The 112,564-nt window shown below is 42.0% G+C and overlaps 1 protein-coding gene across 1 annotated transcript; it reads left to right on the top strand.

Annotated features, from left to right (window-relative positions):
• The first annotated feature begins 12,097 nt into the window (after positions 1-12,097).
• On the top strand, positions 12,098-104,031 carry GAB3 (GRB2 associated binding protein 3). The gene is made up of 11 exons (XM_066356156.1): positions 12,098-12,179; positions 70,442-70,745; positions 73,355-73,571; positions 82,709-83,187; positions 87,014-87,069; positions 87,559-87,781; positions 90,486-90,567; positions 91,700-91,802; positions 99,180-99,296; positions 100,733-100,842; positions 101,713-104,031. Exons 1-11 carry the CDS (start codon positions 12,108-12,110, stop codon positions 101,987-101,989), a joined length of 2,040 nt encoding a protein of 679 aa, XP_066212253.1. The 5' UTR covers positions 12,098-12,107; the 3' UTR covers positions 101,990-104,031.
• Positions 104,032-112,564: the final 8,533 nt, after the last annotated feature.

Below are 112,564 nucleotides of genomic sequence, written 5' to 3'. Positions count from 1 at the left end.
TGTTGTATTGTGTGGTTGAAGCACTCACAAGCATACCCAGGGTCAAAGGGAGGTGGCATCAACCCCATCTTTCAATGAGTGGAGTGTCAAAGAATTTTGGAGCCCTGGTTTAAAACTGCCACATTTCCCAAGACCTAACCAACTGCTGTGCAGGCCAAACTGGCGAATTAAATGGGAATGAGATAGAAATGTCTTCTGCATTTTGAAGTCTTTGATGATGGAAATAACTTTTGACATTGTCCCCTAAGTATGCAATATTTCTTTTAACTTATACTTTGGCAGGAAGGTAGAGGAAGCTGGCGGGGGGGGGGGTTCCACGTGCATCTTTCTGCCATAATTACCTCATTTCATGAATCAAGAAATCAATGGGGGATTCTGCTGATTTTTTTTATTTTATTTTATTTATTTGTTTATTTATTTATTTTGACAAAGACAGAAAGAGAGTCAGGGTCAGATAGGGACAGACAGACAGGAAGGGAGAGAGATGAGAAGCATCAATTCTTTCTTTCAGCTCCTCAGTTGTTCATAGATTGCGTTCTCTTATGTGCCTTGATGTGGGGGGGGGGTGGCTAGAGCAAAGCGAGTGACCCCTTGCTCAAGCCAGAGATCATGGGCTTAAGCCAGCAACCATGGGGTCATAGCTATGATCCTATGCTCAAGCCAGCGACACTACGCTCAAGCTGGTAAGCCCATGTTCAAGCTGGATGAGCCTACACTCAAGCCAGTGACCTCGGGGTTTTGAACCTGGGTCCTCCACATGCCAGTCTGATGCTCTATCCACTGTGGCATCACCTGGTCAGGCTCTGCTGATTTCTTTAAATTAAAATTTTTATGTATTAATTTTAGAGGAGAAAGAGAGAAGGGGGGGCAAGGAGCAGGAAGTATCAACTCGTAGTTGCTTCTTGTATTTGCCTTGACCAGGCAAGCCCAGGGTTTCAAATTGGTGACCTCAGCGTTCCAGGTCGATGGTCTATCCACTGCACCACCATAGGTCAGGCTGCTGAGTTATTTATTTATTTATGTATTTATTTATTTATTTTTAATTCTAGCCATTCTGATAGGTATATAGTGGTATCTCATTGTGGTTTTAATATGCATCGCCTTAATTACTAATGATATTGAACATTTTTCCATATGCTTATTTGCCGTCTCTATATCGTATTCAGTAAAATGTCTCTTCATATGTTTTATCTATTTTCTAATTAGATTATTAGAGTTATTATACTGTTGAATTTTGAGAGTTCTTCATATATTCTTTTTTTTAAGTTTATTTTTTTTTATTTATTCATTTTTAGAGAGGAGAGAGAGGGGGAGAGAGAGAGACAGAGAGGAGAGAGGAGGAGCTGGAAGCATCAACTCCCATATGTGCCTTGACCAGGCAAGCCCAGGGTTTCAAACCGGCGACCTCAGCATTTCCAGGTCGACGCTTTATCCGCTGCACCACCACAGGTCAGGCTTCATATATTCTTGATATGAGTCTTTTGGCAAATATGTGGTTTGCAAACATTTTCTCCCAGTATTTCTATATTTTCAACAAGGTATTTTGTAGAGCAAAAGTTTTAATTTTGATAAAGTCCAATTTACCATTTTTTTCTTTTATGGCTTGTGCTTTTGGTATCATGTCTAAGAACACATCACCAGGTCCTAGGTTTCAAATATTTCTCACATGTTATCTAATAAAAGTTTTATAGTTTTACATTTTTTTTTAATTTTTTTATTTTTTATTTTATTTATTCATTTTAGAGAGGAGAGAGAGAGAGAGAGAGAAAGAGAGAGAGAGAGAGAGACAGGGGGGAGGATCTGGAAGCATCAACTCCCATATGTGCCTTGACCAGGCAAGCCCAGGGTTTCGAACCGGCGACCTCAGCATTTCCAGGTCGATGCTTTATCCACTGCGCCACCACAGGTCAGGCTATAGTTTTACATTTTACACATAAATAAATGATACAATTTTAGTTATATTTTATATAAGGTATAAGATTTTGGTTAAAGTTTTTTCTTTTTTGGTTTTCATTTTGTTTTGTTTTGCCCATGTGTGTCCAATTGCTCCAGCACCTTATATTGAAAAGACTGTCCTTCATCCACTGAATTGCCTTTGTCAAAGACCAGTTTGGCTAATTTATATGAGTTTATTTTTGGGTCCTCTATTTCATTCCACATATCTATGTGTCCATTCATCTACCAATATCACAAGTCTTGATTACTTTATCCATATTATACGCCTTAAAGTTGTGTAAAGAGTTTTGTGTGTTGATCCTGTATCTTGCAGACTGCTAAAATACATTAATTATGGGAATTTTCTGTAGATTCCTTGGGATTTTCTATGAAGATAATTATATCATCTATAAAGCAGGACAGTTCTATTTCTCCTTCCCAGTCTCTGTGTTTTTGAGTTTTTTTTCTTTTTATTCTGTTTTTGCCTTATCTCACTGGCTAGAACTTCCAGTACTATGTTGAACAAGAGTAGTGAGAGTAGATATCCTTGTCTGTTCCCAGTCTTAAAAAGCGAGTGTCTAGTTTTTCACCATTAAGTATGATGTTAGTCATATATCTTTTATAGACGTTCATTAACAAGTTGAGAAAGTTCCCTCTCTGTTCCTAGTTTTTGTCATGAATTGGTGTTGAGTTTTGTCAAATGTTTGTTCTACATCAATAGATATAAGCATGTGACTTTTCTTCTTTTGCTTATTAATGTGGCAGATTGCATTGATTTGTTTTCATATATTAAACAAGCATTGCAGCTCTGGGATAAACCCCACCTGGTCATGGTGTATAAATTTTTATATATTTGTAAATTCTACTTATTACCATTTTGTTGAGGTGTTTTTTATAAAGCTGATTAAAAAAAATCATTGATTGATTTCAGAGAGAGAGGAAGAGAGAAAGAAAGAGACAGAAACATCAATCTGTTCTTGTATGTGCCCTGATCAGTGATTGAACTGGCAAAATTCTGTGACATATTTTTGGTCAAGTTTCCATTAAAAAGTACTGATTTTAAAAACTAATAACTTAAAAACTGCCACAAAAAGAAAACCAAATGGCCCATAAAACATTTTCCTTTTCTTCTGAAGATTTTACAATGTATTGTAATCATTAACTAGTTTTATTTTTTAAGATGTTATTTATTGATTTTACAAAGTGAGAATGAGGAGGTAAAAGAATCAACCCATAGTTGCTTCACTTTAGTTGTTCATTGGTTGCTCATCATATGTGCCGTGACTGGGCAAGCCCAGGGTTTTGAACCAGTGACTTCAACATTCTAGGTTGACACTCTATCCACAGGCCAAGCAACAGACACATTCTTTTTTTTTTTCTGAATTGAGAAGTGGGGAGCAAGAGAGACAGACTCCTGTGTGTGTCTGACTGGGATCCACCTGGAAAGCCCACTAGAGGGTAATGCTCTGCTCATCTGGGGCATTGCTCTGTTGCAACTGGAGCCATTCTAGCACCTGAGGCAGAGGCCATGGAGCTATCCTTAGCCCCCGGGCCAAGTTTGCTCCAATGGAACCTTGGCTGCGGGAAGGGAAGAGAGACAGAGAGAAAGGAGAGGGGGAAGGGTGGAGAAGCAGATGAGCAGTTCTCCTCTGTGCCCTGGCTGGGAATCAAACCCAAGACTTCCACATGCCGGGCCGGTGCTCTACCACTGAGACAACCGGCCAGGGCCCCAGACACATTCTTGACATGGAAGGTCACATCGTCCCCAGGAAGAGCTTCACTCAAAGTTTTATAATGCATTTCAACAGAATGCATCTGCTGTAACATTGACTGAAGCAAAGGTGATCACCATGCCAGGTTTAAAAACACCAGTCTCCACTGGGCCCACAGGGATGATGCCAATACCACCAATTTTGTAGACATCCTAGAGGGGCAAATACAAGGGCTTGTCAGCTGAATGAGTTGGTGGCAGGACACCATCTTTATGAATTATTTCCATCCCTTGAACCAAGGCATGTAAGCACTTGGCTTCAGCATGTTGTCACCATTCCAACCAGAAATTGATACCAATGCTACTGTGTCAGAGTTGTAGCAAATTTTCTTAATATATGTGCTGACATCCTTAATGATTTTCTCATATGTCTTCTGGCTGTAGGGTAGCTCAGTGTGTAAGCCAGAAAAGCATGCCTGCAGGTCTGCCCATTCTTGGAGATACCTACTTCAAATTCACCAACACCACCAACAACAATCAGGACAACATAGTCATCCTGAGATCTGCCTGTAATCATGTTTTTGATAAAGTCTCTGTGTCCTGAGGCATCAATAATGGTCACATAATACTTGCTGATATTGAATTTCTTCAGGGAGGTATCAGTGATGTTACCACAATAATGTGCGCTTTCAGTTTATTCAAGACTCAAATTTTTTGATGGGTCTTTTGTCAAACCCACCTCATTTGTACGCCACATAGCCAGTAGTGGTAGACTTCTCTGAATCTACATGTCTAATGACAACGATGTTGGTATAAATCTTTTTTATTTTGACTTAGATTTAGTGGTGGTATTCATGACACCTGTGTTCTAGTGGTAAACCTCTTTCAAAAAGCCATACTATTTGAAATGTAACAATACGGATATGACATCAGGATTTTTTCATAAGACATGAAAAAGCCTATCATTGACAATAATAAAGTTAACATTTTATGTTTCAGATGGGAATTAGGTTTCTTTCACTCTCAGAGAAGTACTTTATAGATGTCCGTTATAGGCAAAAAAAAAAAAAAAAAAAAAAAATAGTTTCCCTATCTGAAATTGTACCATGGCAATCTAAGCCTTTAATTCATGTACTTCATAGATTATATGAACAAGAAGTGGGTGGGAGGGGAGGAATATAGGAAGGCATGACCCTCTCCCTTATTATTGGCCTTCCACACACATATAAGCTCTCTCTCCATGTCTGTTCCTAATCCAGAAATAGGAGAGACATTTTATTTTCAACTTTTCTTTCTTTTCACAAAGAATAAGTTAGATGCATGGCCATGTTGTCCATCATAACATTATTGAAACAGAAACTCTTTCATAATAGTGGACATTTATTTTCACAAATTCTTCTTGTTATAAGATTTACAGTAGTTAATAAACTGCCAAACTAATACTATTTTAAATAAATAATAAATTGGGAAGCCACAAAGGGAATACAGGTACTGAAAACCATTTTTTTTATGTGCCTTGACCGCGGGCCTTCAGCAGACCAAGTAACCCCTTGCTTGAGCCAGCGACGTTGGGCTCAAGCTGGTGAGCTTTTTGCTCAAACCAGATGAGCCCTCGCTCAAGCTGGCGACCACGGGGTCTCAAACTTGGGTCATTCCGCATCCCAGTCTGACGCTCTATCCACTGTGCCACCACCTGGTCAGGCTGAAAACCATTTTCTACTTAAAATATCTTCTCTTGCTAAGCTGGAGTGCTAAGATGCTGGGATGGTGTTTATGAAAGAAGAACAAAAATTGTAATATACAGAGGTCATCTTTCCCTAGAAATTTAGGAGGACTGTGAAGGAGAAACATGGGTTCCTCTAGGAAAGGGAACAATACACTCTGAAAGATGCAGGTATCACATCCTTATTTAACCTACTACCTGGTTAGCCTGGAGATGAATAGTGCGTAATTGTAAAATTAATCAGATCATGACTTGAATTGAAGCTATTCTGGATGATGTTGTTTTCCTAGAGCAAGTCAACACAGACCCTGGCATGTGGTAAGCAGCTATTTGTCTGAGAAGTGCTCCATTCTAATCATCAGAGACTATCAGAACCATATTGCTTTCATCTGGAAAAAACAGAAGTCTGACTTTAGTGCCTTATTTCAGGGCTATGTCTGTCCTCTGGCTCACTGTCATAATCCAAGGTGAATGGAACTTTTTATTTATTCTTTTTTTTTTTAAATTTTATTTATTTATTTTTTTTACAGAGACAGAGAGAGTCAGAGAGAGGGATAGACAGGGACAGACAGACAGGAATGGAGAGAGATGAGAAGCATCAAACATTAGTTTTTCATTGTGCGTTGCAACACCGTAGTTGTTCATTGATAGTTTTCTCACATGTGCCTTGACCGCGGGCCTTCAGCAGACTGAGCAACCGCTTGCTGGAGCCAGCGACCTTGGGTCCAAGCTGGTGAGCCTTGCTCAAACCAGATGAGCCCGCACTCAAGCTGGCGACCTTTAGGTCTCGAACCTGGGTCCTTCCGCATCCCAGTCTGATGCTTTATCCACTGCGCCACCGCCTGGTCAGGCTTTATTTATTCTTTTTAAAAATTATTTTTATTTATTCATTTTAGAGAAGAGAGAGAGAGAGAGAAGAGGGGGGAGGATCAGGAAGCATCAACTCCCATATGTGCCCCGACCGGGCAAGCCCAGGGTTCCAAACCACCGACCTCAACGTTCCAGGTCGACGCCTGATCCACTGTGCCACCACAGGTCAGGCCTTATTTATTCTTTTTTTTAAGATTTTATTTATTCACTTAGAGAGGAGAGAGAGAGAGAGAAGAGGGAGGAGTAGGAAGCATCAACTCCCATATGTGCCTTGACCAGGCAAGTCCAGGCTTCCAAACTGGCAACCTCAACGTTCCAGGTCGACACTCTATCCACTGCACCACCACAGATCAGGCCGTGAATGGAACTTGATTGTAGCTACTACAATCATGGTGAACATCTGTCTGGTTCATTACATTGAAGACATTTTGTTTACTAGACCTGGTGTTCAAGAGGTAGCATAGATGCTTTATTAAGACACATATATGCCTGACCAGGCGGTGGCGCAGTGGATGAAATGTCGGACTGGGACGGGGAGGACCCAGGATCAAAACCCCGAGGTTGCTGGCTTGAGCACAGGCTTACCAGCTTGAGCCTGGGGTCGCTGGCTTGAGTGTGGGATCATAGACATGAGCCCAAAGTTTGTTAGCTTGAAGCCCAAAGTTGCTGGCTTGAGCAATGGGTCACTCACTCTGCTGTAGCCACCCCATCAAGGCACATATTAGAACACAATCTATGAACAACTGAGGAGCTGCAACAAAGAATTGATGCTTCTCATCTCTCTCACTTCCTGTCTGTCTGTCCCTATCTGTCTGTCTCTCAGACTCTCTCTCTGTCTCTGTCAAAAAAAAAAAAAAAGACACATATATGCAGCCTGACCAGGTGGTGGAGCAGTTCATAGAGCATCGGCCTAGGATGCAGAAGACCCACGTTCGAAACCCCAAGGTTGCTGGCTTGAGTGCACGCGGGGTTGCTGGTTTGAGCGTGGGATCATAGACGTGACCCATGGTCACTGGCTTGAGCCCAAAGGTCACTGGCTTGAAGCCTAAGGTGACTGCCTTGAGTCCAAGGTTGCTGGCTTGAGCAAGGGGTCACTCACTCTGCTGTAGCTCCCTCCCACCCCTGTCAAGGCACATATGAGAAAGCAATCAATGAACAACTAAAGTGCCGCAACAAAGAATTGGTGCTTCTTATTTCTCTCCCTGCCTGTCTGTCCCTGTCTTTCTCTCTCTGTTCTTCTCTTTGTCTCCCTCTTAAATAAATAAATAACCCATATATGCTTCCTGACCAGTGGTGGCACAGTTGATAGAACATCAACCTGGGATTCTGATGCTGATGACTCAGGTTCAAAACCCCACAGTCACTGGCTTGAATGCAGGCTCATTTGGCTTGAGTGTAGGCTCACCAGCTTCAGCATGGGGTTGCTGGCTTGAGTGTGAGATCATCAACATGATGCTAAGGTCACTGGCTTGAACCTGAAGGTCACTGCTTTGAATCCCAAGGTCACTGGCTTTAGTCCAAGGTTGCTGGCTTGAGCAAGGGGTCACTGGTTCAGCTTTGACTCCCATGGTCAAGGCATGTATGAGAAGCAATCAATGAACAACTAAAGTGAAGCAACTATGAGTTGATGCTTTTTTTCTCTCTCCCTTTCTATCTGTCCATCTGTCTGTATGTCAGTCTCTCTCTCTCTCTCTCTCTCAAGAAAAAAGGAAAGAGAGTGGGAGATAAAAACCATAAAAACTCAAGAACCTACCCCTCAATGATGTTTTGAGATGGTCTGGACCACGTTGTGTATTCAACAAGTTGCTGTACTTCATACATACTACACAGAAAGAGGCTTTTGGTGGAGCTCTTCAGATTCTGCAGGCAACACATATCACATTTAATTGTGTGACACCAGTGCTTTCAGCAAGCAGGTAATCTGTAAGGTTGTATGTTTTCAGTAGGACCCAGGGTAAAGAAAGTCTCTGTAGCAAGTCCAGGACACTTGACCTTTATGATCACGCAGAGCCCTTTGACACACTGGAAGGCTACATGGAGTCTTTGGTAAGTCCCAGAAAGAGAAACATACAGCGGACCACTAGAGTTTTGAAGCAAATAATGTCCTCTATCACAAAAGAAGTATTTTCCTTTTGATCAGCAGCTTCTGGCTTGCTCCTGGGTTGTGGCAAAATCTGAATGCCTGACCATGGGGCACCAAGGCACCATGTAACTTCAACTGCTCCTGAGAAACTGAGTGTTAACTGGTCATACTATGCAAGTGGAATATTTGAGACCAGACTCAAGCAGATCTGGAAGGTACAGCTAAGGTGTTCAAGTAAGTGGCTCACATCTCTGTGGCCTCTACACTTTTCCTTTGACTCACACCTGTAATATCATCGGTATATTGGTTAAGGTCTCAGAAAGAAGCAGATGGTAGACTCGGTGGGTTGAACTGAGGAGAGTATAATGAGGGGATTTCTTTTTTTTCTTTTTTTTTTTTTTCCAGAGGTGAGAGCAAACTTAAGGGAATTCGTAATGAGTGGTGAGGCTCCCAGGGACTGGCACCAAGTAATATGGTCACAGTCACTGCATGTGCCCACAGCAGAGACCAACACTGACTCCCCTATAAGGTGGCAGATTGATGAAATTAGACTACATTTATCTAGAAGGGGAAGCAATTTGTCCTTATTTGGAAAGGCACTTATTGCAAACCACAGTTCTGCCAGCATTTCTACCCATAGACTTATTGACCCTTATTCACTTTCATAGTATCTCACATAATAGCACTTCCAACCAAGGAAATCATTATACAACAAAAGACATGTGTCAGTCTGACCTGTGGTGGTACAGTGGATAAAGGGTCGACCTGGAACGCTGAGGTCGCTGGTTCGAAACCCTGGGCTTGCCTGGTCAAGGCACATATGGGAGTTGATGCTTCCTGCTCCTTCCCTACTTCTCTCTCTTCTAAAATGAATAAATAAAATCTAATAAATAAATAAATAAAGACGTGCGAGAGTGTTCATGCTGAGAGACTGCACTAGTCTTACCATGTACCTCATTGCCCTGAAGCACCTGGGATGACTGGTCAATTGAAGACTCAGTTACTGAACTAGTCAGGTAAAAATACACTGAAGGGCATAGGTTCTGTCTTACAAGATAAGATAAATACATTGAATTGGTGACCACTATATGATGCTGTTTTTTCACAGCCAGAATTCATGGGTCCAGGAATTAAGAGGTGGAAGTGGACATGACTTTTCTCACTATCACACCTAATAATCAACTCTGAAGTTGTCTCTTTCCAAACCCACAGCTTTGATCTCTGCTGGTCCCCAAGGTAGGAATGCTTCTACCTGGGCCACAACATTGGTTACATAAAAATGCAAGTGGAGATCGCAATTTGGCCATTTATGGATCTTTATGCCATTGAACCAACAGGCAAACCACGAGTCTACTGAACTGGCTTGGATGGCTGATGTTGATTATCATATGGAAATTGGGTTGCTGGGTAAGAAGGACTATATCTTGAATCCAAAAGATCCTCTGGGGCACCTCCTACTGCTATGTCCAGGCAGGACCACTGAGGATTCAGACTTGTTAGGAGTAAAGTTCTGGGTCCAAGATTGCTGGCTTGAGCAAGGGGTCACTGGCTCAGCTTTGACCCCCATGGCCAAGGCATGTATGAGAAGCAATCAATGAACAACTAAAATGAAGCAACTATGAGTTGATGCTTTTATCTCTCTCCCTTTCTGTCCATCCGTCCGTCCGTCTGTCTGTCAGTCTCTCTCTCAAGAAAAAAGGAAAGAGAGTGGGAGATAAAAACCATTCACCAGGTGGAGGATTCTGACCAGGTGAGGCCCTGGTAGGACAGGGACGGTAGTGGAAGAAGGAAGTTATAAAGGCCAATTATGGTCTTAAGACCAGTTATAGAAATGAGGATTGTAGTAATTCCATGTGTGTATGCATGTGAACTTTTCCAATCTCCCTTCTCTCTATATCTTATACATGTCAAATAAAGGTTGATTGAGGTGACAGAATATTGAGGTGGGATAGTGTCTGAACTAGTAGAATGACTATCCCCTAGAGATGGTTGCAATGACTGATGGAATTTTCAGCCTCCTGTTTTAAGGAGAGCTTTTGTTCCCACCCAGGGGACCTGGCCCTTAGGGCAGGGATCCCCAAACTGCAGCCCCCTGAGGCCATTTATCCGGCCCCCCGCCGCACTTCCGAGAGGGGCACCTCTTTCATTGGTGGTCAGTGAGAGGAGCACATTGACCATCATTAGCCAAAAGCAGGCCCATAGTTCCCATTGAAATACTGGTCAGTTAGTTGATTTAAATTTACTTGTTCTTTATTTTAAATATTGTATTTGTTCCCATTTTTTTTTTTTACTTTAAAATAAGATATGTGCAGTGTGTATAGGGATTTGTTCATAGTTTTTGTTTAGTCCGGCCCTCCAATGGTCTGAGGGACAGTAAACTGGCCCCCTGTGTAAAAAGTTTGGGGACCCCTGCCTTAGGGTCTGCCTAGGGCCAGCCGGTAGTGTGCGGGTTCTTGACTTCGTGCAGGAAAAATTTCACAGCACAAGTCCAGGTGATTTTGAGAGTATGTTTATTAAAGCTGGAGACTGCAAAACAAGGGAGGGCCTAGAATAGAAGCAGCCACGAGAGAGAGCCTAAGCAAGGCTGCTTTGGCTCACTGGAAACCTCATGGGCAAAAAATGAGCAGAGAAATGGGGGCCTTGGAGACAGGTACAGGGGGGTATGCCTGGGATAAGCTGCTGCTGCCGCCCACCATCTCCCCGGTTGCACGTCTTGTGAGGACCATTTGAGTTTAAGAGATACACACGTGTGGGGGGTGGGAGGCAGGGGAAGAGGAAATGAAAAGGTGCAGGCTCTGAGGAAAACAAGCTGGGTCCTTTGTTTGGAGGGATTTGAAAGACTGAGTTTAGGGGAGGATTTCAATAGAATATTCATCAACTCTTCCAGGTGTTCCCCCCTACCCCAGAGCTGTAGTCTCCACTGATTGGCCAACCCCAGGGCTCTGGGCCATCAGCCACACAGCCTGGGGTGCCCACCTGGGTCTGGTGCCAAAACACAATTGAGGCCTAGATGTTATCTCTAAGGAGGTGACACTGCGTCTGGCTGTAAATTGTTCTGCCGGGTTCTTCAGTTATCTGTCTCAATTTCCCCGTTCTACTTTTCAAGGAATTTTCCTAGCTTCTTACTATTCTCACTTTTTAAAACTAGGTTTTTCCATCTGAATCTCTTAGGCAGGAAAGGGGGGAGGGTCAAAGGTTCTTTCTGAGTCTTTTATTTCTTAATAATCAGCTTAAAGTCAGTATCCCAGAAGGCATATTTAGGGGTGGCAAAACTTCCATCCCCCTAAGAACCATTTTTCTATGAACAATTGGAACAGGTAAGTCAAAGAGGAAGCAATGCTTTTCTTACTACCTAACTATATACATAGCAGGTGCGGAGCATGGGTTTCGGCTTTCGGTACCCTGCGGCCCCTGGACCATCCCTTTTGATGTGACTGGTCACGGGTGGGGGTGAAGGCACGGGGGAACGTTCAGTACTGTGCTTTTGCGGGGTTCCTTTCCTGCGCTGTCTCGTGGCCCGCAGAAGGGCCACTCGGCTGAGCTCTTGCTCGAAGGGGCTTCCCGCGCTTTGCAGCCTGCTTCCCCAGCGGTCTCGCGCCGCGGGCGGTGGCGCCCGTCCCCTGTGTGTGTGTGGGGGCGCGGCGGCCGGAGGCGGGGGTCCCGGCTGCCGCACAGGGCGGCGCTGGGCGGGCGGGTGCTGGGCCCGCCCCGTCGGCATCCCTGGCCCGACTTCCTCCTGCCGCAGGCGGCTGACCCAGCTGGAAGATTCGGCGGCGGCGGCCACGATGAGCACGGGCGACGCTGTGTGCACCGGCTGGCTTGTCAAGTCGCCCCCCGAGAGGAAACTGCAGCGCTATGTGAGTAGGGGCGTCGCCCGCCCGCCCTCGGGTCCTCGGGTTCCCGCCCGTGGGGTGGCTATTGAGAGCCCCGGGGCTCTGTGCACCCCAAATACAGCCGCTCCCTGCGCTGCGGGCTGCAGGCAAGGCCGATCCACCGAAAGCGAAATCGCACGTCGAGCCTGCGTCCCAGCTCCGGGCAGGGGCTGGGTACCTCTTGCCCGCGAGCCCCGGCGGCTGCAGACCGTCGCAGACCCTAGAAGGGGAAGGCGGGTTGGGGCTGAAGTCCCAGCGCCAGACTCGGTGCAGGCGCGGCTAGGGAGACGTCTCGAAATAGTGCCCTGTCTCTAGAGAGGAGTGGCCCCGAGTTCCATTGCCCGGCGAGGAAGACAGGGCAGGGGGTAGGGAGAAAGAAGCACAGCGGAACCGGGCCTGCGTTCCGCTTGGACCCTAAGGAGTGCTCTCTCTTGTAGCTGTCATCGGACACTCCTATCTGGAACCTTCCACAAAGTGTAACTCGTTTCTCGTGCTGCCTCTTCTCAGCTTTTTCTTTATGCTGACACGTCGCTTTCTTTCTAGCACCAGCAGGAACCGTGGACTTTTGCTAGTATGAAATAAGGGACACTCGGAAGAGCACATCTTCCTAAAAGCACTTCTTCCTTAATATTCCATTACCACTTTAAATGCATTGTCCACAGCTCAAACGTTCATTATCTCCATCAGCATCCTCAGGATAAGGTCTTAAAAACATTCCACTTTAAGACTTGATTGCTACTGAGTGTTCTTCATCCATTAGGAAGAACCACTTAAGCCCTCAGGGAGTTGCTTATAAATAGATATTAGGGTTTCTTGCTTTTTTTAGGCTGGGAGTAGCTTGATGGATCCATCTTGTTCATAATTCCCAATTTCTCTGCAAGTCCAGAGCAGGGTGCTAGCAACAAACACTCCTGTCTGCTCTGCTCCACAGCAGCCCACCCACAAACCTGGTGTTGTATGGCATGCTCCCAAACTGGTGTCCGAGTTTCAGCCAACTTTCACCACTGTTTTTGTTCCCGTATTTATGGGCGCATACTGTGTGGAAGTGGAGGTGGGATAATAAAACTTGGAGCATGTATGTATACTTTTAGAATGTGTGCAGCAGCCTTTCCTGAACATACAACTGCTTATGGCCCCTTTTCACACTGACCCTAGGTTAGACAGTATCACTCTCTTAGGAGTCTTTGGGAAGTTTTGTTGTTGTTTGTTCTGAGCAACATTATACAGGAATATTGTTCTACGTAGCGTATAGATGTCACAGATCCACACATACCGAGATTTTCCAGATTAACTACCAGTGGGTCTCTTCATTCTTTTTGAGTGTCTGTGGACACAAGGTCCAATATTCTCAGCCTCTGAATCACCCAGTTTCTCCCCTAAAAAACACTGAGGCTGTTTTGAAGACTCATTGTTATTCAGATGAGGCAAAAGAAGAAAACCTGCTCCCCCCCCCCCCATGGCCTTCCTGGGCAGGTGAAAATTTGTCACAGCGTGGTACCTACAAGGCCAGCTCAAGGTGGGTTTCTTTGTTACCTTTTGGAATATGAGACATTTTAAAGGTTCGCTAGATATTTTCAGAGTATTAACTCATTCTTCAATAGACGATTCAGTAACATGGTGAACCCGGAGGGCAGAGTTTATGGAAGATTTTTTACGGTCCTGTTTTGTATCTTGTCCTGACCAGAGTGACTTATACTGTATTAGTATTTTTCATCGATTTTGGGAAGGCATGAGTTTGTCTACCTATTATCATATGTGCTTAATTCAGAGGTGTGGCAAGTGTAGACTTTGCACAGCTTATAGGTAGGCGTTTGGGACATTGCGATATTGGGGTGGTGATAGAGGAGACTTAAGACACAAGAGTCCCTAGATATCATCTTATCAACACTCTAAGGCATAAACCTTGACATTTTAACCTGGCCTGTGGTGGGAAGTGGATAGAGCATCAACCTGGAATGCTGAAGTTTCCAGTTTCAAACCCTGGGCTTGCCCAGTCAAGGCACATATTGCAAGCAATCAATGAACAACTAAAGTGAAGTAACTATGAGTTGATACTTCTCACTCCCCCTACCTCTCTGTATAATCAATTAACAAAATCTTAAAAAAGAAAAGACCAACCTTGACATTTTAGCCCATGGTTGGGAATATTTTCTCATTAGGGTCATAGCCTGAGTCAATGCTGTTTTGTTGAAAGGTGTTTCTGGAACACACCTCAGAAAGAAAAGGCCCCTTCTCATCTCTAAGTTCTGTAGGAATTCTTTGCTGCCACTAGATGGCAATAACGTGTCAGTTCAACAGGGCATGGCTAGTACTATTATTCACAGCCAACTTAAATTAAGATTTTTGTCCGTGTTCTCCCTTTTATTGAGTGCCAACTCTGAACCAGGCCCTGTGTCGTGGGCTAGAAATACAGAGAAAAAAAGGCTTGATCTCTGACCTCCACAGTCTTAACATTTGTACCACAATAACATAACAAAGCTAGTGTGTCACCCAACCAGGGCAGTAACTCAGGTCTTACTTAGCATTGCCAGGCCAACAAGCAGTACTCCTTTAATGTTTGTTAAATTGCAAATGGAAGCTGAGTCTGTTTTCAGTTAAGTCTTTAAGGTAAGCTTATGCTTCATCTTATCCTCTTGACTCCATGAGCCAAGGTAATCAGAAAGTTATTTTAATCACTGCTCTTTTAAGAGATAGTTGATTCTTTCCTTTTGTATTTTTTGTTTCACAGATAATACGGGAATATATTCTTGTAAAAATTCAAACAATCTAGGAATGAATAGAATGAAAAGTGAAAGATCTTTAATTTTCCTCTGCATCCTACTTTTTCTGTGTACCCCTTATTTCACACCCCTCCCTAGGGATAACAACTGTTAGCGATTTGCTTAGTATCATCCTAAAAAAATTTCTGCAAAAGATAGAATTTTTTTTTGCACAAATGAGATCATACTATAAAATTGTCCTGCAATTTGCTTTTTTTTTTTTTCCACAATAATCCTGGACGTCTTTAGGTTAGTGCATATAGATTTACCTCATTTTATTAAACCATTGTCTAATAATTCCTTGTAATAAATGTAACATAATTTAACAGTTTCTCTATTGATGAACATTTACCTTGCTTTATTTTCTCAATTTTAAAGAATGCTGTAACAGCAGTGACAATACAATGATAATAACTCAAGTTTATTGAATGATTGTATGTGACAGGCAGTAGGCTAAGGACTTGACTTGTATCATCTCATTTAGTCTTCAAAACAACACTAAGAGCACCAGTACTGTTTTTTATCTCTGCATAAAAGTTCTTTGTTGGATATATGATTAGCAAATATTTCCTACCAGTCTAAATTATGTTTTTTTTTAAGATTTTATTTATTCATTATAGAGAGGGGAGAGAGAGAGAGAGAGAGAGAGAGAGAGAGAGAGAGAGAGAAGGGGGGAGGAGCAGAAAGCATCAACTCCCATATGTGCCTTGACCAGGCAAGCCCAGGGTTTTGAACTGGCAACCTCAGCATTTCCAGGTTGACACTTTATCCACTGCGCCACCATAGGTCAGGCCTAAATTATGTTTTTTAATCTATTTACAATATCTTTTCTAGAGCAAAGATTTAAATTTTTCATTAAGTCCAATCTATAAATTTTTCTTTTATGGATTAAGCTTTTACTGTCAAATCTAAGGACTCTTAGCCTAGCCCTAGATCCTGAAGATTTTCTCCTATGGTTTTTTTTTAAGAGTTTTACAATTTTATGTTTTATATTGAGATCCATGATGTATTTGAGTTAAATTTTGCAAAAGGTGTGAGGTTTATATTGTGGGTCATTTTCTTACAAATTGATTCAATTTGTTCTAGTTCCATTTATTGAATAGCTGTCTTCACTCCATTGAAATACTTTTACAACTTTGTTAAAAAAATCAATTGGGAATACTAATGTAGATCTGTTTCTTTGTTCTCTAGTCCCTTCCATTGATTTCTTTGTTCATTCTTATACTAATACCATGCATTTCGGTGACAACAGCTTTATAATGAATCTTGAAATCAGACAGTTTTAGCCCTCCAACCTTACTTTTAAAAGTTGTTTTGACTATTCTAGGTCCTTTGCCTTTTATTATGAATTTTAGTATTAATTTATTGTGCTCACTTCAGCAGCACATATATTAGGATTGGTTTATTAATTGATTTTTTAATTTTCTAGTAAGGTTACATTTATTCAATAATCTAGTAAAAATTTTTATTAGAAGTATCTTATAGTATAAAAAGTACAAAACAGACTTGTAGATTTCTAATATACTAATACAAAATGCATGACTATATACAGTACATCCTGCAGAGGAAAAGAGGTGGAAGGGGAAAGACTGATCGAGGTCTAATAATAAATAAATACAGAGGTATAGATGATACATATTATAGTATATTCTACCACTAATACTTCAGTCAAAATGTACAAAAAAAGAATAAAAGAACCATCTCAGAAAAACTCAGAAGATAAGGCCGAGACTCTTGTAACACATTTTAAAGGTTGTGGGGAAACCAATCCACCTTACTGTGCATATGGTGGCTTGTAATTTGATCAGGTGAGTGATTTTTGTATATTAACCTTGTCTTCTGCAACCTTGCTAAACTCAGTTACAAGTTCTAGTAGCCTTGCTTATAGTTAGAACCTGTGGTACTGTCAGTGTTCCATAGAAATGATGAGAGCAGTCATCCTTGACTTTATCCTGATCTTAGGGAGAAATCATTCAGTCTTTCACCTTTTAAGGATGTTTTCTGGAGGCTTTTTGTAGCTGCCTTTCATCAAGTTGAGGAAGTTCCTTTGTATTGCCAGTTTGCTGAGACTTTATTGGGAATTGGATTTTGTTAAGTAATTTTCCTGCATCTATAAAAGTAATGAAATGCTTTTTATTTTCTGTCTGTTACTATGGTGAATTATTCCTTTTTAAAATTTTATGTAGAAAATTAAATTTAACAGATGACATTGATCAGTAAGAATACATAGCTTTCAGGTAAACATTCCTATAACATTTGAACTGTTGATTATGTTGTATACCCATCACCCAGAGTCAAATAATTTTCTGTCACCGTATATTTGTGCCTCTTTACTCCCTCCCCCCTCCCTCCCCTACTACCCCATCCCCCCGTAACTGCATCACATTTATCTATGTCCATAAGTCTTAGTTTTATATACCACTTATGTATGAAATCATAGTTCTTAGCTTTTTCTGATTTACTTATTTCACTCAGTATGTTGTTCTTAAGGTCCATCCATGTTGTTGTAAATGGCATTATGTCATCATTTCTTATGGCTGAGTAGTATTTCTTTAGTAGTATTTCTTTGTATATTTGTACCACATCTTCTTTATCCAATCTTTTACTTAAGGACACTTTGGTTGTTTCCATGTCTTGGCCACTGTGAATAATGCTGCGATGAACATGGGGGTACTTGTGTCTTTACATACCAATATTTTTAAGTTTTTTGGATAGATACCCAGTAGAGGGATTGCTGGGTCATATGGTAGTTCTATTCTTAATTTTTTTGAGGAGCCACTATACTTTTTTTTTTTTTTTTTTTTAAATTTTTTTTTTATTTATTCATTTTAGAGAGGAGGGGGAGAGATAGAGAGAGAGAGAGAGAGAGAGAGAGAGAGAGAGAGACAGAAGGGGGAGGAGCAGGAAGCATCAACTCCCATATGTGCCTTGACCAGGCAAGCCAGGGTTTTGAACCGGCAACCTCAGTGTTTCCAGGTTGACGCTTTATCCACTGCGCCACCACAGGTCAGGCACCACTATACTTTTTTATGGTGAATTATTCTGATTGATTTTTGCATGTTGAGCTAACCTTGAACTTTTGAGATAAGCTTCACTGGGTTACAATATATTTTTCTTTTTTTATTTTTATTTTTATTAGAGTCAGAGAGAGGGACAGATAGGGACAGACAGACAGGAAGAGAAAAAGATGAGAAGCATCAATTCTTCATTGCAACACCTTAGTTGTTCATTGATTGCTTTCTCATATGTGCCTTGACCAGGGGGCTACAGCAGACAGAGGGACCCCATGCTCGAACCAGTGACCTTGGGCTCAAGCTGGTGAGCTTTGCTCAAACCAGATAAGCCTGCGCTCAAGCTGGCAACCTTGGAGTCTCGAACTGGGGTCCTCCACATCCCAGTCTGACACTTTATCCACTGCGCCACCACCTCGTTAGGCGCAATATATTATTCTTTACAGATATTCCTGGATTTAATTTGCTAATATTTTGCTGAGGATACCTATGTCTCAGTTCATGTGGTATATTGGTCTTCAGTTTTCCTCTTTTGTACTATCTTTGTCTGGTTTCAGTATTAGCATAATGCTGGCCTCATAAAATGAATTGGGGCCCTGGCCGGTTGGCTCAGTGGTAGAGCGTCGGCCTGGCGTGCATAAGTCCCGGGTTCGATTCCCGGCCAGGGCACACAGGAGAAGCGCCCATCTGCTTCTCCACCCCTCCCCCTCTCCTTCCTCTCTGTCTCTCTCTTCCCCTCCCGCAGACGAGGTTCCATTGGAGCAAAGATGGCCCGGGCCCTGGGGATGGCTCCTCCGCCTCTGCCCCAGGCGCTAGAGTGGCTCTGGTCGCAACAGAGCAACGCCCGGGAGGGGCAGAGCATCGCCCTCTGGTGGGCGTGCGGGTTGGATCCTGGTCGGGCGCATGCGGGAGTCTGTCTGACTGTCTCTCCCTGTTTCTGGCTTCAGAAAAATACAGGGAAAAAAAAAAAGGAATTGGGAAGTGTTCCCCCCTTTTCTGTTTTCTGAAAGACATTGTACAGAATTGATATTTCTTCTTCATTAAATGTTTGGTAAAATTCACCGTTTTTTTTTGTTTTTTGTTTTTGCATTTTTCTGAAGCTGGAAACAGGGAGAGACAGTCAGACAGACTCCCGCATGCGCCCGACCGGGATCCAACTGGCACACCCACCAGGGTCCATGCTCTGCCCACCAGGGGGCGATGCTCTGCCCCTCCGGGGCGTCGCCATGTTGCGACCAGAGCCACTCTAGCGCCTGAGGCAGAGGCCACAGAGCCATCCCCAGCACCCGGGCCATCTTTGCTCCAATGGAGCCTTGGCTGCAGGAGGGGAAGAGAGAGACAGAGAGGAAGGAGAGGGGGAGGGGTGGAGAAGCAAATGGGCGCTTCTCCTGTGTGCCCTGGCCGGGAATCGAACCTGGGTCCTCCGCACGCTAGGCCGACGCTCTACCGCTGAGCCAACCGGCCAGGGCTCACCGTTGTTTTTTTGTTTTTTTTTTTAACCCACTAAATGGATTAGAAGTATTACATCAGCTATAATTTATTTATTTATTTATTTTTAATCATCAATCTTTTTTTTTTTTTCTTCTTTTGAATTTCTGAAGCTAGAAAAGGGGAGAGACAGTCAGACAGACTCCCGCATGCGCCCGACCGGGATCCACTTGGCACGCCCACCAGGGGGCGACGCTCTGCCCACCAGGAGGCGATGCTCTGCCCCTCCGGGGCGTCGCTCTGCCACGACCAGAGCCACTCTAGCGCCTCGGGCAGAGGCCAAGGAGCCATCCCCAGCGCCCAGCCGTCTTTGCTCCAATGGAGCCTCTGCTGCGGGAGGGGAAGAGAGAGACAGAGAGGAAGGAGAGGGGGAGGGGTGGAGAAGCAGATGGGCGCCTCTCCTGTGTGCCCTGGCCGGGAATCGAACCCGGGACTTCTGCACGCCAGGCCGATGCTCTACCACTGAGTCAACCGGCCAGGGCCATCAATCTTTTTTAATGGACTTTATTGGTGTGACATTGGGCTCAGGCCAGCAACCATGGGGTCATGTCTATGATCCTATGCTCAAGCCAGCAACCCCGTGCTCAAGCTGGTGAGCCCATGCTCAAGCTGGTAAGTAAGCCCATGCTCAAGCTGAATGAACCCATACTCAAGCCAGTGACCTTGGGTCCTCTGTGTCCCAGTCTGACACTATCCACTGCACTACCACCTGGTCAGGTTGTATCTCTTCTTTATCTTCTTTCAGGTGGAAATGTAAATTATTGATTTGAGATCTTTCTTATTTTTCAATGTAAGCATTTTTTTCCCAGTATAAGCATTTAATGCTATAAACTTCCTTCTAAGCACTGTTTTAGGTGAGTCCCACAAAATTTGATATATTGTGCTTTCATTTTAATTTATTTAAAAATATTCTTTAGTGTCTCTCTGAGATTTCTTATTTGACCCAAGGGTTGTTTAGAAGATTTTGTTCAATTTCCTAATATTGGGGGATTTCTAGATATCTTTCTGTTATTAATTTCTAGTTAAATTTCATATGTTCTAAGAAAAAATTATGTATGAGTTCTATTCCTTAAAATTGTTAGGTTTATATCATGACCCAAAGTATAGTTACATCTGGTGAAGAGTTCATATGCACTTTAAAGAAAATGTGTATTCTTCTCGTTGGGTGGAGTGTTCTATAAATGTTAATTAGATCAGGTTGATTGATAGTTTTTTTAAAATTGAATTTATTGGGGTAATATTTGTTAAAAATTATATAAGTTTCAGTGGTAGAATTCTATAATACCTCATGTGTATATTGAGTTGTATGTTCACCACCTCAAGTCAAGTCTCCTTCCATGACCATTTATTCCCGCTTTACCTCTCCTATCTCCCTCATCCCCCTTTCCCTTATAATCAACATACTGGGGTATGTCTGTGAGGTTTTTTTCCTTAATCACTTCACCTTTTTCATCCAACCTCCCTAATCCCTCTTCTGTGAGAGCTGTCAGTCTGTTCTCTGTATCTATGAGTCTGCTTCTATTTTGTTTGTTAATTTATTTTAATAGATTACACATATTAAGTGAAATCATACGGTATTTGTCTTTCTTTGAATGGTTTATTCCACTTAGCATAATATTCTTCAGGTCCGTCTATGTCATCACAAAGGGTAAGATTTCCTTTTTTATGGCTGAATAGTATTCCATTGTGTAAATGTACACAGTTTTATTTTTTTTTCCATTCATCTACTGATGGACACTTGGGTTGCTTTCAAATCTTGACTATTGTGAATAATGCTGCAATGAACATAGGGGTGCATATATACTTTTGAATTAGTCTTTTAGGTTTCTTTGAATATATTCCCAGAAGTGGAATTGCTGGGTCATAAGGCAGTTCCATTTTAAATTTTTAAAAAAATTTTTTTTATTTATTTACTTTTTAAGATTTTATTTATTTACTTTTATTAGAGAGAGAGGGGAGAGAGAGAGCGAGGGAGAGATAGAGAGAGAAAGGGGGAGGAACAGGAAGCATCAACTCCCATATGTGCCTTGACCAGGCAAGCCCAGGGTTTTGAACCAGCGACCTCAGCATTCCAGGTCGACGCTTTATCCACTGCGCCACCACAGGTCAGGCCATTTTAAATTTTTTGAGGTGACTCCTTACTGCTTTCCCCAGTGGCTGCATTGATCTGCATTGCCACCAACGGTGCATGAAGGTTCTCTTCACATCCTCACCAACACTTGTTGTTTGTTAATTAATTAATTAATTTATTATTATTATTTTTTTTTGTATTTTTCTGAAGCTGGAAACGGGGAGAGACAGTCAGACAGACTCCCGCATGCGCCAGACCGGGATCCACCCGGCACGCCCACCAGGGGTGACGCTCTGCCCGACCAGAGCCACTCTAGCGCCTGGGGCAGAGGCCAAGGAGCCATCCCCAGGGCCCGGGCCATCTTTGCTCCAATGGAGCCTTGGCTGCGGGAGGGGAAGAGAGAGACAGAGAGGAAGGGGGGGGGTGTGGAGAAGCAAATGAGCGCTTCTCCTATGTGCCCTGGCCAGGAATCAAACCTGGGTCCCCTGCACACCAGGCCAACGCTCTACCGCTGAGTCAACCAGCCAGGGCCTGTTAATTTATTGATGAGAGCCATTCTGACAAGTGTAAGGTCATATCTCATTGTGGTTTAATTTGCATTTCTCTGATGATTAGTGATGTTAAGCATCTTTCTTTTTCTTTTCTTAGCTAGAGACAGAGATAAGAAGCATCAACTCATAGTTGTGGCATCTTAGCTGTTCATTGATTGCTTTCTAATATATTCCTTGACCTTGGGGCTCCAGCTGAGCCAGCAACCATGGGGTCACATCTATGATCCCACACTTAAGCCAGCAACCCTGCGCTCAAGCTGGTGAGCCTGTTGTGCTCATGCCAGGTGAGCCAATGTTCAAGCTGGAAACCTTGGAGTTTTGAAGCTGGGTCCTCAGCATCCCAGGCCAATGTTCTATCCACTGTGCCACCGCCTGGTCAGGCAAGTATTTTTTCATACATCAAACTAAAAAGTTTTTGCATAGCAAAGGAAATCATTAACAAAATGAAAAGACAACCCCACTGAATGGGAGAACATATTCACCAATGGTAGTGCTATTTAGTTCTTTTATGTCTTTACTTAAAGTTTTTCTGTTTACTTTTGTTATTAATTACCGAGAGAAGAATGTGAAAGTTTCCATCTATTACTGTGGATTTGCCCATTTCTTTTTTTGGTTCTATTTCTTTTTGCTTCATGTATTTTGATGCTCTGTTAGTTGAAGATATTTAGAATTACTATGTTTTTTGGATATTGGACTTTATCATTGTTTAATGTTTGTATTTATCCCTGATACTATTCTTTATTCTGAAGTCTACATTTTCTTATATAACTAGCCTAACTTTCTTTTTTTTAAATTTTTTAAAATTTATTTATTTTTTTATTTTTTACAGAGAGAGAGAGTGAGTCAGAGAGAGGGATAGACAGGGACAGACAGACAGGAACAGAGAGAGATGAGAAGCATCAATCATTAGTTTTTCATTGCGCATTGCAACACCTTAGTTGTTCATTGATTGCTTTCTAATATGTGCCTTGACTGCGGGCCTTCAGCAGACCGAGTAACCCCTTGCTGGAGCCAGTGACCTTGGGTTCAAGCTGGTGAGATTTTCCTCAAACCAGATGAGCCCTCACTCAAGCTGGCAACCTCGGAGTCTCGAAACCGGGTCCTCTGCATCCCAGTCCGATGCTCCATCCATTGCGCCACTGCCTAGTCAGGCTTTTTATTCATTTTAGAGAGGAGAGGGAAAGGGAGAGAGGGAAAGAGAGAGGAGAGAGAGACAGAGAGAGAAAGGGGGAGGAGCAGGAAACATCAACTCCCATATGTGCCTTGACCAGGCAAGCCCAGGGTTTTGAACTGGCGACCTCAGCATTTCCAGGTCGACGCTTTATCCACTGCGCCAGCACAGGTCAGGCTAGCCTAACTTTCTTTTGATGTGTGTTGGTATGGTATACCTTTTTCCATTCTTTTACTTATATCCTAACTGTGTCTTTATAGTTTATGTGAATTTCTTATACATAGCATATAATTGTGCCTTGCTTTTTTTAAAAAATAAAAATTTATTGATTTTTTTTTTTTTTTTTTTTTTCATTTTTCTGAAGCTGGAAACGGGGAGAGACAGTCAGACAGACTCCCGCATGCGCCCGACCGGGATCCACCCGGCACGCCCACCAGGGGCGACGCTCTGCCCACCAGGGGGCGATGCTCTGCCCATCCTGGGCGTCGCCATATTGCGACCAGAGCCACTCTAGCGCCTGGGGCAGAGGCCACAGAGCCATCCCCAGCGCCCGGGCCATCTTTGCTCCAATGGAGCCTTGGCTGCGGGAGGGGAAGAGAGAGACAGAGAGGAAAGTGCGGCAGAGGGGTGGAGAAGCAAATGGGCGCTTCTCCTGTGTGCCCTGGCCGGGAATCGAACCCGAAAATTTATTGATTTTAGAGAGAGAAGGGAAGAGAGAGAGACAGAAACATTGATCAGTTATTGTATGTGCTTGACTAGGGATCGAACCTGCAACCTTTGTATATCAGGACAATGTTCTAACTCACTGAGCTAATTGGCCAGGGCATGTCTTGCTTTTTTATGCAATTCTACTCTCTTTTTAAAATTGGTGTATTTAGTTTATTCACATAAAATGTGATTATTGAAATGTTTAAATTAAAATCTACTATCATGCTAGCTGTTTTCCATTTGTTTTATTTTTGCTTGTTTGTTCTCTGTTTCTGCCTTGTCAGGTTAATTGAGCCTTTTTTATTATTCCATTTATCTCCACTATTAATTTATCAGACATAAATTTTTTTTTTTTCCTGAAGCTGGAAACGGGGATAGACAGTCAGACAGACTCCCGCATGTGCCCGACCAGGATCCACCCGGCACGCCCACCAGGGGGCGATGCTCTGCCCCGCCAGGGCGTCACTCTGTCGCGACCAGAGCCACTCTAGCACCTGGGCCAGAGGCCAAGGAGCCATCCTCAGCGCCCGGGCCATCTTTGCTCCAATGGAGCCTCACTGCGGGAGGGGAAGAGAGAGACAGACAGGAAGGAAAGGGGGAGGGGTGGAGAAGCAGATGGGCGCTTCTCCTGTGTGCCCTGGCCGGGAATCGAACCCGGGACTTCTGCACGCCAGGCTGACGCTCTACCACTGAGCCAACCGGCCAGGGCCAGACATAAATTTTTAATGTTTTTAGTAATTGCCCTGGATTGTAAATTATACGTCTTCAGTTAATTGGAGTCTTCCTCTGCATGAGTAGTATGAGGACCTAATAATAATAAATTCCTAATTCTATCCTTATAGTTTTTGTGCTATTGTTTTCATTAATTTTTTTTTTTTTGTATTTTTCTGAAGCTGGAAACGGGGAGGCAGACAGATTCCCGCATGCGCCTGACCGGGATCCACCTGGCACGCCCACCAGGGGGCGATGCTCTGCCCATCTGGGGCATTGCTCTGTTGCGACCAGAGCCACTCTAGCGCCTGAGGCAGAGGCCAAGGAGCCGTCCCCAGCACCCAGGCCATCTTTTGCTCCAGTGGAGCCTCGGATGTGGGAGGGGAAGAGAGAGACAGAGAGGAAGGAGAGGGGGAGGGGTGGAGAAGCAGATGGGCGCCTCTCCTGTGTGCCCTGGCCAGGAATCGGTTTTCATGTATTTTACTTTTACATACACTACAAACACATGATAGACTGCTATTAATTTTGCTTTAAACAATCAATTAGCGTTTCAAGCAATTAAAAACGAGGAGAAAAAGATCAAATTTATTTTCCTTTGTTTATTCTATTTCTAGTATCTTTTATTTCTTTGTGAAGGTTCGGATTTCTGTCTGGTGTCATACTCCTTCTGCCCAAAGAACTTCCTCTAATACTTTATGTGGTTTATCTCTGCTGGCAATGAATGCTTTTATTAGTATTGTTTGTCTAAGAATTATCCTTCAGTTTTGAAAAATATTTTCACTGGGCATAAAATTCTAGGTTGATTTGTTTTTTTCCCCTAGCACCTTAAAGATATCACTCTTTTGTATTCTGTTTTTTATTTTGGATAGGGGCTATTTGTCAAAGCTCCTTTCATAAGGTTTGCATGACCTTCAACTTTAGGTGTTCTTTTTGTATTTTCAATCTACCATCTTGCTAGTTGTCTCATTTATTTATTTATTTATTTATTTGCAAGAGAGACAGGCAAAGACAGACAGACAGACAGACGGACAGGCAGAGACAGGAAGGGAGAAAGAAGAGAAGCATAAGTTTTTCATTGCAGCACCTTAGGTGTTCATTGATTGCTACCTCATATGTGCCTTGACCAGGGGCTCCAGCAGAGCGAGTGACCCCTTGCTCAAGCCAGCAACCTTGAACTCAAGCCAGTGACTGTGGAAGCATGTCTGTGATCCCAAGCTTAAGCCAGTGACCCAGCCCTCAAGCTGGTGAGCCTATGCTCAAGCCAGATAAGCCCACATTCAAGCTGGTGACCACGGGCTTTCGAACCTGGGTCCTCTGCATTGCAATTCAGTGTTCTGTCCACTGCGCCACCACCTGGCCAGGCTCTCCCTTCGTGTCCATAAAAATTTGCTTTATATGTTTAGATGCTCTTTTGTTGGATGCATAAATGTTTACAAAGGTTTTATCTCCTTTTTGAATTGATCTGTTTATTTTTTACTTATTTATTTACTTTTTAAAGAGAGACAAGAAGAAAGAGGGGAGAGGAGAGAGATGAGAAGCATCAACTCATAGTTACATCCCTTTAGTTATTTATTGACTGCTTCTCATATGTGCTTGCAGGTGGGGAGTGACTCAAGCTGAGCCAGTGACTCCTTGCTCAAGCCAGCATCCTTGGGCTTCAAACTGGAGACCTTTGGGTTCTAGCCAGTGAGTGACCTTGGGATCATGTCGATGATCACTGCACTCAAGCTGGCGACGCTATGCTCAAGCTAGGTAGTCTGTACTCAAGCTGGCAAACCATGCTCAAGTTGATAAGCCTGTGCTCAAGCCAGTGACCTCACAGTTTCGAACTAGGGTTCTCAGCATCCTGGACCAATGTTCAATCCATCACACCACCTCTAGTCAGGCTGATCTATTTGTTATTATGTAGTTTACTTTTTTTCTTTTATTATAACCTTTATTTTAAAGTCTATTTTGTCTGATAGTGGAATCTAATGAACAAAATAGAAACAGAAACATGGATACATGGAAGAGACTGACAGCTGTCAGAGGGGAGGAGTGTTGGGGGATTAGATGAAAGAAGGTGGAGGGATTAAGAAAAAACATATATATAAACACATACATACACAGATACAGACAACAATGTAGTGATAGCCAGAGGGAAAGGGGGTTGGGGGTAAGTGGAGGTGGACAAGGGATGGAAATGGGGACAGAGGAGACTTTGCTTGGGACAATGGATGCATGATGCAATGTGCAGATGGTGTTTTGTTGAGTTGTACACTTGAAACCTGTATGATTTTGTGAACCAATGTTACCCCAATAAACTAAAAATAAATAAATATTAGACATCTTTTGGTGAATGGGGGGAAAAACTAAAAATAATAACAATAATTATGTCTATTTTTTCTGATACAAATATTATCACCCCAACTTTTTTCCTTCCATTTTCATGAAATATCTTTTTCCATTTCTCTACTTTTAGTTTATATGTATCTTTCATTCTGAAGTAGGTCTCTGTAGACAGCATACTATGGGCCTTGGGGTTTTTTATTATTATTTTTCCATTGATTCTGAGAGAGAGAGAGAGAGAGAAAGAGAGTGGAAAGAGAGGAGAGAGAGGAAGAGGGGAGAGAGAGAGAGAGAGAAAGAGAGAGAGAGAGAGAAGCATTAACTAGTTGTTCCACTTAGTTGTGTACTCATTGATTGCTTCTCATATGTGCCCTGACTGGGGCTCAATTTAACTACAATTGGGGTCGAACCGACACCTTTGGGATTGAGCTGGTGACTCCCAGGATTGAGCCAGTGACCCCAGATTCCGTTGAATGACCCCAGGATCAAACCAGTGACCTTGGTGCTCAGGGATAATTCTCTATCCACTGCACTTCCAACCAGGGCTTTTTGCTTTTCTTTTTCTTCTTCCTTTTTCCTTTCTTCTTTTTTCTTCTCTTCCTCAAAGAAGACCCTTTATTATTTCTGGGAAACTATTTCTCCTTCAATTTTAAATGAAAGCCTTTCTGGGCAAAATAGCCTTGATTGTAGGTCCTCACTTTTCATTATTGAATATTACACGCCAATCCTTTCTGGCTTGAAATGTTCCTGTTGAGAAATCAACTGACAGTCTTATGGGAGCTCCCTTGTAGGTAACTGTCTTTATCTCACTGTTTTAAGATTCTCTCTTTGTCTTTAACATTTACCAGTTTAGTTATGATGTGTCTTGGTGTGGGCCTCTTTCAGTTCATCTTGTTTGGGTCTCGCTACACTTCCTGGATTTCCCTTGTTCTTTCCTCTGTGACTTATGTGTTATATATGATTTTTAGTTCTAATTTCATTTCATTGTGGTTAAACAATATACTTTGCATGATTTTAATCTTTGTAAAATTTTAAGACTTGACCTAGTCTTATCTTGGGCAAATATTCTGCACTTGAAAAGAATGTACATTTTGTTGTTGTTGGGTGGAGTGTTCTATAAATATAATTAGGTCAAGTTGATTAATAGTGTTGTTCAGTTCTATATCCTTGTTGATTTTCTTTTGTCTTTTTGACGTAACAATTACTGAGTCAGGAGTATTAGAATCTCAGATTATAACTGATTTGTGTATTTCACATTGAAGTTTTATCAGTTTTTGCTTCATATATTTTGAAGTTCTGTTAAGAGTTGCTTACACATTTAGGATAATTATTTTATCTTGATGAATTATTCCATCATTATGAAATGATCTTATTTATTCCTGGTACTGTTCTTTGCTCTGAATTCTACTTTGTTAAGCAAGGTCATTGTAAAGGTTTTTTTCCTAGGACTACTTTTGGCACCAAACACTATCAGTCAGGTTTCAGACAGGAAAACAAAAGCCACACAAAGTATTCAGCAGATAATTCAATATAGTGTGTGGTTTACACAGGTGTTAGAAAGCTGAGAGAGCAAAAATGGGGTAAACAGATATTACTAACTACAAAAAGCAGCCATTGTAAGAATTCAGGCATAAAAATGAAAGATGGCCTGACCAGAACCTAGAAACTTAGAGGTGGGGTACCTTAGCCATATAGCTATTGCTCCAAATTCTTTGTTTTTTAAGTGTTTTTTTTTTATTTTTTATTATTTTTGTTTTTTAAACACAAGCCAGAAACTGGGAGAACATCTTTCTTTTCTTTTTTCTTTTTTTTTTTTTTTTTACAGATAGAGAGTCAGAAATAAACAGGAAGGGAGAGAGATGAGAAGCATCAAGTTTTCATTGCTACACCTTAGTTGTTCATTGATTGCTTTCTCATATGTGCCTTGACTGTGGGGCTACAGCAGACAGAGTAACCCTTTGCTCAAGCTAGCGACCTTGGGTCCAAGCTAGTGAGCTTTGCTCAAACCAGATGAACCCATGCTCAAGCTGGCGACTTCGGGGTCTCGAACCTGGGTTCTCTGTGTCCCAGTTTGACACTATCCACTGCGCCGCCACCTGGTCAGGCTAAGTGTTCTATATTTTTAAAGATTTTATTTATTGATTTTACAGAGAGAGGCAGGGAAGCAAGAAGTATAGTTGCTTCACTTTAGTTGCTCATTGCTTGCTTTGTAGTATGTGCCTTGATTGACAAGCCTAGGGTTTTGAATCAGCAACCTCAGCATTCCAGGTTGATGCTCTATCTACTGCACCACCACTGGCTAATTGTTCCAAATTCTGATGAGGAAGGTGCTGTGCAGTTAGTGCTAGTACCTCAGAGGGGGCCCAATGAAGCCGACAGCTGGAGCTATCTTCCGCCATTGAACAGATACAGATGGATGTTGAGAGTCCCTTTTCCCCTTTTTCCTGCCTTGGAGTCTTCTACCAGTGTTTCGCATTAACAGAACCCAATAGGAAGACAACCAGCAAGGGAGTCTTAGAATTGTGACTGGTAGAGTCCTAGTCCCAGCATTAGAGGATGGTAATGGCATCCAGTAGGTAGAGGCCAGGGTTGCTGCTAAACATCCTGCCATGCACAGGACAACCCCCACCACAGAGAATTTAGCCCGAAATGTCAATTGTGTCGAGAGCAAGATACTCTGTTCTGTATTGAACAGTGGATTTCTTCAACTGAAATGAGAGTACTGTTGACAAATGTGTTTTAATTAAGGAACCTGTTTCTTGTTGTTTTGGTGAAGAGGAAGGCCAAAGACCATGGTTGGCTAGTTTTTCTTCTGAATATTGGCTGTCATAGCAACCAGAAGTCTCTGTACTTAATATCACTACCAAGGGGGCTTCTCACCACAAGCCCCATTTTTCTGGTTCCTTGTGACCTCAGCTCTCTTATGGGATCCAAAAAATGAAGATTCTGTGTTTTGTCCCCTTTTTTGGTCAGGGTGAAAAAGATATCCTTTGCAATTTTTACATTCTAGGCAGAAATGGAATTCCCTTTATTTCTTTTTCTGAGTTTCATAAAACTCAGGAAAAGTTTTTTATTTTTTTTTATTTTTAATTTTTTTTATTTATTTATTCATTTTTTAGAGAGGAGAGGGAGAGACAGCGAGAGGAGAGATAGAGAGAGAGAAGGGGGGAGGAGCAGGAAGCATCAACTCCCATATGTGCCTTGACCAGGCAAGCCCAGGGTTTCGAACTGGCGACCTCAGCATTTCCAGGTCAACACTTTATCCACTGCGCCACCACAGGTCAGGCAGAAAAAGTTTTTATTATTTTATTTCTCCTTGGTATTTATTAATTTAATTCTTTGCTTTTGACACCTGAATGATCTCAGTCTCTGAGTTACATTTAGAGGATGTGTTAGGAATTTCAGATTTACAGTCACCATTACCTTAGCTGATTTCATGTTTTTTAATTAATTAATTAATTAATTTAATTTTAGTGATAGACAGGAAGGGAGAGAGATGAGAAGCATCAACTTTTAGTTGCGGTACCTTCATTGTTCATTGATTGCTTTCTCATATGTGCCTTGATCAGGGATCTCCAGGTGAGTCAGTGACCCATTGCTCAAGCCAATAACTCCCCTACCCCATGCTCAAGCTGGCAACCTTGGGATTTCGAACCTGGGTTCTCAGTATCCCAGGTCAGTGCTCTATCCACTGTGCCATCACCTGGTCAGGCAACTGAATTCATTAATAGAAACAACAACTTTATGCCTATAGTTCAGTTGTTATTCATATTGTTGTTATTCATATTAGTGTAAGGCTAAGTGAGGGAATAACTTCATTGTATTTATGGTTAATCAACTGATCCAACACCATTTGTTGAGTAGTCCTTCCTCCACATGTTTTCTTTGTATGTTGCAGGAGAGAGTATATGATTTAAAAGCAAAACATATTGAAGTGTATACAATGAAAAGTAAGTTTCCTTCCTCTTCCCTTTCTTCTGGCTTCTCAGTTTCTCTCTGTGGCTATAGGCATTGGGACCAGATTCTTGATTTTTATCTTCATGTTTATTGCAACATTCTAGCCAAGATAGGGAAGCAACTTAAGTGTCTATCAGTGGATGAATGAATGAAGAAGTTTTGTTATGTAGCACAATGTAATATTACTCAGCCATAAAAGTAATGAAATCCTGCCATTTGCAACAACATAGATGGACCTACAGGGTATTATGCTAAGTGAAATAAGTCAGAGAAAGACAAACACTATATGATGTTATTTATATGTGGGATCTTAAAAAAAGCAACAACTCATAGATACAGAGAAAAGGTTCGGGGTTGCCAGAAGCAGATGGCTGGGGGGTGGGCAAAAAGAGTAAAAAGGAGGTCAAAAGGTATAAAATTTCAGTTATGAAGTAAATAAGTCATGAGGATGTAATGTAAACTATGGTGACTACACTTATACTATATTGTATATTTGAAGGTTGCTAAGAGAGTAGACGTTAAAAATTCTTAAAAAAAAAAAGAAAAAAGAATTTGCCTGACCAGGTGGTGGCGTAATGGATAGAGTGTGGGACTGAGATATGGAGGACCTAGAGACCCTGAGGTTACCAGCTTGAGTGCAGGCTCATCTGGCTTGAGCAAAAAAAAAAAAAAAGCTCCACAGTCAAGGCACATATAAGAAAGCAATCAATGAACAACTAAGGTGTCCCAACGAGAAACTAATGATTAATGCTTCTCATCTCTCTCTGTTCCTGTCTGTCTGTCCCTGTCTATCCCTCTGTCTGACTCTCTCTGTCTCTGTAAAAAACAAAAACAAAAAGAAAGAATTTATTCTAAAATTCTCTCCATGTCAGTTACTGGATATCTCATTTTTTGACAACTGTATAATATTCTGTTGTGTGGCTATACCACATTTGTTCATCTAGTTTCCTATTTTGAACACTTAGGTTGTTTCCAGTCCTTTGATATTTACAACCATTACCACACTAATAATATTATATGTGACATTTTGTATGTGTACAGGTATATCTGTATGATTTCCATAGCTGGGATTTCTGGGTCTGTGAATATATAAATTTAGTAGATACCTGTATTACTGAATATCCATTTGCATTCCTACCAGCAATGTAAATAGTGCCTTGCTAATAGAATGTGTTAACAGACTTGAGAATTTTGGCCATCCAATCATGAGAAATGGTATTTCTGTGTAACCTTAATTTGTAGTTTTATATTTAGAGGGAGGTTGAACATTTCTTAATATTTTTATTCCCTGTGATGTGTGTGCTCTTTCTCTATCATTGGTCTTTTTTTTTTAGGATCGTATTTAGATTTTTATTTATTCATTTTTATTAGAGAGAGGAGAGAGAAAAATACAGGAAAAAGATAGAGAGAACAAGGGGAGGAGCAGGAAGCATCAACTCCCATATGTGCCTTAACCAGGCAAGCCCGGGATTTTGAATCATCAACCTCAGCATTCCATGTCAACACTTTATCCACTGGGCCACCACAGGTCAGGCTCTCATTGGTCATCTTTTAAGCAAGAGATAAAGAGAGACAGTGACAGACAGGCAGATAGATAGGGAGGGAGAAAGATTCGTTGCGGCACCTCAGTTGTTCATTGATTTCTTCTCATGTGCTTTGACCAGGGCACTCCAGCTGAGCCAGCGACCCCTTTGCTCAAGCCAGTGACCTTGGGCTTAAACCAGAGACCTTGGGCTTCACACTAGTGACCTTTGGGCTCAAGCCATCGACCATGGGATCATGATCCCGCACTCAAGCTGGATGAGCCCATGCTCAATCTGGGTACCCTGGGGTTTCAAACCTGGGTCCTCAGTGTCCAAGGTTGACACTCTATCCACTGCGCCACCACTGGTCAGGTTCTATCATTGGTCTTCTTCTTAGTCTCAATTTTTGGGAGGTGATTAGTCTTTTGTGAGCAGAGTTGTGTATAATTTTTCTCAGGTTGTCATTTGTAATTTGACTTTGCTTATGTTATTTGTGTAGGTGTACAAAAATGTATTTAGTAAAATGTGTCAGTATTTTGTAGCTTTTGGAGTTTCACATTAAGAAGGCCTTTTCTGCTCCCTGGTTTTAAAGAAATTCACCTGTATTTTCTTCTAGTGTTTGTATGGTTTTATGTTTTACATTTTCATTTGTGATTCATTTAGAGTTTATCGTGGTGGATGTTATTGTAAGTGGATCCTTCTCTCTATTATATCTAATTGGTTGTTGTTTATATACATAAAGCTATTGATTTCTGTCTTAGCCTGAGTTTCTTAGAACACAGAACTTGAGCCAAAAGTTATTTGCCAATGCTCTGTTGGAGTTGTATTTTTAGTGTAGTGAGAGTGATAGAAAAGAGGAAAGAAAGAAAGAAAATACAAATTGGTGTGTTGCTGTTTGACCACAGCTTCATGAGAAAACACAGCCAGTTATTGGATCATTTGGATATATTCGGACAGGCTGTATAGAAGAAACACTGTACCTTGAAATGATCTTTTGCAGAAAGGAAGGAAGATAAATTTATCTGCTAGTTCCCAGTTCCCTTATGGTTCCTGTCTCTCACTGACCCTCTGGGCAGCCGCTGGGAAAGCTAGATCCCATATTCTGTGGCATGTGTCTTATCTGAGTCCAGAAGTGGTGGAAGGAACGAAAGTGTTTAAGGGTTCATTTGGGTTGGATCTGGGCATAGGAGCAGCAGTGGCTTCTACCATGGCAGACATGATAGAAGCTATATCAGAGCCTTTTTTTTTCAGAGCCCCCCTTTTTTTTTAGTGCATGCACGCATAAGAGAGACAGACAGACAGAGACAGGCAGGCTGGAAGGGAGAGAGATGAGAAGAATCAATTCTTTGTTGTAGCATCTTAGTTGTTCATTGATTGCTTTCTCCTATGTGCCTTGACTGAGATGCTACAGCAGAGCGAGTGACCCTTTGCTCAAACCAGTGACCCTGGGCTCAAGCCAGTGACCTTTAGGCTCAAGCCAGCGACCCCGCTGCTCAAGCTGGATGAGCCCATGCTCAAGCCGGTGACCTCAAGGTTTCAAACCTGGGTATTCAGCACCCCAGGTCGACACCCTAACCCACTGTCCCACCGACTGGTCAGGTTGGAGCCTAGGCTTTATTCAGGGAGGCCAAACTAGACAGTACTGGAGGGACTTTAGCAGAGGCCATGGCTCTCCAGTGAGCAAGCAACCAAACCCTGGAAGGCAGGTGGGGCCAAACTCACCTGGGGATGCACAAAATTGGGTCTAGTATAATTTCCACTTTTTTTCAGGGTTTTTTTTTTGTTTGTTTGTGTTTTTTTGTGAGAAAGACAGAGATAGAGGGACAGATAGGGGCAGATAGACAGGAAGGGAGAGAGATGTGAAGCATCAGCTCTTTGTTGTGGCACCTTAGTTGTTCATTGATTGCTTTCTCATATGTGCCTTGACCCGGGTGGCGGGCTCTAGCCAAGCCAGTGACCCCTTACTCAAGCAATGACTGGTCTTCAAGCCAGCAACCTTTTGGCTCAAAGAAGTGACCATGGGGTTATATCTATGATCCCACACTCAAGCCAGTGACCCTGCGCTTCAGCTGGTGAACCCATGCTCAAGCTGGCAACCTCGGGGTTTTGAACCTGGGTCCTCTGCATCCCAAGCTGATGCTCTATCCACTGTGCCACCACCTGGTCAGGCTCCAGTTCTTATGTGTCTCATGTTTTTCTTCTGTCCAAATGTGTTGGTTAATACCTCAATGTGAAACAATAGTACTGATACTAGTCTTATTTTGATTTTGACAGGCATGCCTTCCATTCTTTCTTATTAAGAAAGATATTAGAATAAACTTGAACAGCAGCTCCCTGTTTTCTCTTTCCTTTGTACTCTGGCAACCACCATTCTATTTTCTGCTTCTTTAAGTTTGACTATTTGAGATACCTCAAATAAGTGGAATCATGCAGTATTTGTCTTTCTCTGTCTGGCTTATTTCACTTAAGATACTGTCCTCCAGGTTTACCCATGTTTTCACAAATGACAGGAATTATTTCTGTTTTAAGACTGAATAATATTCCATTATATGGATATATCACATTCTTCATTCATTGATGAACACTTAGATAGTTTACATATCTTGGTTATTGTGAATAATGATGCAATGAACCTCTTTGAGGTACTGACTTCAGATCTTTTGAGTGGGATTGCAGGGTCATATTGGTATAAAGTTTCAGTTATGAAAGATAAATTAGTTCTAGAGATCTGTACAACATGGTGCCTACAGTTAAGAATACTGTATTATGCAGTTAAAAATTTGTTAGGAGAATGGATCTCACTTAAATGTTTTTAAAACACACACACACACACACACACACACACACACACACACACACACAGGAGCATATGGGAACATTTGGAAGTGATGAATATGTCTATTACCCTGATTATGGTGATGTTTTCACAGGGTGTTTGCATATGTCTAAACATCAAATTGTAGCCTGACCAGGCGGTGGCGCAGTGGATAGAGCATCAGACTGGGATGCAGAGGACCCAGGTTTGAGACCCTGAGGTTGCCAGCTTGAGCGCGGGCTCATCTGGCTTGAGCAAAAAGCTCACCAGCTTGGACCCAAGGTCGCTGGCTCAAGCCAAGGGGTTACTCGGTCTGCTGAAGGCCCACAGTCAAGGCACATATGAGAAAGCAATCAGTGAACAACTAAGGTGTCGCAACAAAAAGCTGATGATTGATGCTTCTCATCTCTCTCTGTTCCTGTCTTTCTGTCCCTGTCTATCCCTCTTTCTGACTCTCTCTCTGTCCCTGAAAAAAAATAAAATAAACATCCCTTTAAACATCAAATTGTACACATGTGCAGTTCTTTGTATGTCAGTTATACTTCAATAAACCTGTTCTTAAAAAAGAAAGAAAGATATATTGACTTTGGAGCTAAGAGAATTTTGTTGTCATGTTAGTGAGATCCCACTGATTCCTGTATTACTGTTTTTTTTTAGTAACTTGAATTTTATTTACAAGTTTTTTGTAGCATTTTTAGTGATGATAATATGATTTTTAAATTGAATATAACAAAGTAATAAATTCTGTTAATAGATTACCTATCATTGAACCATATTTACATTTCTGGAATAAACCTCAGCTAGACAGGGTATGTATTTTTTATTGTGATATTGGATTATACCTGCTAGTATTTTATATTGGCTTTTTGCTTCAGTATTCATAAGTAGGATTGGTCTTTGTCTTTAAATTTGGCTTTCTTTATTTCTCTGCAATTTTTAGCAGATTTTGGCAAAAATGTTATTTTGGGTTCATAGAAATTTTTGGAAGTTTGCTATATTCTAGAATATTTTAAGTAGAGCTAGAATTATCAGCACTTTCACATTTTGGCAGAATCCCCCAATAGTTTATATCTAGAGCTTTTTCGTATGTTTAGATCTTTTTCAACTCTGTTACTTTTATGGAAATTGATCTGTTTAGTCTGTTTCGTCCTGAGTCAGTTTTGTAAATTATACTTTTCCTGGAAAAGTATCTGTTTCACCCTGGCTATCAAATTCATCTACATGTAACTTTACAAAATGGTTCTTATGAGATCTGAATTTATTTTACTCTTCCTGGAGTTATTTCTTCCTTGTCATTGTGAATTTGTGCTGCATGCTTTTCCCTGTTGATTAGGTTAGTTGGTGGGTCTTCTATTTCTTTTTATTGAATTTATTGGGGTGACATTGGTTAATAAAAGTATATAGGTTTCAGGTGTACAATTTTATATACATCATCTGTATATTGTATTGTGTGTTTTCCACTCTGAGTCAAGTCTCCTTCCATCACCATTTATGCCCCCTAGACTGTCTCCTACCTCCCTCCACCCCCCTTTGCCTCTGGTAATCACCATACTGTTGTCTGTGACTATGAGCGTTTTTGTTTGTTTGTTTGCTTAATCCCTTCACTTTTTTTCACCCAGCCCTACAACCCCCTTCTTCTCTAACAGCTGTCAGTCTATTCTCTATCTATGAGTGTGTTTCTATTTTGTTTGTTAGTTTATTTTGTTCATTAGATCCCACATATGAGTGGAATCATATGGTACTTGTCTTTCTCTGACTGGCTTATTTCACTTAGCATAATGTTCTCCAGGTCCATCCATGTGTCACAAAAGGATAAGATTTCCTTTTTATGCAGCTGAGTAGTATGCCATTGTGTAAATGCATCACTCACCCACAGATCAACAGTTGGGCTGTTTCCAAATCTTGGCTATTGTAAATAATGCTACAGTGAACGCGAAGGTGCATATATTCTTTTGAATTAGTGTTTTGGGTTTCTTTGTATATATTCCCAGAAGTGGAATCACTAGGTCATAAAGAAGTTCTATTTTAGATTTTTTGAGGTAACTCCCTACTGTTTTCCACAGTGGCTGCACCAATCTGCACCCCCACCAACAGTGCATGAGGGTTCTCTTTATCAGGTGTATCATTAGCAAATGTGTTCTCTCATTCAGTGGGTTGTCTTTTCATTTTGTTGATGGTTTCCTTTGCTGTGCACAAAGTTTTTAGTTTGATGTAGTCCCATTTGTTATTTTTTTCTTTTGTTTCTCTTGCCCAGTCGATATGTCAGGAAGAATATTGCTATGAGAAATGTCTGAGATTTTACTGTGTATGTTTTCTTCTAGGATTTTTATGGTTTCCAGTTTAACATTTAAATCTTTAATTCTTTTGATTGAAGAAGGTGGTTGGGTTTTCTATATTACTGATTTTATTTTTGCTGCGAATCACCTTTTTGATTATTAATTAGTTATACTTTTAAAGTTTTCTAATTATTTAATTTCTCCTTTTCTATCTATTCTTTCCTTCAACTTTGGTGTATTTTAGTGATGAGGAAACTTGGACTGACCACATACTCCATATAAATGTTGCAGTCAGGGTTTTAGTTTGCAAGCAACAGAAGCTGATTTTTTTTTTTTTTTGGTATTTTTCTGAAGTTGGAAACAGGGAGGCAGTCAGACAGACTCCCGCATGCGCTCTACTGGGATCCACCCGGCACACCCACCAGGGGGCGATGCTCCGTTCATCTGGGGCATCGCTCTGTTGCAACCAGAGCCATTCTAGCGCCTGAGGCAGAGGCCATGGAGCCATCCTCAGCGCCCAAGCCAACTTTCTCCATTGGAGCCTTGGCTGTGGAAGGGGAAGAGAGACAGAGAGAAAGGAGAGGGGGAGGGGTAGAGAAGCAGATGGGCGCTTCTCTTGTGTGCCCTGGCCGGGAATTAAACCCGGGACTCCTGCACGCTAGGCTGACGCTGTACCACTGAGCCAACCTGCCAGGGCCAAGCTGATCTTGACTCACTTAAGCAGAAAAAGAGTTTATCAAAATGAAATTGGGTAGCTCACAGAAATGTTGAGGGGGCTGGAGAACCAGCTTTAAGGTTAAACAGCCAGAAAAAAACACCCCAAACCACAACTCCGAACTAATTCTGGTTAGAAATCCACTGCCTGCTGTTACTTCCTACCTGTTCTCTCATGTCAAAGAGAGTAGATGCTGGACATCCTGAGTGATGTCACTATCTCTAGTATTGTCATAAGCCTACTTACGAGTCTATAAAATACAAATGAAACTGTAAAGTTTACTGTCATCAACACAGTCTAGATAAAAGAGTAGGGAAAAGTAAGAGGAAGGAAAAGAAATGTACTAAAATGTCATAGTGGCCCTGGCCGGTTGGCTCAGCGATAGAGCGTCGGCCTAGCGTGTGGAGGACCCGGGTTCGATTCCTGGCCAGGGCACACAGGAGAAGCGCCCATTTGCTTCTCCACCCCTCCGCTGTGCTTTCCTCTCTGTCTCTCTCTTCCCCTCCCGCAGCCAAGGCTCCATTGGAGCAAAGATGGCCCGGGCGCTGGGGATGGCTCTGTGGCCTCTGCCTCAGGCGCTAGAGTGGCTCTGGTCGCAACATGGCGACGCCCAGGATGGGCAGAGCATCGCCCCCTGGTGGGCAGAGCGTTGCCCCTGGTGAGCGTGCCGGGTGGATCCCGGTCGGGCACATGCGGGAGTCTGTCTGACTGTCTCTCCCTGTTTCCAGCTTCTAAAAACGAATAAAAAAATAAAAAAATAAAATGTCATAGCAAGGCAAAACAGCTGAATGGCCCTGATTCCTGTTACCTTTCACTCAGCTAGTGCCTCAGCTGATCAGGGCTCTTTACCTAGTGAGGTGACCTGAGTCTTCATTGCTGAAGAGTCTGATTCTTGGTGGTCCTAACAATGGGTTTTGGAGGTTAGGAGATTAGGATACCTGGAATCATCCAAATGCCCTCAAATATCTCCATTCCAATTCTTAGGGCCCCAGTCTTTCTTAAGCTTGCTTCCCACCCCCCTTTTTTTTTAAAAGCTTGGTCTTGATTTCACATATAAGACCTGGTAAAATAATTTGGCAACTTGCAGTATTAAACAGTGAGGTTTGTCTTGGACTCTCTCAACCTGTGGCTGTAAGATAGGACATTTTTTAGCATTGTCATAGAAATTCTAGTTTTTCAACCATGCTTAAATTTAGATGTTTCAGCTTTTCATCCTTGTCTTTTAAGATCTTCAGGGCATGTAGAAGCAAAAGCCTACCTTGGATGAGATTATCCACGCAGAGTGTGATGAGTACCGTATTTTCCCATGTATAAGACACACTTTTCCGAGAAATTTGGGATCTAAAAACTGGGTATGTCTTATACAGTGGTTTGTAGGGTGCTTTTTCCCCATTTTTTTGCACTTGTTTTTGCGCTCACTGTTAAAGACAGTGATTCTTCATCAGACACAGATGAGGACAAGCTAATGGATGGGAGTTTTGACAGTGATGAAGAGTTGTATAATTTTATGATGAATAAAACTTGAGTTCAATAACTTTAAGGAATACAATTTTTTTTTTCAAATTTTGGGCCCCCAAATTAAGGTGTGTCTTATACATGGGAGCATCTTATACATGAGGAAATATGGGAGGTCCTAGAATGCCTCGAGACCTTCATTGCTATTCTGTGGTAGTGAATACTGAAGCTCCTTTCCCCCATCCCGCTCCTCCTCAAAAACCCTTGTCTTTAATAAGCACATCATCTCAGGTAACTAGATGATTATTCAATTTGGTGGCTAAAAAAATTTTGTGTGGGGTCTGCAGAAGCAATCTTGAAGGAAAGACCATCAGAGTTTGTATTCTAGGTGTAAAGGAAACTGGAAAAAAAAAAGTGGTATTAATGAGAGTGCATCAGAAGGGGGAAATGTAAGAATGATCTTAGAGAAATAATCAGTGAGACTTGTGATTGCTTAATTAAAAGGTATGTGAGAGAGAGGGGACACTGAGAAGGGTGATTGGCAATCCCCACTGCAACACAACACTGTAAACTTTAGTGACTTGAAAGGTTATTAACGGAATCTGATTAAATGCTGGCCATGTTTTTGACTAGTCATTTGTTATCTGGACACTTCCAATGACAGGAAACTGGTAACATAATATGCTTCCCAAATAATTGTGTGATAGCTCTGGCTGTGAGAGTCCGGTCCGGGTGTTGCCTCTTTAGAATACACAGAACACATCTTATTCTTTTTCACTTGGAGCGCTCTGCAAATATCCAGTCTAAAAGTTGCCAGTTTGTTCAGTCACTCCATCTGAGTTCCTACAACATGTTGATAGACCTCCTCTGAACTGGTACCAGAAGTGAATAAACTACTCCGTATTTAGAGTGGGCAGGGCAGGGCAGGGCAGCAGGATGATCACTCCTCATCTGGACGCTTTGCTTCTGAGAAAGCAGCTGGAGATGCCATTAGCTTTGTTCTGGCAGCCACGCCACACCGTTGACTCACACTCAGCTTCCTGTCAAGTGAAGTTAGTTTTCCTCTGTGCTTTTGCTAAGCTATCTTTTCTTTAGTCTGTTCTTGTGCTCTTGGAGTTTGTTTTGTTTAAGCCTGAGAACTACACCTTACATTTATTACTGTTAAGTTTCATCTTTTTCTTTGGTCTTTCATTCCAGTCTGTCAAAATCTTGTTGGACTCTGATTAGGTCATAGATTACATATATATGAGAGGGAGCATGGGAAAATAAGGCAGTTTGGGAGCAAGTCTTGCAGCAGGCACGTTTAGGCTGGGACATTTCTCAATTTGAAGTAACTGGGACAGGTAGCAATCATTTGGGTACATTATTCCTGAGTTCAGGAATGGAACCTGGGCCTGAGATGGAGTTTTAGTGGTCACTGGGAAATAGTTCATTGAAATAATGGGAGTGGATGAGATTATCCAAGGAGAGTGTGATGAGTAAAGAGGAAAAGTGTTATAGTGAAACCGCCGAGAGGATACAGATGTTCTCCACACCAAAGTTCAAATTTAAAGGAGTCTTTATTCAAAGCCGGTAACTGCACGGAGACCTCAATCATTCGAATCATGCGGCCCCAAACGCAGTTTGAAGTTAGCTTTTAAAGACAGAATTACACACTGATTGGGGAATAGGGAGGAGGAGAAGCAAACAGGAAAACAAAACAGTGAAACAAGCTCTCTTACAATGCTTATCTATAGGGTTAGTTCAGGGAGAAACATTCTGGAAACACCTGCTACCTTGCAGAACCAGCCTAAGGCCACAGCCTGGGAAACCAACCTCAAGGCCAGGGGTAGGGAGTCTTTTAAAAAAAGTAAGTTCTGCTAAAAGTCTCTGTTTTAGAGAAACTAAGTTCTGCTAAAAGTTACTTATGCTAAGATCCTTTCTTTTCTATATTTCAAAAGGACCTTGGACAGAACGCTGGAAGATTCCCACAGTTAGTAAAAGGAAAGGTGGCAGTAAAGTTGAGAAAGCTAAGAGTAGAGCACTTTGCAGAGGACTGCCGTTTGCAGGTTTGCAGGGAGCGTCAGTCAGCCTTCCACCCTCCCAGGTTTCTCTAGCGCCTGGGGCAGAGGCCAAGGAGCCATCCCCAGCGCCCGGGCCATCTTTGCTCCAATGGAGCCTTGGCTGCGGGAGGGGCAGAGAGAGACAGAGAGGAAGGAGAGGAAGGAGGGGGGGTGGAGAAGCAAATGGGCGCTTCTCCTATGTGCCCTGGCCGGTAATCGAACCCCGGTCCCCCGCACGCCAGGCCGACGCTCTACCGCTGAGCCAACCGGCCAGGGCCACCCTCCCAGGTTTCTGAAGTGGGGAAAGCCACTTGGGCCTGAGGCCAAAGGGGGGAGCTTCCTACTCTCTGATTAAACTGGTTTAGGAAGAAAGGTAGAAATGTGGCAGTGAAAGAAAAGAGAGATAAGGTGGCAGTTGAAAGCAAAGAAGTGTGAAGCCTTTTATTTATTTGCAAGGTAGGTAAAGTAACCAGAAATCAAATGACACAGGCTACCAGACCCAGGCTTGATAGAAAAAAAAGATACAGGTAAGTGACTAGAATATATCAAAGTAAGCAACTTTCCAGATGGACAACTGCATCTTCAGGACCTGAAGTGTGTATTCTAGATGAGTTTTGCTCATAGATATTTGTGAGACTGAAGATAGAGTGTATTGGTTAAAAGTCTTAACAGGAATAAAAACTCTTAAATTCCTCTCCACAGTTCTTTCTCAGAATATAAGTACCCACTGTTTAAAACTTGGAGTGAGAGTGGAGAAATAAGCCAGTGGACTGGTTCCTCCATGGACAAAATACCTTCTTTTTCTGCCCCTGCATTTGGTCAAAAAGCCCCATATTCAATTATGTTGTTACTTTCTGAGACTAATACAATGAGTCCATCACTTATCTCAATAGAACTCATGGCCTTCAGAGGTGGTATTCTTTTACTTCCATTAAGATGGAAATCATAACTGGTTGTCTTTTTGTAATTTTAGCAATCACTGATGCTTCATATGTAAAGTGATGACTTCATTAAGGATTATATATGGTGCTATTATATTTCTCATTCAGTATTTTTTTTTAGAGAGAGAGAGAAAGAGACAATAAGGGAGAGAGAGAGGAAGGAAAGAGATGAGAAGCACCAACTCATAGCTGCTTCACTTCAGTTGTTCATTGATTGCTCTCATATATGACTTGACTGGGAGGCTCAAGCTGAGCCAGTGACCCCTTGCTCAAGCCAGTGATCTTGGGCTTCAAGCCAAAGACTTTTAGGCTCAAGCCAGTGACCTTGGGACCATGTCAATGATTGTACTCAAGCCCAGTGACTCAAGTTGGCAAGGGTGGGAGCTCCCCGGAGTTTCGAACAGGAGACCTCAGCATCCTGGATTGACACTCCATTCACTGTGCCACCACTGGCCAGGCTCTCATTCACTCTTTAAAATTTTTTAAAGATTTTATTCATTTTAGAGATGAGAGAGAGAGAGAGAGAGAGAGAGAGAAAGAGAGAAAGAAGGGGGGAGGAGCAGGAAGCATCAACTTCCATATGTGCCTTGACTAGGGAAGGCACGGTTGCAAACTGGTGACCTCAGCATTCCAGGTTGATGCTTTATCCACTGCGCCACCACAGGTCAGGCTCTCACTCACTTTTAATCGGGCATTTGTCAGGGTTGACCAGTGTTCTGCCTCATAGAGTTGTCATAAGGATTAAATGAGTTATTATATGTAAAGCACTTAAAACACTAGTCGACACTTCATAAATGGTCAGTAAAGGTTACCAGTTAATATTTCACTGCTAGAACTACTAGAACTACTAGGACTAGTACTATAGAAAGATATTGGAGGCTGTTTCTCCCTCCTCACATTGGGTGGGCTTTTGCTCACAGCAGCTATAACCTGCAACTCCCGTTTCAGGAATTACTTTTAGCCTACTAGCGACCATTTTGCTTGTACTTTATAGAATTAGCAGTGTCTGGGAATCTGCTTACTCCAACCCTTATTCAGGAAAGGGAATAGTCAATGCAGAGTGCCTTAATCAGGAACACACCTGGAATTTTTAAAAAGTAATTGTTTAATATTGTAAAATATACATAACATAAAATTTACTATTTTAACCATTTTTAAGTGAGCAGTTCTAATGCATTAAGTACAGTGTGTCCGTAAAGTCATGGTGCACTTTGGACCTGTCACAGGAAAGCAACAAAAGACGATAGAAATGTGAAATCTGTACCAAATAAAAGGAAAACCCTCCAGTTTCTATAGGATGATGTGGCAACATGTGTGCATGCGCAGATGATGATGTAACACCGTGTATACAGCGGAGCAGCCCACGGCCATGCCAGTTGAGATGTGGATGATACAGAGGAAAGTTCAGTGTGTTCTGTGGCTCGCTAAATTCGAATCCGTGACCAAAGTGCAACGTGAATATTGGCGCGTTTATAACAAAGCACCACCACATAGGAATAACATTACTCGGTGGGATAAGCAGTTGAAGGAAACCGGCAGTTTGGTGGAGAAACCCCGTTCTGGTAGGCCATCAGTCAGTGACGAGTCTGTAGAGGCTATACGGGATAGCTACCTAAGGAGCCCTAAAAAATCTGTGCATGAGCCCACATCGAACTGCACTGAATAGGTATGAAACTGGGAGAGTTTTCCTTTTATTTGGTGCAGATTTCACATTTCTATTGTCTTTTGTTGCTTTCCTGTGACCGATCAAAAGTGCACCATGACTTTACGGACACACTGTACTTTCACCTTGTAATGCAATCATCACTACCATCCATCTCCACAACTTTTTTCAGCTTTATTGAGATATAAATGACATATAACATAGTGTGTAAGTTTAAGTTGTACAACACGTTGATTTGAGACACTTTATACTGCAAAGTAATTACCATCATAGCTTAGCTAACATCATGTCACATAATTACCATTACTTTTGTGTAGTGAGAGTATTTAAGATACTCTTAACAACTTTCAAGCATATTATACAGTATCAACTATAATCACAATACTCTACATTAGGGTCCCAGAACATATTCATTCCATACCTGGAATCTTTCAGGAGCAGTGAACTTTGCTGGAGCCCAGGGATCAAAGATGGAGTAGATGAAGTTAGGTAATGGGTGGGGGGCTCATAGACAGCCTTGAAGGCTATATAGTAAGGCCTCTTTGGTTTTTCCTCTGAGTAAGGGAAGAAGGCATTGTAGGGTTCTCAGCACAGAGATAACATGATTTGACATGAATTATAGCAGGATCACTCTGGTAGCTGGATTGAGAATAGACTGTAGGGACAAGGGCAGAAGCAGAAAGAACAGGTAAGAGCAGGGGTCCCCAAACTTTTTACACAGGGGGGCCAGTTCACTGTCCCTCAGACCGTTGGAGGGCCGGACTATAAAAAAAACTATGAACAAATTCCTATGCACACTGCACATATCTTATTTTAAAGTAAAAAAACAAAACGGGAACAAATACAATATTTAAATTAAAGAACAAGTAAATTTAAATCAACAAACTGACCAGTATTTCAATGGGAACTATGCTCCTCTCACTGACCACCAATGAAAGAGGTGCCCCTTCCAGAAGTGCGGCAGGGGCCGGATAAATGGCCTCAGGGGGCCGCATGTGGCCCGCGGTCCGTAGTTTGGAGACCCCTGGATAAGAGGCTACTGCAAGATCCAGGTGAGAGATGATGATGGCTCCTGCCACAGAGGTCATGGGAAAGGGGTATATTCTGAAAGTAGAGCCAGCAGGATTTTTTTGTTGTTTGAGAGAAAGAAAGGAAGCAAAAATTTCCAAGTGTTTTGGCCTGAGCACCTGGAGAATGAAGTTGACAGATACTGAGATTTGCAAGTCTGTGGGAAAATGGGTTCAGGGAGACCCAAACTGCCCTGAGGGCTACATTATAGAAAGATATCTTGTGAACAGACTTCTGGGTTTGGTTTTTAGAAATTTGCTTTTACTTTGGTATTTCACTCAAACCTGTGAATGAGATAAGGGAAATGGAACTCAAAGAACCACAACAAAGGAGAGCACTAGAATTTACAAGGTATGAGAGTAGACTGGAATGGAGGGGGTGTGTGTGTGTGGTTTGTACATTCATACTGTAATTATTCAATGGATATTTAATGGATATTTACATTCTTTCTGGGTTTTAGAAATTATAAATAATGACATCAACATCCATGAATATAAGTCATTGTGCATATGTTTGAAAAATTTTTGCCGGCTTCATGGGCAAAGGTATCAAATTTTTAGTTAGCAATTTCTGGATATATGATTTGGGACCATTTGTTTCTTCTGTGAAATGCTTATTCATATCTTTTGCCCATTTTTCCTCTTAGGTCATTTATATTTATGTTAATGTTTCATAGAAGCACTTTATGTACTTTGTCTATTAAATTATAGCTCCCTATTTGTTAATTATCTCAACTTTGTTCAGGAGGTCTCACCATGTAGATATTTTTTACTGTTTTGTAAACAAATCTGTAAATCTGTTCTTGTATAGTTTCTGTGACTTGGTCAGTCTCTCACAATTGTATTCACGCAATAATTAAACATAAAAACTAAAATAAAATGTAGAAAAATATTTTTTATAGTTTTGCCATGTGGGGAAACCTCCAAATTTGCTTCGGGCTGGATCTACCCAGAGGCCCTGTGTACGCTGGCCCCGAGGTACGGGTAGGAAGCCTGGCCTGGGGTGGCTCCACATCTGCTGTCTCAGTAGCTAAGGGCGGGGTGTTAGAGTGGAAACAGGGATCAAAGGCGGTTTCCTTCCCTTGTGGAGCACCCTCTCTGTTTACTTGTCTGTCTCCCTCCCTGCCCTGTGAACCCATGTGCACAAGCGCCAAGGTGGACTCGCTCAGTGTCATCTCCCGAAGGCCTACAGTGAGTGACATCAAAGTCTGACTTCTTTCCCTTGCAGGTTGGTGCCCAGTGCCTGAAAATGCACTGTCTTCTTACCAAGTAGAGCCTGAAAATCTGTCCCACTGACCAGTGAAGTGTGTGGATGTAAACTTTCTCATCCTCGTTTTCAGGCCCCAGCCTTGCCTCTCTCACATCTGTCATGTTATAGTGTGATTATTGGTTTGACTTTCTTACATCTGTATCCCAGGTCCTTAGCAAAGCCTTTTACTAGAGACTTTCTATTCAGGTAACTCATCTTATTTTGCCTTCTTTACAGATAAGAATTTTGCCTTGCTTTATATTGCGATGAATGCCTTACTGTCACTTACTATAAGGTAGCAGCAGTGACGTGCCAGCGAGGTCACCTACTGGGCCACTTTATCGTCCCCTCCCAGACCTCTTTTTCAGTTGTTTCAGTTCATTACGAACAGTTCCTATTTCACAAGAAGCAAGTCTGTTGTGTTGTGGCTTTCAGTGCTAACAAAAAAGCAGTGGTTTGGGGTCTTTGGCCAAGAAAACAGTATAATTAGAAATTAAACTGAAGTTCAAGTAGTTATTTAACCCCATGCAAATTTTGACACCAAATGAGAATTCTAACATTACCTTGCCAAGAAGTATACTCTTCAGAGTTTTACACCTTAAAATGTTATCCTATTATCAATATTATAAAGTAAATACAAAATAAATGAATGTGTTGTCCCATAATTACCACCAAGACACGTACATGACTCAGAAAGTTTTCATATGTGAGATCTTTTGAATTTTAAAGAACATATACTCTTATACTTTAAACTGTTGAGGCAAACTTCTTCAATACCCTGATACCAAATTAGGTAAGGATATTACAATATTTAAAAAAAGCTATAGATCAATGTCCCTTAATATAAATATAAGAAACTAATTCCAAATGTATTATATTTAAATGTAAGAAAGTTAAATGTAATTTCTAGAAGAGAATGTTGTAGAATCTCAATCTGATTTTGGGGTGGGGAAAACCTTTCTTAACATGATAGCAGAGGGGGAAATAGTATAAAGGAAAAGACTGAGATTTTTGCCATATGAAAATAAAACACTTGTTCATTCATTTAGTCCTTCAACAAATATTTAATGAGCATCTCCTATATGCCAAGCACTATTTTAGGCACTAGGGACTGTTACTGGACAGGGAACCTGGTCCTTTGGGTCTGCCAAGAGCCGGCTGGTAGTGTGTGGGTTCTTGGCTTTATGCAGGAAAAATTTCAAAACACGAGTCCAGGTGATTGGGAGAGTACGTTTATTAAAGCTGGGGACAGCGAAACAAGGGAGGGCTTAGAACAGAAGGAACGACTTGAGAGAGTCCAGGCTGGGCTGCCTTGGCTCTCTAGAAACCTTATGTGAAAAATTGAGCAGAGAAAAGGGGGCCTTGCAGACAAGTACAGGGGGTTTGCCCGGCCTCTGCCCACTGCTCCCCTGGTTGCAACTCTCATGAGGACCCTTAGAGTTTAGGAAATACACGCCTGTGGGAGGAGGATTTCAATAGAATATTCATACTGGTTAGCCCCAGGGCAGGGGGTCATTAGTCATTGTAGCTGGTCCTGGCATTGCCCACCTGGGCCTGGAGCTAAAATATATAATTGAAGACTAGAGCTTATCTCTAGGGAGGTTCTGCATCTGGCTGTAAATTGTTCAGCCAATTTGTTCAGCTGTTTCAGTTTTCCCAGTCTACTTGCCAAACAGAATTTTCCTAGCTTCTTACTAACCTGCCTCAGGTACTTCAAAAATAATGTAAGGCAAATAACAAATGCGAAAAATTTTTGCATCAGTCACAAATAGTGGCAAGCAAAGAGTTCACATCCTTCACCTCTGTGATTAATCCTTATCAATCATTAGAAAAGAAATCAGCATCCCAATTGATAAATTGGCAAACTGTGTGAATAGCAGTTTACAGAATAAGGTCTACAAAGGGACATGACACATAAGAAATAATATCCAACTTCATTAGATATCAGACAAATAAAAATTTTTAAGATCTTATTTATTGATTTTAGAGAGAGAAAGAGAAAGCACGCCAGAGAGAGACAGAAAGAGAGAGAGAGAAGAGGGAGGAGCAGGAAGCATCAACTCCCATCTGTGCCCTGATCGGGATCCACCCCGCAACCTCCGTCTGGGGCCAGTGCTTGAATCAACCAAGCTGTCCTCAGCTCCCATCAGCTCCCAGGCCGATGCTTGAACCTATCAAGCTGCTGGCTGCAAGAGGGGAAGAGTGGGAGGGGGTGAAGCAGGTAGTCACATCTCCTGTGTGCCCTCACTGGGGGTCAAACCAGGGAAGTCAGCTCACGGGGCCGACACTCCATCCACTGACTAAGCCAACCAGCCAGGCCCAACAAATACAAATTTAAACAACAAACTTTTGCTTTGGCTGCTGTAACTGCCAGAGCTTTAAAAGAAGTTTCTGAGAGCCAGACCAGGTGGTGGTGCAGTGTGTAGAGCATCGGACTGGGACACAGAGGATCCAGGTTCAAAATCCCGAGGTCACTGGCTTGAGCACGGGTTCACCCGGCTTGAATGTGGGGTCACTGGCTTGAGCCCAAAGATCGCTGGCTTGAGCAAGGGATCACTCGCTCTGCTGTAGCCCCCAACTCCGGCAAAGCACGTATGAGAAAGCAATCAATGAACAACTAAGAAGCTGAAATGAAGATTTGATGCTTCTCATCTCTCTCCCTTCCTGTCTGTCCCTATCTGTTCCTCTCTCAGTCTCTCTATCAAAAAAAGAAGTTTCTGAGAAAGATGGCAGAAAGTAACATAGTTCTGAGTACATGTTTGTACTGAAACTTATCAAAAAGAATGAAAAAATTCAAAACAGAGAAGGAAAATCCAATCAAATCATCATCAGTTGTATGTCTCATCTTCGAAGCAACTGTCTGCTTTTCAACCCCTCCCCTTTCTCTCCCCCTCCGCAGCCATGGCTTGAATGGTTCGAGCAAGTTGGCCTCCAACGCTGAGGATGGCTGAGGATGGTTCCATGGCCTTGCCTCAGGTGCTAAAATAGCTTCGTTGCTGAGCAATGGAGCAGTGTCTCCAGATGGGCAGAGCATCACCCTTGTAGGGGGGCCTGCCGGGTGGATCCCATTTGGGGTGCATGCGGGAGTCTGTCTCTCTGCACCCTTCCTCTCACTTAATACACACACACATATATGTTTCATCTCCTCTGTGGGAGCGCACCATTTTGACAAATTAAAAAATGATTTCTAAAGGCTTCCAGTGAAAAATGCTTAGTTTGGAAAGGAGAGGACTATGGCCTGGGCTAATCCTCCGTCTTGGAATCTCAGGAGTCATGAGCAGAAACGGACAAGGAAGCGAAGAGAATGAAGGTTTAAGGCGGGAAGAGGTGTGCAATGGTGCTAGGAGAGGGAAAGTGTGCGCTGAGAGACCTCTTGATGTTAGTGCTCATCCACTGAATTGACAGCAGGACTGATTAGTACCATTGCATCTGAGTTCTCCTGGAGGAAGGGAGAGATAGTGGGGTCAACAGTGAGGAGGCCAAGGCAGTTTGCCTTGTACTGTAAACAATAGAAGGTTCTTCCCTCTAGTAAATGTATGCTCTTTGAACTAAGCAAGTAATGAAACCAAGTTGAAACAGAAGTTCTTTTCCTCTATTGATTGACAGTTATGTGCTGGCCAGAGACTGGGCGGTGGTTTTGGCAACTTCCTCCACTCAGAAGAGTATTTAGAGCTTATGAACCACCTTGTAAAAAACCCCGTGGGGCTGTAGCTGATGGCTTGATGTCCAACCAGCCCACAGGTGCTGCCACAATCAAAGCTGGGACCCCTTTGAAGATGGCTCACTTTCCTCTCTTATCTAACCTCCCAGGCTCCCACATCTCAGCTCACACGTAGACATCTTGGCATTTTAGGAATTCATATATGGCACTTTTTAAAAATAGTTTCTGGCTGTAGCGACATGCTTTTAGAAATCCTTTCCAGATGCCAGTGTTAGGAAAATGTCAGCCTCTATTTTTTTAGTAGATATAATTTCCTTATTTAAATGTGAATCTTTAATCCAGGCAAAATTTATTTTGATTATATGTGGAATGAGATAGAGATTGATTAATACATTGAACAAGATTTACTGAGCTCCCTCTAGGTACCAGGCACTGTTGGGACATTTGAGACAGATTTTCCTCAGTATTTAACCTCAGATTCCTTATATCTAGTAACATAAGAGACTAGATTATCTGAACGCTTTCCAAATTCATGTATTTTAGAAAAAAAAAAGGGAAGATCTCTTGGTAGATTGTAAGCTCATTTTTATAAAATGGTGCTGTATTTTCTCCTTTCCTAGACTATATAACCCAAGTATGCACTGTCCCACAATCCCAGTTGATTTGCTTCATTACTTTTTTTCTGCCTGACTCTTTGGGCCTTCTAAGCCCTTTAACCTACATAGCTATTGTCGGTGGATAGCATCTTCTAAGCTCACCATTGCACATGGTTAACCAGGATCCTGAAGTAGCTGGTCTGAGTTCTAAGCCCATCTCTGCCACACATTAGCTCATGTGCTTAGGGAAGTCTTTTAACCTCTGTGCTCTTCAATTTTATCATTTATATCAGATGACATAAACAATGTATACCTCACAAGGTCCATGCACCAGTTAAATGATTTAATTTAATCCATCTAAAGCAGTGGTCCCCAACCCCCAGGCCGCGGACCGGTATGGATCTGTGGGCCATTTGGTACTGGTCCACAGAGAAAGAATAAATAACTTATATTATTTCCGTTTTATTTATATTTAAGTCTGAACGATGTGTTATTTTTTAAAAATGACCAGATTCCCTCTGTTACATCTGTCTAAGACTCTTGACGCTTGTCTTGGTCACGTGATACATTTATCCGTCCCACCCTAAAGGCCGGTCAGTGAAAATATTTTCTGACATTAAACTGGTCCGTAGCCCAAAAAAGGTTGGGGACCACTGATCTAAAGCACTTAGAATAATTCCTGGGACATATATGTTAACTGTTATTATTATTGTCTATTTTGAGGGATCTATATTACTTCAGGTTTGTTACTCTGGTACTGATATCTTTTCATTGTTAATGGTCTTCTTTGGAGACAGTCCTAGGAGTCCTCACACTTGTGTGCTCAGCTTGAGAAGTGGGGAATACACCTAGGGGGTATCTCTGATGTGAAAGTAATATTTTTTTTATTGTGGTAAAATAAACATAATATAATACTGATCATTTTAACCATTTGTAAATGTATAATTTAGTGGCATTAAATATGTTTTGATGATTCTATGTAACCATCTCCACAATTTGTACCCAGCACTTTGGCATGAAGGTAATTTTAAAAAGCTTATTCACATGTGTTAATGCCTTTGCAAGTACCCTGCTTAGAAGAGCCTCCCATCAGCCATTTCGGTCTGGTAAGTTCAGCTCAGTTGTCACTTCCTCCATATTTTACCTTCCCCAACCCTTCCTCCAGACTTGATTACCTCCTTTTTGTTTCCATTCCACCTCAGGCTCTTAATCTATCTCAGAATTTACTAGAGTTTAAAATAACTGTTTATTCCTGAGTTGGTTTTAGTCCATTGTTCCAACCTACCATTTTGCATCCTGAGCTTGATACCTAATGTATTGGTGACCCTCCTAGGTTCATAACACCTGCAAATTTGATCAGTGGGTCTTAATGACCTCTAAGATTCTGCCACACAAGAAATAATGATAAACTAGTCAGGACATTCAGTGGCACTTAGATTGACAATACATGAGGAAGGTCAAGTCCATGTCATGTAGTGTGGCTCACTTATCTCTACTGAACATTCCTCCTCAGGATTCCTCCTTCCAAGGCCCATCACACTGTAGAGATACAAGCTTTTTCTGCCTCTGTTGACAAGCTATGGAAGCAGATCCTGTGGGCCAGGCCATCTCTAGGACAATCACAGGAAGTTATTCCACGCCTGGGACAAGTCCCAACTCTATCTGGCAGTGAGCAGAAGGTTACAGGCCATCAGGCTGAAGGGTCACCAGCAATCCCAGAGTTAGTGGCACTGAGCCAGGATAGAGAGGAGCCATATAACCTGCTTCTGGAAATTCCCGACCTGCTGCCCTTGGGTCTCATAGCTTTTGTGCACCCCCCGCCCCCGTGAGGAAGTAGAAAGTGGAAAGAAAAGACCTCCTTGAGTAAAGCACAGCAGAAAATAGAACATTAACCAGAATTCTGTTTCTTCGATGATATTCACATTTTGTAACACATAAACACAGTCCAAACTTCCTGAGCGTTTTCAAGGTAAAACTGCTGAAGAGAATGGGAGCTAGGATTAGAGGAGCAGGTCTTGGGAAGTTACTAAAAATCTCCAAGCTGTTACCAAATGTTTTCTTTCATCTCATGTTCTGGGACCACATCCAAGATTCCTGGGGGCCTTACAAATGTCAGTCAGTGGTTGAATTGTTAGGTTTTCTAAACACTAACTAGCATCTACTAAGTAGATGTCAATAGCAACACAAAAACAAGAAAAACACAGTGGGGGAAACCTGTTCATAGAGGAGCAAGGATGAGTGAGAATGCAAAAGGAAATGAAAAGTCAGGAAATCCTACGAGCACAAGTTTTATTCCTCTCTCCTTTTTTCCTTCTATGTTTTCTGGACTCCAGAGAAGAATGTTTGTACATGAAGGGACAGAAATGTTCCACTTCGGAATACAGAACTAAATCAGGGGAAACAGCTTTGACAGTTCCTTGTGATAGAGCAGTCTTTGCTGACAGTGCTCTAACATGTATGTGACTTTGAGGGTAATACACTCTGTTAGTCTCTTTCCTTCCAAATACCTCCCAGTAAAAAACAGGAGTGGCAGGAGCAACCAGCTTGAAAACCTGCCTCGTAGAGTTTTAAGATACCTTACTGGGTCACCAACCAACTCAAACAGACATATACCTTCCTTCTACTGCAACATAATTCAATTTCTTTTTTTTTTTTTTTTTTTGTATTTTTCTGAAGCTGGAAACGGGGAGAGACAGTCAGACAGACTCCCGCATGCGCCCGACCGGGATCCACCCGGCACGCCCACCAGGGGCGACCGCTCTGCCCACCAGGGGGCGATGCTCTGCCCCTCCGGGGCGTCGCTCTGCCACGACCAGAGCCACTCTAGCGCCTGGGGCAGAGGCCAAGGAGCCATCCCCAGCGCCCAGGCCATCTTTGCTCCAATGGAGCCTTGGCGGCGGGAGGGGAAGAGAGAGACAGAGAGGAAGGAGGGGGGGGGTGGAGAAGCAAATGGGCGCTTCTCCTATGTGCCCTGGCTGGGAATCGAACCCGGGTCCCCCGCACACCAGGCCGACGCTCTACCACTGAGCCAACCGGCCAGGGCCTAATTCAATTTTTTTTTAAAAGACTTTATTTATTCATTATAGAGAGGGGAGAGAGACAGAGGGAAGGGGGGAGGACCAGGAAGCATCAACTCCCATATGTGCCTTGACCAGGCAAGCCCAGGGTTTTGAACTGGCAACCTCAGTGTTTCCAGGTTGACGCTTTATCCAGTGCGCCACCACAGGTCAGGCTAATTCAATTTTTTTATAGCAAGAGAGACAGAGAGAAAGCGACAGAGAGAGGAACAGATAGGGACAGACAGACAGGAAGGGAGAAAGATGAGAAGCATCAATTCTTCATTGCAGCACCTTGGTTGATCATTGATTGCTTTCTCGAATGTGCCTTGACCAGGGTGGGGTGGGGGACTTCAGCTGAGCCAGTGACCCCTTGCTCAAGGCAGCAACCTTGAGCTTCAAGCCAGCGACCTTCGGTCTCAAGCCAGGGGCCATAAGGTCATGTCTATGATGCCACACTCAAGCTGGTGAGCTCACGCTCAAGCCAGCAACTTTGGGGTCTCAAACCTGGGTCTTCTGCATCCCAAGTGGACTCTCTGTGTCCATTGAGCCTCTACCTGGTCAGGCTTTAATTCAATTTCTTAAACAGTGTTCTTGAACACTGAAAGGGAGGCATGAAACTTGGATCAATAAACAAGGCACTTTGTATCTCTGAAGACTAGCTTTTCCTGGAAAATTAGCTGCCTTGACCACTTCACAAGATTATGAATATAAGTTGATAAAATTATAAGAGAAAGAAAATGCCATCAGTACAAGGTCATTTGCCCTTGCTCCAGGAAGGGGTCCCTTAGCACTTGGTAATGCATTACACGATGGTAGGTAATGCATTACACGATGGCAGTATCTGCCCAGTAGCAAACCAGAGCCTCTGACTCACCGTGGAGCCCTCTCTCTCCCTCATGGCCCACGTGCCGTTGGTGAACTGGTGCTATCAATTCAACTCCCACCATGTCTTCCACCATCTGGCTGCTGCTACCTCTCTAGCTTTGTCCTCTGTCCCTCCAACTGTCATGGAAATTACAAATTTGTATATGTGGCACATTCTGTCACAGTACTAGGTCCACTGTGAGACCACCGTGAACATCATAAGAGCAGGGCCTGGGTCATGTTTATCTCCGGATCTCTTGCACACATACCATTCAATAAACACATTTTCACTAGATGATTTAGTCAGCTTCCATTTATTGTAATCATAGATGCTTTTGGATTGAAAACAAGCATCTTATTTTCCACCTTTCTCATCTCTTCTAGGTTTCCTCTGTACTTTCTTAACATCTTTTGGATTATTTTTTTTTTTTTTTTTTTTTTTAAGAAAGAGAGAGAGAAGGACGGTAGAGAAGTGGGAAACATCAACTAACTTCTAGCAGTTGCTTCACATGTGTGCCTTGACTGGGGAAGCCCAGGGTTTCGACCCAATGACCTCAGTGTTCCAGGTCGATGCATTATCCACTGCACCACCACAGCTCAGGCTGGATTATCTTTTTGTAAACTTATTTAGAAATTCAATTGTGTCCCCAAGAGAGAGTAAATAAATGTTTAGGAGATTGCTGACCCTTTCCCTAGTCTCCCCATGTGTCAGTAACTTGCACAATTTCAGTCTAGTCTTACAACTAGCAAATGACATTGGTACCATCCAAGATATGCAGCAGGCTTCACCTGTCCCACATGAGTGTGTGTTGCATGTGCGTGTCAGTGCAACTTAATCACATGTATAGATTCATGTGACCACCACTGCAGTCAATATACAGATGTCTTCTTTTTTTTTTTTTTTTTTAATTTTATTTATTTGTTTGTTTTTATTTTTTTACAGAGACTGAGAGTCAGAGAGAGGGATAGATAGGGACAGACAGGAATGGAGAGAGATAAGAAGCATCAATCATCAGCTTTTCGTTGAGACACCTTAGTTGTTCATTGATTGCTTTCTTATATGTGCCTTGACCGTGGGGCTACAGCAGACCCAGAACCCCTTGCTTGAGCCAGCGACCTTGGGTCCAAGCCGGTGAGCTTTGCTCAAACCAGATGAACCCGCGCTCAAGCTGGTAACCTCGAGGTCTCGAACCTGGGTCGTCCGCATCCCAGTCCGATGCTCTATCCACTGCGCCACCACCTGGTCAGGCCGGATGTCTTCTAACACAAGGATTTCTCCTGTTAATCTTTTATACCCACACCAGTTAAATCTGTCATTTGGTCCACAACAATGCACTGAATATGTATTGTATGCCAAACCTTTTAAAGATGCCGGAGGACCAAGACGGGCGATGTTCCTGCCATCACAGAGCATACAGGTTAGGTCAGCAAAGGCTAAAGTTCCAGAGAGAGTTGGAGACCAGTGGATGGTCATTGACTGTGTTTTGGTTCCTAGAGTTCCTTTATTCTACCCGGAACTTCAGATGCTCCCCAAACTAGTTTCACTTTTAACTTTGCACCTCCTTTCATTTGTAATAGTGAGAAATCCTTTATCAGAACATTCATATACAACTTGAGAGCTTTTCACAATAGATCCAGGCCTTTTTGTCCACGTGTTCTTAGCAACAATTTTTTTCTCCTGTTGTTTTCTAATCTGAGGCATCTCCTCAAGCCTGATCAATAAGGCCACTGAAAGGGCTGCTCACAAGGAGACCAACACCTGTAAGCAATCAGCACAATCAGAATCTGAGCACCAATCCTGGAGCTCTGGACACTCTTGGTCAGGACAGTATGGAGCACACCCATAAATCAGGAGGGGAAGAGGCCCACACAGTTCCTTTTGGCAGGGTAAGACGAAAACTGCCATTGCTGAAATGACAGCAGTATTGAAGGATCAAAACCTAGAGCTCCAAATGCAGCTAGATGTAGGTTTTGTCCCCTCAGCCTGAGTCGAAAAGCCTGGCTCTGAAGGCAGGTTGCTGACCCATCCTGTGCACATGCGAAGGAAATGATTTCATAGCTTTGGGATTTCACCACTGCAGAGGGGGCAGGGGGCCAATTCCGCTGAAACAAAGGGACAGTAATCACTCTTGCCAGAAAAACAGTTTAAATCAGAGGTGTCTCTTTACAGCCTTAGAGACTTTCAGGATGTTTCTCAGTTCATTTCAGTGACAATGGATACAATCCAGACAGGCCACTTCAATTTTATTGGAGTGAATTCTGGATCCCAAAAAGTTAAAAAAAAAACAACAACTTGCTATAACCCAGCCAGGTTTATTTTACTGTACAATGGAGTTCAGGAATAAAGTGCTCAAACTTCTAAGTTTTGTCCACTATAAACTTCAGCCTTGATAGCCTGTCTTATTAACTGATGAAAACTCATCTTAGGTGTATGTTTAGCTGATCACTCTTACACCCCAGCTTAATCTGGAACTACATGCTGCAGTATCTAAATAGAGCTTTTGCTATGTTTGAATTAAAAGTCTGATACCAAGCCTTGCGTGATTGCGTAAGGCCCATCTCAGAGGCTGTGTCTGTCTGGTTCACCATCACAACCCCAGCTCCTAGAACATAAGTATATGATGAGTAAATCCTGGTGATTAGGTTTGTTATGAACCCACAAAACTAGTTGTTTAAATCTGGGTCTGTGATACCATGACATAATGTGTGGGATTCATTCACAAGTATTTACTGAGCAACTATTTTGTACCAGACCCAACTAGGCCTGGAGACTAAAGTGGTGATCAAGACAGACATGGCCTCTGCTCTCTAGGAGCTCACATTCTAGTAATAGACTGGGATGGGTGGGGGGATACAGACACTAAATCTCAAATAAATAAGGAAGAAAAACACTAGGTAGTGAAAGAGGTATATAGGGAATTAATATACAGTGTGTCTGTAAAGTCATGGTGCACTTTTGACTGGTCACAGGAAAGCAACAAAAGACGATAGAAATGTGAAATCTGCACCAAATAAAAGGAAAACCCTCCCAGTTTCTGTAGGATGATGTGGCAGCTTGTGCGCATGTGCAGTGATGAGGTAACACCGTGTATACAGCGGAGCAGCCCACGGCCATGCCAGTTGAGATGTGGACGGTACAGAGGAAAGTTCAGTGTGATCTGTGGCTCGCTAAATTCGAATCCGTGACCAAAGTGCAACGTGAATATTGGCGCGTTTATAACAAAGCACCACCACATAGGAATAACTTACTCGGTGGGATAAGCAGTTGAAGGAAACCGGCAGTTTGGTGGAGAAACCCCGTTCTGGTAGGCCATCAGTCAGTGACGAGTCTGTAGAGGCTATACGGGATAGCTACCTAAGGAGCCCTAAAAAATCTGTGCATGAGCCCACATCGAACTGCACTGAATGGGAGAGTTTTCCTTTTATTTGGTGCAGTTTTCACATTTCTATTGTCTTTTGTTGCTTTCCTGTGACCGGTCAAAAGTGCACCATGATTTTACGGACACACTGTAGAGTAATGTGGTACAGAACAGCTCTGGCTAGCTACTTTAATTTGGATTACTAGAGACAGTCTCTTTGAGGAGGTAACAATTAAATTGAGGTCTCAATGACAGGAAATTGAGAGCTGAAGGACAGTCAAGCAAAGATCTGGCAAAATAGTACACCAACAAGAAGAAGGAACAAGCTTGACTGGTAGTGGTGCAGTAGATAAAGCATTGACCTGGAATATTGAGATTACCATTTTGAAGCCCAGAGGTTGCTGGCTTTAAGTACAGAAGTCACTGGCTCTGAGTGTGGGCTCGTAAGTACAGGATTGTTGATGGGATTGTTGGCTTGAGTGGGAGACAATCCACATGATCTCAATGCTTATCAGCTTGAGCCCAAAGGTCACTGGCATGAAAAGCCCAAGATTGCTGGCTTGATCAAGGGGATGCTGGCTTGGCCCCCATCAAGATACAGATAAGAGGCCCTGGCCGGTTGTCCTAGTGGTAGAGCATCGACCCGACGAGTGGAAGTCCTGGCTTCAATTTCCGGTCAGGGCACACAGGAGAAGTGACCATCTGTTTCTTCACCCCTTCTCTTCCCCCCCCCCCAATCTCTTCCCGTAGCCATGGCTCAACTTGTTCAAGTGCATTGGCTCCAGTGCTGAGGATGGCTCCATGGAGCCTCTACCTCAGGTGCTTAAAATGGCTCGGTTGCGAGCATGGACCCAGATGGGCAGAGCAACGGCCCCAGACATGAGTTGCTGTGTGGATCCCAGTCAGGGCGCATGCGGGAGTCTGTCTCTCTGTCTCCCCTCCTCTCACTTAAAAAAAAAAAAAACACAGATAAGAAGCAATCAAAGCACAGCTAAAGTGAAAGCAACTGCAAGTTGATGCTTCTTACCCTCAGACCAAACTGTGCCACTGCTCTAAAAAGGGAACAGCAGAAGGACCAACGGAAAAGAGCAAGAGAAGAGTTTTGATGAAGTGGGAGAGATGGGCAGGGCCAGTTCATGTGGGATTTTCTAGGCCAGGTTAAAGTGCAGATTTTATATTATTAAGGCATTAGGAAGCCTTTGGAAGGGGCTAATCAAGGGAGCACGATGGTCTGATTTATGCTTTTAAAAGATATTTGACTTCTCTATTGAGAATGAATATATGGGGGGAGTTGAGAGTGGATGTGGGAAGATGAGAGACTCTCGATTACCCAAGTGAAAGACAGTGCTGGCGTGGACTAGGGTTGTGTGTGGGGGGGTGGGGGGCATGGAGATAAGTGCATTCATTGATTTGGAATGTTTTGAAAGTAGAACTGGCCCTGGCTGGTTGGCTCAGCGGTAGAGCACCGGTCTGGAGTGCGGGGGACCCGGGTTCGATAACCAGCCAGGGCACATAGAAGCGCCCATTTGCTTCTTCACCCCCACCCCCTCCTTCCTCTCTGTCTCTCTCTTCCCCTCCCGCAGTCAAGGCTCCATTGGAGCAAAGATGGCCTGGGCGCTGGGGATGGCTCCTTGACCTCTGCCCCAGGCGCTAGAGTGGCTCTGGTCGTGGCAGAGCGACGCCCCGGAGGGGCACAGCATCGCCCCCTGGTGGGCAGAGCATCACCCCTGGTGGGCGTGCCGGGTGGATCCTGGTCGGGCGCATGCGGGAGTCTGTCTGACTGTCTCTCCCCGTTTCCAGCTTCAGAAAAATACAAAAAGAAAGAAAGAAAGAAAGAAAGTAGAGCCAACAGAACTTGCTAATGGTTTGGATGTAGAGCGTGGAAGCAAGGATCACTCCGAGGTTCGCATTTAGAAAATGGATAGATTGTGGTACCATTTACTAAGATATTGTTGGAAGGCTTGAAGAGAGGTAGGTTTGAGGGGCATGAAATCAATGGTTTAGTTTTGGGCATGTTATATTTGAGAAACCACTGAGATATAAGTGGAGATGTCAGATGGTTGGTTATATGTGTCTGAAGTTCCTGGGAAAGACCTGGGTTAGAAACATAATTTTGTAAATCATCATCAAGTAGATTGTAGTTAAGGGGAACGAGACTGGATGAGGCCATTAAGTGAGAGTGTGTTTAGTTCAATAAGGGAAAACAGTTTAGAACAGTGTGTGTGTGTGTGTATGTGTGTGTACATGCACACATGTTTCTTTTTTTAAAAAAAAATTATTCATTTTGGAGAGGGGAGAGAAAGACACAGAGAAGGGGAGAGAAGCAGGAAGCATCAACTGCCATATGTGCCTTGACCAGGCAAGCCTGGGGTTTTGAACCAGTAACCTCAGTGTTCCAGGTCGACGCTTTATCCACTGTGCCACCACAGGACAAGCACACACATGTTTCTGATGAGAGAAGGTCCATGTATTTCATCTTGTTCTCTAAGGGGGTTCACAACCCATCAAAGGTTAGGAATTCACTGGTGAAATGATACACCTTGAGATCATGGTTCAGAGATAGGTGTATTCCACTATTTCTTTTTTCCCCATCCTTGGCCAGTTGCTTTTAAAAGGGGGGCTGCCTTTATGCATGACAGTCTGCAGAGATATATGTTAAAATGCACATTCTTGGGCCCGAAGCCAGGCTTGGTGCATTAGGCATTCTAGAAGTGAGGTACAGGAATATGCATTTTTAGCAGTTCATTGGGTAATTCTGTTCATTTCTCTCCCCAGCTGTTTCCTTCTGTGCTTTTGTTTCCCAGATCTCTTCTTCAATGTCTAGTATGTTGTTATGCATACCCAGTGATTTTATTTTCATTTCAGATATTGTATTTTTTCCTTCCACAGTTCCATTTTGTTCTTGTCTAGATCTTAAACATTATAATAGCTGTTTTAAAATTCTTGTCTGCTTATTCCTTCATCGCTGTCATTTTTAGGTCTCTGCCTATCGACTGATTTTTCTCCTTATTATGAGCCACATTTTCCTACTTATTTACATTTTTAGTAATATTTTTGGATAGTTTACATTGTGACTATTATATTGTTGTATGTCTTGATTTTGTTGTCTTTCCTTAAAAAAGGTTGAACTTTGTTTAGTAACTTTAAGATCAGCTCAATCATTCCAAGTCTCCTTTTTAGCTTTGTTAGGGTAGGTCTGGAGTAGTCTGTACTCCAGGGTTAGTTTGGCTTACTCCTAACTCCCAAGTATGGCCTTTCTAGAATCTCTGCTGAATGTCCCAGGTTTCTCCTTGCTAGCTGGTCAGAACTCAGATATCTCCCAGCCCTGTGTGAGCTCCAACAGTTATTCAGTTAGTAAGTTTTCAGTAGTTGTTTTTGGATTCACCTCATGTCATTTCACTCTACATAAGTGCATGTTGCTATTTAGCCGAAGTCTCATGGGAGGATTCCTATGTAGATTTCTGGATCTCTTTCTTTATATAGCTCCCCACTCTCTGGTATTTTGCTCTACAATTTTCAGCCACTTCATCCATCCAGAATTCTGATCTCTGCCTTCCCAACTCTGCATGATCACTGTGCTCTATTTGGGATCCTCTCCCTACACTACAGTCTTGAAATATGACTACAAGCTGAAAGCCAGGGTGGTCATGGAGCCTCCCCTCTTTTGTTTCTTTTTTCATACCAACCACAGCCCTGCACTGACTGCCATCCAATGTCTGAAAACAGTTATTTCATATATTTGGTCTATTTATCTAGTTCAGTGGTGGTCAACCTGGTCCCTACCGCCCACTAGTGGGCGTTCCAGCTTTCATGGTGGGCGGTAGCGGAGCAACCGAAGTATAAATAAAAAGATAGATTTAACTATAGTAAGTTGTTTTATAAAGATTTATTCTGCCAAACTTAGTGAAAATCTGACATAAAGTACTTGGTAAGTAATTATTATTATATGCTTTAACTTGCTATAACTCCGCCTTTTGGGTTTTTTTTAAGTTTCTTTTTTTAATATTTATTGATTTTATTTTTTATTTATTCATTTTTATTAGAGAGAGAGGAGAGAGAGAGAGAGAGAGAGAGAGAGAGGAAAGAGATGGAGAGAACAGAGGCAGGCATCAACTCCCGTATGTGCCTTGACCAGGCAAGCCTGGGGTTTCAAACCAGCAACCTCAGCATTCTAAGTCAATGCTTTACCCAGTGTGCCATCCCAGGTCAGGCTAACTCTGCTTTATAAATTTTATAAAGTAAAGTTACTTCCCTACTTTATAAATCACCATTACTGTGGAACCAGTGGGCTATTACAAAATTTTACTACTAACAAGAGATACAAAAGTGGGCAGTAGGTATAAAAAGGTTGACTACCCCTGGTCTAGTTGGTTTTACGAGTAGGAGACAAGTTCAGTGCCAAATACACCAAGGTGGCTAGAAGTGTAAGTTCTCCCAGGTGATTCAGATGCATAATAAAGGTTGGAGAGTGTATTGGTTTGCTGGGGCTGCTGTATCACAAACTTCGGTTAGTTTAAACAACAGAAACTTCCTGTCTCTCAGTTCTGGAGGCTAGAAGTCCAAGATCCACGTGCCAGCAGGGTTGGTTCCTTCTGAGGGCTGCGGGGGAGAATCTGTTCCAGGCTCTCTCCTTGGCCTGTTGATGGCCGTCTTCTCCTTCTGTCTCATCACAATATTTTTCTTTCTGTGTGTATCTCTGTCCAAATTTTCCTTCTTATAAGGCCACCAGTCATGTTGGATTAGGGACCACTCTAATGATCTCATTTTAACATGGTAAAAACCCTATCTCAAAATACAGTGATAGGCCCTGGCTGATTGGCTCAGTGGACAGTGTGCAGATGTCCCAGGTTTAATCCCTGGTCAGGGCACACATGAGAAGTGATCATCTACTTCTCTTCCCCTCCCTCTCCCCCATCTCTCACTCTTCCCTTCTCACAGCCAGTGGCTTGATTGGTCAGGCACTGAGGATAGCTCGGTACTCGAGCATGGCTCTAGACGGGGGTTCCCTGGTGGATTCCTGTCGGGCCACATGCGGGAGTCTGTCTTACTATTTCCTCTCCTCTCACGTAAAAAAAAATACAGTCGTGCTCTGAGATATTGGGGGTTAGGATTTCAGTGTATGGATTTAGCGGGGGCGGGGGGACGACGACAACACAAGTCAGTCTGTAACAGGGAAGTTCAGATTCAAGTCTTAGTCCCTCTTCCCTAGATACTAAAATGACAGCAGTTTTCCAAATGTGCAGAGCACCCACCTCAGTCTTGCAACTTGCACCTTTGTTTTACCTGGTGGGTCACTCTTGATCAAGAAGAAACTAGGAGGTATTTGTAAATTGAGAAATCTGCAAGTTGGATTGTATAAGAGAAGAACAACACATAGCTTTTACTCTCAGAAGGATGAAGTTTAATTACTCCTCTAAGAATTCCATAAAAACAAACAAACCTGTGATCTAGACACACTTCCTTGGAAGAATTTATATTTTTGAAACGAGCACACTTAGCCACAAGGCTACAGGATGTTGCAGGGTTTTGTTGTAGATTATATTGGTGGGGTGGTAATGACTCAGCTTGGTGGCGGTGGCAGGGAAAAGCTGATAGGAAACGGATCTTTTGATGATCAGAGCTGGAAGTCTTCGGAGCCAGCCCGTCAGTGCACACTGGGGGATATAGGCTCCAGAAGGGGAGGAACAATTTTCCAAAAGTTCCTTGTGCCTCGGGGGCCAACAATCCCATTGTCATTTTATAAGTTACTTTGAAATTGGTAATGTTTTGCTATTCGCTTCTCATTGGTTCACTGCAATGTCATCATAAGGGAGGCAGGACAAGGTTTATTATCTTCATTTATAGAAGGCAAGACTGAGGTTCACAGCAGTTGAGTTAATTGCTCAAGGTCACCCAGAAAGTCTAAAGTAGAACCAGAATTTAAATGCAGATCTCCCGACTTTCAATTCAGCCACCCCCGTCCCTTTTGTACTCTTATTTCTCTGAGTCATAATTGTAGATACTTGTTTGCACAATAATTCTGCTTTCTAGATCCTCTTGGCCCAGGATATGCTCATCTTCACATTCTTTTCCTGAACAGTTGACCTCACCCTTTTCCATCTTGGCTTTCCAAGCTGCTCATGACTGGCCCAACAGAGGAGGTCCAAGGGGAGAAGGGTGGAGTCCGTGCAGCCATGGAAGCCAGCAATCCTGCACTTGGAAAATGTAAACATCTCTTTCGTCAGGAGAGACCACGGCCCTCGGGTTCTCACATCATCTGTGAGCTTAGCAATTTCCTGACAAACCAGCACCCTTCTTCCTTTTGTGCACCGGGCCTGGCGAGTAGTAGGCACTCAGTAACTGTTTATTGAATGAATCCATGAGTATGCCATGTCCAGAGGGATTGTTTTAAAATCCTTTTTATCATAAAAGAAAACATAAACATAGCAAACCACATATTTACAAAATGTATGGCTTAGTCAATTACTATTAGGTGAGTCCCCTCGTAACCACCACCTAGTTGAAAAATTAATTTTCACCTACTGCTGAAGCCGTCAGTGTGCCCTATCTCAATCACAGCCGTCTCTTTCTCCCCATAACTACTATTCCTGACATGTATAGAAATATCTTCTTTGAATTTGTTATGTTTTTATCACTCAAATGAGCATCCCTTAGGCACTATAATTTAGTCTAGCACATTAAAAAAATTTTGATATGTCCTTTAAGTGTCATTTAATCTGTAGATTCCCCACCCTCCTGTTCTTTTTTTTTTTTTTTTTTAATCTTTCTGAAGCTGGAAACGGGGAGAGACAGTCAGACAGACTCCCGCATGTGCCCGACCGGGATCCACCCGGCACGCCCACCAGGGGGCGATGCTCTGCCCACCAGGGGGCGATGCTCTGCCTCGACCAGAGCCACTTTAGCGTCTGGGGCAGAGGCCAAGGAGCCATCCCCAGCGCCCGGGCCATCCTTGCTCCAATGGAGCCTTGGCTGCGGGAGGGGAAGAGAGAGACAGAGAGGAAGGAGAGGGGGAGGGGTGGAGAAGCAGATGGGCGCTTCTCCTGTGTGCCCTGGCCGGGAATCGAACCCGGGACCCCTGCACGCCAGGCCGACGCTCTACCACTGAGCCAACCGGCCAGGGCCTTCTTTCTTTTTCTTATCATTTATCTGCTGAAGAGCCTGGGCCTTTGACCTGCAGAATTTCCCACAGTCTGGCTTTTGCCTTGTGCCAAGCTACTAAAGGTACAAAGTGTTTGTTTCTCTTTTTGAGTTGGTCGCTGCTGATGCTTAATACTTACACCTCACCTACTAATCCACTGGGGATAGCAAAATGGTGATACTCTAATTTTGTCATTCGTTTTCCTTTATTAGTCAGAATACATTTATAAAAAGTTCTTTCCCTTCACCTGCTCAGTGGGATGGCTGATCTGGGAAAGGAAGGATAATTCTCCATCCTTTACCCTTAACTTACCAATTTGCAAGATATTGAAGCAGTTCCCTCATGTCCTCTGAGGATGCAGAATCTTTTTTCTATTTTAAAATGTCATGAGAACTCATGAATTTAAACATATTTGATGGATTTTAACCCACTAAAATTATTATACTTATTAAAGCTCAAATTGTTCCACCTTAGTCCAGTGGGAACTTCTTTAAGTTAGCTCCCCTGTTCTTTGGATGTGACCTTTCATATTTGACAACTTCCTTGTGGCACTGTTTCATTGGAAAAAGCGTCACTTTAGTGCTGATGACTGCTTTCAGGGGTCTTTGTCGCATGTCTCCTACTTCCAGAAGCCTATAAGCCTAATGTGACAGGACTGTATGTAGCCTCTGATTCCAACTACTTAGCAAAGAGTTTCAAGAATGCATCACTCTGCTTTTGCATAATTGCAGCTGTTAGGTAGAGAGTTAAAAACCTGAGGGAGAACGTGCTGATCGATGAGCTTGCCCAATTTAGCATTAAAATTATGCTACATCCTATTCAAGTTACTAGGTGACTGTTCTTATTCCTTTCTGCTCTGATGCTTGCCTTCCAGCTGTGCTGAACTACCTGTTCTTACACGTGCTGCTTCCTCAGCCCTTCTTCAGCCTTAGCTTAGTCACCATTTCCTTCTGGAAGCTTCCCTAGATCCACCAATCTGATAGAGCTATCTCTCTTGTGTGTTACCATAGCACTTTGGCTTTCCTTTATCATAGAGAGCTCTTATCTTACTGACTGCAATTGTCTGTTTATCCATCTGCCCACTTCCCCTGCTACACACTACACACAAGACTGAGTGGCAGGGCCTGTGGCTTGTTCACCTTTGTTTTCTCAGTTTCTGCTGCATAGAGCCCAGCATATTAATAGCTTCTTAACAGATAACTATTGAACCAATGAATGAAAACTAGAGTTGTTCGTGTTGTCATTCTCCTCTTTGCACACCCACTGATTCTGGTTGACACTTCTACTAGTGAACTCATTACCCTGCATTGAATCTACCCATTTCATATTTCTAAACCTCTCCTCTTCACATATCCCTACCAAAGTGGCCTTTGGAAAATTTGGGGTACCCCAGGCTTCCCGTGAAAGCTTTCCTTAGAAAGTATACATAGCAGTCTTTCATCCCCAAGGCCCCTTCCTTAGGCCCACATTGTCACAGGGAACCTTGGGACTAGACCTTACTTTCCTGTTTGCCTCAGTCACTGCCAGTAGCCCAGGTTCCCACCTACCTCACTCCAAATCTCAGGGTAACACTTGAGCTTCTTTCCTTATGTTTAGTGTCTCCATTCAATTCAGTACCATGTGTTTGCAGCAGGAATTCATTCATTCATTCATTCATTCATTCATTCATTCATTCATTTTAGAGAGAGAGACAGACAGACAGGGACAAACAGACAGGAAGGGAGAGAGATGAGAAGCATAAACTTTGTAGTTAGGACACTAGTTGTTCATTGATTGCTTTCTCATATGTGCCTTGAACAGAGGGTTCCACTCGTACCAGTGACCCCTTGTTCAAGCTAGCAACCTTGGGCTCAAGCCCCAGGACCTTTGGGCTCAAGCCAGCGGCCATGGGGTCATGTCTATGATCCCATGCTCAAGCCAGTGACCCTGTACTCAAGCTGGTGAGCCCGCACTCAAGCAGGCCACCTCGAGGTTTCAAACCTGGGACTTCAGTGTCCCAGCTCAGTGCTCTATCCACTGTGCTACCACCTGGTCAGGCAGGAATTTATTGAATCAGTTTTTCTCTCCCTCTTAGGTTACTCCCATAAGCAATACATGCTGTTATTTCTCCCATCTTAAAAAAAAACACCAACTTAATTACACTGCTTTGGTCCTTCTTTTGTGTGGCAAAACATCTTAGAGCTTTAAACTGTTTATAAAGGAAGAATCAAGTCAGAGCTCACCTGCTAAGCATTGTTTCCCCCTCCCTGTCTCAACCCAACATAGAGCAGCTGCCCTTCTTCTGATGGCTGCCCCCTGCCACAAATTCAAGTGGACTTTTTATTCTGAAGCATAATTGCAGGTCCTTTGTGCCTATTGGCCTTTCCCTCTTCGGTGCTTTATCTGATTCTCTGCTGCCTCAGATCTTATGTTCCCTGGGCAGGGACGGAGCTGAGAACACTCCAAATGGTGGCTTTTCCTTCCTCCCCCTGGCCTCTTGGTCAAAGCTCGTGGGCTTATAAATGTGTCAGGCATAAATGAAGCTAGAGATATGAAAGACTTCCTGTACCAGTGGTCACCATGCCTCTTAGCAGAACCCTGTACTTCCTGTTGTCACACTTGCCACTGCACGGGAGAGCAAACCACAGAGCTATAAATCTCTCTACTTGCATTTGCCAACTGCAACATTGAGCCTCTCCAATGGAAGAAAGCCATGTTGTCGGCCTGTCAGCCTGTTACCCTTCTCTATGCTTAGTTCTCTTCAGCAGAAAGCAAGCAGATGCTATCCACATGGGCTGCTCAGGTGACACACACTGAGCAAAAAAGCACCTCAGCGTAAAAGATAGGGAACTTGAGGAGGGTCCTCACTTCTTTCTTCCTTCCTCTGGGAGACGGCAGGAGCATTTGCAGATACTGAAGACTCCTGACAATAGTACAGCCATGGTTACTTGCAAACACCTCATTCCCAAAAAGGTAGTTCTCTGTTCATTCGTTGGGATTTGCACATCTTCTTGGTACTGTCTGCAGCAAACATTCCAGGGCAGGGGTTAGTGGCGAGCTGAGGAGGCTTAAGTCCTCAGTAGCTCTAGTGGCATGCAAAACAGACTGCCATTATCTCAGCCCTGGGTTCTTTGCAGCATTCCCCTCTCTCTCTCTCTCTCTCTCTCTCTCTCTCCCTCCCTTCCCCTTCTCTCCCCCCCCCTTTTAACATGGACTAAGCTTTGTCCAGTCATCTTACCACAGGACTTGACTCTTTCTAAGATTTCCATTTCATTAAGAAAAGTTCCTTTCAATTGTTACAGTCTTTTTCAACAGGACTCTTGATAGTTTTAAGCCAGACAATTCTCCCTCACCTCAGCCTTTCTGACAAGCAAAACAACTATTTTCAGATGTACTGTAGGGCAGTGGTCCCCAACCCCCAGGCTGTGGACTGGTACTGGCCTGTGGGCCATTTGGTACTGGTCCACAGAGAAAGAATAAATAACTTACATTATTTCCATTTTATTTATATTTAAGTCTGAACGATGTTTTATTTAAAAAAAATGACCAGAGTCCCTCCATTACATCCGTCTAAAGACTCATTCGTGTTTTTGTTTTGTTTTGTTTTTTTTTTTTTTTGTATTTTTCTGAAGTTGGAAACGGGGAGGCAGTCAGACAGACTCCCGCATGCGCCCGACCGGGATCCACCCGGCATGCCCACCAGGGGGAAATGCTCTGCCCATCTGGGGCGCTGCTCTGTTGCATCCAGAGCCATTCCAGCGCCTGAGGTAGAGGCCATAGAGCCACCCCCAGCGCCCAGGCCACCTTTGCTCCAATGGAGCCCTGGCTGGGGAGGGGAAGAGAGAGACAGAGAGGAAGAAGAGGGAGAGGGATGGAGAAGCAGATGGGCGCTTCTCCTGTGTGCCCTGGCCGGGAATCGAACCCGGGACTCCTGCACGCCAGGCTGACGCTCTACCACTGAGCCAAACGGCCAGGGCAAGACTCATTCTTGACGCTTGTCTCGGTCACGTGATACATTTATCTGTCCCACCCTAAAGGCCGGTCCGTGAAAATATTTTCTGACATTAAACCGGCCCGTGGCCCAAAAAAGGTTAGGGACCACTGCTGTAGGGAATCTCCATCCCTGGTTGAGAAACACTGTGATTTGGGGAGAGGAAATGCATGTGTCTTCTATCTTTACAAAATAATCCCTTGACCCCATAGATCTCTCTTTTACAGTCAGACATCTCTAAAGATTGCCTACACAACCCTCTCGACTTTTTTTACTTCACACTCATTACTGATCCTTTTGCCCTCACTTGAGTTCAAATCTGTTTCTACACCAGCTTAGCTGTATAACCTTAGGCACACTAGTTAATTTCTCAATGTTTTTCATACATAAAATGGACATGAAATAGTTATGTCTTCTCTAGAATAGTTTTGGAGACTAAATGGGTTATGATCAAACACTTGGAAAATTATTTTCTCACATAAGAAATGTAACTAGCCACATGTTACTTAATTCTCTTAGAATTCTACTTGTATTTCTGTTATCCTTGAGGTTTTTATAGAAAGACAACTCATCAACTTCAGATATAATCTCTCCTCTCAAATACATATGATTTTTCTTTCTTTGTTGAACAATTCTCTAGAAGTTAAATAACAGTGTTAAATGATACTGACAATTAGCAGGCGCTCATGATTTGCATCTGATTTTAATGTATGATATTGGCTGTAGGATTGAGATAGTGATAAGAAAGCTTCCTTCTTGTTCTCCATTATTAAGGTTATTTTTAAAAGCCTGAGTATAAATAAATTTGTATTATACGCCTTTGCTACATTGATTATATAATTCGGATCATTTGACCAGTGGATGGGAATCCTATTACTACACTCTCTAGTAATGAGCCATTCTATAATCCTTGAGTAAAGCAGACTTCAAGATGACACCCTAGTCCTTTCATTCAAAACCAGATGGACTTTGCATTTCATTTTTAGAATGGCTAACTGACTTCTTTTTGCTGTCCTTGTCATGAAATAAGTTCTTGGCAGACTCTTGAGAAGCAAGAGCAATTAGTCCAGTAACTGTTTGTTGAATTGTCTCTCTGCAGGCCTGGCGCAAGCGCTGGTTTGTCCTCCGGCGGGGCCGCATGAGTGGCAACCCTGACGTCTTGGAGTACTACAGGAACAAACACTCAAGCAAGCCCATCCGGGTGATAGACCTCAGCGAATGTGCAGTGTGGAAACACGCGGGCCCTGGCTTTGTTCGGAAGGAATTTCAGAATAATTTTGTGTTCATAGTTAAGACTACTTCTCGTACATTCTATCTGGTGGCGAAGACTGAGGAAGAAATGCAGGTGTGGGTACACAGTATCAGTCAGGTCTGCAACCTCGGCCACTTGGAGGACGGTGCAGGTGAGAGCAGAGTCGGGGTTCCTGTGTGATAAACGGGTGGCCTGGGACATTGCACGTGCACTGGAGAGCTACTATGGGAAAACTGTTCAAGGTGCCAAACCTATCTCCTTTGAGGGAGTTTTGGCAGGCTAATTTATATCAGAACTGTTCCCATCCACCAAATACAGTACCAGAAATTTCTCTCTTTCACCTGTTTAGACTTTGGGTGCAGATGTAGCATACACTGAGCATTATAGTCACCTTCAATGGCTTCGAAGCTGCTCTGTGACTTTTCTCTCATAAGCCACAAAGAATGCATTCAGTAAAAGTAAAACATGGGCGAGGATGTCCTGCAGGGCCCTGCTTTTCCTCTGTACCGCTGATAATGATTTTCTGGAAATGTTAAATATCACCATCTTTCAAAAATTCATTGAACTCTAGCTTTTCTGTTACCTATCATATTGCTTAAGACTAGATAGTAGAAAGACAGAACTTGGCTACTTACCATAGACAGAGAAAAATTCCTCATATCTCCAGTTGATTCAGGGTCTCTGCAAGGGAAATTGGCTCCAACTTTGTTCTGGGTCACTTCTGGCCAGTGAGAACAAATGACCCATAAAGTTCTTTCTCCTTCTCTCTTTCTTTCTGTCACTCTCACTCTCTCTTACTCACACACACACACACTCACACACACACTCTGCCCTTTTTATGTAACATACTAGGATTACAATTCACTCCCCTTCTTGGATTTTGTTGTTGAGTAGCATGCTCTGATCCTCAAACCACGAAACTTTTAATCTGATTTCTTACAGCCTTAGTCTGGTAGACAAAACCTTACTCCTAAATCCTGTGGTCAATAGTTGCTTCAGCATTTCCAGATACTACTGTTTATCATCAGCCATTGAAATACCTATATTAAACGCTAGGTGGTGGTGGAGAGTCAGGGTTGCATCTCTGCAACAAGCATATGAGTTTCCTGAGGATAAAGTCCTATTTTCTTTTCTTTTTTTTTTCTTTTTTCTTTTTTCTTTGTGAACCAGGAAGCTTATTAAGTGAAGCTATTTAGTCACATTGCTGAGCTCTGACAGCACTCAAATAAAAGGAAATGAAGTGATGGCAAATTCTTTATCCTTGCAACAGATGAAGCTTACTAGCAAAGTGGCAGTGCATGCACCCTGGCTGGATTCTCACATGGCAAAAAAGCAGAGGCTCCCTGACCAACTTCTCTGTCCTTGCTTTTCATTCTTTACCACCCTAGTCCCGACCTTCAGCCCAAACTAGATATATATTCACGTGTCATGTTATGTTTCCTCTGTTTCCTCATCCAGGAGTTACCCTAAAACAGATACAGAACATGTTTCCCAATATTCGGAGAGGAACAGGAATGAGTAAGGCACCAGGCAGGAAATGGAAAGCTCTGGCATGAAGTTGGAGGAAGCCAGCAACCCCCATGACCTCTTTTGTTCCCTGTATCTCTCCTTAGTTTTTAGAAGGATGTAAGGGCAGAGTCCTCTTCAATTTAAAACCACATTTGAAGGGCTTTCTTGTGGCTTTTCGCATATAGTGTTTGGTTCTGTCTCTAGCAGCCATAGGTAGTCAGTGTATTGTGCAGACTTTTGCGAGGAGCTCTGTTAAATATTTTTGCATATTGGCTCATCTTATTGCCAGGCCAATTTTGTGGTATATGTACTACTGATGTCTCCACTTTACAGAGAAGGAAAGTTGGAGCAGGAAGTTAACTTGCCCAAGGTCACAACAGCTAGATAGTAGACCTTGGACTTGAACCCAAGCAGTTCTGGCCACGCTGACTCAGGAATTTTGAACTCTTGCCAAAAGGGAAATAAAAGCAGGATTTTCACTGGGAGTTTCTGAATGTTATGCTACTTGAGAAACGTGGGCTTGCTAACCATCACAACAGCCCATTTTTTTCCTTCTTTTTCCTTATGCATCATTAACAGCCTATCATTACAATATTCTTTATTTATGTGTTACTTGTCTGTCTCTTCTGGTGGACAGTAGGACAGAGTCTTTGTCTTAGCTTTATCAGCAGAATGAGAACAGTTCTGGGCACATAATAGGTGCAAAATAGATATTCTATATAGAGGGGTAGGCACAGGAAGGTTTAGTTGTTTGTATGAAAAATAATACAAGAATAAATTGTTTGATGTACTCACAACTGTAAACCTACTTTTGGCAATCCTTGTAGACATAAGTAGACATCTATCTATATATGCATACAATGATGCAGAAATGCATATGTAAGTATATACATATGTATTTGATATGTGTAAATATGTGTATATATGTATATTTGTTGAGTGAATAAATAGTGATTCAGGGTTGCAGTTGAGGGCCATAAAGAAGCTGTGTGTAGACTATCTAACTGTAGATTTTTATACCAAGAATGCTTTTTTTTTTAACTCTTAATTGATTCAACACTTCACTTTTGGAACGTTGGCCTTCTTTCCCAGACATTGTTTATAGCTTGGGGAAATGGTCTTCTCCATCAGTACAAACACCAGCTGTGATTTGCATCTTCTATTTGGCTTCTTTAGATGCTGTTTGAGAAATTGTGAGTAAGTGTTATAGTCATTCTCAACTGTTAACCTGGGAAATGATTTTTCTGGCAGATTCCATGGAGAGCCGCTCTCACACGCCCTCCTCCCTTCAGCCATCCCCTGCCAGCTCCCTTCACATTGCCTGTGCTGTCAGTTCCTCCTTGCCAAGAGATGACCCAAGCTCTAATACCATAGCCACTGAGGAAACCAGAAGTGAGTCAGACGTTCTTTTCCTTCCTGATTACCTGATTCTGTCCAACTGTGAGACTGGAAGACTGCACCATGCCAGGTATGCATATGCATCAGATGCTGAGCCAGGCCTCCTACACGCTCTCCTCTGTTTGTAGAGTTCACACTGGCTTCTTTTTCAGGGTCTGTCACTGAGATGTGCTTAGTGTGCCTGAGCAAATCAGGCCATTTAGCTGTAACATCTTCTAGTGGGTGTATCTGCCCTCACTTCTCTTCCTGCTACTGACAAGGTGGGGACAGATCACTATCAACCACTATGAAGGATGAAGCATGCAATATACTAAACAAAATGAGTCATGTATCTTAGCATTGTGGCTTTCATTTCTAACCTTGTATTTTCATATGAAAAAAAAAAAGCAGATGTCAGAGAAAGGGCAGTGTGAGAGATACTCCTGATCTCTCTCCTTAAAATTTCAAGAAATTGAACAACTATAACACAGTGAAGGAACCCCAACTGGGCTTGCAGCCATGCCTGAAAGATCCATGCCCCGAATGGACTGAACGTGGGACAGGTTGAAATGGGGGAGGGGTAGAAGTTAAAACACTTATGTGGTAGACTTCTGGAAAGGAAAGAAGCCAGAGAACTGGATTTTTCTTTTTTCTTGTTGGACTGAGGGAGAGAAGCTCATTTGGCTTCAGTTTTATTTTTAGCCAGGAGAGGTGGAGAAATTGAGGGGTGGTGGGGAAGGTGCTTAACTAAGGCAGGTGCAACTGAGCACAGGGTCACAACCCGGGTTCCTGTGGACTGCTCGTGTTGCTCTGCTTGCTACCAGTATACACTCAGCCTATAGCATTCGCTGGATCAGTGCGCCATGGGCCCACAGTGCTCTGCTCACAGAGCACTCCCTCACCCAATGCACACTCAGGACACGGAGTTTGACCCACACAGTGCTCGCTGCATACTCAAGCCCCAGCACTCAATGCCCTGGGCCTGCAGCCCATGCTGTACCTGAGGCCCATGCTTTGCTCAGTGTTGGAGAAAATCAAAGTGAAGACCACCAGCCTCCAAGATCCTGCCTCCCACCACTCATGGTAGGACCCCCCACAGCTGACTCTCTGGGGTCACTCTCTCCTCTAAGAGGCAGATGTGCTCCACGTCTGATCCCCTGGTCTGTTGAGATGTGGGAAGAAGCAGTTGGAGACCTGAAACCACCATTACTAGAGCCGTAAAACTGTAAAGCTGTAAAGCCACAGAGCCATAAAGCTGAAACTAAAGCCCTCACAACACGTCTCACCCACCCATGTGACTGCAGCCCTGCCTACATCGTTATGACAGCAACGCCTCAGCTTAGTTCTGCCCAAGAATTTCACAGAGCCAAAACTCGTAGTATAGCAACATCTACTGGAAAAAAAAGTAACCACGTAAAACAAACAAAAAAATTTTTCTTTTTCTAATTTTTTCTTTTTCTTTTTCTCATTTGAACTTCATTATCCTTAATTTTTATATTTTTACTATTATTTTAGTGAGTGTTGTATTTTTGATAATTTTTTACTTTTTCTTCCCTTATTTTTATATAAATTCCATTTTTCCTCAAATTTGTATGTTTTACTCTTAATTTTTGTGATATTTTGTTTGTTTTTTATTTCAATTGTTTTATTTTTTCTTTTTTTTTCTTGGTCTTGCTCTTTGATTTCTGTAGTTTTTATTTTCTACTTATTATTTTTAGAATTTTAATTTTTTCACTGTATCTTTTCAATTCTTACTTTTCATTTTCTAGTTGTTTCTTATTAGAGTTCTTAACAATACCACTCTCAAATGCCATCAAGGAAGAAGAAATCAGACTGACCAGGCAGTAGTGCAGTGGATAGAGCATCAGACTGGGATGCAGAAGACCCAGGTTCAAAACTCTGAGGTCACCAGCTTGAGTGTGGGCTCCTCTGGCTTGAGCATAGGTTCACCAGCTTGAGCATAGGGTTGCTGGCTTGAGCATGGTATCATAGACATGACCCCATAGTCACTGGCTGAACCCAAAGTTGCTGGCTTGAACAATCGGTCCCTTGATCTGCTATAGCCCCCTGGTCAAGGCACATATGAGATAGCAATCAACAAACAACTAAAGTGCCTCAACAAAGAATTGATGCTTCTCACCTCTCTCCCTTTCTGTCTGTCTGTTTCTATCTGTCCTTCTCTCTGTCACAAAAAAAAGAAGAAATCAAATACGATGTGTACACAAGATAGAGATATAACTCAGATAGATAATGAAAAATCTCTGGAAATAAATCTTAACTACATAGAAGAAACGTTGGAGATGAATGACAGAGAATTCAAAATTGAAGTTCTAAGAATACTCAATGAAATACAAGAAAACACAAATAGGCAATTTACTGAGCTCAAAATCAAAATTAATGAACAAAAAGAGTATGTCATCAAAGAGATTGAAACTAAAAGAACCAAACAAATATGAAGAACTCGATACATGAACTGAAAAATGAGGATAGCAAGTTTAGCTAACAGAACAGGCATAATAGAGGAGAGAATCAGTTACATCTAAGACAAGCAACAAGAGAAAATAGAGAGAGAGGAAGAAAGAGACTCACAAATTTAAAACAAAATGAGAGAGCTCTACAAGAATGGCCTGATTCCATCAGAAAGAGCATTATAAGAATAATGGGTATATGAATCAGAAGAAGAAACAAGGTAAAAGGGAATGGAAAACATATTCAAACAAATAATTGTTGAGAACTTCCCAACCTAATGGAAAGAGTTAGAGCCTCAAATCCAAGAAGCAGAAAGGACACTGAGTTACCTCAACCCAAATAGACCTACTCCAAGGCACATCGTAATGAAATTGTCACAAATCAATGACAAATAAAGAATCCTCAAGGCAGCTAAGAAAAGAAGAATATAATATATAAAGGAAGGCATATTAGGTTATCAGATTTCTCAGCAGAAACTCTCCAAGCTGGAAGAGAGTGGACACAAACATTTAAAGTATTGAAAGAGAGGAATCATCAGCCAAGAATATTATATCCAGCAAAGCTATTCTTCAAATATGGAAGGAGAAATAAAAACTTTTACAGACATATAGAAGCTTAGGAAATTTACCATTAGAAAATTTCCACTTCAGGAAATACTATAGGGGTTATCCGACCAGATACAAAAAACAACAACAAAAAAAACTACAAGTAAAAGCTCCAATAAGGTCACAGTAAAAACAAGGAGAATCTGTGACAACAATAACACAAAAGGAGCGAGGATTAAGATCAGCAGTAGAAAAGGAGGATGGAGTGCAGAAGCACTCATGAGATAATGAACTCTTGTAAATATGACAACTTGTCTCTTAATAACTTAATGGTAACTACCCAGGAAAATGCCACTACTGAAATACATAGCTCACAAAAAGAAGAAACGGGAAAGAAGTATGGAATACCACCAAACAAAAACAACTGACAGAAACAAAAAAGAGAATAACCAAACAGGACACAGAGCTTTTAGAAAGCAATACACAAGATGGCTATAAGAAATCCTCAAGTGTCAGTAATTACCCTAAATGTAAATTAATTGAACTCACCAATAAAGAGACACAAAGTAGCAGATTGGATCAAAAAGCAAAACCTTATGGTATACTGCCTTTAAGAGATACATCTATCCTTCAAGGACAAAAGTAGACTCAAAGTGAAAGGTTGGAAATGATTTTGCAAGCAAATAATACCCAAACATAATCAGGTGTAGCATACTTATATCTGACAGTGCTGACTTTAAGGCAACAAAGGTGGCCCTGGCCGGTTGGCTCAGCGGTAGAGTGTTGGCCTGGCGTGCGGGGGACCCAGGTTCGATTCCCGGCCAGGGCACATAGGAGAAGCGCCCATTTGCTTCTCCACCCCCACCCCCTCCTTCCTCTCTGTCTCTCTCTTCCCCTCCCGCAGCCAAGGTTCCATTGGAGCAAAGATGGCCCGGGCGCTGGGGATGTCTCCTTGGCCTCTGCCCTAGGCGCTAGAGTGGCTCTGGTCGCGGCAGAGCGACGCCCCGGAGGGGCAGAGCATCGCCCCCTGGTGGGCAGAGCATCACCCCTGGTGGGCGTGCCGGGTGGATCCCGGTCAGGCGCATGCGGGAGTCTGTCTGACTGTCTCTCCCCATTTCCAGCTTCAGAAAAATACCAAAAAAAAAAAAAAAAAGACAACAAAGGTAACCAGAGACAATGATGGACATTTCATAATAACAAAAGGAGACACTGTATCAAGAAGACATAACACTTCTTAATATATATGCACCAAACTGGGGAGCACCAATATATATGACATCTAATAACTGATCCAAAAATAGGAACAGAGAAAAACACAATCATACTTGGATCTCAACACACCATTGAGGACTCTAGATCAGGGGTCCCCAAACTTTTTACACAGGGGCCAGTTCACTATTCCTCAGACCGTTGGAGGGCCGTCACATACAGTGCTCCTCTCACCGACCACCAATGAAAGAGGTGCCCCTTCCGGAAGTTTGGCGGGGGCTGGATAAACAGCCTCAGGGGGCTATATGCGGCCCGCAGGCTGTAGTTTGGGGACGCCTGCTCTAGAAAGATCATCCATATAGGAAATCAATAAAGAAATAAGCCACCCTAAATGACACACTACCAAATGGACATAATAGACATTTATAGAACATTTCATCCCAGTATTTCAGATTATATATTTTTCTCCAGTGTACATGGAACATTCTCAAGAATAGACCATATGTTGGGCCACAATACTAACATCAACAAATTCAGAAAGGTTGAAATTATACAAAATATATTCTCTGACCATAAGGCTTGTAAATTAAAATTCAACTGAAAAAAGAATTAAAGAAACCTATAAAAAAGTAGAAATTAGCCTGACCAGGTGGGGGTGCAGTGGATAGAGCATTGGACTGGGATGCCGAGGACCCAGGTTCGAGACCCCAAGGTCACCAGCTTGAGTGCGGGCTCATCTGGCTTGAGCAAAATAAAAAGTGCTCACCAGCTTAGACCCAAGGTCGCTGGCTCAAGCATGGGGTTACTTGGTCTACTGAAGGCCCGCGGTCAAGGCACAAATGAGAAAGCAATCAATGAACAACTAAGGTGTCGCAACGAAAAACTGATGATTGATACTTCTCATCTCTCTCCGTTCCTGTCTGTCCCCCCCCCCTCTGTCCCTGTAAAGAAAAAAAAAAAAGTAGAAATTAAACAACATACTTCTAAAAAATGACTGGATCAAAGAAGAAATAAAAGCAGAGATCAAGAGATATATACAAATGAAAATGACAACACAACATATCAAAAATTCTGGAATACAGTGAAAGCAGTAATAAGAGGGAAGTTTATATCATTACAGGCTAATATTAAGAAACAGGAGAGATTCGAAGTAAACAACCTAACATCACATCTTAAGGAACTACAAAAAGAAGAATAAAGGCAACCCAAAATCAGCAGAAGAAAAGAAATAGTAAAAATTAGAGCAGAAATAAATGTAATAGAGAACAGGAAAACTATAGAAAAAATTAATACAACAAAGAGCTAATTCTTTGAAAAGATCAATAAAATTGACAAATCCCAGGCTAGACTCACTAAGGAGTAAAGAGAAAGGACTCATATAAACAAAATCTGAAATGAAAGAGGAGAAATTACTACAGAGATTAAAGATATATAAAGGATCATTGTAGAATACTATAAAAAATTATATGCCACCAAATTCAACAATCTAGAAGAAATGGATAAATTCCTAGAGCTATACAATCTAACTAGACTGAGTCACGAAGAAGTGGTAAACCTAAATAGACCTATACAATCTAACTAGACTGAGTCACGAAGAAGTGGTAAACCTAAATAGACCCATAAGCAGAGAGGAAATAGAAACAGCTATCAAAAACCTCCCCCAAAATAAAAGTTCAGGACCAGAAGGCTAAACTAGTGAATTCTACCAAGCATTAATAGAAGATTTGGTTCCTATCCTTCTCAGTCTTCCAAAAAATAGAAGATCAATATTCCCTAACACATTTTATGAGGCCTAAATTACCCTGACACCAAAACCTGGCAAGAACAATGCAAAAAAAAGAAAACTACAGACCAATATCTCTAATGAATACAGATGCTAAAATCCTAAACAAAATACTTGCAAATTGAATACAAGAACACATTAAAAGAATAATATGTCACCATTGAGTGGGATTCATTCCAGAAGCACAAGGATGGTTCAACATACCTAAGTTGATTAATGTAATACGCCATATCAACAAAACAAAGAACAAAAACTATATGATTCTATCAGTAGATACAGAAAAGGCATTTGATAAGATACAACATCGCTTTATGTTTAAAACACTCAATAAAATGGATATAGAAGGAAAGTACCTCAACATAATAAAGGCTGTATATTATGACAGACCATCAGCTAATATCATACTAAATGATGAAAAACTGAAAGTTTTTCCTTCAAAATCAGAAACAAGGCAAGGCTGCCCACTCCATTCTTATTCAACATTATGCTATAAGTTTTAGCCAGAACGATCAGACAAGAAAAAGAAAATAAAAACATTCATATTGGAAAAGAAGTAAAGGTTTCACTTTTTATAGATGACATGATCCTGTATATAGAAAACCCCAAAGACTTAACAGGAAGACTAATAGAAATAATAAACCAATATAGTAAGGTACAAAATCAGTATATAGATGTCTATTGCTTTCATATATGCCAACAATGAAACTTGGATAAATGAACTAAAAAAATAATTCCTTTTACAGTTGCAACAACAAAAAAATAAAATACCTAAGGATAAACTTAACAAAGAATGTAAGGGATCTATCTATATACTGAAAACTACAAAGCAGTAGTAGAAGAAATTGAAAAAGACACAATGAAATGGTTAAGTATTCCATGTTCATGGATAGAAAGGATCAACATAGTTAAAATGGCCATATTACCCAAAGCAATATACAAATTTTATGCAATTGCCATCAAAATTCCAATGTCAGTTTTTAAAGAAATGGAACAAAAAAATCACCTGCTTTGTATGGAACCGTAAAAAATCTCAAATAGCCAAAACAGTCCTGAGGGGGGAAAATGAAGCTGGAGGTATTATAATACCTGACTTCAGATTATACTACAGAACCATGATAATCAAAACAGCATCTTATTGGCAGAAAAACAGACATACAGACCAATGGAACAGAATCAAAACCCAGAAATAAAACCACATACATATGGACAAATCATCTCTGACAAAGGAGCCAAAAACACAAAATGGAGAAACAAGTGCCTCTTCAATAAATTGTGCTGGGAAAATTGAAAAGCCACATGAAAAAGAATGAAACTTCACTACAGTTTGTTCCCATGCTAAAAAATTAATTCAAAATGGTTCAAAGACCTAAATATAAGATCTGAAACAATAAATTAAATAGATGAAAACGTAGGTACTAAACTCATGGACTTTGTCTTTTATGAATTTGACTCCAAAGGCAAGGGAAGTGAAGGCAAAAATAAACAAATGGGATTATATCAAACTAAAAAAGTTCTGCACAGGAAAAGAAACTGACAATGAAACAAATAGATAGCCAGCTAAATGGGAGATGATATTTGCAAGCAACAGCTCCGATAAAGGATTAATATTAAAACTATATAAAGAACTCACAAGGCTCAGCAACAAACAATCCAATTAAAAAATGGGGAGAAGACCTGGACAGACAGTTCTCTCAAGAAAAGACACAAGTGGCCAAAAGATATATGAAAAAGTGCTCATCTTCACTAGCTATTAGAGAAATGCAAAGCAAAACTACAATGAGATACCACCTCACATCTGTTAGATTAGCTATTATCAACAGGACAGGTAAGAACAAGTGTTGGAGAGACGGTGGAATAAAAGGAACCCTCATTCACTGTTGGTGGGAATGTAAACTGGTACAGCCATTATGGAAGAAAGTATGGAGGTTCCTCAAAAAATTAAGAATAGAACTACCTTATGACCCAGCAATCCCTCTACTGGGTATCTGCCCCAATAACTCAAAAACATTGGTACATAAAGACACATGCACACCCCATGTTCATCACAGCATTATTCAGTGGTCAAGACATGAAAATAACCAAAGTGTCCCTCGACAGAGGATTAGATAAAGAAGATAGATGTACATATATGTAACAGAATACTACTGAATCATAAGAAATGATGACATCATGACATTTACAATAACATGGATGGAACTTGTCAACATAATACTGAGTGAAATATGTAAATCAGAAAATGGTAAGAACTGTATGATTTCACACATAAGTGGTTTGCAAAACTGAGACTCGTGGACATAGATAAGAGTGCAGTGGTTATCAAGGAGAGGGGTGTGAGGGAGGGGAATGGGGGATTAGTGTCAGGAGAAGTGTGTAAAAGGGGCAAATATAAGGTGACGGAAAATTATTTGACTTTGGGTGATGGGTATACAACATTATGAACTATTGAAATGATGTGGAGTTGTTTACCTGAAATGTATGTACTCTTTTTTTTTTTTCTCCCCATTTTTCCGAAGCTGGAAATGTGGAGGCAGTCAGACAGACTCCCGCATGCGCCCGACTGGGATCCACCCGGCATGCCCACCAGGGGGCGATGTTCTGCCCCTCTGGGGCATTGCTCTGTTGCATCCAGAGCCATTCTAGCGCCTGAGGCAGAGGCCACAGAGCCATCCCCAGCGCCCGGGCCATCTTTGCTCCAATGGAGCCGCAGCTGCAGGAGGGGAAGAGAGAGACAGAGAGGAAGGAGAGGGGGAGGGGTGGAGAAGCAGATGGGCGCTTCTCCTGTGTGCCCTGGCCGGGAATCGAACCCGGGACTCCTGCACGCCAGGCCGACGCTCTACCGCTGAGCCAACCGGCCAGGGCCAATGTATGTACTCTTATTGATTAATGTCACCCTGTTAGTTTTAATTTTCTAAATAAAATTTTAAAAAATTGAGTGAAGCAAATGGAATTAAAAAAATAGGAAAATACTAGCAAAAGAAAAAAGCAATTTTCTTTTTGCATCAAGAGATTGATGTGATTGAGGGTTATAGATGGAATGTGGCTATAAAGAACAGAAAAGGTAATAATTGAAGAATGGGAATGCATCCAGCATGGGTTTTGTGGTGGGTAGATGGCTTCTTCAGACTTCTGCCAAGGGTACATTGGTAATGTTGATGTGGTACCAACTATAGTTGCAAGGACCTGCTACATTTCAATCAAATTGACATGCATTTCTTCCCTCAGTTTACCCACCAGATGTGACAGCTGGTCAAACTCAGACCGTTCATTGGAACAGACTTCATTTGATGACGTTTTTGTTGACTGCCTGCAGCTGCTGCCTTCCAGTAACTTGGTCCACCCCTCATCCCATGGGAATGGATCTCAGGAGGCATCTTCCACACGGCCTCAACCTACCCTGACCTGGAGTAGAGATACCAATGGGCCATCCAGGGACCACTATTCTTCACCACTGCTGGAAAATTCCTTAAATTCTACCATTCAGATAGATAAAAACCAAGGTTCCTTGCCTTACGGGGTAAAAGAACTAGACATTGTGTCCAACACACCACCTCCCCGCCCCCCTAAGCCAATCCATCTCTGTGAACGGCGCCAAGAGGAGCAGCCCCTGTGGAGCAGGCACAGTAGCATCAGGAAGCCAGAATGCACTATGGCACCAAGAAGAATCTCTCTCTCTGGTTTAGATAACATGAGAACCTGGAAAGGTAAGTGTTGGATGCTAATATTCACATACAGAAAGAAGCCCGACTCTTCTTAACTCCTGAGTCCCTATAGATACTGAAAGAAGTCAGAGCTTTGGTCCCTTAAGCATGCCCCTGCCCATGTGATGGTCTCCCCACCTGAGACTAAGCTCCTGGTGTTGGTCTGGAGTCAGTTGGGGTCCCACTTGCTACAGAAGGTGAAAGCTTTTATGTCAGCTCTGCTTGATTTCATTCTTTGCCTCTCACATGCACAATGAGCTCTGAGACAATAGACCAGCTCTTCTGTTTTCTACAATCCCATCAGCTTCATTCATTATCCCACCAGACATGTTTTTTTCCAAGTTCTTTTCACACACTAGTGATGTGGCTTTTGCCAAGCTGTCACCATCAGCATAATGCTAACCCAGCCCTATCAGCTTGGTCCGGTAGCACGCCCTCTTGGAGCCTTCTTTTGTTTTTTTCTGTAAAGCTCTTCATTCTCATGGGGTTGACTCTCTTTCTGTCTCTCTTTCCCCTGCTGTTCCTCCCTCCCTCCCTCACTCCTTCTCTCTTCTTTCTCCCCCTCTTTTCACCCAAATATAATCACTCCTATGCTGATAATAAAAGGCCACATTTAAAAGGAATTACAGAAGTTGTAAGGAATTTAAATTCCAAATTGTATAAATTGCTCATTCTGGCCAAGGAACTGAATTATCGGCAAAAACCTCCACAATGTCCCTAGTGATGTGACCATTATACAGGTTACTTCCTTCTAATAACCTCAATGAAATGAATTTATCCAGAGTGTTAATGCTGATTACCCAAAGGGTCTTAATGTACTAACACGTGAGCAGTAGACGAAAAGGGCAAACTGAAAGAGTAGGTAAGCAGATTTTGGAGAGTGAAATTTAAAACCAGTAGAATGATAGAGTATGGAAATGAGTCTCAAAGCAAAAATAGATCCAATAAAGCAGAGGGAACATGTCAAAGTGATTGTTTTGCCTTCTCCACTGAGGTTCAGCTGGAATCGATGTTTGTGAGTGGCCACAGAGTGGGGTCAAAGTTCATTATTGAGGAGGATTGCATTATATCTGTAGATCAACTTGTGAAGATTTGGCATCTTTACAATGTTGAGTTTCTTAATTTATGAACAGAAACTATCCTTCCATGTATGTATGTCTTAGCTTCTATACCAGATTCACTTCTGTGTTAAGAACAGACTGAAGGAAAGCAAATATAGCAGCAGGAAAATCACTTAGAAGATCAGTATAGTAATCCAAGCAAATTATAATAGTAACTGAGACAAGGATAGTAGTCTTTGATTTTGTTACAGTTGGTTGGATGCTTGATATATCTTGAAGATATATCATTTCTTCTACACATCATTTATGGGATTTAAAGTAGAGAAAAAATGGAGTCAATGTTAACTCGATGGTTTTTGGCCTAAGTAACAGAGATGATGAACAAGGAACAAGTGGAACAAGTTGGAAGATGGAGTGGAGGCCAGGAAGTTGTCTTTGGATATGTTGAGTTTGAGAGGTTTGCTAGATACCCTAGTGGAAATGTCAAGTAAGTTGTTAGAAATGTGAGGCTGAAGGTCAGTGAGAGGCCTGAGCTGGACCTGTGAATTTGGGAGTTGTCAGTGTACGGACAGTAAATTCAAGGACCTATATGAGATTGCCAAGAAAATGAATGTAGAGAAGAGAAAAGAACTGAAGACTGAGCCTAAAGCCCTATAATATTTTAAAAATTGTGGATAAGAAGAGGAACCAATAAAAGAAACTCTGAACAAGTTATCAGTGAAACAGCAGGAAATCTAACAGTGAGATTTTTACAGATTTATTTTCCAGGTGTCTGTGTCATAGGAGTGTAGATGTGCCTGCCTTTAGTCTGATCCCATCTTCACTCTATCATAAAGCCCTTAAACTATCTGAAGTTAATGCAGGGTTTTCTTTATATTGTTGTTATTTGGGGACGTCAGTAGGAATCTGGTAATGGGAAGGGAGGTAGGGGGCTGTGTTCACAAGTCCCCACATTCTTTATTTATAACATCCATAATAATTTCCAGGATTTAAGTACTTTATGTGTTCCAGGCACTGTACTAAGTTCTTTACGTACATTAACCATCTAAGTTTTCCAACAGTCCTATGAAATAGATTCTATTATTGGTCTTATTTTTTACAGGTTAGGTATTGAGACACAGAGAGTGTAACTAAACTTGTCCAGTGTCACACAGCTAATAAGCGGTGAAATATGGATTTTTAAACTAGATAGTATGACTTAAGAGCAGCTTTTAACCAGTACTTTTGCAGCCTGGAAGACCTAGAAGCACAGATATATACATACATATATATGTATATATAATACATATTCTTGATTTTGTCAATCTTCATCACATCTTTCTGAGATGGGAGTTATTCTCTCACTTTAAGATGATGTTCACTCTTCAGTTTATTCCTCAGAGACAACCTGATTTTTGACATCTTCATGTTCATGGGAGACACTTTGCTCTGGTCCCCATGTACTCAGAGTACTTGTCTCACTTGTTAGCAGCAGTCACCATGTTGGCCATTCTCTCCTTTCTTAGGCCTCATGGCACTGTGCCCGACTTTCTCTTTATGGTTGTACCCTCAGGATGAGCCAGTGCTCATCTTCTTGCTCTTTGAATATTGGGATTCTCTAGGGTTCTGTACTTAAACTTCTCTCAACACTTGCAGCCTAGATAATCTCATCTCCTCTTATGGTTTGACTGCCATATTTAAGCTGCTAATTCCCAAAAAGTATACCTTATTAGAGCCTGGACCCACATATCTTGCTTTTTAGACATCTCCTTTCTTTTTTATTTATTTTCATTTTTTATAGTTACAAAACATATTTAATATCTTTTTAGTAAATAATGGTGATGGGTGGAAGTTCAAGACTTTCGTTGTTGTTGTTTTTGGCTTGTTTGTTTGTTTATTTATTTATTTAAAGCTAGAGAGAAAGACAGGAAGGGAGAGAGATGAGAATCATCAATTTGTAGTTGCGGCACTTTAGTTGTTCATTGATTGCTTCTCATATGTGCCTTGGCTGGGGGGCTCCAGCCGAGCCAGTGACCTTGGGGTTTCAAACCTGAGACGTCAGCATTCTAGGTTGATGCTCTATCTACTGCACCACCACCCATCAGGCCCAAGTTTTGTTCTTATGTTCTTTCTTAGCACAGTAAAAAGTCAGCAACTCCATGTTGATCACTAACTTTATGTTTATGGACTTCTCTTTCAATTCAACTGTTATTCTAAATTTTTATATCACAGTGTTTATTTGACACATACATCTGATAAGTTCCTAATCCTGTATTAATTCAACTTTCCTCTCTGTCCATGCCTCTACCTGAGTAGCTGACTATTGCTACATAAAATTACGGTCACCAGTGCATGGTCACAGATCACAGATAAGCAATCACGGCTGCTCAGCAATGCTGTCACTTCTCTGTTCACCCTGTTCTCCTGGTCGTCACTGGGTGTCACCCCTTTTCTCCTCTCTCCAAACCTCCAGTTCTGTCCTCAGTATCACCAAGTTCAGAAAATTCATGTAATATATGCAACAAGCATTTGTTAATTACTTGCTAGATCTCTTCCTAATTCACAGAGAGAACTAAAGCTATCTTAGAAACTTCTTCAAAATCTGGTCTGATTTCCATCCGTTCTGACTGCCCAACCAGACTACTAGCAAGCCTTGGGTATAGAAACTGTGTTATGCTTTTCAGCCTCTCCAGAGCCGAAGACAGGGCTCCGAGATGCATAGGGTCTTGGACCCTAGTTTAAATTGATGTTGTCCTGCATTTCTCACCACTCCATCCTGTTCCTTGCAGCTGATGTAGAAGGCCAATCCTTAAGACACCGAGACAAGCGGCTTAGTTTAAATTTGGTGAGTTTGGCACTTGAGTTCCTTTAAGCTCAATTTTACAAAAAAAGACACCTGATTTATAAATGTTTCCTTAAAGTCTTTTGAGATTCAGCACTCTGAATCTCTGAACACTGATCCAGTCTTCCCTTAAGGCTTGAACTTGTCTGGGAACTACTAAACTTAGTGTTCTATAAGGACGCTGCCAGTTCTAATGGTCCAGACACTTGCCCAACTCAGAGTAGCTACTGAAAGCATCACTTTATACTTAAAGCATTTGCATCAATTCATAACCCTCTGTCTTTCAGCATCAGATCTAGGAGTCATCACCTACCTCACACAATGAATCCAGAGGCAGAGCTTGTGTAAGAGGCTTGTCTGACCTTCCTAAGGAAGTTCAGAGTTATTCTTGAATAATTTGCAACTAAAACCCCATGTTTAGATGAAGCTGCCCATTGGTAGTAGTTTCCATGACTGTTTTGTCATTCCCAACCTGTACCTGTTTTCTTGCAGCCATGCAAGTTCTCCCCAATGTGTCCCTCAGCTTCAGCCAGTGCCGAAGACAGCTACGTGCCTATGGGCCCCCACATTGCCACCTCCCGTCTTGGATCCCAATGCAGCACGGATGATGACTACATTCCAATGAACTCAGGAAACATCTCCAGCCTACTGCCTAAGCTACCTGCAGACCTGGAGCCGCCCCCAGTGAATAGAGATCTCAAGCCTCAGAGGAAATGTAAGCCATTTAGCCAGGTGTGCCATGTGGGAGAAGGAAACAGCCATGTGGAAAAGTTTCCTTTCACTAGAGAAACCACTCTAGAGGGCTGGGAAGTTTAAGGGTGAGGAGATATGGCTGGAATTGAGTAGAAAATGCTGGGGAACCTTGCTGCCCCAGATCATCATGATGGAAGGAATCAGGGGACTTATAGGCAGCGTGGCCCTGCAAATGCAGCCTGTAAAGCCGAGTTCATTCCAGAGGGCTTATCTTTGGCTGCTTCCCTAACAAACGCCCAGCTATTAGTGATGATGGATGGGAGTGGAACCTACCTGGCATATCTTCATTTAAACAGCACTTGAATGTAATCACAGTGTCCTCTTCTTATGAAATAGCCAGGACTGACCTTTGACACTAAATTCTGAATGTCAGATATGCAACTTACCACCCAGTGGCCTGTACTGCCTATCAGCTGAAGTGCTTCAGGTGCCAGAAGACTTTGTCAATGAGCAGTTTGGCTCCTATGTGCACAGAGCGCCTTAAAGCTTCTGCATTGCTCCCAGGCAGCTTCTCTGTTCTGCTAAGCAGTGTGGACAGGCAGGGAGAAAGGAGAAGAGGGAAAGAGGAAAAACGGATCAAAGTAACTTTCTAACTGGATTCTTGCCCACTGTTACCTGCCCAGTAGGGCTATGTGATTCCAAGGAAATACTTGGTATAATGATTGTGATCTGTGACCCTCATGTTTGATATGTTCCCACCTCCCTTTACCCTTTGAAAAAACTACTTCAGGTGGCCATGCTCAAAGCTGGTAACTAAGCCCCTTACTCATGTCTGGTCCATTCAAGTCTCACTCACTCAGATTGAGTCAAATCATATTTACAGTGTGTTTGCTGTATATGTAGTGCTGTTCTAATCATTGGGTATGATGCGGAAAGGAGGAAACAAGGAAGGCTATTCAGTCTGCAAGGAAAAAGATGTATCAAAGACATCTGGGGCCTGACCTGTGGTGGCGCAGTGGATAAAGCATCGACTTGGAACGCTGAGGTTGCCGGTTCAAAACCCTACATTTGCCTGGTCAAGACGCATATGGGAGTTGATGCTTCCTGCTCCTCCCCCCTTTCTCTCTGTCTCTCTCTCTCTCTTTCTCTCTCACTCTCTCTTCTCTTTAAAATTAATAAATAAAGTTTTAAAAAATAACAAAAAAAATCTGGAAGAAGAAAAATTGTGAAGTCTATACTAAATAGGAGAACAACAGATCCTGTCTTATGAAGTTCAGAGGAAACAACCATTCATTGTGGTCAGAAACAATTTAACAGGGACCTGTAATTTTGAGGTAGATATTATTATGTTGAATTAATCTATAGCAGTGTTGTCCAAAAGAACTTTCTATGATGATGGAAATGTGGCTATTGAACACTTTAAATGTGGTTAGCGTAACTGAGGAAGTGATCTTTAAATTTTATTTAATTTTAATAAATTTAAATTTAAATAACCAGATTTGGTTTGTGGCTACTATACTAGACAATGCAGCTCTATAAGACCTGGCGATGGAAAGCATGAAAATGTGGAATGGACTTGGGATTAGAGAGTCATTGGGTGGGTGTGAAAGTGCGCGCTTGGCCCACAAAGCACTGGTTTTCTGACAGGTGTGGGTGCAAGGATGAACCCTGGGACTCAACAGGGAGAGGGAAGCAGGTGAAGCTGGGAGGTAGTTGGTCGGAGTTATCTCACCAGGAGAGACCTTCTCCCCGGAGACTTTATGACTCACATGCATTTTCCAGATCACTACCTTGCTCAGGTCTGAGGCTCCTGGGAAAATGACTGATCAACAGGAAGTCACTGTTCTAGGCTCTGGTGATACAGAGGGGAGTTAAGCAGTCTCTACACATGTAGTTCAATGGAGGAAAGACACAAAACAACCTGGTCAAAGCAGTGATATAGGAACACATTCGGTATGTTCAGCAAGGTGGGCCACTGAGGTGGAATAAGGGTCAGATGCCAAAGCTATTGCAGTGAACAAACCAGAAAAAAACCCAACCTCTCGGAGCGCATAAGTGTAGGCCTGAATCAGATAATCACAGGTGACTGTATCATCCCAAACTGGGGGGAGTGCTGTAAAGGGTAAGTACAGGAACTCATGAGAGCCCATGATGTGGAACCTGATCTTTCTTGTCTGGTGGTCAAGGAAGGTTTTCCTAAGCAGGGGACATTGAGCTGAGATCCAAAGATGACTAACCAGGCAGAGAGATGGAGAAGAATATTCCAGGCAAAAAGATAATCATCTAGACAGTGGACTGGAGGTGGAAAAGACTAGAACCTGGGTGATAAGAAAGGTAAAGTTACCATTTTGGACATGTCAACTCTGAGGTACGCATTGGTGTTTCATAAAGTCAGAGACTTGCATGAATAAAACAGTTATTCATACTGAGTCTCTAACACCAAGAAACATGCCTGGCATTTAATGAGGTTTTAATAGTTGTATAATATATTGACTAAATGTATTGCCTCATTGTTACCTCCAACTGGTAATGTGACCATTTGTTCAGTAGTTGTCCTCTCTCTTCTCCCAGTGAAGCAGGTAAGAATAGGACAGTGAAATTCACACTCATCATCAGTGCTATTTTATTAGTAAATTTGGATTTGAAGTGCTAAGTGGAATGTTTTTAGATTATGCCCTTGAACTCCCAAGAACTTATCCTACTGGATATTATGTGTTATCTTGTAGCACGGCCACCTCCCCTAGACCTGAGGAACCTCTCTACCATCCGGGAACATGCATCTCTAACCAGGACCCACACTGTACCTTGGTAAGTCTCTGATTGTTCAAACGGTCCTCATCCAGCACAGACGCTCCCAATCTTAGTTAGGCCTCTTTGATTAAATGTAGTTGAGCCCACTTGATCTAGCTTTAGCAAAAGAAGGGACAATGTTTATTATCATAAGCCAGAAGTGTTTTATAGAAATTCAAAGAAAGGAGTATAACTGAACCTCCCAGGATACTAGAATCAGGAAGCAGAGTGCTGTTGGGAAGCCAAGGAATCTCTCTCCATCTCATATGTGCTCATTCTTCTTTCTTTGGAGAACTCTTCCTTTGTTGCACAAACCTCATGGCCCAAAATAGCTGTACCCTAGATCCTGAGCCTATTTACATGCTACAATTCCAGTATCAACAGAGATAGGCTCTTTTTCAATCCTAATTCACAGTTTTGGGGAGAGAGAATTGTATTGTCCCAACATGAGTGGAATCAGCTATGGCCCAAGGGAGGCCCAGAAGTGTCGACCTGGCTTCCAGAGGCTCAACTTTGTGAACAGAGTAGACAAAGGGCATTCTCAGAGAAAGAGGGATGGTTCATGGGCTTGGTAGGCAACCCCCCAGAATGTATCTGCACTGTCGCATCTCAGCTTTTAGAAGTTGCGTTTTCAGAGTCCTGAGTCTCACCCAGGAGTTTCTTGGTTCACTTCTAAATGCCATAGAACACAATCACTTTGTAAACCAGAATTCTGCAATGAGCTATAATTTCAGCTTCTGACTCAGGAGAATGATGAAAGTTGATCTGCAGTCTTGTCCTCATCCCATCAGAGAAATAGCCATACTTCTTTACTTTTTCTGGTTATTTTGAGTGGAAACTTGAAAGCCTCAAAGAAGTAAAATTTTTTCTAAATGATCTGATGCTTTGGTCTGTTTCTAGAAAGCTCATGAGCTGTGTCACATTGAGGACTTGGGAAAAAAAAGTAGCCTTTGAGAATTGGGAGTCATTTGCCCCAGAGTAGGATAGAAGCTGCTGGGCAGTCTCTATACTTTTAGAATTGCTTTGGCCGGAAGGAAGTTGTATCTGGAAGGGGAGGGCTAAAACCCCACAGGGGCCATGTCAGTTTCTGGCTGCCTTTCAGAGCAGCTGTAAGACATTGCTTTGACCTCATTTATATTTTTGTTCTTAGCAATCGGACCAGCTTTCTCTCTCCAGAAAGAAATGGTATTAATTCTGCAAGATTTTTCGCCAATTCTGTTTCCAGAGAAGAGAAAGAAAGCTACATCCAAATGGTAATTCTATATTTTTTATACTCTTCTTATCCTCCACCCCAATCTATATTCTTAACAGTTCATTATAAAGGGAACATATACTTCAAAAAGACCCATACAATCTTAACACAATCAGTTGGTTGTAAAACAGGTTACAGTGTTTTTCTAGACTGCGAACAAATTGGTTTGAAGGTGGTTTTCTTTCCTGCAATATTCAGTTTCTTGTACCATTTTGAAGCCCAGTATTTCAAGAATGCTGAGGTTTTAGGCATGTGTAATGGGAAAATGGAAATGTCAGCAATTCTTTGTACCAGGGCTGTGATATCCTGTTTGACCCCAATATGTTTGTCCAGAATCTAAGTTGTGAACATTTACACATTGGATGGTTCCTTCCACTAGATCACGGTGGTTTCCCTGCCCTAACTGCCTCTGAACCTTTCCAAAGGATGAATCACTCATAGTCCCATTGAGAGGGGTATACAATGCCCTGGGCTTTAGATGTGTCTTAGTTTCTAGAGACTCTGTTATAGGGTTTTGCCATAGACCTGAGTGGATTGTGACAGAGGCCTGAGATTTGTGTCTTTTGACACAAATTCCATTGATTCTCTTTACCTTGGATTCTATTTGAGAGCATAGATTTTGAAGAGAGAAAAAGGGGCTTTTAGCACCTCTGGAAATTATCAGGCACTTAAGCCAGAACTTTGCCATTCTGCAGTTCTAAAATGTAAGAACTCAAGAGATTATCCTTTAGAGAGAATCTCTGTTTGAACTCTGAAATTTTGAGAAAAGATCTTAGGACAATGTTCAAGGCAATGTGACTATATGTACTTTTGAGAAGGGAATTCTTCCCTCTTATACATGAGGATAATAAGCAATTCAAAATCTTAAAAACAGTAATCTCCAGTGAAACAGTAATTAAATGCTTTATTTTGCCTTTCTATTTGATAAAAATTACGCAGTAAGTGCACTAGCCCATATGCAGATGGAAGATGACTCATATACAAATCTGTTGTGATCTTCCTAATGTTTTTCACACTTAGTAATGGCCCTTGGGAAACTTGTTGAAAAAGCTCTCTTATAAAGAATACTGGACCAGCTGTACTCTGTCTCTAGAGAATAGAATAGGGAAGTGAATCTATAAGTAATAGAAGCAAGTGCATAGTCATTCCAGACACTAGCAGTTCATTTCTTTTTTTTTTTTAAGTGAGAAGAGGGGAGATAGACAGACTCCCACATGCACCCTAACTTGGATTCACCTGGCAACCCCACATCTGGGGTCAATGCTTAAATCAACTGAGCTATTTTTAGCACCTGAGGCTGACATGCTCAGACCAACAGAGCTATCCTCAGTTCCCAGGGCTGACACTCAAACCAATCAAGCCACTGGCTGCAGGAGGGAAAGAAAGAGAGAAGGGGGAGGGGGGAAGAGAGAAGCAGGTGGTTTCTTCTCTTATATGCCCTGACTGGGGATAGAACCTGGGACATCAGGCTGACACTCTATCCACTGAGCAAACCATCCAGGGCCATTTCATTTCTCATCTTTGCACTTGTGAGAAAGACCAGTGAACCCCGGTAACCTCTGTTCTACTTTTTGTCTTTGTAAATTTTCCCATTCTAGGTACTTCATATAAGTGGAATCATACAATACTTGTCTTTTTGTGTCTGCCTTCTTTCATTTAGCATAGTGTTTTCAAGATTCATCCATATTGTGGCATGTATCAGAATTTTATTTTTTAAAAGCTAATACCTCATTGTATGCATATACTATTTTTTGTTTACCTATTCATCTTTGGTGGACAATTGGGTTGTTTCTACCTGTTGGCTATTAAGATAATGTTGTTATGAAGATTGGTGTATAAGTATCTGTTTGAATCTTGGTTTTCAAATCTTTCAGATCTATACCTAGAGGTGGAATTGCTGGATCACATAGTAATTTAGCATTTGAGGAACCACCAAACTATTTCCATTGACCAAACCATTTTACATTCCCAACAGCAAATGCAAGATGGTACCAATTTCTCTACATCCTCACCAACACTTGTTATATCCCATTTTTTTGTTTATTTTGTATAAGGGCCATCCTACAGTGTGTGAAATAGTATCTCATTGTGGTTTTTCTTTGCATTTACTAATGACTGGTGATGCTAAGCATCTTTTTATGTGCTTAACGGTCATTTGTATATCTTCTTTGGAGAAATGTCTAGTCAAGACCTTTACACATGATTTATTTATTTATTTATTTATTTATTTATTTATTTATTTATTTATTTATTGAGAGAATGAGAGAGGGACAGACAAACAGGAAGAGAGAGAGATGAGTAGCATCAACTCGTAATTGTGGCACTTTAGTTGTTCATTGATTGCTTTCTCATATGTGACTTCACTGGGGGATTCCAGCCAAACCAGTGACCCCTTGCTCAAGCCACCAACTTTTGGGCTCAAGCCAGTGATCATGGGGTCATGTCTATGAGCCTGTGCTTAAGCTAGGGACCTTAGAGTTTCAAACCTGGGTCCTCAGTGTCCCAGAACAGCACTCTGACCACTGCACCATTGCCTGGTAAGGTCCTTTACCCATTTTTGAGTGGGTTGTGGTAGTTGAGTTGTCAAAGTTCTTTTTAAAAATATATTATGAGGCCCTGGCCAGTTGGCTCAGTGGTAGAGTGTTGTCCCAGCATGTGGATGTTCCAGGTTCAGTTTATGGTCAGGGTACACAGGAGAAGTGCCCATCTGCTTCTCCACTCCTCCTCCTCTTGCGTCTCTCTCTCTCTCTCTCTGTCTCTCTCTCTCTCTCTCTCTCTCTCTCTCTCTCTCTCTCTCCCTCCCTCCCTCCCTCCTGCAGCTATGGCTTGATTGGAGCAAGTTGGCCCTGGGCGCTGAGGATAGCTCTATGGCTTCTACCTCAGGTGCTAAGAAGAGCTTGGATGCTGAGCAATAGAGCAACGCCCCACATGGGCAGAGCATCGCCCCCCAGTGGCCTTGCCAGGTGGATCACTGTCAGGGTGCATGCTGGAGTCTGTCTCTCTGCCTCCTCTCTTCTCACTGAAAAAAATAGAGTGTGAGTGTGTGTGTGTGTGTGTATAAGGTGGAGTTTTTTGTTTGCTTGTGTTTTTGTTTGTTTTGCAAGAGAGACAGCAAGAGGGACAGGTAGGTACAGACAGGAAGGGAGAGAGATGAGAAGTGTCAATTCTTTGTTGCAGCACCGTAGTTGTTCATTGATTGCTTTCTCATATGTGCCTCGATCAGGGAGCTACAGCAAAGCGAGTGACCCCTTGCTCAAACCAGGAACCTTGGGCTTCAAGCCAGTAACTTTTGGGCTCAAGCCAGCGACCATGGGGTCATGTCTATGATCCCACACTCAAGCCTGCAACCCTGCGCTCAAACTGGATGAGCCTGTGCTCAAGTCAGCGACCTTGTAGTTTTGAATCCAGGTCTCTGCATCCCACACCAGCACTCTATCCACTGTGCCACTGCCTGGCTGCCTGGTCAGGCAGAAAATAATTTTTGAATATGGTCTTAAGGTTAAAATCCAACTCCATGCTGTTGTATGTGGATATTCAGTTTTATCATTATTATTTTTTGGGAAAACTCCACTGGTCTTGGCACCTTTGTTGAAAATCAGTTGACTGTATATGTGAAAGTTATTTCTGGACTTGATGTATATGTCTGTCCTCAGCCCAGTATGACACTGTTTTGATTACTGTAGCTTTATAGCAAGTTTTAAAATCAGGAAATGTGAATCCTTCCAACTTTGTTCTTCCTTTTCAAGATTGTTTTGGCTGTTCAGGGTTCCTTGAGATCCCATGTGAGTTTTAGGATGAGTTTTTCTATTTCTGCAGTAAATGCCATTGGGATTTTGATAGAGAATGCTTTGAATCTGCAGATTTTTTTCGTTAACATTATAGTCTTAACAGTAATTAAATCTTCCGATCCATGAACATAGGGTATCTTTCCATTTATTTATTTACTTTCTTTCAACAATGTTCTATAGTTTTCAGTGTTCAAGTCTTTGGTCTTTGATTCAATTTATTTCTAAATACTTTATTCTTTTTGATACTATTGTAAATTGAATGGTTTTTTAATTTCTTTTTGAGATTGCTCATTGGTAGCGCATAGAAATGCAACCAAATTTTGGCTGTTGATCTTGTATCCTTGCCAAGTTTGTTTATTTATTTTTGTTCTTTTTTATTTATTTTTATTTATTTATTTATTTATTTATTTATTTATTTATTTATTTATTTCATTTTTCTGAAGCTGGAAACAGGGAGAGACAGTCAGACAGACTCCCGCATGCGCCCGACCGGGATCCACCCGGCACGCCCACCAGGGGGCGATGCTCTGCCCACCAGGGGGCGATGCTCTGCCCATCCTGGGCGTCGCCATGTTGTGACCAGAGCCACTCTAGCGCCTGGGGCAGAGGCCACAGAGCCATCCCCAGCGCCCGGGCCATCTTTTGCTCCAATGGAGCTTTGGCTGCGGGAGGGGAAGAGAGAGACAGAGAGGAAAGCGCAGCGGAGGGGTGGAGAAGCAAATGGGCGCTTCTCCTGTGTGCCCTGGCCGGGAATCGAACCCGGGTCCTCCGCACGCTAGGCCGACGCTCTACCGCTGAGCCAACCGGCCAGGGCCCTTGTTCTTTTTTATAAAGTGGGGTTTTTTTGGTGACAGAGAGAGGGACAGGCAGGAAGGGAGAGAGATGAGAAGCATCAGTTCTTTGTTGCGGCTCCTTAGTCTCCTTAGTTGTTCACTGATTGCTTTCCCGTATGTGCCTTGACCTAAGGCAGGGGTCCCCAAACTTTTTACACAGGGGGCCAGTTCACTGTCCCTCAGACCGTTGGAGGGCCGGACTATAAAAAAAACTATGAACAAATCCCTACGTACACTGCATATATCTTATTTTAAAGTAAAAAACCAAAACGGGAACAAATACAATATTTAAAATAAAGAACAAGTAAATTTAAATCAACAAACTGACCAGTATTTCAATGGGAACTATGCTCCTCTCACTGCCCATCAATGAAAGAGGTGCCCCTTCCAGAAGTGCAGCGGGGGCCGGATAAATGACCTCGGGGGGGCCGCATGTGGCCAGCGGGCCGTAGTTTGGGGACCCCTGACCTAAGGGCTACAGCAGAGCAAATGACTCTTTTCTCAAACCAGCGACCTTGGGCTCAAGCCAGTGAACTTCATCTTCAAGCCAGCAACCTTGGGCTCAAACCAGCAAGAATGTGGTCATGTCTATAATCCCATGGTCATGCCAGTGACTCCTCGCTCAAGCTGGATGAGCCCTTGCTCAAGCTGGCGACCTTGGGGTTTCAAACCTGAGTCCTCTGCATCCCAGTCTGACACTATCCAGTGCTCCACTGCCTGATCAGGCTATTTTTATTTATTTAGTATTAATTTTTGAGTTTTCTACATATAAGACCATGTTATCAGCAAACAGGTTTTTTTGTTTATGCTTTTTCAGTTTGGATGCCTTTTATTTCTTTTTCTTGCTTAATTGTTTTCCAGTACTTTGTTGGATAGAAATAGCAAATTACTCTATTCTCAGCTACACACCCCAGAAATTCTTCCACAGGTGCATGAATGCTCATTGCACCATTACTTATAAAAGCCCCAAACTGGAAGCAACTCAAATGTTGATAATGAAACAGTTAATTAAATAAATAATTAATGGAATAATTTGTTTCATTGAAAATGAATGAAATAGGGTTAGTGCATCAACCATGGGTCACTATAAGTATGTAATATGAAGCAAAAATTGAAGCCACCAAAAATACATACTGTATGATTCCATTGATAGAAGTTCAAAACAGGCAACTAAATAATATGTGATGTAAGGATACTTACACACTCATGAAACCTTATTTAAAAAGAAAAGAAGTGGCCCTTACTGGATAGCTCTATTGGTTGGAGCATCACCCTGGTACACAGAGGTTGCCAGTTCGATCCTTGATTAGGGCACATGTAGGTACAGATTGATGTTTCTGTCTCTCTCTGTCCCTTTATCTCTCTAGAAATAAATTTTTTAAAAAGAAGAAGGCCCTGGCCAGTTTGCTCAGTGAATAGTGTTGGCCTGGTGTGTGGACATCCCGGGTTTGATCCCTGGTCAGGACACACATGAGAAGCAACCATCTGCTTCTCTTCCCCTCCTTCTCCCCCTTCTCTCTCTCTTTTCCTCCTGCAGCTGTTGGCTCCATTATTCTGAGTATTGGCCCCCAGGTGCTGAGGATAGCTCGCTTGATTCGAGCATTGGCCCCAGACAGGGTTGCTGGGTGGATCCTGGTCAGGGTGCATGCTGGATGGAGTCTGTCTCTCTATCTCCCCTCATCATACGTTTAAAAATAAATAAATAGAAATAAAAGTAAAAAATAACAAAAAGAAGTGGTAAACACAAATTCAAAATCATGCTTAACCTCTTAGGGGGAGAGAAGGAGGTAGTAGAGCAGCAACAGGAACGTCACGGGTATCAGTAGTGTTCTACTATTTGTGAAACTGGTGGTGAGTCCATGGGTGAGTGTTACACAGATGTTATCACTTTACTGTATAAAGCAGGGGTCTCAAACTCGGGCCTGCCAGCCGCATGCGGCCCACCCACCAATTTTGTGCGGCCCGCAGACTGGCCCGCAGACTAATCCACGAAGTTTGATTAGTCTGCGGGCCGCACAAAATTGGTGGGCGGGCCGCGAGTTTGAGACCCCTGGTATAAAGTATCTTTAAATGCATTTGAGGTGACTTTACTAGAACTTTAATAAGTGTGGTTGATCTTTTCAGAATTTAATCTCTAAGGTATTATGGGCCTGTCATATCCATAAGACAAATTTTTCTTGGGGGAGATTTTGGCCAACTTTTTTCGTGGTGAATAAAGGTATAGCTTCATGTGAAGACTGAATTGGCTATTTTGTATTTACTTTTTTTTTTCTTTTTTAAGAGAGAGAGAGAGAGACAGGAACATCAAGCTGCCTCCCGTATGTATGTGCCCTGACTGGGGAATTGAACTGGCAACCTTTGCACTCCAGAATGATGCTCCAACCAACTGGCCAAGGCATAATTTCCATTGATTTATAGATAGACAGAGAAAGGAATGGAGAGAGGAGGGAAGGGGAGAAGAAGCATTCATTTGTTCTACTCAGTTGTACATTCTTTGGTTGCTTCCTATGTGTGCCCTGTCTGGGGATCGCACCCACAGCCATGTCACTTTGAGATGATGCTCAACCGACCGAGCTAACTGGTCAGGGCTGCCTTCTTTCACTCAAATCCCTTCTTTCACTGAAACATGAAGAATGAGCAGCACAGATCTTGTGACTAGTATGTTATGATCTGATGGCAGCTGTTCAAGTGAAGACACTTCCCTTGGGTAGCCTGGCCAGACATTGTTAACGTGAGTCCTCTGATGTTGCTTTCTAGGAGGAACACCGAACAACCAGCTCCCTAAGCAGTGGTTCTGTGATGTGGACAAAGAAATTCAACCTGGACTATTTAGCTCTGGACTTCAATTCAGCATCACCAGCCCCTGTACAGCAGGTAGGAAAGACATTGGAAATTCCAAGCAGATTTAATTTCTGTTTAGATTTTTCTGATGATTCAACCATGCATGTCCTCCTTGAAAAGTTTTAAATATACAGTGAAGAATATGAAAACCAGTCCTGATTTTGCCTTATAGAAATCCTGCTATATTCCCTCAAGGATATGTTCTTTGGATGTATAGGCATATCTTGTTTTACTGCCCTTCTCTATATTGTAATGCACAGATGTTGCATTTTAGGCAAGAACCTCTACCAGCAAAAAGATTATGACCCACTTTATGGCAATACTCAACTTTATTGCAATGTTCTGGAACTGTACTTGCATGCGTGTCATACAAAAGTATGTAGTATGCCTTTCAAACTTGGACAAAAAGTTCATAGAAAAATTTCTCTGGTAGAAATGAGGGTGAGGTTAAGGGCCTGCTTAGAGAAGAGTTATAGTCTAGTGTGGCTAGGCTGGGGATTGGTGACAGGAGCTCTCAGTTGCAATTGGAACGCCTCAGTAAAGGGCCTCAAAGGGCCAAGTTGGGCAGTTTCAATTCTTTTGGTTAGTATTCTTGTCTGTAATATGGGGATCAGAAGGAGTAACACCTATGTCGATGCCTGTGGTGAGGATTAACTAATGTTGCCTACCATACAGTGTGAACCATGAAATGAATAAATGGTAAGCAGTGGAATATTTGAGCAAGGGATGGTCATAATTTAAACTTTGCCTAACAATGAAGTGTTTGATGAGAAAAGCAACTTGCTGAATAAGATATATAGTGTGAGTACTCTGTGTGTGTGTGCATGTGTAGAAAAACAAATCTGGAAGACTTCCCTTTTGCCAAATAAACTCCCGTTTCTCCTTTACCTTTCATTTTATTCCAAAAATCTGAACTGATAACTCCAGAAAAGCTGGTCACAAAAATTAGATTTCAATAAGTAAAAAAAGTGCATTAGTCAGTTTTGGAAAGCTGTGCAATCAAGACAAACAACCCCCAAATCTCAGTGTCTTGCAACAGAAAAGGCTTTTTCAGTTGTTGCTAATGACAGTCCACTACAGGGCAAGCATTTGGTATTCCATGTCATCTTCAATCCAGGGCTCAGACAGAAAGAGCGACTTCATCTGAGGTATGCTGGTCTCCTGGCAGGGGAAAAGAGAGATTACAGAATCACAGGATGCCTCTTTTCTCTATAGGATCAGCACATATCACTTCCACTCACATTATATTGATCAAAACAAGTCAAATGGCTAGTACAACATTGAAGAGAGCAGAGGTGAAGAGATATTCATACACATATACACAAAATGTAATAACACTTCTGTACTGAATGACCCCAAAAGAAGGGGCAGCAGATATGTAACAACACTATAATCTATCACAGAAGGACTGCTATTTTCCTGAATTTTTAATTCAATATAATGAAAACCTTTTCATTCTCCCTCTTCAGAAACTTCTTTCAGAAGAGCAAAGAGTAGACTACGTCCAAGTGGATGAGCAGAAGACTCAAGCTCTCCAGAATACGAAGCAGGAGTGGACCGATGAGAGGCAGTCCAAAGTGTAAGCAGTGTGGGCTTGGACTATGTGTAACACTGGGGAGTTTGGGGTGGCTTTAAGTGTTTTCACTAGAATCACACCAATGTTCAACACAGGTCAAGATCCAGAGAGAATGTATAATTTCCATGGGCTTGGCAAGAATCTTTGGGAGAAAGGACCTATTTGTATACATTAAATTGGAAGAAGGAAGCAGTATCCTTCCAGAGGGGTTCTGAGGAAGTCCAGCCCCCGCCTCCACCCAACCAGTTACAGAAGTTTTCTTCTCTGGCCACACGTGCCTATGTCCAGAGCCTCAGGAATGCTTAGAGTTGGCTCCACAGTCACAAGAGGCAGAAATGGAGGATTCCACAACCACAGACTTGAATGTAGAAAACTCCATTCAGACAGGGTAAGAACAGTAAAAACAAGATTTAGGAGAATATTCTTCCAAAAGTTTGGTTAAAAATCTCTCCAATGAAGAATTTGGAGTGCAAATTGAAGCCAGTACTGCTAACAGGAAGACATTGTTTACTCCAGTACCTGAAATTGACGTTGCTCCTGTACATCCGTTGAAATTATAAATTTTCCTAGTGGAGAAGCCCCTAGAGATCATCTTGTCCTAGTCCCTGAAGATACACTCGAAGATATCAAGCCCAGCAATAGTGTACTCCTTCCTCCATAGACTCCAGCAGACAAATAATTACTGTCTCCCAATGAAAGACAATTCAGGTGATGGGGCAGTGAGTCCTGCGCTCTGTGATGACCATATCAGATGACATCAGTAACTCTAAGGACATCATGGCTTAAGCAGGTACCTGTGGCTGGATATTTCGTTGCTGTTGGCCTGTTCCCAGCATGTTTTCACATGTGTCGTTTCTTCTCTTTCCCTTAAAGACCTCGGAAGCTTGGGTTGGCAGATATTGTTGCTCCTACTTTGAAAAAAAAGAAAACTGAGAACCAGAAGAGGGTGCACTTTGCCCAAGATCACTCATGGAGCCAAGACATAGTCAGGTTGAGAATAGAATTGGCCAGGTTGCCCATTGCAGGCTTATCCCACCGTCTCACACTGACTCTGGATTTTGATGAAATTGATCAGTTTGATCAATCGTGGAGACATGTGGGTGACATATGCAGATATGAGATGAGTCATCATCTCCTCTCCCTTTCATAAGATTATGAGCAGGTGCTTTTATACTTGAAAGATATGTGTGTCAAGCCAGGGTTTCTTTAAGTGGTATTCAAATGGAGAACTCTAACATAGTCAGTAATTAGCATTAGAAATTCCTCCTGACAGTCATTGTGAAATCTATTCTTGGATTGCATGGTCCCCTTGCAATGTGTTTCCCCTGAGCTGCCTAATGTAGAAGAATTTTTGCCACCTTGGGAAGGCAAACATTGTCCCTGGCTATCTTATGTTGGACCGAAGATTTTCTGTGATAAAGAGTTATGACTAGGAAAAAAAAACACAAACAAAAATCAAATTCATTCTCAGGTTTCCTGGCTAAATTTTCCCTCTGCTTTACGAGGTACTGGTGTTCAGGGAACTCAGAGGAAAGTTTCACTGAGGCATGAGGTTTTTATTTAATGCCCCTTTCCTGATCCTTCTGAGCACCTGTGACCAGAAGACAACTCTGAACACCTGGAAATCAAGCAGTTATTGCTCCAGCATTTTGACTGACACTGTATTCTTTATATGAGGATGGATCAACTGAGTAGGTAGGTCTATGACAGGATTATTCAGGGCAGTTGTAGGCTTTGTTGCATTGTTTTGGGTGTTCAGATGCCCCAAAGGTAAGTAAATACCAATGTCTTGGTTTTTCAGATCATAAATGAAGTAATTTTGTTAAAAACAGCATCTAGTAACATCACTTTTTTCCTGGGGCAAGGTGGAGGAATATTGCCTAGTTCTTTAATTGAGTCAAATTCTTAGTGAGCCCAGAGTGAGTAACAAGAGGGTTCCTCTCACCCTGTGGCCAGCTCCATGTTACCACACACTGAGACTGGAGCCTATGTAGAGGTGCCTTCTTCTCTATGTGACCTGCAAAAAGTCAGAGAGCCTCAGGCAGGAATCCAGGGCTGCAGACTGCCAATTCCCATAGATCGTGGCTTCCTCATGTGTGGGGCACCTGTGTTTAGACCACTGAGTACCTGATAAAGCCCAGTGCAGAAAAATTTTATATCCAAATGTCAAGAACTCTACCAGTTTGAAAATAGAATGGAAAAGAAAATACAGCTGAAATTATATTAATAGTGGAATGTCATTCAATTGCCAAGAAAATTTGTTTTCTATAAAACATTTTCAGGAACACATTTACTGTAGGAAGCGATGCATACTTTAGTGGTATGACTTGTTTGGAAGTGATTAATTAGGAATCTAAAAAAATGACTTCACCCTCACTTCCAGGGTGTATGCAGTTATGTCCTGCTTTGATAAAACTGCTAATAGATGGCTACTCAAAAGCATGATTCAGGGATACACTGTACAGGTAGTTTTTGAGCAGGCAGCAGCATATACTCCTGAAAAAACGCACCATAAGTCAAGATGATGCTGGCCAAGTCTTGTTTTCCAGTGGATATAATTCACAGTTAACAGAGGGCTATGATTTTGACCAGGTTCTGAGGGTTGTTTTTTTTTTTTTTTTTTTTAATAGAAATTATCCCAGATTCCATTCCAAGTGTACATGGCATGTCTGTATGCTGTGCAGGGCACTCCTTCCTAGAAGATTTGAGAATCAACATAACAGGACAATGCAGCAATTAATTCCACCCTGTCTTCTGCAGTTCCTTTTTGTTTTGTTTCCTTCCATCTCGTTTTGTTAGGAAATTCTCCAGATCAGGAGTTGAGCAGTACTGAAGGGGGTTCTGAAGGAGGTTCTGAAGGGTCTGAAGTCTACAAGTCCTTAAGGCCACAAGTCCACAGGAACTTTGGGAGTTAAGTTTTTCTTGAGGAGGGATGAGCCGCACAGTGTGGCTACAAGGGCATGGAGTGAGCCTGTGGGAGTCAGTGTCTAGACCACTACACTGTGGAGCAAGAGTCGACTGAATTGTGGCATTTAGGTCTGAGCTGAGACAGAAGGCTCCCCTTAGACCTGGCTTTCTCCTCTCAAGACCTCCTCAGTTCTCATTCATACCATCTTTGTACCCACAACCATGCTGATTTTAAAAATTTATTTTGTTTTTACAATTTCATTTCTGGCATTAATAAAAGTCTTATAAGGAGGAACCATGACTTAAGTTCCTTCTTATTTGTTTTTAGTGATGACATTCAGAATAAATACAGAACATGTTTTGAAAAGTTTAATATGTGAAAATAGACTTCATTGCCATTTTCAATTACAACAAACTTAACAACTGACTCACATGGAATCAACCACATCCATGTTATTTTGCTGCAGCTGAGCGAGTGGCTGTAATGAGTACTTCTGTTCAGTCCAACCACATCTTGACACTATTTTTTTCATCAGAAACAAACTTCAGTAATTGGCGTTAAAGTCAAAGGCTTTCCCTGATACCATGTGTAATATGACCTTCATCAGTAATGACATTAAAAAACAACAGTCCGTAGCCTTCCTCTCCCCAGCAGGCATCTCTAGTGCCACCACTTCCCTTTTCTCCATGGCTGAAGCTCCCAGCTGCCCTGGGTGCTGCTGGGTCTGTGGCATCTTGAGTCCATGAAGCAAAGCAGGGACAACCAGACTAGTGGGCTCTCGGGTTTGGGGGAAACAGGCCAAAAGCAGAGAGAGGAAAGGTCCAGGAAACCCGGGAGCTGAGAGAAAGGAGAAGAAGCCACGTGAAATCCCTCGCCTTAGTGAAGTATGAGGCCTACCACCATGAATGCTGACACACACACTCCAGATCAAGCCCCTGACCCAAAGAAGAGCAGGTTGGCCCACAAGTCTGATCTGAAACCTAAAAGGTGTTTAAACCCCAGACCCCTAATACCCTGGTACCTTTACCAGGCATCTCCCTAAGCTTACAACTTCCTATTTCTCCTTTATTTTACTTGGTCTTTAATTGCATTATTGTTATTTTTAATTTTAATCATGCCATTTGTTATAGAAATTTAGTTTTTTATATTCTGCAACAAAGAGTGTGGCATTGGTGCAGGTTGGACCGGGCAGCACAATGGGAGAGAAAGCGAAGCTAAGATGCAGACCCCCACATAGATGCAGACCCCCACATACACATACACTTCATTTATGACAGAGACCGTTGAAAAGCCTCAGGGACAGGATGGCTTGTGTGTTTGTGTTTGTGTGTGTGTGTGTGTGTGTGTGTGTGTGTGTGTGTGTGTGTATGTGTGTGTGTGTGTGTGAGAGAGAGAGAGACAGACAGATAGGGACAGACAGGAAGGGAGAGAGATAAGCATCAGCTTATAGTTGAGGGTGGCACCTTAATTGTTCACTGACTGCTTTCTCATGTGTCTTGACCGAGGAAGGGGCTCCAGCTGAGCCAGTGACCCCTTGCTCAAGCCAGTGACCTTGGGCTCAAGCCAGTGACCATGGATCATTTCTATGATCCCACACTCAAGTCAGTGATCCCATGCTCAAGCTGGGTGAGCATGCACTCAAGCTAGTGACCTCGGGGTTTCAAACCTGGGTCCTCAGTATTCCAGGCCAACACACTATCCACTGCACCACCCCTGGTCAGGCAATGATAGCTTTTCTAATCAATGGTGCTAGGTTATTGGGTGGAGATCCATGTGGACAATAATGAATCTTGACCCCACTCTGCTGCCATGCACAAACATTCCAGGTAGACTACAATGGTGAAAGAAGAACAATCACTTTGATGTTCTCCCTCTGATTTATCGAATCCATGTTGTTTCTATCTACCACTGTTGTTTTGATCAATGTATCATGGTTAAATGCTTTATTTTAATTAGTTTTAGTATTTGTTTGCCTTCATGTAAAAGAACACAACCTAATCGTTTTATGTCTGTCTTTAAAATTTAAATTATTTCAATTTGTCAGTTTGAGATTTTTTAATTCATTTTTATGTTCTATGGTGATAGAAGTCAGAATAGTGGTTACCTCTATTGGGGAAATTATTGATTGGAAAGGGTACAAGATAACTTTCTGGAATGATGTAAATATTCTGTATCTTAACCTGGATTCTGGTTATATGGGTGTATACATATGTAAAAATTTATCAATTCATAAATTTAATATTTGTACAATTTACTGCATGTAAATTATACCTCAACAAACCAGTTATCATCGAGGGTAAAAAGACTCTAGGAGACTTAAAGTTAACATAAGAAACATAACCATAAAACATATTAGAAAGAACTACAGGAAAACTTTTTATTATCCTGGGTATGGAAAACCTTTAGCATCAAGGCACACACACATACACACACACAAAATAAAAGAAATATTTGTTTCTTTTTATAATTCCATTTAATTTGACAAATATTTAGTGACCATTTGGTATGTAACATATTCCTGCAGGCACTGTGAATACATGAGTGAATGAAACAAAGATCCTTTTCCCTAAGGAAGTTATGTTCTTGCAGGATGTGATGGCACTGTTGGTCCTCTGCCCAAATCCTCTAGGACAGCGGTTCTCAACCTGTGGGTCGCGACCCCGGCGGGGTTGCCTAAAGCCATTGGAAAATAGAGAATGCATATCAGGTATTTACATTCCGAATCATAACTGTAGCAAAATTACAGTTATGAAGTAGCCACCAAAATTATTTTTTGGTTTGGGGTCACTGCAACATGAGGAACTGTATTGCGGGGTCACGGCATTAGAAAGGTTGAGAACCACTGCTCTAGGATCTCTCTCACTTTTTGATATGCTCCTTTCTGGCTTCAATGTACTTTTGCTTCCCACAGCCCACACCTGGGACTCTTTTTTCAGAGAAAAGCCCCACTGGCAGTTGTTAGAGATACTTTACCTGCAAGAGCAGAGACTAGAAGTACCTCAGAATGGCCTTTCCCTGCCCTTCCCTCTGAGGGAAAAACATTTCAATATCCCAGCTCCATTACCTCAGGTTGGGACAAAGCCTAAGGAGAAATTATACTTTAGAGTTCTCACTGGGATCTGTCAGAATCGCTCTTCACTTTGAGATTGCACCCTTAGAGGATGACATCAGAGTAATGGCAGCTTGAGAGATACTCCTGATCTCTTCCCTTGAAATGTCAACAAATTGAACAACCATAACAGCAAACTACTCTTGCTGGGCTCGCAGGTATGCCTAAAAGATCCACATACAGAATGGACTAAAAGTGGGACAGGTTGAAAAGGGGAGTGGAAGAGAAAATGCATTTGAATTAAGCTCTGGAGAGGAGGGAAGCCCAGAATAACTGGTTGTTTTGTTGTTGTTGTTGTGTTTTTACTAGCCGAGACTATGCGAAAGAAGGAAGCCCAGGTTGTCTGAGTTTTGCCTGCTGAGATAGGGACAGAGAAGCCTGAAGTGCCTGGGCCGCCTTCTACTAGGAGGAGTGGAGATTGAGGGGCAGAGAGGAAGATACTGAACCAAAGCAGCGTCATAACCAGTGTTCTGATGATCGGCCCACAGCCCACACTTGTTGCAGAGACAAACCAGAATGTGCCTCCCCAGCCTCCCAGATCCTGCCTTCCTCACCTCACAGATGTGGAGAGTGTCAGAGACAAACCCCACAGTTAACTCTCCAGAGCCACTCTCTCCCCTAAAGAACAGAAGTGCTCCACATCTGTTCTGATGGTCTGTTGAGATGTGGGGAAAATGCCTAGAGGACTGAGATTGCCATTGCTAAAGCTGTAAAGACCTCACAACATGTCCCACCCACAAATTCAACTGCAGCCCTGCCTACAGAATTGCAGCAGCAACATCTTAGCAGAGGTCAGCCCAGAAATTTCACAGAGCTAAAACTTCTAATATGGAGTGACCTGCTGAAAGAAAATGGTAACCTCTCAAAACAAGTTTATTTTTCCTTTTCTCCTTTCTCCTCTTTTGAATTTTATTTTCTTTAACTTTTATATTTTTTAATTTTTATTATATCTGGTGGTCTGTTTTTTGGCTTTTTGGTCATGGTATTATGGTATTTCTTTTTTACGAGCCATTATTTTTTCTATTTTTTAATTGTAGTTTTTCAATTTTTATTTTTCACATTTTAGTTGTTGTTTTTTTGTTAGAGTTCTTAACAATACCACTCTCAAATGCCATCAAGAAGGAAGAAATAAAATACAATGCCTACACAAGAAAGATATAGTTCAGAAAGAAAATGAAAAAATCTCCAGAAAAACATTTCAGTCACATACCAACCTTAGAGTTAAATGACAGAGAAGTCTAACATGAAATTCTGAAAATACTCAACGACATGTGAGAAAACACCAATAGGAAACTTAATGAGCTCAGAAAACAAAATGAGTATCTCACCAAGGAGTTTGAAACTTTAAAGACAGAGATGAAGAATTCAATACATTAATTGAAAACTGAGATAGCAAGTTTAGCTAATATATCAAGACAGAAGTAAGAATCAGTGACATCAAAAACAGAAAATTAGAAATGCTACAGAGAGAAGAGGAGAGAGAATCATGAATTAAGAAAACAGAGCTCTAGAAGAATTACCTGACTTCAGCAAAAAGAATGACATAAGAATAATGGGTATATCAGAAGAAGAAGAGAGGGAGAAGGGAATGGAGAGACTATTCAAACAAATAATTGATGAGAATTTCCCAAGCCTATGGAAAATGTTAGCACTTGGAATTCAAGAAGCAAACAATACCAATGACCTCAACCCAAACAGACATACTCCAAGGCACATAATAATAAAATTGCCAAAAATCAATAACAAAGAAAGAATCCTCAAGGTAGCTAGAGAAAAGAAGAACATAACATATAAAGGATAACATTAAGTTATCATCAGACTTCTCAACAGAAACTCTACAATCCAGAAGAGAGTGGACCCAAACATTCAAATTACTGAATGAGAGGAATTACCAACTAAGACTATTATATCCTTCAAAGCTATTCTTCAAATATGAAGGGGAAATGAAAACTTGTACAGACATACAGAAGTTGAGGCATATATCACCAGAAAACCCCCACTAGAGGAAATACTCAAGGGAGTTAATCGACCAGATACAAAGGACAAAACAAACTAAAAGTAAAATCTCCAAGGTCACAATAAAAACAAGGGTAATCTGTGACAACAGTATAATAAAAAGAATAAAGATCTGAAGTAGCAAAGGTAGATGGAGTGCAGAAGTACTCATAAGACAAAGGAGTCTTGTACGTATGACAGTGTTTCTCTTAATAACCAAATGTATGCAGCCATGAGAAAGCCACTACTAAAGCACACAGCTTACCAAAATAAAGGGGGGAGGGAGTACGGAATACCATCAAACAGAAAAGAAGAGAACCAAAGAAGACACTGAGCTATCAGAAAACAAAACACAAAATGCCTATAAGAAATCCTCAAGCATCAATAATTACCCTAAATGTAAATGAACTGAACTCACCAATAAAGAGGCACAGAGTAGCAGATTTAATCAAAAACCGAAACCCAATGATATGCTGCCTTCAAGAGACACATCTAAACTGTAAGAACAAAAGTAGATTCAGAGTGAAAGGTTGGAAAACAATTCTCCAAACAAATAATATCCAAAGAAAAGCAGGTGTAGCCATATTCATATCTGACAATGCTGACTTAGAGACAGACAAAGATAGACATTTCATAATGATAAAGGGGACATTGTATTAAGAAGACATAACCCTCTTCAATATATATGAACTGAACTAGGGAGCACCAAAATATATAAGACATTTACTAACTGGTCTTAAAATAAAAGCAGACAAAACACATTCATACTTGGACATTTCAACACATCATTGATGCCTTTAGATAGATCATCCAAACAAAACCAATAAAGAAATAATGCCTTAAATGACACTGGATCAAATGGACATAGACATTAAAAGGACATTTTATCCTAAAATGTCAGATTATACATTCTTTTCTAGTGTGCATGGAACATTCTCAAGGATAAACCATTTGTTGGTCCACAAAAGTAACATCAACAAATTTAGAAGATTGAAATTATACCAAGCATATTTTCTGACCATAAAACTTGAAATTGAATTCAACTGCAAAAAGAAAGTAAAGAAACCAAAAAAAGGTTGAAATTAAAGAACATAGTTCTAAAAAATAACTGGATCAAAGGAGAAATAAAAGCAGAGATCAAAAGATATATACAGCCTGACCAGGCGGTGGTGCAGTGGATAGAACATCAGACTGGGATGCGGAGGACACAGGTTAGAGACCCCGAGGTCACCAGCTTGAGCGCGGGCTCATCTGGCTTGAGCAAAAAGCTTACCAGCTTGAACCCAAGGTTGCTGGCTTGAGCAAGGGGTTACTCGGTCTGCTGAAGGCCCACGGTCAAGGCACATATGAGAAAGCAATCAATGAACAACTAAGGTGTCACAATGAGAAACTGATGATTGATGCTTCTCATCTCTCTCCATTCCTGTTTGTCTGTCCCTATCGCAACAACAACAAAAAAATACCTAGGATTAAACAAATGATCTTTACAATCTATATGTTGAAAACTATAGGCATTGAAATAAACTGAAAAAACTCAATGAAGTGGAAAAATATTCTATGTTCATGGGTTGGAAGAATCAACAGTTAAAATGGCCATATTACTCAAAGCAATATACACATTTAATGCAATTCCCATTATAATCCCAATGTCATTTTTTTAAAGAAATAGAAGAAAAAATCACCAGGTTTGGATGGAACCATAAAACGCTCTGGATAGCTAAAGCAATTCTCAGGAGAAAGAATGAAGCTAGAGGTATGCTACCTGACTTCAAATTATACTATAGAACTACAATAATCAAAACAGCATGGTATTGACAGAAAACAGACCTACAGACCAATGGAACAGAATTGAGAACCCAGAAATCAAACCACAATATATGGACAGATAATATTCAACAAAGGAGCTGAAAACACACAATGGAGAAAAGTTATCCTCTTCAATAAATGGTGCTGAGAAAATTAAAAAGCCACATGCAAAAAAATAAAACGACTACAGTTTGTCCCCATACACAAAAATTAATTCAAAATGGATCCAGGACCTAAACACATGATCTGAAACAATTACGTAAAAGAAAACACAGGTTCTAAATTCATGGACTTTGGCCGTAAAGAACAATTAATGAATTAAACCCCAAAGGCAAGGGAAGTAAAAGCAAAAATAAATGAATGAGACTATACCAAACTAAAAATATTCTTCACAGCAAAAGAAAACAAAAAGGCAGCCAACTAAATGGGGGATATTTGCAGACAACAGCTCCAATAAGGGGTTAATATCCAAAATATATAAAGAACTCAAAGCTCAGCAACAAACAAACAAGCAATCCAATTAAAATATGGGGAGAAGACCTGAACAGGTACTTCTCCCAAGGAGACATACAAATAGTCAAATAGATATATGAAAATAAGCTCATCTTTACTAGCTATTCAAGAAATGCAAATCAATACTAGAATGAGATAAGTACCTCCTACCTCTCAGATTCAATATTATCAACAAGACAGGGTATAACAAGTGGAGAGGTTTTGGAGAAAAAGAAACCTTCCTTCATTGCTGGTGGGAATGCAAATTAGTACAATCATGGAAGAAAGTATGGCGGTTCCTCAAGAAATTAAGAATGGAACTACTATATGATCCAGCAATCCCTCTACTGGGTATCTAAAAACCTCAAAAGCATTGTTATGTAAAGACATGCATCCCCGTGCTCATCATAGCATTGTTCACAGTGGCCATGGAAACAACCAAATTGTCCGTCAATATAAGACTGGATAAAGAAGACGTGGTACATACATGCAATGGAATACTACTCAGCCATAAGAAATGATGACATTTCCATTTATGACAAAATGGTTGGATCTTGAGAACATGATACTAATTGAATTAAGACAATCAGAAGAAGCTAAGAACTGTATTTCAATAAAAGTGAAGTGGTTACCAGAGGGAGGAGGGATGTGGGGGTGGGGGGTAAAGAGGGACAAAAATATGGTGATGGGAAATGATTTCACTTTGGTTGATGGGTATACAATATAATCAGTTCAAATGCTGTAGAAACTTTTACCTCTAACCTATGTACTTTTATAGATCAATGTCACCCTTTCAAATTTATTTTTCTAAATAAAAATTTTAAAAAAGATTGCACCTTCACTTGGACTCTTCCTCTTCGCTGTCCTGTTTTCCCCACTATACTGGTGTTATAGAGTATGTGCTCACGGCCCAACATACATGGAAGCCAATACTATGGCATTGGCTTTTTAGAAAGGAGAAAAGGCTTTGTTGCGAGGTCACAGCATGAAGACAGAAAGCAAGGCTCAATCTGTCTCTTTGATCCAGGGTTTGGGGTCAGATTTAAGGGGTTTCAGCACCAGATCTTCCTGGAGAGTGGACATTTTGCTTTTGAAAGGGTTCCAGCTTCAGGTTCTGGTCATTTCCAGGTCCTTTGATTCCATGCAAAGGAGCAGTTAAGGGTTCAAAAGTGTTACTCTTAACTGGTGTGTACAAGGTTTAAACTTTGGTTTCAGGTCTTGTTAGAAACAGGATAGGAGCAGTTAAAGCTGATTTTTCAGTTACATTAGTCTCAGCCTTTGGTGAACCCAAAGCATTCTTGAAAAATGGTCACAAAAATATCTACTGCCCACTTGCTCTTCTAGAATCTCACCACTCCCCATTCAGAGGTAGAGTCTGCCTACAGCTCTAGAACCTAGGTAGGACTGGGTAGTGA

This window comes from Saccopteryx leptura, chromosome X (genome assembly GCF_036850995.1).
Source record: "Saccopteryx leptura isolate mSacLep1 chromosome X, mSacLep1_pri_phased_curated, whole genome shotgun sequence".
Taxonomy (NCBI): domain Eukaryota; kingdom Metazoa; phylum Chordata; class Mammalia; order Chiroptera; family Emballonuridae; genus Saccopteryx; species Saccopteryx leptura.
The sequence above is the reverse complement of the archived record's forward strand: the minus strand, read 5'-3'. Positions and strand labels throughout refer to the sequence as shown.

Excerpts from the sequence above, each read along its gene's own strand:
- GAB3 (XM_066356156.1), top strand. The coding sequence starts at position 12,108 with ATGAGCACGGGCGACGCTGTGTGCACCGGCTGGCTTGTCAAGTCGCCC. Across the intron at positions 83,188-87,013 it reads TAACATGAGAACCTGGAAAG|CTGATGTAGAAGGCCAATCC; the intron begins GTAAGTGTTGGA and ends TGTTCCTTGCAG. Across the intron at positions 87,070-87,558 it reads AGCGGCTTAGTTTAAATTTG|CCATGCAAGTTCTCCCCAAT; the intron begins GTGAGTTTGGCA and ends GTTTTCTTGCAG.